This window comes from Thermobia domestica, chromosome 15 (genome assembly GCF_964235325.1).
Source record: "Thermobia domestica chromosome 15, izTheDome1.hap1.1, whole genome shotgun sequence".
Lineage (NCBI taxonomy): Eukaryota > Metazoa > Arthropoda > Insecta > Zygentoma > Lepismatidae > Thermobia > Thermobia domestica.
In genome coordinates this window covers 108,919,644-109,063,822 of record NC_137468.1, presented here as the reverse complement: position 1 = coordinate 109,063,822, position 144,179 = coordinate 108,919,644, and the positions used below count along the sequence as shown (strand labels likewise).

The window sequence follows — 144,179 nt, the reverse complement described above, 5'->3', positions numbered from 1 at the left end:
CAAAACAATGTATTGAAAGTAAAAAAAATCAAATCAAAATGTTCAAACAAAGAATTCAAAAACAAAATTTTCAAGCAAAAAACTTTAAACTAAAAATTTTCAAGCAAATTTCTCAAACTAAAAGTATCAAAGCCAATTTTTTCAAACTTAAAATTTTTAAACAAAGTTTCCAAACAAAAATTTTTACACAAAATTTCAAAACTATTTTGAAACAAACATTTGAAACTAAAATTTTCAAGCATAAATGTCAAAAACAAAATTTTTGAACCTAAAGTTTTAAACTGAAATTTTTCAAACAATTTTCCAAAAAATGGAAAAAAATTAAAATTTTTTCAAAAATTTTTCAAAAAAGTAAACAATATTTTGAAACAAAATATTAAACCAAAATTTTCAAACAAAAATTCAGAAAACTTTAAACTAAAATAATTCAAAACAAAATTTTCAAATTAAATGTTCAAACTAAAATGTTCAGTTTTCAAAACAAAATTTTCAAGAAAAATAATTTCAAATTAAAATATTCTCAAACAAAATCTTTAATTTTGTCAAAATTTTGAAAAAAATTCAAATAGAAATTTTCAAACAAAAATTTCAAAATTGGTACACAAAATTAAAAATGAAAAATTTTAAAGATTAAAATTTTCAAACAGAATTTTGAAATAAAGTTGTTGAACAAATTTTTCCAAATTAAAAAAAAATTAAATAGTGATCGGAAATGGCAAGAAATAGTATAAAACTTTTTATGCAAAGAATTGAAAAGTAATCAGCCAATCAAATTGCATCGAGAATAAGCTTCCGGTGATCAACAAATTAGATTGCAACAAGAATTACTTTCCATTTATAATCTTTGACAGTGAGTTTCATGAAAATTAGTGAAATTCGAAAGTATAGTGCCAGTGGACGAAACTCTTCTACTGCAGTATCACCAGCACCTTCAGCTAATGTATTACAGTTTTGGTAAGAATATAACATGTAAATACATCGACAAAATTATCAAAAATCTATTACAAATATTAGAACCCTGGGTCCTTATTTTATGTTAGCGTATTAAAACGTGCAACAATATTACCCTGAAACAAAATTGAAGAATGGTTAGCATCACAGTAGAATTGAATCGCTTTATGTACAACAACGGAACAGCAGGGGATCTAATTAAACTGGTATTCTGTATATTTTTTGTCAGTAGGCCGGTATCCCTGGGCAGGTCCCTGGGAGGGAGAAGATTTATTACCTGGGCGATAGAAGGGTTTGTGGTGGACCCTGGAAGGTTGAATAACCTCTTTGCTGTGTGAAACTTGATCCTACATGCTTTTTTAAACGATTTTTTAATTTTATTTTTCTCGTAATAAATTACTCGTACACTTTGTACGAGTATACTAAAATTATGATATAATAACATTAACTTGTGTCTCAGTTCATCTGAACTCCGCTATAAGCCTTGCAACGCGATCCCTAACTGCCACAACCTTTTCCCCCGTAATTTAATCGATGAACAGTTTCTAATTATGATATAATAAAATTAAAATCTGCTTTAGTCCACCAGAAGCCACCCTAGCTTCCACAAACTTCTTTTATTGTAATTTAATAGAAGAACAAATTTTAATTGTGATCCTATTAAAAAAGCTGGTAATAAATTACTCGTTCTTAAAATTCTTGCAGAAACTCTTTATTAAATAATTTCATTGAGTGAGAACTTAGAAAAATAATTTCATTAAGAGAGAACTTATAAAAATTCCTATGAAAGTTGAATGTTAAAATTGTTCTGAAAATATTAAAAAATCTGTGAACAGGAATAAGATGTGCAAAAGAAGGAAGGAAGGAAAGGAATGAATATTTATTTAGGAATGAATATTTTTGTAATTACTTGCTATATATATATATATATATATATATATATATATATATATATATATATATATATATATATATATATTATACGAGCTTTGCGAGACGTGAAAAAGTTCGTTTTCCAGAAACATACACACAAACATCCGTCTTGCATCCTCGCTTTTTCACAACTAACAGCCTACTCTCTTAACTTGTTCTGTATAGAGAGACTAACCAGCCTATCCCTGGTAGCGTATGCACAGTTTAGCTCCACCCCTCTTTGGTTCTCCCTCTCTGTTTCTGTGAGCGATCATAGATGTGTCAGGTTCTTCAGCTGTCTGTCGATCATTTCCTCCACCCATGATTGACCATACTTATCATGTTGTGAATGGGTGAATGTCCTCTCCCTCCCTTTTCCGCTTAATGATTGAGCAGCTAGATTACTCTCTCTTTCTTTCTTGTATTTATCCGGGCAGCTAGTCAGACACACACCTTACCCCTCCTTTTACCCGCTGACCGGCTTTCTCTCTGTGGAGAGAACTTTTCTGCAAGTTAAAGTTCCCTCTACCTCTCCTCTGCCTTGAACAGACTTGAATGGGTTTTCTCCTGCTTTTTTCCCCTTGTGACCTTTTGCCGACAACTGAAAGGAGGCGGAGGGTTGAATTTATTGGTCCGTTTGTCTCTCTCTGATGCCAATGACCCGATGGATGCTTGGCCTCTCAGCACCCAACTCTCGGGTGACCAATTTGTAGTCATTAAACAGTATGTGGACAGCTTTATCCCATATTGAATGGATCTACCTGGCTCGTGTGTTTACTGGCCATTACTATTCACATGTCTGATTTTCTGTTCCGGTAAGAATACAGTTATTGAGATATACATTGAAATGAAGGCAATAAATTTAAATCAGTATAAAAACTGACATCGGCTTTCATATTCCTTTACTGAAATTATGTGTCATTAAATTTAAATTAGTATGAAACCACTGTTGTACATCGGTCTAAAGAAAATAGTTGGTCCCACCCCGGCTAAACAATGTTCCTTTTTTGAGGGAACAAGCGGAAAATGAGTTTTCCTAGTCCATTGTAGATTTCAGTTTGAATGATTGTTTGCGGGACATGTGTCATTAAACCTGACAAAATGTCTCGTGTTGATAGTCTTGCTCGCCACAATTTTAGACATTAGCAATAAAACCTGGCGACCAGAGCTTTTACGCACAGTGTGAAACAGTCTGATAACTGATTATTAATTTAAAGAAATATACATTTAATAACCATCTACCTCCATAGGTATTTTGCCAAAGTCTCTGTGGAACTATCAAAAAGAAAAAGTGATAAATTATTTGTTCACGTTGGTTATCTTTGAATGTATTATGTCATATTATTAAAAGAAATTATAAATTGTGAATTGATGGCTAGAAAAACGAGACGGTGCCGCACATTTCTGTCTGGAAACGGAATATCACTTCCTTTCACTCATTCTACAATGACATTTATTACTACCTAAGCGGCTTTACAAACGAAAATAAAAGATGAGAATTTATGTACGCTATATCCCCCTTATAATCTTAAGAAATACATGCACTATATAAATCCGCTGCACCTACATTTTGTAAAATTTACTTACGCCGTGGTTAATTTTTGTGGTGTAAGAAGTTGTTTTTAACGTCTTTTTGTCTATCTTGTGTTTTTCTTCAAGTGACATCAAATCCAAGTGTTTTTACATTATTATTATTATAATTGCTTTGATATATTTGTAATGAGAAGGAATGGAGGAACCCGTAGGAAATTCACACACATTGTGTTTCTCCACCACAAACTTATTTGCCCACGGATCGAAGCGGGAACACCACACACCATAGATATGTGCTTTACCACTATGCCACCGTGTTTCCTAAACTATCACTGAACCACTGTGTCCCACGAACAAGAGATATTTACTTGTTGAAAAGATTGGTTGAGGGTGCTAGCGGGCATGCACCACCCCCGAATTTTTGGAATATTTTATTTGTTCATGAATTGAAATAATATACTAAGACACTATAGATTTTGTGAATGATTAAGTAATGTAGAGTGAATAATGAATTTTTTTACGGCCAACCAAACTGCTGTTCGAAGACTGTGTTGGTTTCGTCTCGTCTCATAAGCAAGCCTAACATTAAAGATCTAAGGACGAAATTATTATTATTATTATTATTATTATTATTATTATTATTATTATTATTATTATTATTATTATTATTATTACTGTTGTACACATTTCTATGTCTAATGCTAGACATTTGAAACATTGAGGGGAGGAAAGATTGATCTGTGGTATTATAAGTAAGAATATGTGGGGGTCCAAAATACATATGATACTTTCTTGTTATTTACAAGGAAATATCTGACGTCACGAAAAAATGTCAGGCTTTTTACAAATGCTTGGTGACGTCCCTCAGAGTCCCCACTGAAGGAAAAATGATTAACTGGAGTTCATAGTTCATAGTTTAGTGCAGAACCAATTGTGCAATTTGCTCGAATCTTCATAACTGAATACTTTTATGTAATCCTGAAGGCGAGGTTAAACAGAATAGGGCACTGACCAACATTTTTGATTGTTTGTAGATACTATGTTGATTAAATATAATGTAGAGATATGTAAATATACTGTTTGAACTATTTGATGAGAATCTGTGACCATATTGAGAAGTGTTCCCGGAAAATGTGCACTTTACACATGGAAAATGAACAAGAATGAATGGAAAGAAAAATTATAATAGAGATATATTGCGTGGTATTTGAAAAAAAAAAAAACAATCAGAATTAAATGTTTAAAAGTGTTTTAAATTTGTTCAAAAAAGGGTCCCTATACTGAAAGCTGTAGAAAATAGGGCAAATTGATATGGGAAAAGAGATAAAGAAAGAGGTTTCAGCGTGTGGGGGGCAGCTTCCCAAAGTTAAATTTGAACATCGCAGAAATTGCGTTCGTTTATTTTTTCAACGTGGATGGGTAGGGCTTCCTGTAAATTTGTGGGACTTTTCTACAATTAAAAACTCCAAAGAAAGAAACACGTTTGTTTATTTTGATCATGCAAGTGCGCGGGTCCCTCTTGATTTGCGGCGGAACATTATTCTAATTGTAAATTTTGCGATATGTAATGATCGGTGATCTGTTCCATGACGTAAGAAATATTGATCCGTATTTTGCTATTAAACATACCCAACTCTTAGACTGTAAATAAAGAAACACGTTCATTTATTTTTGATCATGGAAGTGCGCGGGTCCCCTTTGGACTTGCGGCAGAACAGTATTGCAGTTGTAAATTTTGCGATACGTAATGTACGCTCAATTGTTTTGCAAGGAAAGAGATATTGGTTCGTATTTTGCTATTAAACATTCCCAAAGCGAACACTTCTTCCTCTTAACGTGAACCATGTGTTTCATAATAGTGATTTCCGCCTTACGTCATCGTCATCCTATCTTTGCGTTTTTCAATCTTATTATTACGATCTAAACTTTTGTAAATGATTAAGGGGGGTCTCTTCCTCAATTGGCCCATTACTTTATACGTAAAGGAATCACACTTTAAGTCTTCTAATTTTAGTTAATTACATTGATAATGTTCTTTTGTAAAACTGTTTGGTTGCTTAATTACCGCACATTCTCATTTGCTCGAACCCTCTGTATTATGGCGAAGGAGCACTCATACATTGTTGTTTCGTACGCCCTTTTGATGTGACTAGTGACAGCGGGATCTGTTTGAAATCCCTCCTTTGTTTTGTACGAGACCCGTGTGGTGTTTCCTATTGCCGCCTGAGTGGTCTGCTTTGGTTATATTAATTTATTATGTTCGTAATTTATTATGAATGTGTATAATGTGATAATATGGCGGACAAGTAATTTTTAAGTGTTCTATTGTCGTCATTCTCTATTATGACTTACGCCCGGGTTCGATGCTTTATTGCGCCACCCTTAAATTGATTGACTGATCTGTCGCCTAGGCATTAATCTCTAACCTTACAGTCATAAATCAACCACTCCTTCGTTCAGGTCCAATCCTATCGGTGTGTCTCTTAGAGAATTCATCTAAATCATTTTTCTTGTATTGGTCCCCGTTTGGATTGCCTTATGGACCTCGCAGCCAATTGTGAGATTGAGGGAGCGATTGTTAGACGAGCGATTTCCTTAAACGTAAGTGATAGAAGATAGTTATTAATTTCAAATACTAAATTCCTACCAGTGACACCATTTCAGGCACAGTCCCATGAGAGCTTGGCCGGCTCGCTACATTATTCTATTGATCGATCGCCTATATTTGTACAACATCCAGTGAGATTCGTTATTAATTTAAGCAAGTTTGATTCACCTGGTAGCCATTGGGTCGCGATGTGTATCAATGAAAATAAACATGGAAAATATTTTGATTCTTTGGCACAGGGTGTGCCTAAGCTGATTCAACAGTTTCTACAAAGAAATTCTAAACTCTATTTTGTAAAAAATGTACAAGTTCAAGTTAACAGTTCTGTAATGTGTGGAAATTTTGCAATATCATTTTTGTACTATGATACATGGTGTATCATTTGAAAATTGTCTTGCAATGTTATCATAAAAAGTTAAAAGTTAATTATAAGTTTGTCATCAAACATGTATAAAACAACAATCCTGTTTTTTTAAATTTTGTTTTATTTAAATGAAACCCATAAAATGTCTATAAAAGTTATTTTATTTTAATGTTACAGTGAAAACATTAAACTAGACATGCCCTTAGTAAAGGTTATGGATCGGTCATTTTTCCATCAATAATTCAATTGCATTCAGTGATGAAAATTTTCCGGAAAATTTTCCGATTCACAAAAACATAATCCACTTATTGCTACATCTTTGTTTAGGCGTGATGTGAGGTGGAAAATTTTCTTCTATATTTTTCCGGAAAATGTTCCGTTCTTAACAAATATCAGTGATCAAGTAACAATTCCTCAGTATTCATAAAATTGATTTAATTCATGTAGGTATAGATATTGTTAAAAAGTGAAAGATCGTTTAAAGAATCTGAAAATTTTCATGGCTCAGACAATTTTCAGTACTATGTAGGAACAAGTGAAACAATTTTTCATGAATCGAAAAATTGTCTGTCCTGTACAGTGATGAAAATTTTCCGGAAAATTTTGAAACGGAAAATTTTCCGATTCATAAAGACATACTCCACTTATTCCTACATCTTTGTTTAGCCGTGATGTGAGGTGGAAAATTTTCTTCTATATTTTTCCAGAAAATTTTCCATTCTCAACAAATATTAGTGATCATGTAACAGTTCCTCAGTATTCATAAAATTGATTAAAATCATGTATAGAGATGTTAAAAAGTGAAAGATCGTTTAAAGAACCTGAAAATTTTCATGGCTCTCACAATTTTCAGTACTATGTAGGAACAAGTGAAACAATTTTTCATGAATCGAAGTATTTTCTGTCTTGTATAGAAAAATTGAAGAACTTTTTATGAGTCGTAAAATTTTCATCATTTTGTAGCAAAAAGTAAAACAACTTTTTGTGAATCGGAAAGTTTTATTGCTCTGTAGAAGCAAGTGAAAGGAATTTTCATGAATCGGAAAATTTTCATCACGATGCAGAAACAAGAGAAAAAAAAACTTTTCATAATCCGGACAATTTTGGATATTATGTATAGTGATGTTTGGTGGAAAGTTTTCCACTATATTTAACTGCACATTCAGCTATCAAATTCAATTCCTGTAGAGGAAAGTTAGACAGCAACAAATTATAATTTTCCAATTAGCTTTTGGAAACCAGAAAATTTTCTAATATTTCAAGTTGGGAAGTAAAAATATACAGTGTTTCACTCACTCACTCTCTCTCTCTCGCTGTGTGTGTGTGTGTGTGTAAAGTGCAGGGAACATACATCGAGTTCGTAGAGAACAAATATCCCATTCCAATATTTAAAATATAACAAGAAATTAAAAAGAAGCCTTTGTGAATTTATCAATTTCAGAAACAGAAAATTCCAGTATTTCTTCACATGTAGGACTGCCAATGTAATGAAATAATTACATAAAAGTTTCTTATGAAGATTATTTTTGTAACAGAAAATAAGAAAAACTGATTTTATTGTGTTTAACACTCGTAAATCATAATTTCAATATTGGAATTTTGTATAATCAACATCTTAGAGCAGATATTTGTATTGTAAAACTACCATTATTATGTATAAAAATGTATTAGAAATAATGACGATTCGATAGAACAAATATATATATATATATATATATATATATATAAGAAATATGTTTTTATTTTGTAAATTAAAATGAAATTACTTGTTGCTTTTAGAAGGCAGCGCTAATAGTGCAGCTTTTTATGTTTGTTTTATTATTTTATTGCAAGAACAACTACACAAATCAGCTTCCTTATTATTTATATTTCACTTTCTCTTCTGAATGAATATATGAATAAATAAATGTTTATTTCCAGAAAATGGTTAGTATTTGCTTTCATGAGTTACTTGAACTCGAATTTTGGGTAGTAAAAAATTTACAGTAGGCACTTTATATTATATCTACGTATTTATAAATGTTGCAGTATGTAAATCTATAAAAGTAGTAAAGCTATGAGAAAACCTTCTTATGCGTATTAAACTGACGAAATCTAATATTGTAAGATCAAAGGTGGATTCTGAGGGAAGAACGCATTGGTTTTTGAAATATTCTTGAAATGAAGAATCGTTAGATTTTCACTTCATGAAACTTTTTAAGACAATATTTATTACCAATAAATTTTACAGCTAAACAACGATGTAGGAATAAGTAGAGTATATTTTTATGAATCGGAAAAGTTTCCGTTTCAAAATTTTCCGTAAAAATTTTCATCACTATACAGGACAGACAATTTTTCGATTTATGAAAAATTGTTTCAATTGTTCCTACATAGTACTGAAAATTGTCTGAGCAATAAAAATTTTCAGATTCTTTAAACGATCTTTCACTTTTTAACATTTCTATACATGAATTAAATTAATTTTGTGAATACTGAGGAATTGTTGCTTGATCACTGATATTTGTAAAGAACGAAAAATATAGAAGAAAATTTTCCACCTCACATCACGGATGAAGGAATATGTGGAGTATGTTTTTATGAATCGGATAATTTTCCGTTTCAAAATTTTCATCACTGATGTGCAGTTAAATATAAAGGAAAATTTTCCACCTAATATCACTATACATAATATCCAAAATTATCCGGCTTACGAAAAGTTTTTTCCACTTGTTTCTACATCGTGATGAAAATTTTCCGATCTATGAAAATTCCTTTCACTTGTTTCTACAGAGCAATAAAACTTCCCGATTCACAAAAAATTGTTTTACTTTTTGCTACAAATGACGAAAATTTTCCGAATCATGAAAAGTTCTTCAATTTTTCCATGTAAGACAGAAAATATTTCGATTCATGAAAAATTGTTTCACTTGTTCCTACATAGTACTGAAAATTGTCTGAGCCATGAAAATTTTCAGATTCTTTAAACGATCTTTCAATTTTTAACATTTCTATACATGAATTCAACCAATTTTATGATTGCTGAGGAATTGTTACTTGATTACTGATATTTTTTACAACGTAAAATTTTCCGGAAAAATATAGCGGAAAATTTTCCAACTCATCACTAATTGCAGTGCATTCCGATATGCACATGCCGATTTTTCTACTTGATCATGAAATGAACAGATTTCATTACAAACGGTATCATATAATTCTTCTAATGATGGACAATCTTTTGTTTCTAGATTCACAACATTTTGCTAGTGCAAAGATTTTCTTAATTCAAATGGATTTCTCCGCACCTTTACAAATTAAAGTTGCATCTGGTGTACAGAAACCATACATAATATTCCAAATATGTGAGACGAGATAGCCAGTCTTACCAAACCATGACAAACCATATAAATGTTTTGTAAGCCAATCAATTTGTTTTTGGCAACCTATTGGTAAATTGTTAAATTCACATGGTGGTTTTACTAAGCAATGGAAATTTAATGCATCATCACATGTTATAAGAAAAAATTCACGTATTACAAATTCTTTCGGAGAAATGTTAAAGCCCTGAATCTCTACAATATACATTTTATCGCAGATTCAAATTTCACACGAACGCTCCATGATAACTAAAAAAAGTCCCATAAATTCTATATTTTAAACATTCACAAGTTTTTCTTTTGATACAAAGTTTGGGATTGAAATTTCACGATGCTGTTCATGAAACATTCCTAAAAGTTCTACTTATAGTCTTGTCATTCAACAAATGCCTTTCGGAAAAACTTAGAGGATTATTCTGCATACCACTTATTGCATTTGAGCGTACGTATACATTTATTGTTTCTAACATACAACTTTCATTAATGTTTGTCCACAATTTTCACTACTAGAATACAAGATTACTACTTGATTAACAATAAGAAGGGATAATCAATCTATTAAGATAAAAAATGTACACATTCTCCACTTGCGCGCATATTTCTCACAATCTTCCTCCACTATTTTCCTCCTATATTTTCACTAAAATAGACCTATATTCAAAGTCCCATACAAGATCTCGAAAACGTTCAATAAAGTTCCACATCATCACAAACGGATGTACTACCATGAGCAAAATAAATGACGCGTCTCTTTATTTTGAAGTTTTTTGAAAATATCTCCGTTTTCTTTATATGTTCGAAATCTCGGAAGGTTTCCCCAGCAGGACAGGTTAATAACAAACCCGTTTTTAATATTTGTGTTAGATATTAGCTTAAAATAAAGAAATTAGAAGCAAAAAACATTAAATCGACAGAAATCTCGAGAATTACCAACTCTGCTAAAGTGGGAAATTTTCAAGAACGCGAGGGAATTCTGCAGTTCAACACGAAGCAGCGACATCTATGTCAGTGAGAGAAGCGTGGATTAGATCTACAAACGAAAATTTTAATGAAATATTTCTAGTATGTCTTATTATATGCATTATCAGCGAACTCCAAATATATGAATCTATGCTAAGTATTAACGTATAGATAGTGCAAATAGTGGAAATTACCTATGGAAAAAGACGAATTGTTAGCCCAATCGTAATGAAAAATCGTCTTTACCGTAGAACAGGTTCAGCTTACGTAAGAAAGCAAATAGCTCAGTTAGATAAAGCAACGAGTTTGTATACCGAAGGTAGGCGGTTCGAATCCCGTGAAGGACTGTTGTCATTTTTATCACTACACTACGGTTATTTTATTTATTTTTTATTTGGGAAAGAATCAAATTGTAACATATGTGTAAAACTCATGACGATACCAAAAAAAAAAAAAGAGAAAATATCGTCGCATTTGCATTAGTGTCTCTAATTTTTGTTTGCAAACAGATTCGTAATTATTTCCCCTGTGCTCACTGATGCATAACGAATGTTTTCCAGTAAATGTTAATTCTAATTTGGAGAATTTTATAGTTTCACAATTTCTCACTACATAGTCTTCTATCTACGTGTTTGGATATTTTGATAACAGATTTCCCTATTAAATGTTTAATTTTCTCTATAAATATTTGTCTTAAATTGAAATTGTTTTGAATTTACTACATAAGCAAAGTTGCCCGAAGGAGGAGAGCTCAAGTAATAGATATTCTACGTAAAAGCAACCTATTGTAGAATGATGATGCTTCTTACCTTCAGCACATAATCTTAACGTTAGAGAGTCAGAGAGAGAAAAATCCTGTTTTTCCTCCCCTATGACCACTCATCTTAAAGCTCTACCTATAATGATTCGTGTCACATAATTTCGGCTCTCCAAAGACATTCATATTTATTATTATTATTATTATTATTATTATTATTATTATTATTATTATTATTATTATTATTATTATTATTATTATTATTATTATTATTATTCCTGAATATGCCACCATTACATAATGTTGTAACTTTAGACATCTTAGTTTATAGTGCTTTCTTTAGTAATAATTTGAGCAACCACGTCACAAAATTTAAAATGTATGAGGGGGCACGACGTTTTATTTCCCCTCCTCTCTTTTCAGCACCCTCCAACACAAGGTATATAATTTCTGAGAAGCAGGGCAGACAAAATGAATAAGAAATATACCGGTATTTAGAGCATCCTTTCCTCCTTCGTGAATGTAATATCACGTAGCATTTTTTATTCTACTGAAGACGACCCTAGGCCGTTATGGTTAGGTAACAAAAGAAATACCTAATATATTTATAGCGCCCCTTAACTGTAATATTGCCTCTTCTTTATTTGTTCGAGGCTTCCCTACACAACCAAGGGTGACAAAAAGAATAGGAAAAGTGTCTAAAGATTACAAAAGACTTTATAGTTTGTCAGAAACAAGGCAGTATATTATAACGACTCACCAAGGGTAGTCGTCAACCTGGTTCGATCGTTGATATATGAATCTCGAGTGGTAGCAATTGTTTGCATGTAAAAATATCTTTAATAATTATATATACTATTATTCTCACCTTTTCTCTAAGAATTATTAAGTCGATGAACGGTTCTAAATGGTTTATTAGTTGATACACTTTATAATATATTTTCATTCAAACTGTCATGAACACAGACATGATGATTAGGTATCCATAAACAATTACATAGCAACTAACTACATAACACTATCAATATCTCTTACAGATATTAAAAACATTCTTCTTTTGTTAATATTAAATTAATATTCTATTAAGTATAGTGCACATGTATGAGCACTTTCTGCCCAAGGTACAGGTAATTAATAATCTATCCAAAGTATTTCGTTCTAATATACACAACATTGCTTTCGTTAACAAGTGTTTCACCCTTGAGTCGCTTATAAAATTAGGCAGAATAACTTTTGCCGATCATTGTTCTAGAGGGATTTGTCCAGGATGGTTTGGTGTGGAGCTAATAACGATGAGTATGTTTATTTACATCACTGTTAAAGAAATAGCAAACTTTCTGAAAGGAACTTACTTAGGAAACAGATCTTCCTTCTACTTAGCCAGAGCCCACTCTGAAAAATTGCAACTGGCGTTCTGAGTGAAAGTTCTATGGGACTATTACAAAAATATATTCCCGTTTCCACGCTGATGGTAGAATTTCTTAAACCGTTATTGAATTACGTTCGAAGGGTAGGCGTAAATAGCGCCCCCGCAACAATGTGGCGTGGGGACCGCACAAGCTGCAAGGCTAAAAAGTATACAGAAAGTACGCAGGGGCGGAGCAGGCCAAATTTTCACACGGGCAAAGTGACTTTTTGGCGCCCTTCCCCTAGTAGTAGCCTATATTTTACATTTTATCATAGTGTTTTTAATAGTTTAAACTAGGAGCGTCATTTCAGATTTTGCTTTGGGTGGGGGGCAAGACCTCTTGATATAAGTAAAATTTCGCGTTTTTCACTGATTTACTACTATTCTAATGATAAAATTTATATACATCTCAAACTCACGGGGGCAAATGCCCCTCCCTGCCCTCCCTAATTGACGCCCCTGTTTTAAACCCATTTTCAAAAAGAAATCCTTACCTAGGAAAACTTCACAAAGAATATGGCCCGCTATAAACAATACCAACTCCACCCCCCCTGGTCTAGTGGCTAGCACGCCTGCCTTCTGTGGTATCGGGTACAATTCCCGGTGGATTACTGTTGAACGATAAAAGTGGTTCGGATTCCACTATAATTAGTATCCACATCTCCCTTGCCCATTAAGGCATAAACGTGGAACGCTAAACTCAAGCAAACAAACAAACAATACTTAATTCCCGGCACTCTTTATTCTACATGCCATCTCTCAATTTTTCGATACAGCCCCCTTAGTACTATGAAACTCTCTTCTTCCATAGTGAAATGGAAAAAGATCATATAATTGCCACTACTTTACAAGAATATAAACCAAAAACGTCAGTAGAAAGCACATTATAAAATTTACTTTTTGAGGCTCGTTTTGGTGCCCCTCTTTCTCTGGCGCCCCGGGCAGTCGCCCGGCCCTTAGTCCGCCCTTGAAAGTACGGACGCATAACTAAGGACTGCGGAGGAGAGGTTAACCTTCATGTTATGCCACTGGTTTGACGTGTTTGAAATGTTCAGTAAGTGATCGGTTAGTGAAATAATTTCGACAGTTACTGATGTTTAAAGTTTAGCTAAGACAAAGCTACCTAATCAAATACATTTGATATCGGGATGTCACACTTTGATTTTTCCTCACACAAAAAAAGATAAAAACAATAGTAATAAAAACCCTTACTCGTACTGGGCTCCTAACTAACTAACAACCTAATTCTTACAGACTAGTTGCTCTGACCAACTGAGTTTCGATTTCTTACGCGAAAGAAGTCTGTTATATTAAGAGGCATGCTTTTCATTATCAAAACTGTTCGAAGTAATACGAACATGGCTTAAGAACAGAGACGGAACTGAATTACCACTCGATTGACCTTGAGGGCAAATCACCAAAGCGTAGCTATAAACGTAAGTTCAGCATGCATTTCTCTGGAGTTGTGTTCAGTATTCCTATCTGCCAGTCATGCTTGTTCGTAGGAGTAATATGTTACAAACCTGACCTTTCGATACAGCACAATAGCAAAAGAATAAAAGGGAAGGAATTCTTGCCCTTGTGAACGTTGGACACCACCATGTGCAATAAAACTGTCGCGTCTCCTTGAAGTGATATTTTATCGAAAATAACTCGTTTTCCTTTATATAGTCTATCCGAAGTTTTTGAGGGTTTCAAAATGAGGAAATGTTACTGACAAACAAGGACGCATTTAGGGGTGGGTCCAGGGGGTCCGGACTCCCTCTGAAACCCCAACTTTTCTGTAAATTTAGCCTAATTTTGGGGATTATCTTTTAAAATTTTATTATAATTTATCCTAATATTGAAGTCGGACCCCTCCCGAAATAAATTACTGCATACGTGTCTCTGACAATTTTCAATATATTCGTTAAATAATAAAGTAAAATAACTAAATTAGGAGCAAAAACCTTTAATAATAATAATAATAATAATAATAATAATAATAATAGTAATAATAATAATAATTGAAGCGAGCTTAACGAGTTTCAACCGTACGACTCAACCAACGTTTGGGTGCCTGTTCGTTCCTCTCATAAAAGACATTTCATTTTAATGAAACTAGTAAGTGCCTTCTTTTAGCTCTGCGGAGTAACTATTGCTTGAAATATGAATCTGCAAAACATAAGAGGTAAAATTAACCAAATGGTGCAAGTTTCCACTTATATATATAAAACAATTTTGCAATATCAACTACGTGAATCTTGTCCCATAAAAAAGCCGAAACCCCTACACCGAAGAGCCCTCCGAGATTTGATCATTGTCCACACGGACTGAAATTGTCATTTGAAGCCAAGACTTTAATATGAAGCCAACAATTTCTTTAAAATAGACGGAAAAATCGGAAGTTATAAGCATTTTCATATTTTTGCCTTTTCCCATAAGGGAGCCGTAGCCCCCTATACTGAAGAGCCCCCCCCCCGGAGATTTGATCATTGTCCACTCGGACTGAATTTGTCATTTGGAACCAACACTTTAATACGAAGCAAAATATTTCTTTAAAATAGACGAAAAATTCGAAAGTTATAAACATGTTAATAATTTTGCCTTTTCTCATAAGGATGCCGTATTAGCCTACACTGAAGAGCTCCACGAGATTCGATCATTGACCACTTAGACTGAAATTCTCATTTGAAACCAAAACTTTAATATGAAGCCAAAAATTAAACTTTTACATCAATTTAAACTGACTGGGTTCCGGTTCCCCCACTATTGTTTAGTTTACTTAAGTGGTAATTTGTGACAGCTTCACATCATCAAAAGAATGTTTCACTTCCCCTCCCCTCCCCCAGGAGTTCGTGCTGGATCCACCACTGGAATCAATAGACACTCTTCCTATTCTTTTTGTCACCCTTGATTGTGTAGGGGCTCCCTCGTACAAATAAAGAAGCGGTAATATTACAATCAAGGGGCGCTATATATTAGGTATTTTTTAGTTACCTACCCCTAACCGCAAAGGGCCATCTTTCGTAGAATAAAAAATATTACGTGATATTCCAATCATGAAAGGGGAGAGGATGCTGTAAATATATTTCTTATTCATTTTGTCTGTCCTGCTTATCAAAAATTACTTTCTGTTGGAAGGGTACTGAAATGAGAGGGGCAAAATAAAAAGTCGTACCCCCTCCTACATGGTTGCTCAAATAAGTACTAAAGAAAGCATTTTAAACTAAGATATTTAAGATTTAAACTAGGAAACTAAGATATCCTTACATTATGTAAGGATGGCATATTCAGGATTATTATTATTATTATTATTATTATTATTATTATTATTATTATTATTATTTGAATGTTTTTGGAGCACCGAAATTTTGTGAGACGAACAATGATATGTAGAGGTTTAAGATGGGTGGTCATAGAGGAGGAAAAACAGGATTTTTCTCTCTCTGACTCTCTAACGTAAAGATTATGTGCTGAAGGTAAGAAGCATCATCATTCTACAATAGGTTGCTTTTACGTAGAATATCAATTACTTGAGTTCTCCTCCTTGGGTCTACTTACCTTATGTAGTAAATTCAAAACAATTTCAATTCAATACAAATACATTGTAAAACTTTTCCGTAATTAAACATCTAGGGCAGTGGTGTCCAATTATAATAAGCCTGAGGGCCATAACTGTCTTTACTAGTAAGGTGGAGGGCCGCAGCTAATAATATTAATAATAATAATAATAATAATTATTATTATTATTATTATTACGGTATTATTACACTACAAAAGAAAAATATAAAAAATATATTTGAAATTTAACATTCCTATTAAATGTGACTAATGAGGGTGACTAGCAGCGTTTACAAGGGCTGGGGTATCTACATCCATTCCTCTTGTAAAAGATGTAACCCGCAGATGTAAGAGAGAAGAATCTCCAAGGCAGCTTCTGGAGCGATTCTTTGCAATTTTCATGGTGGAAAATGCACTTTCGCACAGATAAGTACTACCAAACAGTGACACTATTTTCCAACACAACACACAAAAGCTAGGGAAACGTTTGTTAGAAAGTAGTCTGAAAAATCTACTTTTTTCTTTGTTCTTGTCTGAAACAATGGGTCAGACTGAAAGTCACAAAGTTTGAGCTGTAAGTTTGGAGCTTGTTCTTCGATGTTTATTGTCAATGCATTAGTAAATAATGCTATGCCGTTTTTTTAATTTGTCAAAATCTGAGAATCTCGCATTAAATCCATTCATGATACTCTCGATGTTTCTACAGAAGTCAGAAAAATTAAACGCTTCCTTTTCAAAATCTAATGTCAGACGATTGCAGCTTGGAAAGTATGCTAAATTGTGTTTATCACAAGAAGTGGTGTATTTCTTGCGCGCTATGACTTCTAGGCAAAGTTCGAGGAAGAAAGGGTCTGATTTAAAAAGCTAGATCAAATATAAATTCGTTCATTGAAGTAATCGTCCCTTTCAGCAACGGTTACATTACTGACTCCAGTGTTGTCTTGGATGCCTGCTCCTTTTTGTTGTATAGAAGCACTAAATGGATGCCTTATTCCGAAAGAAGAGTGGAAACATTAAATGAATGAATGAATATAAATTAAAATATTATCAGTTATAACAATCGTAAATCATGAAAGCCTTGTGGGCCGCAGGAAATGGTTTGGCGGGCCGCATGCGGCCCGCGGGCCGCCATTTGGACAGCCCTGATCTAGGGAAAATTAAACATTTAATAGGGACATCTGCTATCAAAATATCCAAACACGTAGATAGAAGACTATCTAGTGAGAAATATTGTGAAACTTTATAAAATTCTCCAAATTAGAATTAACATTTACTGGGAAACATTCGTTATGCGCCAGCGAGCATATGGTGAGCAGTGAGCACAGGGGAAATAATTACGAAACTGTTTGCAAACAAAATTAGGGACGCTAATGCAAGTGCGACAACGGCATTTTTTCTTTTTTTGGTATCGTCATGAGTTTTACACATACGTTACAATTTGATTCTTTCCCACATAAAAAAATAAATAAAATAACCGTAGTGTAGTGATAAAAATGACAACGGCATTTCCATGGGATCGAACCCGCTACCTTCAGCATACAGACTCGTTGATTTAACTAACTGAGCTATTTGCTTTTTACGCGAACTGAGCCTGTTCCAGTAAAGACGATATTTCATTACGATCGTCCTACCAATTCGTCCTTTTCCATAGATAATTTCCACTATTTGCTCTATCTTTATGTTAATACTTAGCATATATTCATATATTTGGAGTTTGCAGATAATGCATATAATAAGACATACTAGAAATATTCGTTAAAAGTTTAGTTTGTAGTTTTAATCCACATTTCTCTCAATGACATAGATGTCGCTGCTTCGTGTTGAAATGCAGAATTCCCTTGTGTTCTTGAAAATTTCCCACTTTAGCAGAGTTGGTAATTCTCGAGATTTCTGTCGATTTAATGTTTAAGAATATTTTTTAAATCACTCATGTTCATTATACTACCTGTATTATGCTACCTGTATTATATAACTTCTTTAATTCACTATATATATTCTTTACGTACTTTAATAAAATCATTCTTATACGCAACACAACTTGCTTTTTAAGCCATCACCCACATCTTGTAAGTTATGATGTATTATGCAGTTATGGTATCGTTATAATTTTATTAACCTTACAAAACGTGAAATTTAAGCATAATTTTAATTATAATTATTTCTGCATAAAAATATCAGTGATTTTGTCGACATAGCTCGAAAGCAGCATCCCACAGTGCGTCGACCATTGGACAAAAATGAGAAAAACAATTTTCACCGAACTTGTACATCGCACGGAATGAAGAACAAATGATTCAAAAGACAGAAATCCCTAGCCATAAACTGATGCAACCCGTCATCGTACAGAGGGCAAGCGCAAAGTTACCACATTAGACCGACCCGGGTCGAGATGGCACTCTTACAGGTAACAGAACGCATGCACAACTATTATATTAGGCCGACCTGAATCGTTATCTCCACAGTGCTCGCACTGGTGTTTGAAACTAAAAAAGGGTGAGGTTTCTTGTCACTAGTGGACGGTTATAGCACAGGCATATTCTTTCCTTTACGACGAACGTTTGGTAAGCATTTTGCGGCTGGTATATTTGGAATATCTCGGAAAAGCCTAAACATCTCTGCAGGAATATCTTCTTTTAAAGATTCGTTTGGATTCAGCAATAGTGTGTGTGTAAGTGTTCGCAATTGTGACTGTAATTACTGAAATTGCAGAAGAAGACACTATGAAAAACAAGGACTTTTTAAAAGATGGATAGCAACCATCAATGCTTGTAGAAAGAAAGCGAAAACTCTGCAGGCTATTTGTAGTGGTTATAAGCTTGAAGACTCCACAGAAGATGTACATAGCAGTTTAGAGAAATTTAATAAGTTATTACATGTAACCTTGAGCAAAAATGGCTGATGTCGCATAGAGTTCGGTCGATTTTCCCACCTAAAAATAAAGAGTGGCTTGATCGTGTGTATAAAGTTCCGGATTATGTAACAACAGTGATAACTGCTCGGTATCACAGCAACGTGAAGACCGATGGAGATTGCTCTACTCGCGGTAGACCCAGTAAACAGTTCGCAAAATGTGCGGTAAAAACAAAGAAGGGCGCGTAGATCCTCTTCTAGCGACTAAATCTGTAGAGAAGCCTGCCTTTGCTGCTAAACAAGTAGCAGCACTGAAAGAAAATACACCACGAAATAACGAATAATCCAAAGGCCCATCAGATATTTAAGCATTATCCTTATTTGTGAATCTCGATCTCTCCGAAAGGCAATACAACACTTTGCGGTCGGTTATCAACAGCCTTCATGAAAACTGTTTCCCTAGCCTGTATAGTGTCAGGAAAGCAAAGAAAGAACTTTGCCCCAACCTATTACAATTGCCGCAACATCTGCAAAGGTAGGCCTACGAGAACTTTTGTATAAACCTGTTGAAATATTTCCAACTCGTTGATGTTACAAGTGAATGTAAGGCCAAATGGTTCTGTAAATGCAGATTTTATGGTAGCGGAAGTCCCAGTATTTACAAGCATAAATTTAATGAACATATGTCAAATATGCAGATGAATACATGTTTTTTGACTGCCTTTGTCCATCTTCAATTGATTGATGTTCTATGCGGAACGGTTTTGTAGTTTAAGATTGTCCAGGATCAACATCTTATTGTAGACCTATTATAGATAAGTTTCTTCTAAAGGGAATCGCCAGAGTTAGTTCTACGAGAAGAAGCTGACATGAAGACTCATATCGAGAAGCTTGTGAACTGTACCTTGTCTGTTGGTGATTGTGCATTAAATGTCACTTTTGATTTGCATTTAACGATGGTAGATGGCAGCGTGTGTAACATTCTAAATTGAACTAATGCAATTTCAAATCGTTTCGTTTGTGATTCGAAACCAATGGAATTGAACCACAAATTGAGTAAGCATGCAAACCAAACTCTCTTTTCATTTGGTATATACGCTCCATGTCATGATAAGAACATTCGAATATTTATTACATATCGCGTACCGTCTACCCTTCAAATCGCGATCAGGTGAAGGGTCCAGTAACTAATGCAGTTTTTGAGAAAGACAAAAGGAGAGAAATCAAACTGAGTTTCAGGAGAAAATGGGCCTGATTGTTATAAACCCAAACAATGCTTTGGCTCCTCAAATGATGGTAATAGAGCCTGAAGGTTCTTCACTGATCCCACGCAGGCTTCTGAAATAACATGCATTGATGAAATCCTTATTCGACACTTATCAGTAAGTTTACAGTTGATTGCTTGTGGCAGAGTTATCGGTTAAGACAAGTTTAAAGTTCTTATTTTTTATACCAAAGACTTATACCTACGATTATACAAGTGGTATTACGACCCAGTGGTTTACACAAGTTGCTAGCCCATGGAGCAGATATATTACAGTCTTTTGAGTTACCCGCAGGACAGTTTTGGGAAGAAGCTTTAGAAGCCCTCCATAAAGTCTTCCGTCACACATCAACACACGGAAAACTTCTCTCTCTAATACTTGTTTAGACCTGATGATATACATGCTTATGCTATCTGACCCTATTGTCTCCTCCAAGATATAGATTGAGGACAGATACGGATCTAGAACGTTATTTCAAAATTTATGTTGCTGATGCTGTCCAGCTCCTTAATTCTGTTGCTATCGAATTTGATAACCTAGAAAGGGATGGTGGTGACTGATAAAAAAAGCTCTCTGTAACTGTTGCAGGCAATCATTTCATGTATTGCTTTTCATTATATTTTAGACTTATGTAATTTTGTGTCGTTTGGGTTCGTGTTTACGAACGTCGTGAACATGAATTTTTAACATTTTTTTAACGTTCCTGGACGTGATATTATTTTCTGTGTAAGTACAGGTGTCAAGTTCAATAATTAGATGTACTGTAGTCAGTCCTTCCTAGGAGATGTGTTCTGCTTTTAATTTGCAGTGGCCTGGAGTGAAAAGTCTAGTTAAAGCGTAATGTTATTGATTATTATGTACTGGAGGAGGTGATAAACTACGGTGCGTATATTGTTCGCTAATATAAAGGAGACAATCACTGGTGTAGTATAGTGGAAATAATGGATTACAGTGTAAAGAGTAGAACTATAGACTGGAGTTAGCTTACACTGAAAGATGAGATGAGATAATCGCCCTTCTTGTTCCCCACAATAACAGAAGAAGTATTGCGGTATCCTTGTTGATGTAATCGGTACGGCGTTTGAGCTAGACCTATATATAACCTAAGAAGTAAACATACATGTCTTCTCGTCCAAATTGAGGCGAAATCCACCTTTTGGTCGTAGGCCGTGGGAATATAGCCCAGAAATGTTTACCTTCACGATGCCTGTTTTGCTCTTGATAACGTCTCCATTGTTGCTTCTTCGCTGTTGAAGTTATGTATGTAGGCTCTCCGATGGAAGCGGGATGTTGCTAATATGGTCTAGATGAGTTGCTTCCTTTGCAAGGTGGTCACTTACAGTATTGCCAGGTATGGCGAAATGTCCGAACGTATGAAAAAATTTGACACATTGTCCTCTGTCCTTAAGATTTGTGAGTTGTTTAATATTGCTATGAATCCAAGTTCTACGGTTCGAGAGGGCCGCAGATTGGAGGCTTTGTAGTGCACTGAGACTATCGCTACAGATGCCGAAGCATTGGTAGTTTTTTTTCCCATGGCGTGTCTCAAGCCTGTGCATATAGCCCATAATTCAGCATGAAATACAGACATCTGATTCGGTAGTCTCTGTATTACAAATTGCGATGAATGGGTACGTATATACCCGCTCCTGTGTATTCCATTCCTCCATGGGTTAAGAAGCATCTGTACATATTAGGATGCGGTGTGGATGATTTAATGCCATGTAATATTCCCATCTTGGAGCCACACTCATGGGGCTTAATAGGTTCGTTCTTTTATTGCTGTTGATCGGAAATTCCAGTTCCACTGATTGATATGTAGTGCGGTACTGTATATTGTAACAAGGTAGTCTAGGATTCCGGTATATGGCATGTATCCAACGTCGCAGGTTCACATATGCATGGTACAACCACGGAAGTCTCTGCCGGTAAGGCAGTGCACCATTTCTGTTTTGCGTATAAATCAGTTCCAGTTTAGGAATGACTGTAGATGAAGTATTCCCTAGTCTTCTCATTATATAACACGACGCAGAGTACTCTGTTTGAACTGCAAAGGGAGTTCTACCTGCTGCTTCTAATAATGCGTTAGTTGGCGCAGATTGAGGTAATGAGAAAATTGTACGATGGGTGAGGGCTTGTAGACGAAGAGGAATATTACAAAGTCTAACAGGCGTGGGAGCGAGGAGTACCCCCATTATGGCTTCTACACATTGTTGTGATATGCGTAGCATTGGTCCAACGTCTGTTCCTCATTTGTTGTTGCTTACGCTTCTTATGATATTTATGTAAGGTTGTATCTTTACTTGCAGAGATGCTAATTGTGGTTTCCAGGTTAAGCGGTGGTCAAATATAATTCCCAAATAAGTAAGCTGATGCTGCTGTTTCAGTGTGTGATTGTCTATTAGCAGGCTGATATGTCCCACCTGTTGTTTCCGTGTAAAGATGGTATGTCTTTTTTTCAGTTAACGTTCATTCCATTGTTTAAGTTCCATTGTCTTATAAAGTTGAGAGCGGCTTGGAGTTGACTTTTAGCGTCAGTTAAAGAGGTGCTGCGTACGTATAATAAATGGTCATTAAAGTAGCTGAGAATTCGAACATGTTGTCTCAGTGCAAGGTGGAATTCTAACATGTAGAGATTAAATGGCAATGAACTAAGACAGGATCCTTGAGGTAGTCCCTGGGAAGTACTGCGTGCTTCTGTGATTTTCCCTTGGTATTTTATACTAATGCATCTGTTGATTTAGCCAGTTATGAACGTACCTGATAAATTGTGACGGCATGTTGGCCGTAGTGAGATGACGCACCAGTCTGTCTAATTCCATGCGGTCGTATGCTCTATCAAAGTCCAGTTTGAGTGCCACTACATATTGGCGGTGTTGATATGCTTGCCAGAGTTCTAATAAGAAGGTAGCGAGGGCGTCGGGTGTAGCCTTGCCTTTCCGGGATCCTATGATTGTGGCTAGAAATATGTTATGATATTCAGTGTACCATTCCATTTTCCTTAAGATGATTTTTTCGAGCACTTTGCTTAAGCACCAAAGCAAAGTAATGGGTCGATAACTATTGGCGTGTCCCATCGGTTTATTCGGTTTTAATATCAGTACTACTAAATGATATTTCCAATTCTGAGGAATGTGTCCGGTAGACCAAATATGTTGAAAACCTTGTAGTAAGATCTGCTGACTTGTAGCTGGGAGATCCTGAATGTGCTGGAAGGAGATTTGATCTGCACCTGGGCTTGTGTGCCGTCCGTTTGGTAAGGCTTTTGCTAGTTCCTCTTGATAAATAATAGAAATGTCGGAAGAGTGTGAGGAGACAGAGAGGTGAGAGAGTAAAGCCACTCTGGAGGACAAGACTGATGATGCGGTTAGGTTGCTGTGGAATTCCTCCAACCAGTGGGAGTAGGCTGTGAGCCAGTATGAAGAAAGCGCTGGGCCAGATTACTCTTTATGTATTTCCATATGGATGAAGCACTTGTTCCTTCTGTTAAGCTATTACAGAATTGTTGCCACTGTGATCTACGGCATCTTCGTATGTGAGATTTGAATTTTGCCTGCGCTTGTCTTGAAAGAAACTATGTTTCAGGTGTTCTCTTGTGTAGGTATTGTTTTTGAGCCTCTTTACTGTGATTAAGCAATTTTTGACAATGTGTATCCCCACCACGGATATTTATATCTTTTGTGTCTTTCTCGTCTACTTTCCCTGTCTCGCTCCGTCTGTTGCGCTCCTGCTATGATGTGCTCCGTCAGTTGTTGTAGTTTTGAGATTCCATCCGTTGGTTGTAGAGTAGTGATAGTTTGTTCTATGTAGGCCTGGTATTGTGCCTGTTCGTAATTTCGGTTTACTTGTGGAAGCGTTATTGAAGCGTATCCTGGTTGGGTTGGTGAAGGGATGCTCTCCAAATGTACCAAGGAAGTTATTATGGAGAAGTGATCACTGCCTCCCGTGTAGCCGTAGACCTTCCAGGTATGTTGTAAAAAGATGTCCACACTGAGAAAAGGGTGCGGAGGGTGGTGAGTTCAGGTTAGGCATGCGAGTGACGGTTCCGTCATTTGCTATCAGTAATGGTTGATTTTCAAGTGCTTCGACGAGATGATCCGCAGCTCTGTTGGTACTCTGGGAACCCCATAGGATACTCCTAGTGTTAGGATCGCCTGCAATTAGACATGGTGCCTTGCACTGTGTGAAAAGATATGACTGTAAGGTATTCGGGATATCTTTATCTGGAGGAGAATAAACATTGAGAATGGTGATCTGTTTGTATCGAAACCCTTGCACTTGAATCGGGTATTTCAGCAGAGGGTGTTGAAGATTCAGTTTATGTATGTCATTGTTGGATGTTTGTTTATGGAAGGCTACTGCTACTCCTTCGTAGCCATCGGTTCTGTGTTGCGTATATAATCTGTAGTTCGGAATCTTTGGTGGGTATTGGTGAGTACTCCAAGTTTCTTGCAAGAGTATAATGGTTGGAGTGAAAAAGCGGCATATGGACCATAAAAATGGTTCTTTTCCCTATAGTTGACGGTAATTCCATTGTGTTATCTTGAGACCTGATCTACTGGCCATTATTCAATGTTCTGAAATATGCATGTAAAAGTTGATATAGCGATAAATCTTCAGTATTTTGCGTTGCGGGCTGGTAACCATAGTTAATGGCGGCATATTTCTCAATACTATGTAAGAGATTCTGAAGAAAACTTTGTAAGGAATCTTCACTGTGATCAGGTTCTTTAGACGTCCTCGATGAAAGCATCACCCTGCGTCGATATGTGGGCGAAGGATCACTCTGGCGGTCCCCTGTGTCTTCCTGTGTTCTACGTTGTTTATTGCTAGAAAGTCCTGTGTTACTCGTGTGTAGAGGATTAGGCGACGTTTTCCTCTCTTCTTCTTGACGTGTAGCTCTGCGTTTTTTGGTTTGTTCCTTTATTCGTCCCACCGGCCGAGGAGGTGCGGTAGTTGGCATTACAGGTTTAGTTAAATTGGAACGGGGAGATCGTATCTTTAAGGCGGTATTTGACGTGGATGGGCCTTGGAAAAGAAAAGATAGGTGAGGTGGTTGGTTGAAAAAAGGAGATAGAGTTAATTGAGTTAGCGGAGCTTTGGGTTGCTGTTTGTTTCGTCGTGGGTATCTGTTTCTGGACTTCATTGTATGTAAGTTTTTCTGTCGCCATGAGTTGATTAATCCGTTGGTGTCTTTTTCTTTCCGAACATTGTAGGTCAGTGGCAATATGCCCTCTTCCACAATTAATGCATTTTGGATCGTTTGTGCATGAGTTACCTACATGTGGGGATCCGCATCGGTAGTTGTCGTTTCGAGCGGCACGCCCTTTGGAGGTGACCTAGACGGTAACATCCATTTCGACACTGTTTAACCGCGGGTACATATGTATGGATGGTATGTCTCCTGTGGTACAGGAATAAAAAGTCCGGGAGGCGCTGTGTATTAAATGTTATTACAACTGAGTGCGTAGGGCGGATATCCGAATCTAGCCGTTTTTTAATCCGTCTTACATGTAATACTTGGCTTGACACACTAGATTTTCTTGAATCTCTTCTTCCGTGAATTCCGAATATACCCCATGAATAATTTCTACTGATCTAATGATATAGTATGGCACGAAAGCCGACCAACCGTGTGATTTAAGCAGATCATGGTAAAGAAATTTGTTAGCTTGTTGTCCGGTGTGGAATTCAATTTTAATTAGGTTCTTTCCTGTGGGATGAAATGATTTTACACCAGGGGCCGTGGTGGCTCAGTGGTAGAGCGTTCACCTCTGGTGCTATGGGTCCTGGGTTCGATCCCAGCCCCCGCCATGTGAACTTTGTGGTGGACAAACACCGTGTGCGTGGGTTTTCTCGGGGTTCTCCCATTTCCTCCCACTTTCTTCATTCCACTATTTCATTCATTATTCATCATCACCGTCTTCTTTAGCCTAACCGGCATAAGCGTGGGACGTAAAACTCAAAGATTTCATTTCATTTTTTGATTTTACACCAGCCACTTTGCTTTGAAAGAGAATTTTCCCCAGTAGTTGTGGGTGTTTGTGCACCGTTGTTTTGTTATTCTCCATGTTAGAAGCAGGTACCACATGTACCACGTATGGTGGGGCATGATGAGATGAATATAAGTTAGGCGGCGGTGTGGAATTAACTGTTACTTCTTTAGCTACCGGAATAGAATCTTCCATGTGCACTTCATTTAAGCTATTAAGAATGGGCACAGTTACTATCGATGTTGGGGGAGAGTTTCCTCCTGACACCTCCGCCATAATTTATCACTACTTGCACTGACTTAACGTATTTCAATTTGCACTCCACCGGTAAGTTACACACAATATTGTTATTATCAACACTAAATCACTGCACTAGCACGGATACAGTGTAAATGTAGTGAGATGCGCTATTCGATGCTGTCACTTGCTTGATTGCTATTTTGAAGAAAGAAAGAACAATTCCTGCCACGGCGTTGTAGGTGGTAGCAGCTCTCACCCTTTAATTCCACTGTGTACTTTTAATACTTTACTATGTAATACACTTTTATTAATGAATTATACGCTTGATATTCTTAATAACTGCTCAATGGTGTTTCCCTCCTGTGATGAAGTTAGTGAAGACAAAGAAGAAGAAGAGGCAGAAGAAAGAATAAAAAAAAAGTGTTTGGTTCAACATATATAGTTGCAACCGCAGAAGAAGAAGAAGAAAAACAGCATAAGTAGTGGATGCTATGCCGGTTACTTATTGAAGTTTAATCTGTTATATGAGCGAAGAATTGTTTATATAAGCATTGCAATAAATGTAAGTATTTAATTTATGAAAATTCATAGTGTGTTGTTGTGTGATTATGAAGTTCGACTTGTAAAATGCAATTCGTATGACGAACGTAACTGTCTTAGCGTACTGTTTTGTTTCCGAAATTGGGGCCGCGGTGGCTCAGTGGTAGAGCGTTCACCTCTGGTGCTTGGGGTCCCGGGTTCGATTCCAGGCCCCGCCAAGTGAACTTTGTGGTTGACAAATACCGTGTGCGTGGGTTTTCTCGGGGTTCTCCCGTTTCCTCCCACTTTCTTCATTCCACCATTCCACTCATTACTCATCATCACCGTCTCCTTTAGCCTAACCTGAGTAACCGCGGAACGTAAAACAGAGATTTCATTTAATTTTTTGTTTCCGAAATTGCTGTTACAGGCTATTACGCTGTCGTATAGATTGAGTAGACGTTGGCAAGATGAAAATGACGGAGTTATTAATTATTTTTGGTATAATTGTCGGTGCTAGTTTACTTTTGGCACACCACAATTTACAAGATTTACAGGTAAAATTAAATAATTTGGATATAGTATACATGAAGCTGCATCAGTTCCCGAAGGAGCAGGACGCTCATACTTTTAGGGATTATTCACTGAGTATGTACGAACTTACAAAGGGGGTAACAAAGCGACTTTTATTTACTTATCGACTGATACAAAAATAAAAATCAACGTACCTGTACTTTATATCTGCATGTGTAGTGCCCTTGTACTTTATCTATGACTATATGTGGGGGGGGGGGATTTAACGCATATCGCATGTCTTTTGTGCACATGGATACTTCTTATTATTGCACTATGTAGAAAATTTATGGTATTTCATGTAGATATGGTAATAGAACACAGAAGAAACGCAGATCAGGGGGTTCTCATGTACACTATTATCGAGTCATCTTTCATGTTCAGTTATGTTATCGCAAATCACTTGTAATGATTTTACACTTGTGAACTTAAGATACATCTGTATTACCCTGTGTAAAATTCTGTCACCTGCAGAAACGTGTTCCTTATAAATATGTCTTTTCATACAAATTATTGGTAATCCGTCTCTATTAGATATTATTTTTTCCACTGGCAATGTATTGTGCATAGTGTAGAGAACCTGTATTTTAAGTTTACAAGTGAAGCGTTATTAGTATAAAACCATGACAATTGCTATTGAAACTCGTGTCTTTGTCAAAACCCACTTCTTTTTTATCCACGCATATACCTACCGTCGCTGAGCGCCTGCTCCCTTCAAACGCACCCCTGTTTTGTAGTTTGAGCCCACCATATTCGCTCTGCTTTGCATCGGTAGCATTCGTGCTTTTTAGTTGCCACCTAGTACAGCTTGGTTTGTGTTTCTGCGTTATTATTTTTATGTCAATACTGTGTATCCGGAAGCCGTATTCGAAAAAAGATTGCAATTTTTAAATAATTACTTCTGGAGCCTCCCTTGAATTTTATCTATACCAAGCGGTATATTTTTATGTCGCACACCGCAACTCTTTTATTAGACAATGAGAAGGAAATTAGTGGAAGAATTATAATTTTTCAGCAATTATTTTGAGTGGTGTGCCAAAAGTTAATTGTCTTACATTTAGAAATTATGGCTTTTCAATTTATAAAGATTAAGAATACGGGAATAAATATATGGGGTTAATTCTAATTGCGGAGGCCCAATACAAGCTATGAAGGTTAATACAACGTAATGTAACCTAACCTAACTGAAATTAGATTACAGTTATTAAATGTATGAATTCTTAGGAAAATGTTCTGATCTCCCGTAATTAGAATTTATCTTATGTACATGTAACCTAACCTGCCTAACCAAAACAATGAAACACATTTCGGATTGCATTTAGTATCTCTCCCAACTCTTTAATTTGCCTATTTTATGTCGAGAACAGAACCCAACCAACTCCTGCGGGGCTTCTAACTTGTTCTTCCTCCTCCTCCTCCTACTACAAATGGGTCATTCTCAGAAGAATCAAGAATTTCAATCCAGAAATTTTTAAAATCAAAGTTTATTCAAACTTATTGAAACTTAATTTCAAGGTAGGTCTTAGCTTAAATAATAACACTGAAATAGTGGTTCAGATCAAACATGTAAATTTTAATAGTTTTTTAAACTGTGAAAAAAGTCATGTCCACAGATTTGATGACCTGATCCACGGATGTGATAATTTGCTCTACAACTGTAACGATATAAGCCACAGACATGACACAAAGAATAAAAGAGTATTTAGACTATATAAAATGGACTTCCTAGGTCTAGCCTACATGCAGAAAACAATTTTTCATAAACCTATAACGTATGAATATGGCCTAATGTGATTTTCCAAAGGCGTACGAGAGAGAGAGAGAGAGAAAAGAAAAGAAAATGAAATAAAACTGCTAAAGAATTACAAATCACATCCTGAAAAGTATCCATGGCCTATTGGGCACTAAATCAGAAAAGTAGTAACAAAAGTAATTTCATTCCTTGTTTTTTTGAACTTGATAACGTGCTCTGTAAAGATATACTGATGACATTTATTTATTTGAAGCTGCGCTAATACTTTAACCACAGCACTTTCGTCAACAGTTTCCACATGTACATTTTCAGGAAAAATAAATTTGTCAGCTCCAGTCGATTTCCTCATAAAATTGAGACTTAGCTCTCCCTCAGAATCTGTTCTTTCCACTATTTCAACATAATGCTGTACAAGGTTCATGTCAGATTTAAACTCAACGACTTCATAGCTGTTAGGTGTAATGGTCTCTGATGGTCGTTGATCATCTTCCTCATCGGAGTAGACTTCAGGTGCTTCAAATTTGCAATATCTAATGTTCATTAAAAAAACTGATCAATCACTTGTAGTTATTAAGTAGCTAATAAATTATCAGAAAAATGGCAGAAGAAAATAAACATCTAAAGGCAGCTTATAATCTATATGCATGTAGGCTACTAAGAATAGAGAGGGACAAAATACCTAGTACTAATTATCTTCTGTAAAGAGCAATAAAAACACACTTTTGATCATTAATTTTCACTTGTCCAATCTCATAGTGAAAGCAAGTTTGTCCAGCATTGCACTGCATGCAGGATAGTCGTCTTGCCTGAATATTGGTTCTGTTGTTCTTACTCTATATAATCTCGTGTACTTTCTCCTCCTTGGGTAGTTCCTAGGAAAGTCTGTAGGTCACTAGGGAGAAGTTTATCTAAATCCTCTATCTCCTCTGAATTGACTCTGTTAATATCAATGGTGCTATTTTCTTTCAATCCTGAGACAAGAGCATCGATATTCGGAATGTCTTTGCTGACTCACAATACTGTCTGCAAACCTTTTGATACACCCACCTATACCATCGGGTGTCCTTTTCCCATGTCCCTTCTCCGAATAATGCCAATGAAGGTTGTTGCCAGCTTCCAGTTCCTTTGCTATGAAAGTACCGACCAAGTAAAACATGTTCTTATTCCTGTATTGGGTACTGGATCCATCACTCGGAAAGTGGACTTTCGAGAGATTAGGTACTTCTTTCTTGATTGCTGCAAACTTCCCTGTCAGGTGTGTACATATTGCTACAGGATCATGTCGTGTGCTTTCAGACAAAATACAGATTGACTTGTGTTGGACGGATTCTTCTGTTGCAGTTTTGTAGTATATGACAACAGTATACAGTGTGAACTGCTTCCTACAACCTCCAAAGTGTACGGATTGAATCTCTTCGCCATATTTACATTGATAATTTTCTGAGAACTAATGTGTACAAAAACTTCATCAGCCAAGGACTTCTTAATACTGCTTGTAACATGACACTGATGTTTAATGTTGCCTATACTGTTCAAGAAGCATAGTAAACTTCAAAACTAGTTCACGCTTAGAACAGGTGATTATTTCTTTGTATATCTCTTGTATGATTCGATGAGTTTAGTGACGAGTTTCTTTTTTCTTTTTTTTTTTTTTAACCCATTGCTCGTACTTAATTTCTTCCTCTGCAAAGTCATTAATCAGCGTTGGACTATTGTTTGGCAACATGATTTTTGTCCGCCTTCCCTATAAAGACTTCTTATATTCCATGTTTCAAATCTCATGCCCATTTTATTCCCTGAGGTCATGCATATATATATATATATATATATATATAATAGGATGAGGTTAGCCTCACGCCAAACCCTCAAGCTGGAGGAGCACCCCTTGCCTGTCCGCGATTGCTTATTCAGTATATTCACAACTATCCTCTATATTTAGAGGCCTTCTTGATCAGCAATCTGAGGACGCGCCATGTCGTGGTGACAGAAACCCACATTAAATATATCAATATAGCGTAGTTTAATCTTAAATTTATCTTAGCGTCTTAAAACACAAACCTTGTAAAAGCTTCAGTCAATTTCATGGAAGAAAACAATCTGACTCTAACATGTTACGACTAATCTATTACGGCAAGCACACTATTAACAGTCTCAAATATAATGACTTAGAAGTTGGATCCAATGGTTTGCAAAAGTAAGGAGACACATATATACATCAGAGATATCTTTAACATGGAAATACTTCTTTACAAAGTAAAGATTTAACAGCGGAATATATGCTTCGATCCTAAGGTCAAGTCATAAAAAGAAACAACTATCAGATTAAGCTATGTTTTAAGAACATAGGTGATTTGGATTGACGATCTACGCGTAGGTCCCTCGAAGGAGGCTAAAATAAAAGTTTCTTATTTGGTGGGGTTATTGGACGCCATAGAAGTCAGCAGGCTGAGATTCTGGAGGTCAGACGCTATGTCAGGAGAGCAGAGCTTGAAGTTTGAGTGCCGTAGGTTCAGCAGGCCGGAACTCGGGATGTTGGGCACCAGGAGGCAGCAGAACTCGAAAAGTAGGACGCCAAAGGTGTCACTCGTCAAAGTTCGAGTTATTAGAATTTAAAGGGAACTGTTCTACTAACATGGTAATCCGTGGATTGGGAGCTGTAATTTGTATATATTAAGTTATAAAATAGTAGAATCTTTACCGTACCATACTCCCCGTATTATCACTCTCGTACAATGGTCGTTCACAATACATCTCTTTCCGGGATATTTTTCTGTGGGAGATATTATCTTTACACTGGGTGTACGTATTCTCTTTCTTTTGCGGTAAACTAGAGAAAATATTATGATAATTTATCGTTGCTTTCCACAGCATAGTGTCTCAATCGTTATGATCACTAACCACGTCTGTGACTAATATTAGAGCAGGGTGGATTGATTTAAATCAGTCTGATTTAAATCACGATTTTAATCAAGATTTAAATCACTTGATTTTTTTAATAAAAATCGTTGATTTAAATCAAATTCCGAAATGAATTAATTTAAAGTGAAAGTAAGTAAAATCCCGTTTCCCTTCTGTTATTTCGATTATGGAAGATAATAATCATAATACAATGAGACTCAAATGTATGTAAGCACAGTATGAAAACGAGTATCATGTAGAGAACGATCAGGGAAAATCCCGTTTGAATGGGTAACGGGTGAACCCTGCTTTCTTCTCTTTGTAACACAAGGTTTTAAAATTTCTATTCCAACGGGGAAATCACCATGGACATTTAAGATGAAAACTCTTTTGTGTCCACGTCTATTTGTTTGTTTCCAGATAATAGGGGCGTATTTAGAGGGGTCCGATTCCCTCTCCGAAAAAAAAAAAAAAAATTTAAAATTTTGGGCGAAATTTATGTACTAAATACATAGAAGTTCCTCGGGATCGTAATACGGCAAATTTTGGATGCGTTAAAATATCGAATAATACTTTTGATAAAGCGGATACTTGACCCCATTGCAGAACATGCCGCGATCTGCGATGTGATCGCAGAAAATTTGCCGCGCCTGTGCAGGAAAAATTGTCAGAAAAAATAAAATAGCCAACAGAAAAGTATAAAAACGTGCCTGCTATGTATAGATGTCTTAAATGCACGAACAACTCGCATTTGAACTGTTTTTCACGTCACATAAAGCATATTTTTAACAACCACAAGTGTTTCTTCTGCTGGAACTGATCATCTTGATTTTTTTATTTTGGAATTCTTGCAGAAAATTTTTGACTTACAAAAGCTCATCGCATAAAGACAAAGAAAGTTGTGCCATCGGCTAATATTATGGGATCACAAAACGATATTTACGAAGAAATTAAATATTGACTAAAAGCAGGGAATTCGTGTTATTATTCAGGTCAAAATCTCTTATCGTCGCGAATTCTGTCGAGGAATTTGAAGCTTTAAAATATATAAAACGATAATTATGCCTGTTGTGTTGTATGGTTGTGAAACATGGTCGCTTACGCTGAGGGAAGAACGCAGACTGAAAGTATTTGAGAATAAAATCCTGAAACGAATATTCGGAACCAAAAGGAACAGAACTGAGGAATGGCGAAAACTTCATGATGAGGAACTGCATAATTTATACCGTTCATCAAACATTGTGAGGGTCATTAAATCTTGGAGGCTCAGGTGGGCAGGACATGTAGCGAGAATGGAAGAAAGTAGGAACGCTTTCAAACTTTTAACTGGAAGTCCAATCGGAAAACGACCATTAGGAAGACCTAGGCGCAGATGGAAGGACAACATTAAGATGGATCTCGCAGAAATAAGAACACAAAATAGAAACTGGATTCAGTTGACTAAGGATATAAATCAGGAGAGCTTTTGTGAATATGGCATTGAACCTCCTGGTTCCATAGGTCATAAAGTGAGTTAGTTAATTTTAGGCGAAATTTATGTACTTTATATGTATTTCGCAGGGTTGGGAAAAACCATGGTTTTTATTGAAAAAACCAAAAAGCCAGGTTTTTTGGTTTAAACCTTTTTTTTTTTTTTTTGTTTGTTTGTTTAAACCAGGTATTTTTGATTTAAATAATTTACTATATGTATTTATATTAGATATGGACAGAAATTAGTTTGTTTCGCTTTGGTGATATTATGCAACAACAAGGCTATGCTGGAAGAGATCACATAAGCTTAAAGCGGAATCCAAACCGCTTCTCGGCTTCATCCAAGAAAAATTGCCCATTTCGACACGAAGCCGGGACCAGTTGATCACAAATGCGATTGCCGACTCACTCACGAAGGACTCCTGATAAAAATACGTTGTACTGATCTTTACATAGACCTAGTTGTTAATATAATTGTCAAGAGTCATTTCAGAAGAACAAAAAGATAAACAGTTACACAAGTAAAAACATTATACAATTATATATAAATCGGGAAAGTCCCGCGTTAGCCATTGGGAAGATCCTATTATTACTTTAAGAGTATTTGTATATAAAATTTTAAGGTTAACGTATCATAATCACTACGCTAAAACTGAGGTATTAAATTACAAATTTGGTATGTAGATATCATTCAATAAAATTAAAACAAAGTCAAATCCAAGCTGATGTTGGAAGCTGCGTAGGCAGTTGATATATTTTGCCAATTTCTATCAATATATTTAGCAACCTTGGCTTCTTTATAAAACAACAGGCATTAAGGCAAGTAGAAATATATAATTTGGTTTCGTTTCATATGTTTAGGCTTAACATCCTTATGAAATACCAAGGTTATCACGGAGAAGACTTTCGCTTAAAGGGACACCTCGAATCGCTACTTGGTTTACACTTGAAAGAGGGGTTGTGGTTCGACCGAGAATTGAACACGGGACCCCTTGATTAAAAGGTGAAAAGTACATAAACGTGCAGATGGTTTCATATGTGGTTACTCACCATAAAGGTCACACGATTTAAAGCATTTTTCGTTCTTTTTTTGTTTGGTTTAAACCAGTTCTTTTTTTTTTTTTTTTTTTTTTTAAAGAAAAAAACAGCTGGTTTAAACCACCTTGGTTTAAACCAGCCAACCCTGGTATTTCGTGCCGCTAGCTAGTTCCAATTGTTTAAAAATATGCCCCTGCTAAATATCAGCAACTTTCGTGAAAAGAAAAGTGTCATGTTTCCTTATTGCTGTACTTTTTCCTTAATGCTTAAGAAACATTGTTTGGGATTGAAATAGATTAACGATTGGGAATTAATTCAAAATTAAAACCCAATACTTTCACTTAAATGGCATAATTAACATTTAATACTAATTCCTAATGTTTTTTCTTCAGTTCGCGACTTGTATTATACGAAGAAAAAGATTTGATATAAATCAAAAAAATCGATTTAAATCAAAAAAATCAACAAAAATGATTTTTTTGAAAAAAATCATGATTTTTTTCCACCCTGTATTAGAGTATATATATATATATATATATATATATATATATATATATATATATATATATATATATATATATATATATATATATATTTAATCACCATGATATTCATCAATCTGACTACTGGGAAAACTGTCTTCTTTTTCCAAGATAACATTCTTCTGGAATCTCGATCGTAGAAGTAATTGACAACTAACAATTCTAAATTTCACTCTAGACACAATCCTCTCCACCCGACAGATAAACATGAAACATATCTACCTGTTCAAAAAACAAGTGTATAGACTTAACTTTTAAGAGCTATGACTTTTCCACGTGCAATTGCATAATTGTTTTCTTTACATTTTTTTTATTTAAGTGTTTTTTTTTTTTCAGCAAAATGGACGCTGATTTGTATGATGAGTTCGGGAATTACATTGGCCCAGAGCTTGAGTCTGACGAAGAAGAAGAGGAGGAATATCGAGATCAAGAGCCGGAAGCACAGGAGTATGACGTAAGTAGAAAGTATTTGCTTTTATATATATTTCAATCTCGAAATGATTTTGTGTAATTGCATGTTCTGTAACATATATTTTTATTTTCACTGTATTACTCAGTACCCGGCTATTTGGTAGCATTTGCAAAGCGTATTTATTGCTCATGCGTACACTTGGAATACGCTGACCATATATATAATTTAAATGTAGATGGCTAATCACAAACGCGAAAGCAATAAAAACGCGGAGAAAACGTCAGCTCGAGCATATTTGGTGCGTTTCGGAACAATAGACCGCCTGCTGTTTAAAAGATGTCTAAAGGAAGGACAAAAAGGAAAGACGTGTTGCCAGACAAGGAGATTTTAGAAAGAAACAGCTGCTTGGAAGATGCTTTGTGCAGAGTATTGGAACTGTGCTAGTATAGACCTGAAGGAAGGAAGGAAGGAAGGAAGGAAGAAAAAAAAAAAAAAAAAAAACGGAAACCCTGACTGGCTCACAGTATAATTTATAACTTTGGCAAAAGAAAATTACCGAGTAGCCACTTTGACCGCGTTCACTGCGGCGGGTAACGCATTCTCAAATAGCCATACGCTCAGTTATAACCTCCTTATCATTCGTAGCGGGAACTTCTTTCCGCCTTCTGTCTCACTTACAAAATGCTACCATATATTCAATGAGGGTCTTGACTGCATTCCAATTGCACGACTTGCGGTATAAAATGTAAAAAAATCAAAACAGATAAGCGTCAACATAAATATCCTAATCCTGAAACCGTAAGAAAAGCTTAAAATCTCCCAGAAGAAACCCAAATATAATAGGTGGTATAGTGATCACATAAATTTATGAGAAAGCAATTGCAAGTTATCAACGTTGATACTCGACTCTTCCATGTCAACCAGTGACAGTTTTCTTAACTTCAGCTGAGTCAATGGTTTCGCATTACGGAAAAGCTTAGAAATTATCGTGAAGTGTACTGTGATATTTATTCAGAATCAAAACCAGTTAACAATAACAACAATGAAAAATAACGTGATGTACAGGATTAGCGTAATAGAATCATAAATATTCGATTCTATTGCTTACTATCAAATACTCACACGTATTACAAATTACATTCACTGAAACAAGAAACTTTCAACAATACATTCATATTCTGTGCATCACAAAACTAAGATATAAAAAAGCTTCGCGTGCACATCTAGTGGTTGGAAAAAAAAGTCTCGTCTTTTGTCTTCCATAGTGAAATCTCCTCCCCACTCCCGCTCCTTTATTATAGACCCTTCGGGAGTCGTGCATGTAAAACATGGTTTACTTAATGATGTAATAGGATTCATGTTAATTATTCAAAATTCAATTAGAGCTCCCTCGTGGCTAAACGGTTAGTATACACGCCTTTGGCGTGGGAGACCCGGGTTCGATTCCCTTCGGGAGCTCGTGTGGTTCGGATTCCACGTTAATCAGTAGGTCCACGTCTCATATAGCCTCGGTCCTGAAAGGGGCGCTAAGCCAAAATCAACTCAACTTAACTCAAAATTCAATTATTGAATTACATCTCACTAAAGAACGATGGCGGCAAATCGATGCTGTGTTTGAATGATTTCTTGCCATAATTTTCATCCGTGTAATTTTAAAAAATACGATTCTTATAGAGCCACATATTTTGTTCTGTTTCCTTCATTGTAGAGACAATTTGTAATATTCCTTCAATCATCAGTTCCTTGTCGGAAGCTACTCCTTCCTCTTCTGCCGTCTTTTCCAGAGGAACATCAACAACCCATCGCAGGTCCTTTTGTGTTTTGGAAGACCCATTCATACTTTATGCCCAACTGTTCAAAAGTGACTACGTGTTCAACATACAGTAGTAGTAAAACTTCAGGTCATTTCAGGGTGTTATTTTCATTTTTTTTCATTTTTGTAAATCCATTGGTTCAAGACTGTTTCGTTATTACCAGCGGGGTGCGCGATATTGATTTGTATAAATGACAAATTAAGTGCGTAGTAAATGGAAGTTACATGTGCAGTAACATGGCAACCATTTTGGGGGCATTTGAGAATTGTTTTGGACATCTTGATTCGCCTAATCGTCTATTTCAGTGTTCATGTCTATTCCAGCCTCGTTTGGAGATTGGGTTGGCATTAGTCATACGTGTATATCGAGCGATACGAAAGAGTTTCCAGCTCACATCGCGTCCCATTTCAGCACCAAGTCTATGGGTCTTTTGCTCCTGTCCCTCTGCCTTGTAAATGAGTGAGATGTTGTATTCTGTATCGAAAGCCCCTTTATGCCAAGTGTTGTGATTTTATATAGGTACTCATTTTTTTTTTCTGTCGAATTTTGAGTCAACAAGGGAAGGATGATAACGTGGAATAATATCCTGATAACAGAGATAGTCTTCATCAGGAGTAATAACATGTCTTTACATCCCACGGTGGTGGAACTCAGCGGAACGTTAACAGGGTGTCTGTCGATCACGAAAGTCACGAATAAGTCAGGAAGTCAGAAAACGGTTATGAAAGTCAAGAAAAAGTCACGAAATTTAGCTTTTGGGTCATGAATGCTTTATCTGTAAAAATATAAGTAGAGACTGGAAAATTTTGTTCATTCACGCCGAAATTCACAGATAAAAATGTCTATGGTGGCCTTTAGACGTTACCAAATCACAAGCAAAGCACGCTTCTATTGCATGCATGAAATCTCTATCTAATTCGCATCCGAATTCGTTCTTAAGATTGTCCTTCAGCTGACATCATTGAGCAGTTGCGATGCAAATCGCATCGCATCGCCTAAACCACCTACGCATCTAACCAGTTTATTCAACTGTGAGAAGACGTCAAGTTTTTATTGCTACAGGGAACAGCCTTTGAAAGTAGATATAAGATAAAAATAATTGCTAAAGACTGTTAAAAGTTTTTGAATATTACGAAATTTTATGGTTTGGTAAAGAAAAGGTCACGAAATTTCATTTTGGAATTTTAGTTGACAGATTCTCAGCCTATAATTGTGTCCATAGCAATATGAGGCTTTGCATTGTTCTGAAGCAGAATAACTTCTGTTTGATTCATAAGCAGTAACTCCATGGATTTCAATTTGTGTTAATTGTCTTACTTTTTGTCAGATCGCTTTGACTCATTGGTAGAGCACTCACCTCTGGTTCTTAGAGTACCTGGTTCGATCCCGGCCCGCGCCAAGTGAACTTTGTAGTGAACAAATAGCATGCGTGTTGTCTTACTCGAAGTTCTCCCGTTTCCTCCCACTTTCTTCTTTCCACCAAGGGGCCGCGGTGGTTCAGTGGTAGAGCGTTCACCTCTGGTGCTAGGTGTCCCGGGTTCGATCCCAGCCCCCGCCAAGTGAACTTTGTGGTGGACAAACACCGTGTGCGTGGGTTTTCTCGGGGTTCTCCCGTTTCCTCCCACATTCTTCATTCCGCCATTTCATTCATTACTCATCATCACCGTCTCATTTAGCCTAACCGGCATAAACGTGGGACGTAAAACTCAAAGATTTCATTTTTTTTTTCTTTCCACCATTATCATCCATGTCATCATCACCGTCTCTCTTAGTCTCTGTGTATAATCGTAGGACGTTAAATATATATATATATATATATATATATATATATATATATATATATATATATATATATATATATATATATAATATGGCAGATCGGGATACTCAACACGCCGACTAATCCACCAAACATTGATCATAACCTGTTGATGCAGTGGTAGTTCTGGGTTTTTAAGGGTGGATTCATGTGATGCCAGCAAATGATGACGGCCCTGGGGAATGTCGTAAAGGACTCACTCCCTACTGCATATCACACTCTGTCCTGAAACGGATCCTTCCCCTGATGAGAAATAAAGGAATACGGTTTTATTTGCTTTGTATTATTTTGAGTCGCGATCAACTAATGGTGGACTCATTGTCCTTTTCTCTCTCTCTCTCGTTTTCCAAACTGATGGAAGTATTCGTGAATGGTTTCTAAGCTGCAGTTGCCTGCTTTTTTTAGTGACTCATATTTTGCTATTATCGGCCTGAATAGCCTTTTTGATGTCTTGTTGATGTAGGTTGTGCATGTACTCTCCGCTCATTTACCACATTTCTACCGAATGCCTGGTATGTTTTTTTCCTGGTTGTATTACCATTTGTTCGTGCTTTAAACTCGTAAACATTTAGGGCCGTATGAGGATATTCGAGGTTCCCATGTTGACCTGCTGACCATTGATTTCCACGTTTTACCTATGCTGAACACAACCAACAGGCTACAGGAGGAAACAGTCACTAACAAGTTACTCTCTTCTGTTTTCTTTCAACTGGAAATGAAAGTTGTAGGGAGCCCTTGCAGTGTGACCATGTGAAAATTCAACAGTTATTTATTTATTTTTGGTGGGTGGGTGTGAGGTATTTAATATGTAACAGTTTAAAAGAAACGTCTGATTAATTGGAAAATTTTCCTCTACTTCCATCCCATCAGAGTGAAATTACCGAAATTGTCTAAATGAATGGAAAGTTCGTTTTCTTTGGGTTCAAAGGTCACACATATTTAATTTCTTGAATATGCAACTAGGTTTAAAGTAAAGTCCTTTCCCATTCGAAGTCCGTCATACTTAATTCGCCTTCTCTTTCACAACTTGTTCGGGATGAAATTTCCAAAATTTAAGTAAGTGAATGAATTGTGAGTATGTTGTTTTTAAAAAGCCCTTATATATGAAGGTTCGTGTTATACATTTAGCAGACCAAAAACGATTCCCCGTCCATCTGTGTTGTCTTGAATGTATGCAAATGAGTGATATTTTGTAGATAAGTCTTATGTACGAAATTTCGTTGAAGATATAGTAATGCCTTAAAATTTCCAGCATAATAAGCACTGTTTTGCGTACATTTTGCTTTATCTTTTATGTTATTAGTGAGTTCAATAAAGTCGAAATGTGATGGTAGGTACCTTATAACCATCCGAAGGAATGTATTTCAGAAAGAATTAAAAGATTATCGAAATCGGTTGAATAGTTTCAGAGATTTGCTGTTACAAACATTCAAATTCGCAGATTTCTCTCTTAATAACATTGTGAAAGTTTTCTTGCATTATTTGGGTGCACTATCAGCCTTCTAAGATTGGAAGTTGTAATTTCAGAGTTTCCATTTAATTTTTATCATTTTGAAATTCGAACATTACAAAATTATAGTCCCGGAATCTTGAGATCATGCAATAATATCATGAAGCAATAATTCTGTGAAAATTGTGAGTCCATCATATTGTAATTGTCACCAGAGAAACTATTTTTTTCATTTGTCTGTTTATACTCGAAAGACGGAAGATATAGTCAGAGATTGAGATCTCCTGATTGATGGGTTTCTCATACCATCATAACAATAAAATTATGTATGTAAGCTCATCTTTTCAATGACACCAGAAAAAAAAAAAAAAGACATCCTATTCCATAATGCAGAAATAATATTTCTTCCCGAGGTTACATGCACTATTTCGAACATATGGTCAGCTAGGACCAGAATAAATGCTGGAGTCACACAAGACCAATTTGTTTTTACTTTCGAACGACGTTAGGACAGAAAGTTTTGTTATTGTAAGTCGTATTAGGAAAAAATAAAATAAAAAATAAACGAATATTAGTTTACATCTTCAAAAAAAAAAAAAAAAAAAAAAAAATCTCAAACTAATAAGGAGTTTTTGTTTTCATATTTCAGGAATCAAGCATGTCATTAAAAACCTTTCAATATAGCATAGCACGGTTCCCACAGACCTGGAAAATCAGGAAATTTGGTTTTTGTCAGGGAAATTATTAAAAGTCCTTAAATGTAATTAAAACCAAATACTCTTTCTCAGTAATGAAGGCAGCTTTGAAGTAATAAGGTTATCTCGGGTTTAGAGATCATACAACACAATACTATAGAATAATAGGTCACAGATTCATTAAGCTATATCAAAGTCTGTTTGTCATGATTTGTGGTTAGGTTCTTAATTCTGAAATCAGTTAAGCTACAGTATCTTGAATCCCTGAATATAGACAGTGTGACGTCCCTGATCTGAGCTGAGATACTTGACTCAACCGATTTGAAGAAAGAAAAAATAAAGCTTCTAAATTCTATCCGTTTAGTGTTCTGCATATATTCAAGCATAACTCTTCGACACAGGTACACCGATTTTAATGTTTATTTATTTTTTGTTTGAAAGATTATTTTTTTCTGGTTTTTCCACATAAATTTTATGAGAATCTAACCATTGTCTTCGGAGCTAGACTATGAAACTTCTCAATGGTTGACAATGTTCAGATCATAATTGTATGTATGATTACACATAATTTCGATATAGGTGCACCAATTTTGTTGATTTACTGTTTATTTGAAAAAAGTATGTTCTCGCGATAGTTTCATATAAAGTTCATTTGGATCTGATGATAGTCATGGGAGCTAGACCATGAAACTCGTCAACCGTTGATAGTGTTTATATCGTAATTATCTGACTTTATTGTGTCCATGCTCAGGCCGAACTTCAACACAGATGTGCTGATTTTGATTATCCTTTTTTAATTTAAAAAATTATATAATTTTGGTCCTGTATGCTTTTTAGGCCAATCCATTTTATAGGAAGTTAGTACCATACCTCTAGTTTAGGTGTCTAAACTAATGAGATAAGGAAAAAGTGGAAAAAATAAACAAAGTTTTATCAGGGAAATAGGTAAACTTTTGTCAAGTGAAATTAGAGAAAGTCAGGGAAAGCAGTTTACAAAAATCTGTGGGAATTCTACATAAGTAATTTCTCTTTAAAAATTCACAAGGGATAACTTATTCTTGGAAGTGTATTTTCTTTGACGATGTTTTCCGAAACTCATTACAATTGTCTTCATATTTCAATAATTACTTTAGCATAACATGATTTCATTAATAAGTAGAAGCATGAAAGTTTAATACTGTCGCCCGTATTTTTTGTTAAGAATATTTTCTAGATCCTACAATATAATTAAATAAATTACTACTATATAAATATTGGGTTTGAGATTAAGGATTTGTTGTAAGTGCTGTGGTGACTTATTTTTAATTTTTCTGCAGGAGGATGCCGCCGAAGAAGCAGCTGATGAAGAAGTAGCCCCGATGACGGTCGTTCTTCATGAGGACAAGAGGTACTATCCAATGGCTCAGGAAGTGTTTGGGCCAGAAGTGGAAACCATTGTTCAGGAGGAAGATACCCAGCCACTAGCACAGCCTCTTGTCGCTCCAACAAAGACGAAAAAATTTCAACTGCGAGAACAACAGTTACCTGAGACTGTGTACGATATGGAGTAAGTAGAATTTTACAAATAAAGCCTGCTGGAGTCCAAAGTAGACTAAGTAGATGGTATTTCAGGAATAAATAATTAAAAAAGCCACTTTCACGTCTTCCACGTCATCAAATCGATATCCTCTAAAACTGTTCTTCAAAACACCGAATAGATGAAGGGCAAAGGGCGCTAGATCCTATATATATATATGATGGATGACGGATTATTGACCAGTCTAGTTATCAGATTGCCTGCATTGTCGCGAAATTCGTGTGTGGGCGTGCATTGTCGTGATGAATGTAGATGTATGGAAGATTTTTGACCTTTCATGCATACTTCTTAAGAACCTAAATCACCAATTATCTTTTGCATACCATTATGACAACAGTTGGGTTCTACAGCAAGCTCTGGGATCGTTACTCGTCTGTCTGCAGAGCTCCTTCGTGGCTAAACTGTTAGCGTACGTGCCTTTGGTGTGGGAGGCCCGGGTTCGATTCCCGGTGGGCGCTCGTGTTCGTATTTCACGTTAATCAGTAGGTCCATTCTCATATAGCCTCACTGCTGACCGGAACGCTAAACTCAAAATTAGCATCATCTGTCTGCACGAATCAATGTACCAATCTCACATGTTGCTTCAGTTTTCACAGTTGATGGTCTCCCACTACCAGTTTGCCTTCGATACTAATTTCTCCTGCATCAAACTTCATCCACCTCTGCACATTGCTCTTGTCCATTGTTCCATGTCCGTACACTTTTTTATAGTCTCTTGTGGACCTCAGCCATGTCACGCCCCTCTTCATCAACAACTTCATGGCAACACATACTTTATGCATCACATTTACCTGCAATGAAAGCAAAAGTACTGTAATGTCGTACAGGAAAGCCTTACTCTAGGCTATACAAAGTTTGATTTATGTTGATTAATAACGAACAATAAAGTCCGTTGCAGTACGTTTGGACAGCCTTCCTGTGAATAATTCAGCTTTATTTATTCACAAACATTCAAAAAATAACAACAACAATATCTATCATGAGTAATGATTTGTTTTATCTTTCACCAAAATTGTATGTACAGCCTCTAGCAAAAGCCAATAACCTCTGAATCTGTTCTGTTCTTTCCTCAATAATTGTTTCAGAGAGGGGAAGGGCAATATTTGTACATAAAGATAATACTTACGGCTTTTATATTCCCACAAACATGTCGTTTCCAGGGTTCACGGCTGGTGATCACTGGTGCTGTAGTAATCATATGTAATTGACACGGTTAAATAAATAATAATAATAATAAATAAATAAATAAAAAAAATCATTCTTTCTGGTGGATCGGTGATCCTCCTCGGAAACGAGTCAACAAATATGATGATATTGATCAAAGGATTCTTATTGATTATCAGCTTAAGTTTATATAGATGATTTTCAGGGATAGTGAAGCGCCTCTATAGATGTTCTCTTAAGACTGCTTGTTATAAGAAATTGACGATTCATGAGAGGTATCAATTTACAGAGGTTCTGTGAGATAGAGTAATTTATTAGCATTTAAGTGAAAAATGTATATGTGTGCATCTAGCTATGTGTTAATCAACCAAAATTAAGCATTTTCCATTCTTGAAAGTTTCAGGAAATAAAACCATTTCAAGGTGACATTCAAGGCAAATGTAAAAGCTTGTTTATCCTCAATAGGTGGCAGCACATTTCTCCTATATTTTTAATGTATTCTGTTAGAAACGACAATATTCACAGTAATTGAATCAAATTTATGAGATCAATTATATTAAGTGGAGGAACAAGTTCAAATACACCCAGTTCCTCTATAGGTGCGAATCCACTGATACACAAAGAATGAAAAATGCAAGACTGGAGCGGGACTCGATCTTCTGCGTACTGTGTCGATGCATTAACCTCAGCGGTACCCAGTACACTCCCTGAATAGCGATACATTGTCTCTCCCTTCAAGTCTGTGTTCATTCACTCAGACCACATGGTTTATGTCACAACTCCTGCTTTGCTTGTACAATCCAGTGTCCACATTCAGAACACCTTTGACCGTTGTATGTATTATACATTATATTGATGTATTATACATCTAAAATCCTGAGTTCTAGTCTCAGTCTAGTCTTTTTTTACAATCTTTGAGTATCATTAAGAAATCACTGTTCAAATTTTGCCCAAAAAGAAACTGAATTACTAATCGAAGAATAAGACTGCACTTTTTAATAATTTTGTTTTCTTCATTGTAGAATGCACGTAATTTTGCTAATCAGAACATGCTACCAACGATGAAGCTCTCTGAACAAAGAAAAGAAAAGAAAAGGAAGGAAAAAAAAAAAAATAACGGATTATCATTTGATATATGATTCAGTTTGTTTTCGAGCAAAATTTGAATATTGATCTCTTCGATTTGATTGAATTATTTTTAGGATTGTCACTTTCTACAAAACATGATGCTGTCTATTGGTTAGTAGCGCTCCTTTAAATTCACCTTAAAGACATGATTGATTATTTAATTTTGTGCAGTTTATTAGAATTAGCTTTGTTCAATTTTGTATTATAGAAAACTATTCTATAAATACATTTATATATATATATATATTTGCGTTTACTATTTTTAAAGATTTTTGGCTGATTTAATGGACAATCCTCATCTAATACGGAATGTGGCGTTAATTGGACATTTGCATCATGGGAAAACAACGTTTGTTGATTGCTTGATGCAGCAAACTCATCCTGAGCTTCGTAGCACTGAAGAACGCAATCTCCGTTATACTGATACACTTTTCACGGAACAGGAGAGAGGAGTTAGTATCAAAGCAACTCCTGTTACTTTGGTTTTGCAAGATGTGAAAAATAAATCGCATTTAATTAACATCTTTGATACTCCAGGTAAGAATTGAATGCAGTGAAAGAAAATGTTTTATGTTATAACTGTTTCGTTTCGATGTATTCCTCATGAAATTTTTGATAATAATGTTAGACACTTGTATTTCTCCTTATATTTAAACCTGATTTTCCTACATATGGCCTTGATATATACATCGAGATTACTATCACCGAACACATAATCTAGGTAAAACTGGTATCAGGAAGCTTTTGTTGAAAATATTACTGTGTTGCTCACTGAGTTCCCAGTGGAACTACGATAATAAGAAAGCCTCAGTCGGGTTGGAAGTATGTATGAGTAACAATAAAAGCCCTAATTTAGTGCAAATGAAATGCCAAAATGACAATAAGTGAAAAAAAAAAAGTACCTAAATAGGGATAATTAGAAAACATGGTGAATGATAGTAGTCGTTGCAGAAGCCTCAACTACCTAATCCAGGAATTTAGGAACCTGGAATTTATGATGCTGACGATTAATTTAGAGTTACAAACAGTATTTGCATGTTATGTAATAAATTAACTTTACCAGTATCCCGAAAACTGCTAAAATCCAGCGGCGAATTTTCCACGAAACAGACGGAACATCGTGTTCCTTCCCTTTTTTGCCCCATTAAGTAAGATTTAAATTATTCTAAAACTTGCATTTTAAAAATAAGTCCATTCGCTGCTTTATTGCAGGCAAGCTCTATGTCGTCTGCTCTGCAAGAATGCAACGCCGTTCAGGTTAACATCCAATTACTGTCGGTGGTAAGAGCGATATTTTCTTCCGGATGAAACCGAACAGACACGAACATAGCAGAGGAATCTGTGCGTTTGTCATGTTACTATCAGTGTGTTTGGCATAGTGAAATTTAGAGCATCACCCATTTGTATATGTAATTTTAATTTGCTAAGGAATGAAGGAATTCGTTAATGCTTTTGTATAACGTTGTATGTTATATTGTATCACTTTTTTGATAAAAATAGGGAAGACTTAGGTTTCCATACTGCTAGTTAAACATTTGCAAATAAGACGACAACGGAATAGGTTGAGTGGTAGCTGTGCTAGGTTCACGAAATCGGAAATTTCGTGTTTTACAGAAATGAACTAGCCACTGCATGATAGAAATTGTGTCCTTTTACTGGTTCACTGTGTTTTATGATAATGTACGGTTATTTTAAATGGCAGGCCTACCCCTCAGCTTATCGAGTTTAAAACGAATATATAATGTTACACTAAGCATTTTCTAAGTAGTCAACATAATTCTACGGAACAGTTAACTGGGTGTTCAAGTGATTAAATTAATCGTGCATATTTTGTTACTGTGAAAGCTTTTGGAGTGTCTCAGAAATCAGTAAATACCATTTTTATGTAAATAGTGGGTGTTATAAATAGTCCCAAAACCATCTGCATCCAAGTACTGCGTAAAAACATTCGATTACACAAAGATTGACGGCCAAGTACATGATCAGTATCGCTATAGGTAAAAGCAAACAAAAAACGAGAATGTCTGATTAGTGCCAGAGGTTTTCTTTAGCAAAGCACGGATTGGAACATAGAAGACGTGCAGAGCAAGTCATTGAAGAAGGTCAATTAACACTAGAGATGCAAGGGCTCGGAAAAAAACCGGCTTTTTTGGAAAAAAACTCGGTTTTTTCTGCTTTGCTTTTTTGCTTCGGAAATTTTGGGCTTTTTTCAAAATACTGCTTTAAATTGATAAAACAGACTTTGTATCGCTTCTCTATAACACAAAAAATCATTTCATTAGTGGTTGATGCTGATAATAATATAAAACATCGAAAATAAACTATGAATTTCGAAAAAATATTTCAAACAATTTTTCTTCAACATATTTACATTATGAATTCCACAGGATTAACCAATGTATATAATAAGAATTTTTTAACCTCCTATATACAAAAGCAAGCAGAGTTGGCAAGAACCGTGGTTGTTTTTGAAAATGCCAAAAACCTGTTTTTTGGTGGATGTTTAAACCAGGCTTTTTTGGTTTAAACCAGGCTTTTTTGACTTAGATTTTTTGCTTTATGTATTTATATTACATATTCACAGAAATACCCTAAGTTTGTTTCGCCTTGATGTTATTATGCAACAGCGGGGTTATGCCGGAAGAACTCCCATAAGCTTAAAGAAGTGCGGTCAGTAAATTTCTTTAGTTGAGAATCTCCCGCCCTAGCCATTGGGAAAATCCCGTCATTACTTGAAATGTAAGACAATAACGGGAAAATCCTGTTATTGCTTTGCATGTAAAATTTAAAAGTCAACCTACCATAATCAGTACGCTAAAACTGAGGTATTAAATTACAAATTTAGTACTGGTACGTAGATATCATTGAAAGTCCAATCCAAGCTAATGTTGGAAGCTACGTAGGCAATCGATAAATTTTGCCAATTTCTATCAATATATTTAAGCAATATTAGCTTCTTTATAAAACAACACGCATTTAGGCATGTAGAAATATACAATTTGGTTTGTTTCGTATATTTAGGCTTAACATCCTTACGAAATACCGAGGTTATCAAGGAGAAGACTTTCGCTTAAACTGACATCCGAACCGCTACTTGGGTTACGCATGAAAGAAGGATTGTGGTTCGACCGAGAATTGAACATGGGGCACCTTGATTAAAAGGTGAAAGGGAAATAAAACTATTGCAGGTAGTTTGATATATGGAAACGTTACCATGAAGTTCACACGATTCGCATTTTTCATTCTTTTTATTTTTGGGGTTTAAACCAGTTATTTAAAAAAAAAAAAAAAAAAAAAAAAAAAAAAAAAAAAAGGTGTAAATCAGCCAACCCTAAAAGTAAACACTTCTTTTTAAAGAATACACAAATAACTAGCAAAATAGTATGTAGTCTTTTTGAAACAAAATAAAATTAAAATAAAACATAAGAGAAATACTTAGATTTATATGATACACTTAAAGGCTGCACATCTAGAGCTTTTGGTTCTGTATATTCTTGAAATTCTAGTTAAGTTTTATAGAACCACCATCACAGTTTACCCAATCCTCAAGTTTTCTGAATTTTTAACAAGAGGGATTCAACATATCATTACGGAACTCCCCCCCCCCCCCAAAAAAAAAAAAAAAAGACTACGGAATATATTTAAGTTAAGCTAAATACAACTGCACAACAAACATGACTGAGTGATTAGCTTTTGCGCTTCTATCGGGAAGTCCGGGATTCAACCAGCATTCGACCATTCTGACAAAGCTTTTCTTCATTCCATCTGTGACTGTAGAAATAGTGCGTGTACTGTGAGTTGGGCGACTTCCTCTTTTATTGTTTTTAAATCGTTATTATTACTAATTACCAGCAGTGACGGTTTTGCGAAGGTTAGGGGGGCGGTCTTTCGGACTGAAGCCCGTTCCCCAAAGTTACGGAATGTCTGCAAATAACGAAATATCTATTATTTATGCCTTTACTCATAAACTTTAAGCTCCCGTCAAATAAAAATTACGAATGTTTAAAAAAACTAAACATTAGTAAGAAACCCTTCCCAAAATACTTTTCTAAATCCGCCACTGATTCTCAGTATAAAATGATTTTTAAAGTTGTATCCGGAAGATTATTGTTAAACATATAAACGAAACGAAATATTAGTTATGCCTGTACTCATAAACTTCAAGCACTTCCCAAATAAAATTAGGACTTTTTAGGAAACGAAACAATCAGAAAAAAACCCCCAAAATACTTTTCTAAATCCGCTACTGATTATTTGTATAAATTGGTATTCAAGGTTGTGCCCGGAAAATTATTGCTAAATCACTTCACAGCTACAGTATAACAGAAATGTGGAAGTACGGTTTGACGGATACATTGAAAAACGTACGCTTTGACGGATAAATAGAAAAACGGGCAAGTTTAACTTTTGCGCTAGAAGCTAGAGTACTAAAAGCTCTTAGAAATGAAACACGGATGACAAACTAGAGAAGAAAAAAGATGTCGATAACTCAAAAGTTAAAATAAAGTTAAATAGCCTCTAAAATTACCCTCAAATACTACATTCTTCATGTTAGCTTTAATTCGTAAAACATGTACTCCATCCATCTTGATGGTGAATTTCAGAGCGAAATATCACATTCAGGTCATGGAATTCTTATCTAACTATAGAATATACTATAAGAAAGCTATTTAGATAGAAAAATCATGAAGTTGAAAAAAGCCGAAATTTCCAAAATTCTCGTTTTTTTCCCAAAAAAGCCGGCTTTTTATGTGAAAAAAACCATCGATTCAAAAAAGCCGGCTTTTTTGCATCTCTAATTAACACTAAACTACTGAATTTGATTCTACTATATGATTAGTGTCATAGACACTTGAAAACCATTAGCTGAACGCAACTTCGTTTGCCAGAACTTATAGTAAATTTCAAAATGGTCTTAAGAACCTGTTAGCAGAACGAAATAAGACATGAAATTTTCAATTCTTCCTTTGTTGTAATATTACTTCACAAAATAACAGACGTAGTAACTTTGAACACTGTTACAGGAGGAAAATTTTTTTGTGTGTGTTTCAGAGGTGATACTGAAAATCGATCAGTCACAGTGTTGGTCGAACATGTGTGAAAACGAAACGAAATCTTTAACGTTCCAAGATTATGTCATTTAGACTAAAGAAGGTGGATGGTTATGAAAGAATTCGTGGAATGATAATGTGGGAAGAAACTGGAGAATGTCGAGAAAACACGTCAACATGACGTTTCCCGTGTTAAACGCGTCCTAATATACCTTGTGTTTGACAGTGCCGAAGGGTGTATTACTATTCACAGCCTGTTCCCTGATCGGAAACAGCACCGCACATCACTGCTTAAATCGCAAGGAACTCTCTTTGCGAAAGTATCCTTTCATCATACACACTCCCAAATTTCACAGTCTTCTCTTTCAAGGAAGGGACAATTTTCGGCATTTGTATGTGCTTTGCCCACTCCAATTATGTATTAGCTCAGTTCAGTAAGTTTGGAACAAGTCACATCAGTGTGACTGATTCTCTTAACATTTTGATAATTGGCATTATGTGAAAAATTGTAACGGGTGTCCCACACGACGGTATCCCCCGGGGGCGTGGTGGCTCAGTGGTAGAGCGTTCAGCTCCTGCGCTTGGGGTCCCTGGTTCGATCCCAGCTCGCGCCGTGTGGACTTTGTGGTGGACAAACACCGTGCTCGTGGGTTTTCTCGGGTTCCCCGTTTCCTCCCACTTTCTTCATTCCACCATTTCACTCATTCTCATCATCACCGTCTTCTTTAGCCTAACCGGCATACATGTGGGACGTAAAACTGAAAAATTTCATTTTCATTTCGACTGTAGCCCTGCCAAAAATAGCGTATTTGACCGGTTGCGTTGAAATTGAGAGAGAATGTAATGTATTTCGTGAGAAAGGTGAAGCTGCAACATTACTCCATAGTCGTTAAGAATGGCAACAGACGAGTGCCGCAAGTCTTGATGTTGGCGCAAGTGAAATTATTTTTCCCCTCCACATTTTTTCCTGTATAGTGACAGGGGTGACAATACAATATTTCATGGTTACTTTTATATATTTCTATATTAGGGGAAGAGAAATGAATGTACTTACACCTGATCTTGTATTGTGATCGTGGTGAGCATTTAGTGGTTGCAAGCGCTGAAATAAGTAGGAAAGTTGTTCAAACCGCAAAGCCTTAAAGAGAAGTGTAAGTCGATGCAAATAACGTCTATCGGCAAGTTTCAAAAGGCCCAGCTTTCTGTAGTATGGAGTTAAATGATTTGATCGTTTGAGATTATAAGCAAACCATATACAGGCATTTTGGATACGTTGCAAACGATACGCTAATTCTTCATTTAAATCTGATAGAGCTACATCACAATATTCAAGGTGAGGAAATATTAGAGATTTTACAAGTAGTAGCTTTGTTTCAGTGGGTAGAATTTTCTTTAGTTTAGTGAGTGAATGCAAAGACCAGAACGCTTTCTTACGCAGAACGCTGATTATTTATTTTTGACAAAAAAAAGTGTCAAATTGTGTGATGAAAACAAATTACAGAATCGCCTACAAAATAGAGATATCAGACCCAATACAAAAATTAAATTTTCTTTTCTTGAAATACGTAATAACATTTTATTCGTTAATTTTATGGTGTTTTCGTTTTCACAATAGAAGTTTTATGAGTTATTGTAAGCGGTAATATGTATTACACCGAATTCCTTTTACACCTATCTTTCCCCACACCGAGTTTTGCGTACACCGAATTTTCTTACACTGAATTTCCCTACACCGAAATTTCTTACATCAAATCTTCCTAGACACGCCTCAAGAGTTCAAGATGTAATCTCAGGCATTAAAGCTCTTCGGATCTGAACGTACTGACAAGAAGGTACAATGCTAGACATTAAAAATGTAACATCAAGAAAGAAAAGGGTATCAGGTTCAAATGTGGTAGAGAACTAGTTTAAAGCTAAGTGTAAAATGGTATTAGTAATCTGCATGTTACCGGCTACTCAAAGTGGGAACGCTACCGTTCATGCATTCAGTAGTCGGTAATATGTATGGATGTCATTAGATCTATAATGTACAGGGTAAGCGATAAGCGACGTGTCACATCGTCTTACCGGCTCGAAAAGCGAGAACGGTTACCGTTCATATAACCACTGCCCAATAGTAAATTAGGGGCCGTTTGCATAGTTATTCTGCAGGCTATTTAGGGGCTACGTACGGGACACGTGATAATTTGCGTTGCAGAGTTCTCCCGCAGGGTCAAACAAGCCCGCAACCTCCCCTTAAGTCAAGGATATGGCTAGGGGTGTTTCAACGCACCGTTTGCTAGATCGTAGCAGTTTCTGTTGTTGTATAAAATGCATACTCTGTGCTGAGAAAATATTTGATATAAACTAATTATTTGCTAAGCAAAACTATACATTTTTTCATTAAAATTCAACACGTGTTACAGTTTCGCCAACTAACTCTTTGGCTTCATCAGACACTATGTGATACAGAATAACTGTACAATCGTATATTAATTGGGAAACAAGGCAGTAAATATACGATTGTACAGTTATCCTGTATCACATAGTGTCTGATGAAGCCAAAGAGTTAGTTGGCGAAACTGTAACACGTATTGAATTTTAATGAAAAAATACATAGTTTTGCTCAGCAAATAATTAGTTTATATTTAATTATAACAAAGCAAAGGGACTTAAACTTCTATTTATGGGAAAAAAATATTTGAGTATGTTAATGAGTTTACCGAATTCGTTGAGCTGATTAAGCGATAATAAATGGCATATTCTGATGGCAACCAATTTAAAAATGTATATCAATTCCTGAAAGAAGATTGCAGGATATTTCGCTTCCGCTAGTACAAATATTGAATACAAGATCAAAGAGTGGACTAACAACTTCTACCTGAAATAAAATAAGCGAGTGATACTTGATGGTACAATTTTGGTAGTAGATTTTAGATTAGATTGTAGATTAGCTTAAGAATTGATTTCAGGAGACTAGTGACGATTTCAGGGATCAGCCCAGTATTTTTGTTACCAATACATTCAATCCCCAATATATTGAAATTCGAAAAAAAAAAAAAAAAAAAAATCTGGCATCATCACTGATGGGGAAAATTGATTCAACAGTTATACGTATTTCACCGTGAAAATGTTATTCTAATGTCTTTTACATCCTTTTCCCTGTTGGTGTTTACCTACATTTCCCATTTAGCATAGGCAAAGTTGAGAAGCGCTTCCATACATTTTTCCACTTATGGTCTAACGTCTTCTGCATTCTTGGTTTCTTACCTGTCCACCAGCTGCGTACACATATATAATATATTTGCAAACTTATATGTTATAAATAAATAAGTGTGAAAACTATGCACGAATGTATGCTAAGTGCCCAACACAAGCTAAGTTTGCATTTATTCAGATTCCAAGTTTGGCACAATTTGAGAGATCACGCATGATTTTGTTCGCGGAAGCAGGTACGTTAGCGATGGTGGTGTGTGCATAAAGAAAGACAAGTGTGGAAAACATCAATCTCCTGTTTTGCGCTGTAATTGCTCAAAGTTCCGGTAGGCATCGGTTCACATGTACCTATGATTATGGAAACAGTGTTAGTAAGTATGATTCATAATTCCGCAATTATAATGCACAACTAGGTACTAGTGACCAGCTACTAAGGTTGATGCATATTTTTTGTCCTAATTTGAGCATTATTCGGGCAGACAATTCTACCAAATTTTGACACATTTCTTACATTTTCAGGTTAGGTTCGAGTTTTGTATTTCTTTTAGCAGAGCATGCGCTAAATGAAGAGCTCCATTACTATTTGCAGATTGACGATAGGAGGGCTCAGTATAAATACAGTGTGGACGCATGGCATAAAAACTACAGTACATAAGACACGAATCGATTTATGCTATGTGGCCAAAAGCACGAATGCTATCTAACTGAGTTAGAGTAGGAGCGCATCAGGGGGGCCCGAATGATAGCGAGCGGTGCGTCCATAGGGAGAAGGCGCGTCAGCGATGGTGCTATACGTATATACGACGATAGTGGAAGAGTACACTTACAGATACAATACTTTCATTATCACTTAAAATTCTTTTCAATATGCTGTCATTGATGGTAATTACTTATATTCACACTCTCATTCCTTTACGAAAAATTTAGGCTTCACATCGTATTTTACCTATAAATTTTCTGTTTCATAGAACCATCTGCTCGAGTGAACCTCTAATTCGCTTACACATATAACCACCATCGCAAATTCCCCGTTCCCTACAAACGAACCTCGACTACAGCCCTCCAGCTTCTCCTTGGCGTAAGCCGTAATAGATGCAAAAAATTGCTTGTAATGAGCAGCTTGCAAAGTTTGGTGCGTGGTTTTGAGACGTGTGGCTTTCACTATATGTACTAGCTAAGTACGTATGTGTCTTATACAATTGTACGCAATTGGTTGGTAATACTCTAGGAATAGTAGATCATATGTTTTACGCTATTTGTATGAATTTTTCCCAAAAAATACTGTATTTATAGATATAACTTTTATCCCTTCCTAAGGTTAACCTTTACTGGAAAATTGTTTAGAAAATATATTCTCGAAAATACTATGGGCTGATTTTGTTAAAAAGAAAAGTACATTTTCTAGCTACATATCCTCCTTATTTCTATTTGCGAGTTAACAGACTTTATCTGAAAATTAAAAAAGGAACTGCATTTGTAATCTACACCTTATTTTTCCGCCTTTGTAAGAACAAAGTTCAGATCATTTATTTCATTTTATTGATATAGTATACATTGTATCTATGCAGTTGCTGCTTACGATGTTAATGCTTTATCACAGTAGAATTGAAGTTTGCAGTTTTACCTTCAACTTTTTTTCACAAAATTTTAGCCTCGCTCGAGGTGTGGCTAGAGCAATCAGCCCTCAGTGTTAACCGTACCTGAGGGATCACTTTGGAAGCTTTATGCATTGCACAGTCAAGGGGAAGGTTGAGGTATCCCACAGGTACGGTTTCGTCTTGGGGACTCCTACGCGGTCGACTATGCATATGACCCTAGGTGAGCTTGAAATACTGGTAGAGGACTTAACGTAGTATTCAGACAACGTATGAATTGGAAAGAACCGTCATAATGGTGGGGATGGTACATGTAGTGTATTGTATGGTTGTTAATTTTCTTTTGGTTGCAAGTGTCATTAGTTTGCTTTCGTTATTATCTTACGATTTAGTGTAAATTTTGTAGATTCTTTCGAATGAAGAGGATTTACTTCGAATAAATCGAAAAAAAAAAAAAAAAAAAAGAACTCGTATCTATGAATTGTTTAAGCAGTTTTATAACAAGTCTAAGAACATTCTTTTATTTTTCTAATCTTATCCATCCTCTGTATAAGTTCATGTATATCAAAATTACTCCACAGTCGTAAATTTCAAAGGGAGCGTTGTGTACAAGCAAATAACAATATTGTTGTTACCAAATAAGTAACCAATTATATAACGTAAAGTGCAGAAAGTCAAATAACATATGGTGATTCTTTCAGGTCACGTTAACTTCTCCGATGAGGTAACTGCTGCTATGAGAATATGCGATGGTATCGTTCTTTTTGTTGATGCAGCAGAAGGCGTCATGCTTAACACTGAAAGACTTTTGAAGCATGCTGTACAGGTAATGCACTTAAAATATTTAATGATTGATTAAAATAAATATTATTAATAAGTTTCAAGTTATTGTTCCATAATAGACTGTGATGAATATATGATTCAGACCAATGTATTACCTAACAACAAGCAATGGAAGTGATCAGAAAATCCTAAAGAAAATATATACGGACAACCAACATTGTGGGCTATCACACGACAACGTAATTCCTATTGCAGCAAACTACATTGAAGCACAAGTATAGGAATTTCATTCTACTCCTTCCTTCATATTTTTGATAGGGCGATGGCGGCGATGTTCCAAACGTCGTTTTAACAATTCAAATGCGCAGAAATTCTTTTAGCAAGCGTGTCAGAAAAGGGAAAAATACAGATTTCTATTTTCTGCTTTATGTCATGATAAAACCAGTGGGTATGGCCGGTCACTTTGTCCGTGTGGATTCACACCTGGTTCTTGTTTTCCGCTACTAACAAGGGATGTCTTTCCGACTGATTGGAGTCATGAGACTCCTAAAAGTAGGCAGCATTTTCCTTTACGTTTTGTCAAACTAACGTTCCTCCAACTTCCCCTCGTAACCATGTCCGATGACAATTACTATTCCTTGCGCGAAACTTTCTCTCCACTGATGGTATAGAACTCGGTACGTCTCTTGCCAGGAGGTGTCGCCTACGTAATTGCCTAAACGATACCATTATAAGTGAGATTCGTCAGACAAGGAAGGGAAGAAATATGAAGAGGAGAAAGGAAAATTTAAAGATCAGAGAAGAGGCTACAAAGCGTCCATATAGGTGCATATATTAAAGTGCAAGGTCAACATGGCATCCACTTGGACGCATCAAAACCTTCTCTTTGATCTTTAAGATTTCTTTCTTCATAGTTTTTCTCGCCTTATCGGTTGAAGTGTTTTAGCTAAAGTTTATATACCTGACTTTTTACTAGTACGTGTGATTGTTTTCGTATTTTCTGGTAAGCAATTTATTATGTAGATAGAAAAAACGCTAACCACACACACACACAGTAAAAATTAAAATTACTTACCAGAAAATAGTTAAAACAGCGCATGTAAAAAAAAGTATCCTGTGATCGCTTCATCAGATAAGGAATTTAAGGAGTGAGAAGAAAAGTTAAGGAACAAACTGAATGTGATGCACCTGATGAAGTATTTTGCGAAAGATCTTATAGCACATTTTCTGTACTTTGTATGGTTATATTTTCAGTGTTCCCTTAAATTTGGGCTCCAGAAAGTGTCCATAGAGGATATGCTGATCTTAGTTTGAAGACCTCCAGCACATCCTACTGCCGTAGAGGTAGACTGGTAGTGGATGTGAAGGGCATCCTGTTAATAGTTTGAAAGTCATTTCACAACACGAATGTAAGTAGTATATACGAAAGAGAGTCTGGAATGCCAAGATAACGCCAGTAAACGTTTATTCTACATTAATGTTTTGTTGAGCGTGGGCGTATAGTTAGGTTGTGAGATTCCGAGTGCCTGTTCCGCAAAGTTGCCGCTCGCTTAGGTCGTAAATGTGTCATAAGTGATGTCCAGTACGGCAGACAGAGAGCTTCCAGAGATGCCCTTTCAGTACTCTCACGATGCATCAGGCAGTCCCAGGACAGAATGATTGTTTGGGCCGCCTTAACTGCCAGGACGGCGACTTGTAGTGCAATCAGAACCATTGTGACTTCCCATGTGAGTGCATGAACATTAAATGACTAATTGTTGAAAATGGGTATACGTTCCCGTTTTTCTCTCGCAAGATTGATCATTGTCGAGAACATCTTTAGCGGTCTCAGGAAAGACTTTAGTGAGATGCGAATGGAGAAATGGAATTCAGCGATGAGAGTCGATTCTATCTCTTGACTCGTTGACAGCCATGTGCCTCTCATGCACCAGTAAGTGGGAAAATCTAGTGTGTTCTTGCACTCGCCATAATGGATTTATACGTGGCATTCTGGTGCTGGAGGAATAGATTACACATTCCACTCGTCTCAGATCTTTATTCAGGGAAATATATTTGGTGCATCATACATTCGTGACAGCGTCAATCATATTCTTCGACCTTATTCATTGTTTTGCAGTACCCCATCTTTTGGCACGTTTCCATACCGCTGGCCCAACCAAACGTTCTCCCACCCCTTCTTCTCTGACCTGCTGAGTTTTCGGACCTAAGTTCCATCGAACACGTGTAGGATATGGTTGAACAACATCTTGCCACCAGCTGGCTAAAGTAATGAGCATCCGTCATACCGCAGACACATTCAGCATCTCTACGGCTGATTACTTAACCGAATAACTCTGCGGGCAAGTAATGCGGGTGCTCTGTGATTGCTCGAGACAGTTACACGTGCAGTACGTGGGATAGTTTACGTCACACGTAAAGTGAGTAATTCGTGCTTTTCTGAGCACATGTTTATGGATGTCTCACGTTTGCCTTATTGGGATTATTATCACTTCCAGGTCCGTGACATGCTATTGTATGTTATTAAATGCGTTTCCACCAGTTTATACATATACTTGAGACACATCGTGAAGAATAGGATCTTTCGTTTATCGTAAAAACCAAACTATTATGTGTAGCGTCGTCGAGCCCGCAGGGGCCGAGCCAGAGCGAAGCCATCGATAGGACTTTTTGGTTAACGTTTTGACTTTAAGAATACTACCTCTATCCTTGCGTGAAAGGTAAAAGCTCGTCGAATAGTCGCTTCCTTAATCTCACAATTTATTACGGGGTTCCTAAGACAATACCAATGCAAAAAACATAATAAATAAATAACATAATAATAAAACATAAAACATAATACATAAGATTTAAATAATTTCTCTATAAATCACACCGATATCAGTGATCTGAACAAGGAGCGGGCCTCAGCCTCAGCCGAAGAGCATCTCTACGGCCTCAGCAAAAGATCGGTCGTTCAATCTGAGAGTGCCGCAATGAATCATCAACCCGACAGAAGTCATATTACAAGATTACAAAAGAATACTTAGAAATTACTTGCCCGCCATATTGTCACATTATATTCATATATAGTAACTTAAATACCTAATAAATATTTATAAATAAAGTGGGCCACACGGGTGGCGATTGGAAACACCTCCAGGTCTCGTACATTAAAGGAGGGGAGTTCAAACGCATCCCGATATCATTAGTTACATCAAGGGAGGCGGACGAAACAACAATGTATGAGTGCGCCTCGTCAGAAATGAGAGGGTTCAAGCAAATGGGCAATTAAAGATGGAGTTGAACGACCAAACAGTTAGAACAAACGATCATTGTAACTTAATTAAGTAAATTACTAAGGCTTAAAGACTATTCATTTATATATCAAGTATTAAGCCAATTGAGGAAGCGACTCCCCTTGGTCAAATGAAATATTACATCACAAACACAAGATTGATAATCGCAAGGATAGGAAGACGGTAACATTGAGCTAAAAATGAGAATGACGAACACATGATCTACACTACGAGGCACATTCTATAGTTCCAAAATGCACACACCCTCACAAGGATAACACTCAGTAAAAAAAGAAAAAGAACACAGACTTGGGTTCCAACCACAACCAGTTGAGATGTCTGAACTCGAAGTTCCAACTATAATACTACTAATGTGTGTATTTTTGAATAATGCATGTTAATGAATAACGCATTTGATTTTATCTCATGTTTTACCATCATTAGATTACTAGAGCTCGCATTTATATGACCTGAAATTTTGAAAAAATGCTTGCATTTTTGATCCAGAAAATGGCAAAATATAACAGTAACTCAATAAATATTTAAGGAAAAATCCTAAGAATAGCAATTCATTAAGAAAGTTACAAAGTTCTTACGAATGAATGTCCTTAATCCGTAAACCATCGTACTACAATGTTACCTGTGAAGAAAGGAAAAAATATAATAAAATAAAAAATAAAAAAATAAAAACAATAATATGAAAGTAGTGTTTATTTTATCGTGAAAAGTAAAGTAAAGTGTAAGTACCGTATAAACTTTTGACGTAATAGTTAGACGTGGAAAATTTATACGGTATCTTAATGCTCTTTTCCAGTAGAATTTCACTGGATGATGATATGCATTTTCAAATTCTCGAATTTGATGGATTTCCGATTAGCACTGACAATGGCTTATTTTTGGAGAAACTCCTTTCTGCATCGCAAGGTGTTACAGGGACATACTTAAAACAAGTCAAATAACTTGTGTCAAGTACTATTTTACTGCTGTTCATTTCAACTTATTTGTGCAAAGAATGTCAGAAATTGTAAATGGTAAAAATTCAGGGTTTCGTTGAAACACACTGGGTAATATACTTATGAGCAATGTGTGAAACACGTCTATGATATACTTCGGTATTACTTCGGGCCCAAATCTGACATAAAACTAAAATGGTTCAAATATACTTTATATGACCAATAAAACATCATATTTTCGTGTTTACAGGTGTCAGAAATGTGTTTATATTTAGTTAGGCATGTAAAAAATTGCCAAGATGAAAAGATAAGATGTCATAGAAATCTGAGCCGTAATTACCACAGTGCTGTACGAAATAGATATAGGGTTACGGTTCGGTCAGTAATAAAGCTTAATGTGGTGTGCGAAATCACGATTTTAATCTCAGTTCTTATGATGTAAGCTTTGTAGAGTTCCTTTGTAGTCATATGGCCAACACACATATTTTCAGTATACAGTGATTCGATCTTACCAGAAGTATACCTCCTTAGATATAAAACCGAATAGTGGTTAGAATCCCATAGTAAGAAATAGATTTCGTCTTCCATAATGTGAGTGTTGTTTATACATTCAAGGTACAAAGTAAAATGAACATTATGTTCCTTCACTTATTTAATGCCCTTATTAACTCAGAAGATATTTAGCGTGGTACTTACAGTTTTGGAAACAATCTATTTAAAGAACGGTGCTCTTTGTACGCTAAAAGAAACGAAGAAGAAATATGATGATGGATTGGTGGAAAGAAGTGGATGGAAATATAAGTGACTTGGGAAAAACAATTTTGTTTTATTTGTCTGCCATAAAACCGATAGGGTACGAAATAGGATCGAACTCACTTCACAAAGCATTCTGGTGTATGCACTGAGTCACTATGGCACAATGTATCGCATTTATGTATCAACATTAGGATAATATAATTTCACAGTATCCTACAATATGCGGTAAAATCAAAGCACAGAACTTACAAATATCTATCATAATAGTACACGACTACTATAAATGATTCATTTGTTTTCAAAACGATATATTTTCAAAAGTATTACACGTACAAACATGAGAGATATATTAAAATAACCTTAAACTCGCCGAATTTGTATTGTGTATTCTAGGTGGCAGCACGAAAATCTTTGAAATGAAATTTTCCAGTTTAACGTGTCTCAATTGTGCCCTTTAGGCTAAGGGAGACGGTGACTAAGGGAAGTGAATGATGATGGAAGAATTGGTGGAATGATAATGCGGGAGGAAACATGAGTTCCCGAGAAAATCCATAAACACGATGTTGTTCACCACTAATTGACGTGGCCGGGGATCGAACCAGGGACCCCACGCATCAGAAGTAAGCGCTGTCACTGAGCTACCGTGGCCGCATGTGGCAGCACGAGTTTAGTACCTATCCAAAATATAGGTACAGCATTGGAGGATAATGATTTCACCGTCAAGTAGCTATTCAGCGATAAAGCAAATTTCCATTTATCCAAGAACGTGAACATCATAACGTACGATTCTGGGGCACAGAAAATCCGCATGCAATTGTGTATGTATGCAGTTGAAAGAGATTCGCCAAAAGTGAACGTTTCCTGGGCATTGTCACAGACAAAAGTGATGGGCCATTTTTCTCCTCTGAGAAAACTGTGATCGGTATAAGTTACCTGGATATGTTGCAGTTGTGGTTGTTTTCGTAACTGGCTGCTGATTCAAGGGATTTTATCTTCCAAGAAGACGGAGCAACCCTGATTAGAACATACAAGTTCGTAAATACCTATAAACGATGAACTTCTGCATCGCTAAATTGGGCGTGTTGGTAGGGATGACGTAGCTTTGTTCCCTTGGCTCCCCAGATCATCTGATCTAACACCCTGTGACTTCTTCCTTTGAGGGTACAGTAAGGACCTTGTTTACATACCCCTACTATCACAAAAATTAGTCGAGCGCAGGAAACGCATCAATTCTGTAGTGGAGACCATTGATAGGATGACGGTACAAAATGTGAGGAACGAGGTCGATTACCGTCTGGACGTGTGTTGTCTGCCAAAGGGGCACGTTTAGAACTTTGTAGAGGGTGTAGAAAACTTTTGTACGTGTAATACTTTTGAAAATATAGCCTTTTGAAAACGAATGCATCATTTGTGGTAGCCCTGCATAATAATGATACTACACTACACTATTATCTTGCAACAGTATGCGTACTAGGGTAATTTTCTATAGGTCTTCGCTCATCATAGTTATTTTTCAGGTATCATTGATACAGCAGTATGACTGAAGTGGCAGGATTACTGAAAGAGCATCTTTTCACTAATCTGCTGCATTACGTGGGTTTGACATTTTCCGCCAGGTCTGAAAGCATCGAACTTTTATGGGCAGTAGTTGAACATATACGTTTTATTCGCTTAAGGCAAGCTGCCATGTCCAGACATCATAAACAAAGTTGTGAATGCATTTTTCTCTTGTTGTAGTTCACTAAATACTTTTCATCACTATACCATATATCACGGTTACATGACTGCCGGCGCGTCTATGTCCAGAGTAGTGAAGATACACCCGTACATCCTCCAGTGAGAAACAGTGCATGGCAATACTCATTCTCAAATAGCCAGGGTTGTGTTTAAATGTTCAAGTTAGCGTTCACGGTGAATGACATTTCATAGTGACCTTATATGTTTCCATGTAATTTCATAATTTTCGGTAAACTAACATTGCGTTGTTGAGCCCCATTAAGTGACACTGTGAAGAATGTGGTGACAGTAGCTGCAGGAGCAATCTTAACATCTTCCACAGTGTAGTGTCACATTAGGACAAGACATTTTTGTATCTTTTTACTACGAGTAGCGTAGCCCAATTTTCAAATTATCTACTGATACCAAACTACAGTATAGTTAACAAAATCTATTAGCTTAAGCATGTACGCTGGGTACTAGATCAAGTTGATACGTCAATACTGTTACCAAGAAGACGATACAGCTTTTCATTTAACCCCTTAAATACATTGGAATGTAGTAGAAAATCGATATTGTAAGTTAATTCGGGATATGTGTTGAAATATAGACGTGTTCAAATTATTAGACTCAAGATTCAATATCTGAATATTTTACTGCTCTTCCAACATTACGTGACAAAATGCATTCGAACTTAGTCCAAATTATTGCTTTGTAACTCTCCTAATTTCTAGTGGGTATAGCACATGGTTTTCAATATCGATAAAACAAATGCGTACGTGACATTCAAATATAATTACTATACAGTGTGTATATCCAAATTGGAAACAAAAATGTATTGGAATATTTACAAGAAAATGATCTCTAACACAAAGATTACTATTTCGTATGGATTTCCTTATTCTTTATTAAGTCTTTTATCCTTCGTGGCATGCTATGTACGAGTTTAACACATTTTACCTTCAATTCAGCACCATGATACCACAAATTGTTGATCTCCTTGATCAATTGATGTTTGATTGTAATGTGCTTCTTCTTCAGCTTTTTCTTCATGAAGCTCCAACGGTCTTCAATTGGGTTCATATCAGGACTGTTGCCTGGCCACGGAAGGACACTAATTTCGTTGTCCTCGAAGAATTTTGTCACAACTTTGACCTGGTGGCGTGGGATTACATCATGCATAAAGATGAAATGTGCGTCATCAAACCAAACTACAATCTGTGGAAGCAGTTCTTCTTGAAGAACATATAGGTATTGGTCGTGCTTCATTGTTCCCTCTACTGTTTACAGTCTGTCAGGCCCGAAGACAGGCATCACACCACAGACCGTGACTGAAGTAGGATGCTTCATGGTTTGTTGGAGACATTCCAACTTGAATTCCTTAGGTCGACGTCACACATACTGTGAACATTCATCAGACACGAAGACACGTGATTCATCACTAAAAGAGGCTACTCCAATCATCAGCAGTTCAATGTTCTAGGTCTCGTGCCCATTCGAGGCGCTTCTTTGCCATGATTGGAGTAATTTTTGCTTTCTTTCGTGGCCTGCATGCTTTTATTCCCTCAACACAAAGAATCCCTTCGAACACTTTCAGGCGAAATGTCTACACCATACTCAGCCATTTTAATGCTTTAATCTCTAGAAGTTGGGTTTTCTGTTTCCCAGAGCCAATCTTTTTAGTTTTCTGATACCTCTTAGCGATAGCTTTGGTTTTCGCCCACACTTCCCAACCCTATTTTGCTTATATATTTGCTTCTTGCTCATTGCAACAGAGTGTCTACTCACAGATTTTTGCCCTGCCCTAACTCTAGTAGCAATTTGTTGTTGTGTATATCTTCCTTCCGTCAGAAGTGTTTTATAACTTGTCACTTTACGCGGAGGAAGGTTTGTATCTTTTCCGATTAATACACAAATAAACATGTCACGATCATTTTAAACTGGCACATTCGAACTGTCAAACGCTTTGAATGCCATAACTGCTTACTATTGCAACCACAACATTTCAGACTGTAACTTGTTGATAGAAACCACAATAGTTGTCTACAATTGAAACTACACTTTCAGAACTCCCTCCTCCCACTAATACCATTTGCTGTTCAACAGTGATATCACCACTTCAACTATACAGTAAACAAATGAAGGACCCTCTATTGGTGGTTTAACCATTAAGTTACATGTTCTAGAACTCCGAAATTAGGGTTGCAACATCAACTTTGCATTTTTCGAGCGCGAGTCTAATAATTTGAACACGTCTGTAACTTCAAGTAATTAAAACCTTCTAAAAGCATTAAATTTATTGCTTTTTTTAAAAAAAAAAAAAAAAAAAAAAGAAGCACACGCTGTTGAAATGCTTAAAAGCAGTTGTTGTACATGAGACGCATTTGAACATTCATAAGATGGAAGGAAGCAATTCTGAAAAGAACATTAAATATTGTACGAGATAAAATAAGAATGTAACTAAACTATACTTTGATGAACGAACGTTTAACTTGGTTCCTATACATGTTTATTCAACTCAACATTGTAAAGTAAGACTGTTGATTGAAACAAATTAGAGACACACGGTGATACAGTAGCAGAACACTCATTTATACTCCAATCCCAGCTCATGTGAGTTTGTGATGTACATCATAATATCCGTAGACTTTTCAGTCTTCTTCCGTTTCTTACACTTATTTATTGTTATTTACTTTCATTTATAATCCATTTCTTTTAGCCTCTATAAGACATGATCGTGGGGGTTAAATTAAAATGTTCCATTTTATTTCCAAATGAATTCTTTCTGTTAAAGTTTAAACGAAGTTGAAATACAATACTTAGAATTGACATTTTCTGTAACTGATTACTTGAGTCCTGAAATAAATGTTCTTTTACAGGAGAGAGTTGCTATTACTGTTTGCATTAATAAGATAGATCGATTAATGTTGGAATTGAAGTTACCACCTCAAGATGCATATTATAAATTGAGGCATATTGTTGAAGAAATAAACGGCCTTCTAAGGTATGTGTTAGCTGTTTACTTTTTTATATTGACTGAGAGTGTATAAAGAGGCAAATTCATTAGTGTGAAGTCTCTCTGTCCTCATCCAACTGTGTGAACTTGGTGGACAATACGGTATCCATGAATTTGCGAGAGGTTTTTTCTGGTTTTAGTATTGTCTTCATTCTGAACCTACATTTACTATTAATCTGCAGAATACAACTGCTATATAAGGGTAAAAGACTTCTTATTATGTAGCGTGTGTTAGATCGTGTTTCGCAAGGTAACATTTCTTTAAGGTTCCTTTGATTATTTTTTCTTTCTTTATGAAGGTGGTTCAATAAATGTAACAGGACCTCTCCTATTGCGCAAACTAATTCAACTTTATACATACAAACAAAGTATTACCGATCCTGATACAGATTATTTTTCTGCGAGGCTAGAGGAAACTCATATAAATTTTCCATACTTGTCTAAACATTGTATCTATGTACTAAAAACACTTGTTGTGCTCAGAGACATGATATGTATCTTGCTTAACTTTGTCAGTTGTGAATTTGCAGCCATCAGGATGTCCTTTCAGCCTTTCAGTCTTACGGACGTAATACAACATAATGCCGAGTTGTTGAAATCCCCCCCCCCCCCAAAAAAAAGTGCGCTTGATACACGAGAAGCGAAATTTGAGGTAAGATAGGACAATTTCCCTCCAAATAATCGCTTTTTTGAAATTTGATACTCCCTAGAGCGGCCTCGGCGACAGGCGAAAGTTCGGTTTAGTTTGGTTCGTGTTTATACTCTGTACGCTAAAAGAAAGTAAACAGAAATGCAAGTAAATGACGGTAGAATAGTAAATTCTTGGAGATAGTTCCAGAAGATGAAGAACCAGGAAAAGTCGGCGGACATGTTTACCAAGAGGTAGTATGACCTAGGATAAGAGTAGGGACTCTTTGAGTCTTTTGAAATGCAAAATTAAAGTAATTTAGTGATAGTTTAGCAAAGACGTACTTTCGGACGTATTCATTTGTATGTCATATTCGATCTTCTAACTTGACAGCTTTCTATAATATGTTTTTTTCATTCAATGACAAAACATGACTTGAACAATGTACTAAACTAAACATTCTTGTAAAAGAAAAAAATCTATAGTAACTCATACAAAATACTAATTACCGAATATGAAGGTAGGATTGAAGAAACTTAGTGCGCAGTGTTTGAAGAAAGAACGTTTTATAGGTTTGTTTTAGTGATTATAGTTTCATTATTAAGAGAGCAAATAAGCTTATGTAAGATTATTCTTCGATTATAATTTTTTCATTATGTTTGCGTGGTATGAATTTTCTTAAAACAATTGAATTTTGAGTTTTTGTTGGCGTCCTTATGGAATCTCGAAGTTATGAGAGACGGAACCTGGTATTCACGTGAACTACGAGCTACAACTAGGGCTTGAATCCGCTACAGTTGGCACAAACCATCATGCAGGGCCAACTCTTACAAGATAGGTCATTTCCCACCACACTGTATCGCCTCCAGGAAAGCTGGAACATATGATCATACTACCAGGCCCGCTTTCTAAACCTATGGTAGATGAGATCGAAAAAATAAGAGAATAGGATAGCCAGAAGAACACAAGCTATAAACGTAGATCTAATGTAACTGACGGGAAACTTGGTGGGACGCAGTATACTCTTAATAATAACGTATATGACCTAAGACTTAAGATGTTTGATTTCAGTGAATATTGCTCGTTAAAATTTAAATGAACATTTAGTTTATTTCTGCTTCTATGTGCATTAAAGTCTAGCTTCTAAGAGAAAGTAACAGTACTACTCCAGCATAAGTATATAATATAATTGAAAAATTCAGAGTGAAAAATGTTCGACTGGACCAGGAATGGAAACAATTAAGAGGAATGAAATGGAAACATGATGATAAAGTTAGGATATACTAGCAATGTTTGAGGCAGTCAAAATTAGAAGAAACCAACTTGATTTAAAAAAAAAAAAAAATAAATAAAAATAAATAAATAAAATAAAAGAAAGAAAAGGTATTAATTGCATGATAGAAACAAAGACAAGGATGGATATGAAAAATATAGCAGTTAATGGACCGTATTATGAAAGGGGTAAATGCTATGACAAGGCGAAGATTAATTAATTAGAGTGTAATGTTCCTTGTCAGCTCTGAACCTATATGTGACAGGCCCGACTGCTTAAAGTGGTATTCGAACAACTACGTGGGTTTTTATGCAAAGCTTAGTAACTTTACTGGAGATTAAACCTACAGGCGATAGCCATTTTAAGACGGAATTATTAATGTGAGCGTAATGTGAGTTTCCTGTATGTTATCTGCCAATAATAATAGAATGATGTTAGTATTATTAGTACAAATAATAATTCAGGAAACTCAATAAAGATTTTCATATCAATTATTTTATTTTCAGTCTTTACTCTGATGAGGAGAATCCCAAAGTGGTATCACCTATACTTGGAAATGTATGTTTCGCTAGTTCCCAATACTCGGTGTGCTTTACGTTAAAGTCCTTTGCAAATACATATGCTGAAACATATGAAGGTGTCAACGTACACGAATTCGCCAGGAGGCTCTGGGGAGATATTTACTTCAACAGTAAAACGTAAGTATACCAATGATCATTCGGGAATGCATGAATAAGTGTATTTAATAACGATTTATTATTAGTGATAGTTATGAAGCCAGAAAATGTTTTAGGAGTAGTAACTATGCAAAATATTGAAACGATGTAATCAGTATCTTATTTGTCGTCATGTGTGGTGTGAGTTGCGGCGTACCTGTATTTACAAATGTGCGTTGACTGCAAAAACAAGCAGCTCTATATTAATAGTATTTCAGTGTAGTGTTTAATAGTAATAAAAATATAGATGTCGATAACTTACAAGTTTATTTACCAATCTAACATATTAGACCTAAGTGTGTTGCTTATTGTTGAGCTGATGTTAAAGAGATTAGTAGAAATACACACTTTTGTACTTGTGTTTCTAGAGGATGTGAAATGCAATATATTTACGTCTACAGCTTAATCATATAACGAAAGGAATCGTATGAGGTTAACTACAGCTAAAATATACTAATAAGAAGACATAGTAACTACTAACTTTTCGTTATTTTAAAGCTTTTACAAATACTTATCATCAATTTAATGGAAACACCTGAAAAAGTACTATTTACCAGATTAGTATGGCATTGGGCCACTTTTCGCCCTCAAAACAGTTCTGATGCGACTTGGAAGGTAATCATAGAGGTCGGGAATGGTAGCAAGTGAAATATTACACCAGTCCGCGTGCAGTGCATCACTCAGTTTCGTGAGAGAACAGAGGCGGAAATCCGAAATAGACCACATATGTTCAATTATGTTTAGATCCGGAGATTGAGCGAGCCAGAAAATGTATTCAACTTCATCACTGTGTTTCTCAAACTACGTTGCAGCAGTTCCAGCTATATGAATGGGCGCATTTTCATGTTGAAATAACTCGCCATTGCTAAGAAATAACATATGACCATAGGAGGCACCTTGTCCCTTAAAATGACCACATAATCACGGACAGTGACGCGGATGGTGAAAGTCAGCAAGGACTCACTGAAATACAGGACATTGCGACCCACAGCATCATGGAGCTTTGTTTGTGTTTCACAGATAGGCGAAGGCGTTGCAAATTATATTCTTGTTTGGACGTCCGCCACACACAAACACGGTCCATGGCTTGAAATAAGGTGAGCTGTGGCTCGTCTTGCCGTATCACACGTTTCCAGTCATCAGGAATCCATGTTGAGTTTCGCCTCACCATTGTGTCGTGTTAAAGCGTATTGGTCCCTTATTAGCAGTTTCGTCATGCAACCCAACCCGTATGTTCATCATATAACTCACGGCTGACTGTGATTGTTGATACATGTTGTTGGAGGTGCTGCTTTAGTTTCTCCGTCCTCCACCACAGTCGCACGACGATTTTGAGTGAGAATCCGCTTTAGTGCTCGGCGGGATCTGTAACTGAAACTTTTCTTCCGATCACTGTTCCTGTTTGCCTATGTGGTTTTGCCGTGAGATTTATACCGGTATCAGTTGTGTAGACTAACAAATTAAAAATGTGAATTCAGTTATAATGTAGTATCCAACATGGATTTTCCCGCATGTGCATGATGCTGGTATGATTTGGTAGTACATAGTTGATACCGGCAAAATGAATTTGTGGTGGTTTCGAGAAAGTAGAAATTTTGATGTGGCGATATAAGAAGATTACAGCATAGTTTCGCAAAAAAATTATCCTGGATTAGTATCTGCGTAATATCGAGACACTTGTACCAGGTAAGATTTTTATATTATAGATATACATATTTTTTTCATTTAGGGGCCGCGGTGGCTCAGTGGTAGAGCGTTCACCTCTGGTGCATGGGGTCCCTGGTTCGATCCCAGCTCGCGCCAAGTGGACTTTGTGGTGGACAAACACCGTGTGTGTGTGGGTTTTCTCGAGGCTCTGCCATTTCTTCCCACTTTCTTCATTCCACCATTTCATTCATTTCTCATAATCACGATCTCCTTTAGCCAACTCGGCATATCCGTGGGATGTAAAACTCAGATTTAATTTTCTTTTTTCATTTTTAAAGACGCACTTTTTATTGGTTTTTCTAGGAGAAAATTTACCAAGAAACCTCCCCATGGTTCAGCACAGCGAAGTTTTGTTGAATTTATTTTAGAGCCACTGTATAAAATGTTTGCACAGGTAAGCTTTTCACAGTTCGTATTTATTTTCTTTGTGTATAGTAACTTCTCTTTTTTTCTTACATACTCTACAGGTTTTGTATTAGTATTTTTTTAAAGTTTAAACAAAAAAATGTATCATTATTTGTTTGAAAGATATAATGAATTAGTTACAGTATACAGTTATAATTTTAAGAGTGTAAAGTTTGAACCTATACTCTTGATCACGTCTATTAATAAGTCTAAAGAACCTAACATTTTGTAAGTAAAAACTAACTTAAAGTTTTCCAACAAAAGAGTAATCCTTATTATATATATTTCATATAATGTAGCTACTTATTAGGCATTCATTTTTTAAAAAGGATTAATGATATATTACTGATAAGTGAAATTACATAGTTTTCCCGACAATTAAAATCCAGAAATGGATGTTATGTTTCGTTTGCAGAATTGTGGAGCAATATAAGGCCTAAAATAAAAAGTAGTGACTACAATTGTATATTTCTTATCTGGCTTCACTGGCAGAGTAAATACCAATTACAGGGTTTCAACGTAATCGTCCGCCATGTCTGTGACTTTCTGGGACACCTGGGAAATGCACACCGTCAGCATGTCCATCGATGATTATCTGAAACCATCTTACGGCACCGAAGGAGAGCACAGTGTCTCAGTAGTAGAGCGCTTACCTCTTGTTCGTGGGGTCGTTGGTTCGATCGCCGGCCAAGTAAGTTTGTGGTGGACAACATCGTGCCCTTGAGTATTCTCGGGTACTCCCGTTTCTTCCCACATTCTCATTCCACCAATTCTCCCCTCATCATTCACTTGCCTTAATCATCCGTCTCCCCTAGCCTAAAGGGCATAATCGTGGGACGTTAAACTGATTTTTGTTAACACATGAGAAGAAAAGAAGAAGAAGAAGAAAAAATATTGAGCGAATTGCTAGTTGGGTCAGGTGTTTAACAAAAATTTGTTCAAATATAAGTAAAGAATTATTACTGTAATTATATAGTGATTTCAAAGTTTACCCTTAGGACTGCCTCAATGGCTAGCGCGTTCGCTTTTAATATCATTTACACGGATTAAATTGCTGCTGTAAGTACGATACTTCGGGTGCAAACTTCAACAGTGGTTCGGATTCCTTTTTGATAGTAAACATTTTTTTTCGATATCTAGGTGCTACAGAAGGCATAAAATACAACATAATGAATTTTCATCGTTAAATTTTCAAATATATGCAAGGCATTTTTCGTTAAGGTCAATAAGGAAGGAAACAATACCTGCTTTAGACATTATATTTATTCTTTAGTTAATTACTGTGATTAACCAAACACTGTTAAACCTACATCTTGCCGTAAGAAGTCAGCCAAATTGGAACGACAGTTTGTTCGTTAAGAAAGGGACAAGAACAATAATATTAAAATTCTTGATGTGCTTGGTAGGCGGTGATGCACGCGTTGAGAATAATTGTTTCGTGCAACTTGAATTAGTGCACGCTTGCTTTGATTTCATGTTTCCTTGGGGCATTGTTAGTTGATTGATGAATTTCAGTCACCTGCAACTTTTGTTTGATATGGCTCTCCCTCCTTCCTCTTCTGTTTTTGATCCAATCCTCAACTCAGAGCATAATAGGCGAATGAAAGTTCACGTAGGTTTTGGCTTTTTGTCTTTGATCTTTAGTCTCGTTTGATCTCAGCACATTTTGACAAAACAGTTAAGTAGGCCAACAATGACCTTCATGCCAATTTTGATCCAAATTGGTCAATGTTGGGTTTGGCTTTTGAGTTTAAAAATAAAAATTGACAGTTCACTTAAATAGATCATTAAAAACTTTCATTCCAATTGTACCTCATTTATTTCAAGCTGTTCGTAACACTTCATGTTAGTTCATGGTTTTTAACCTGGCTGAATTTGGTCGTTGGCCTTCACCGATCTTAACCAACACTTAAATAGACTATGACCATGCCAATTTTGGTGTAGATCGGTCCAGCATTTCATGGAAAATAGAAGTTCACGGTTAGAAAGTGACCAGATTTGGTCGTGGAACTTTATGAATTTTAGTTAATTTTTTTTACGTCATCTAAGTAGGTTATCAATCACCTACATGCCAATTTTGTCAATGTCTTTTTTGGTTTAAGTCAAATTTCCTTTTAGCTGTAATCTTTCTGTCAAATTTTGGTAGCCCCCCAATAGACCATTAATGATTTGCGTGCCGATTTTTACTCAAATTTGTCAAGCCCTTCTCGAGAAATAAAATAGCTCCCTCGTGGCTATGTGGATAGCGTATGCGTTTTTGATGCAGGTGGCCCGGATTCGATTTCCACGGGAGCTCATGTGGTTCTTATCTTAACGTAGGTCCACGTCTCATATAGCCTCGCTGCTGAAAGTGACGCTAAACTCAAATGAAGTCAAATCGAGAAATAAAATTTTACTTCGGCTTTTGCTTAGATTATGGTTTAAAATGCCGTTGTCCTTAACTGGTCTCAACCGAACTTGGCAGGCCAACTAAGCAGGGCATCACCAAATCTTTTAAATCATCACTCAGAAACAAAGATTACAGATAGAAATATTTCGCAGCTGAAGGTTCAAAGATATTTTGAAGAACTTGCCGCGGAGACATTAAAATACATAAGGAGAAACATTGAATTCATGACATTATATGTTCCAGCAACAAGTAATGTTGCGTTTCTTTCTTTCTCTTCTGTTTGAACTAATATTAGTAACCAGAAAACTCTACACGACGTAGTGATTTTTTATGTATTTATCACATTTTATTTATTAATATTTACAAGTGCATCTTTTGTAATTCTGACGGACCAAAAATACATAAGGTAGGAGAAACATAATAGTAATCAATAAAGTATATGTGTAGATGGTTCTTTTTATTTAAAAAAAAAAAATCATTGCCTGTTATTTCTTAGTAACACTGGTTTAGCATCATTTCTCAGAATGCATTTTATTCCAAAATGGAATGGGCTGTGGTGCCTCAGTTGTAGAGCGTTCACCTCTGGTGTGTGGGATCCTTGGGTCGATTCCATCTCACGCCAAGTGGGTTTTTTGATGGGTAAACACCGTGTGCGTAAGTTTTCTTTCTTGGGATTCTGTTTCGTCTCAATTTCTTCATTCCACTACTTCGCTCATCATCACCACTACCTCTCTTAACCTCGAAGCATAATCGTGGGTCGTTAAACGTTCCAAAATGTAAACATTTTAGTGACTTGAGTAAGTGTCTTCTGCTTGCAGTCGATCAAGACTAAAGAATTTTGAAAGTTTAGTGTTAATGTTCACCTGGTTAGGCGAGGAAAACCTTGAAGATAGATTTGGAACTCCTCGATTTCGTTACTTTAGAAACTAAGTTCATCATAAATACTAGCCGAAGTAGCTAACAAAGCACATAAGCAATGTTTGTCAAATATCTGTACTACAATATCTTCAACAAGGAATGTTAACAAGAGTTCATACAATTCTAATCTCGTAATGAGAGCAAGTCCATAAAATACACGTTACTGAGAGTCAATTAAATTTTCGTAACGGAGGCTCAGCGTTGTTTAACTTGTACTTTCTTAGTGTAAACATCATATCCCTTGATAAATGCTACAATAGAGAGTTTATACAGGTAAATGAAGCCCTCCGCGCTAGTCTAATAACTAGCTCGGACGCCATTGGTTCATGTGGTCCTGGCTTCGATTTCCCGTAAGAGAGCATCAAACACATTATGGTGGTTCGAGCCACGTCGTACATAGCCTCTGTACTGAAGAGGGACGCTAAACTTAAACAAACAAATGAAAGTCAGGCAAAGACTGTTTATAATGTAATTGTACATCTCTGTTTGCACTACAGTTGATATACTATATTGTTTACTTATGTCCGCGTACATAATTATTGTACTCATTGTACGGAATATATTATTATTTACCATAATACTGCTTATTTGTACTATTGCTACCACTTCAAAACACCAACAGAAAAAACATGTTTATGAATTGACTTCAAGATGGTTGTAGAATGTTCAGCCGAAATAATCGTCAAGGATAAATTAAGTTTACGCAGTAAATGATAAGAAGTCGTATTCTTTATTATGTGTATATTTAATTAAAAGCTTAGAATATGTGAGGCTAAATGTTGCTACTAATCCAACTTCACTCTTTCTGCTGTGTGAGTAACAACACTATATTGCTCTTTCCATTATTTTGAATTAAGTGATTGTATAGATGTGGCAGAAGTGGAATGATTCCGATTGTACGACATTGTGAGATGTATATTCGTACTTCTTTCATCGCAGTACATGTAAATAAAGGGTGATGTAAGAGCTACTAAACCTTATCGGAAGAACTTACTGTTCAGTCAGTGACAGTATAATAAACCAGTCGTTTGCAATAATGGCAATCTTGCTTTTAAGTACATTGTTTTAAACAAACCCAGGCATCTGAACAGGAAAGAATATTGGATATCTCAATTGCATTTTGTGGATGAAGGTACTAATGCATTGTTCATGAAACCAGCCTTTATTTAACAAACTTCCAGATACAACTTGTAAGTCCGATTTGCATTTGAATAATTAGTAACCAACAATGGGAAATAAAATAGGTCATTTCCGAATAACCTTGCGCTAGCCTATCTACACTTGGTTAAGTGATTATGAAAATCCCACCGATATTTGTGACCTAAAGGATATCAAGAAAGTATGTAAACAGTAATCGTAATTAGAATTGTTGTGACTAAAAGTAAATTTTCGCTGTTGGTGACAAAAAAAGTTGGATTCGTGATATAAGTACATGGATTATTGGTGTGAGCACATGTTCCTATGTGAAGCCTATGCCCTTGTGTACCTCGTTGCTGCAAAAAGAGTAAAACCACAAACGAACAAAATGTTCTTTACTTTTAAACTTTCGTTGTATGTATCTTAAGAAAATTTTCGAGAAGAACATTGGTTGAACAATTTTCATTATTTATACTTTTTATTTTTCTCTGTCTATTATTGATGAGATAAATAGTTTAGAAGCAACTACTAAAGTGAAACTTGACTGATAAATATGAAAAGTGATAATTTTTGTCCAAGAATGTATCATATGAGATAGCCGAATATTTGGACGTTAAAGCTGTTAATTCTAATTAAAATAATATAGGCCTATTCGGTGGTATTTGATTTTATTTGAAGTTTTTTTCAAGTTACTTCTGACCAGCGAAAAATGTTGGTAAAAGTGTAAGTGTTCGTAAAATCTTGATGAACACACATTTGTGGGTTATCATGTGTCACTCTCGTATATTATTCGTATTATATTCAAATCTAAATCCCCATTCATTACTCAGAGAGATTATACTACAAAAACAACTTTTTTTTTTTTTAATAAGCTTATGAATGTTTCTTTTGTGATTTTTTTATAGTTTGTTATTATTGTTATGCAATTGCAATCAAAGAAAAATTCTAAATATTGTTTCGTTTTAATAATGTTTACTATTGATAAAATACATCGAAATACCGTATTTTTTGGGAGGGGGGGCCCCACGCTTCTAAACCCCACGAGAGGCATTTACTGAAATCAGAAGTGTCTTTGGTATCTATTTATGTATAAATGGGTGAAAGCCAAAGTGGACTCATATAATTCTTATCTTTATTTACTTTTCTTACTGATATGCAAATTAAGTCGTCGTATTTCTTTAACTTGGACTAATAAAAATCGTAGTGAACTAACTTGGACTTAGTTAGTTCTTCTGTACTATGCAGTATATTGAAATTGTTCATATGTAATGCTGTATAATGTTTTCACTTGTGCAACTGCTTATCTTTTTGTCCTTCTCAAATGACTCTTGACAATTAGGCAATTAGGTTAAAAGTATGTAAAGATCAGTATAACATATCAGGAGTCCGTGAGTGAGTCGGCAGACGTATCGCATTTGTGGCCAATTAGTTCCGGTTTCGAGTTCAAATGGAGAACAATTTGTTTCGGATGTGTCGAGAAACTGTTTGAACTCCACTTTAAGTTTATGTGACCCCTTCCAGCATAACCCGGTTGTTGCATAATAACACGCAAGGTGAAACAAACTTATTTCTGTCCATATGTGACAATAATACAAGAGCAAATTATTTAAACCAAGAAAAGCAGATTTAAAGAAAAAAAGTTTTTTTGTTTTGTTTTTTTCAATAAAAACCGTGGTTTTTGCCAACCCTGCTTCTGATTTTGGAAAATAATAGTTGAGCTGTATTAAAGAAACTGTAAACGAAATCTACTATGCTTTGTTTAAAGTTATGTTTAGTGTATACGAAAAATCTAGTTAAGAAATAAACACAGATCTAATAGAAGAAACATTTTCTACTGCAGGTAGTTGGAGATGTTGATACTAGTTTACCAGGTGTGTTGGAAGAATTGGGAATAAGACTTACGAAAGACGAGATGAAAATAAATGTTCGTCCTCTTCTTCGTTTAATTTGCTCCAAATTTTTAGGCGATTTCAATGGTAAGTTCCATTTTATTGTGGTTAAATAATTGTGATCACAACACAAATTCAGTAATAAATCCATGAATTAATAGGCAATTATGTGTAAGTCGCTGTAATTTTGATTTTATCGACTCGGAAATTATTATACTTATTCATTGTTGCTGTATTTTGATAGTTCCTTGGTGATACTAAGTAAAAATCATATGGTAACAGTAAAGAAAATTACATGTTTTTGAAAAGAGCATTGTAATGACAACAAATTCTTATTCTAGATTTGATTTTCACTGGAAACTCACGTACTAAGTTGCAAATAGAAACATAGAACATGTTGATAAGGTGGGGATCATGGATAGGTTTTTGATGACACAGGGATTCATGCGTAATAATTGCTTATGACGGAGAAACTTTCTTGTGGTAGACAAATCATGATTTGGTAGAGAGATTGTGTAGGTACGTCATGTGCATTGGCGTATGTGGACTCACTCCTGTAGTAGCTTATTTTTGGAAGAATTTTTGTAGCCCATCAAAGGATTTTTATAGATAGAAGAGCGTAAGACTTTTTTTTTTTATCTATAATAAAAATGCCCAGATGTTAACAGCTTGGGTATTGATAGGTAATAAATTATTATGGTGTTGAAACCATTAGTTTTAATGCTGTTTACCTGAGAAGCCTTTAGTTAATACTGTAGTTAACTTGTTGGGATAGTATAAACATAGAAACATGCTGTTATTGAATTCTTTGGATTCATACATACAGTTATGGTATATATTTAGTTCTTGTCTTCTCTTGATCCTCCTTCGAGGAATAAAGTTTTAGAGTCGCAGCTTAATCAAGCCAAGGTCGACTATATCACTGATTATTGTTTTAAAATAAAAATGTATCATAAAATGGCCCGTCCAATATGGACGATTAGCCGGTCAACAGTTAACTTGTTTTTCAATTTATATAATGTATAGAAGGAAGAAAAGTGGCGCCAAACATAGTAACAATATTTGTAAAACACTAGAGATTGTAATAAAATGGAAAATGTACTAAAGTAAAAATTGTTTAAAGATAAAAAAATAATAAAAAAGGAGAGCAAAGCTCCCAGCTACTTTCTAGAATGGCGTTTCCATCTTCATATATTTAGTTAAACGCTTTAATAGTTACATGGATTTATTGAAGTGTTTCTAGGTTGCAACAAGTATTTAATCTGCTATTGTATTTGAGGTTACTACCAATTTACTTGTAACAGAACATAAAAATTAAACAAACATAGCAGACGAGATTAATGTTGAGTCCAATGGAATGGCAATAATGGGAAGGCAGTAGATAATCTCGAAAAAACACACAAATACGATGCAGCTCACTTCAGGTCCACATAGCGTGAGATTGATTCTAAGGTAAGGTGAGTACTCGATCACTAAGGCAGTATGAACCATTTAACTATGGCAGATGGACTAAGGCGGAGTGTAAAAATTAAAAATAGGATGTAAAAATTTCCCGAAAAAAAGTTTAAACTTTGTAATGAAGAATACTGTAATTTTTGAATACAATAGTGATGTATTACTAGTGATGTATATTAAAGGATCTTCCATTACCCCATAACAGCAAGCAACTGTATCATTTAACTTCGTTATATATATTAACATTTTATCAATTATTAAACAAATATAGTTTATTAACAAGCTAGAAGTTTCCGTAGAACAGAGAAGACGATTTTCAAGGTGAAATGTTTCTTAACAGGTTATTGAAAATTCATCCTCAATGTTGGGATTAAACGACTTTTATCAACTACTACTCCTATGAATTGATACTATTGTCACTCTACGATGAAACATTTACAAATGTTAATAGCAGAGACTATTTTTTCAAAAAATATCAATTAATAATTTACAAATGTAGAAGGATAAATTGTGCTACTTTTAATTAATTTTGTTTTCACATTAGGATACAATATTGTAGGACACGAGAAAGTCAGGAACAGATATACTAATTAATGATAATTTTAGTCTTTGGTACTCATCCTCCACTATAAAACATTCAATTAAAAAAATACTCCAATTTGTAATCTTGTGTAGACGAACTGGGCTTAATGTTTGTATCTTTGTAATTCATCCAAGGTAAATAAATTGAACTTGAAGAAGCGATTATTAAGCTTCGTTTGAACACGATATTAATTCTTAATTTATTTTTCCAGGTTTTGTAGATATGTGTATTCAGCATATACCTTCACCAGCTGACAATGCCAAGACTAAAGTGGAACACATTTATACAGGACCTTTAGAATCTGATTTAGCTGAGGATATGTGTAATTGTGATCCAGAAGTAAGACATTTAAGATTTATGTTCAGCTTACTGTTTGTATCCGTACTTTTAATTTATAGGGACAATGGTGGCTCAGTGGTAGAGTACCCACTTCTGGCGCGTGGGGTCCCTGGTTCGATCCCAGCTCCCACCAAGTGAACTTTATAGTGAACAATGTTGTCAGTGAGGTTTCTTGAGTTCTCTCGTTTCCTTCCACTTTCGTCATTCCACCATTACCATTCATCTCATCGTCACCACCTGCCCGAGCCTCAGTGCATAATCGTGGGACGTTATTGAACTGTCAATTTATGTACAATCTTGTACAAAAAACTTAATTCATCTATCTCCTTGAGAAGTCCTAAATTATAGTCTCCTGTCGGAATAAAATCAAGTAAATGTGGATCTTATTTACCCAATTCAGATCTTTCTTCAAACTAAACCATTATAGTTGACTACATATGGTTGCAAGAATATGAATTTTTAAAAAAGGAGATGCATGGACTTTTTTTTTTTGGGAACAAGACTGTTTGTCATACGTAGTTTTCCATCGTCGGTTTCTTATAGAGGTTTGAGAAAGTGGTTAGAGGTCTCATAATTACTAAAAATAAGTCATTGTCAAAATAAGGAATAAATTCCATATTCTCAAAATTGTTACTTAAAATGTTTCATGTAAATTACGAGCTGTTGAGCTGTCTTATTTATTTTTTATATATATTTTAAAATAGTTTTTTTTAGAAAATAGATTGAAAGTATTCTGTTATCAACTCTTTTCAAATCCTCAACACTCCGTCTCAACAGTAAATCCTAAGTGAGACAGGAAAGTTTACAAATGTAAATATTTAGCCAACATTTATGTAAATTGTAAGATTTTTTTTTTTTTTTTTTTTTTACGGGAAATACAAATCACAAAATAATAATAAATCAATTCCATCCAAGTTTATAAAAAGTGCAATCCGAGTGTAATGAAGTTTCTGGAAAAAACAAGGAATATTTTCTGTGGATGCAATTGTCTTAGACATTGCTGAATAATTTTCACTCTAATGTCTTCAATAGTTAACAAATCGTTAGCCAGATTAATTCGAAATAACCTAGGTTCTTATTGCAAGTGAAATAAGAATGATGAGTTTCTAAACTGAAGCGATGACTCAGGCACGAGATTCAAAAGTTCTAGTACTTTCAGCATGTAACAAACCGGCGTGATTTAGCTCTTTGCTTGAAAATCTCTAATAAAATAGGAGTAGATGATAATGTTAAGTGAACATGGCATATTTTGTGGGTCTTACTTATTTTTTGTTTACAATTAGTTTTATCAGAGAAAAATGGTAATTAAATAACAAGTTTTCATTTTTAATCTCATACAATCGAAGATAGAAGTAGCTTAATACAAAATAGTTGAGCGCATTTTAATAATATGTCTTTTTCCTTGCGTTCCATTTCTAGAATAGATAACGCTTCATCATAACCTATATTCTGACCCTATATTTTGCTACATGCACATTCCTAAAGTTATGATATGTATTGCCATCACATTAGACCTGAATGAATGCCAAACCTCAATCAGCCATCTTGTATATTTCACAATCATGTCGAACACGTGTTAGTCTACGGTGTACCGAGAACACCTCATTAAAGGCGTCTTCACAGACCATGAACAGATAGAGGCCGACTGTGGTTAATCACTGGTCACAGGCATCTCATATGAGATAAGTGAAAATGGCTCAGTTACTCCAGGTACAATGCAGAAGGTACCATATACAGTAGTAGATCAATACAGCATTCTGTTCTTTCTATAAAATATGGTGGCAAACGACTCACCATAATGCATCTAACACCCCAACTCTAGATATATCGATTTCATTTAATCTTGAGAACGTTTGAGTTGTACGTTGAATAATTGGCTAAATAAATAAATAAATAAATAAATAAATAAATAAATAAATAAATAATAATAATAATAATAATAATAATAATAATAATAATAATAATAATAATATAAAGATGTGATCCGATGAGTATGAGTAATATTTATTTTGGATGGAATTAGGATGTGATGCAGGCCGTACAAGGCATAGACTATAGATAACAAAGACAAAGCTAATTAGAAGTGACACTATACTAGTATGGGATGTGTTCATGTGGTATAATTTGAAGTTGCAAGTCCTTCTAAATATGTAATTGATTTATGTCTTGTACCTTGCACTGGTCGTTGTCATCATGCGAAGTTTATTTACTTTAGTTTCCAGCAGGAAGATCCACCATACCATCAAGTCCAAATTGGCTAGAACTAGTGTGAGGAACATTCGATAAGAATCCAATCGAGCAATTTTACCTGAGAATCTACACTAATAAACACCAGTAAACAGTGAGCATCTCTCCAAATGATATGGTTCATTTACCGTAAGAGGCTTTCGTTCTCTGTAAAATCAATGTTGCTCCATTTTTTGGACTTTAGAGCTTTTCTTTAGAGTTCCCTTTAGCCTTATTGCAAAATAGTTATAACAGTCTAATAGAAAGTAAAGTGATTGTAACAGTGCCAAGTCCAATAAAAATTATTGTTTAGTTTGTATCGTTTTTCTTTGTTCTTTTACGACCTCAAGAACACCGCAACTATTGCAGTTTTATGCATTGCGAACGTATATCCCAGGACTTCATATTTTATTTCCTCTTTTGCTAATTTATTGGAATAACGGTTTCCAATTATATTTTCACCTTGTTACTTTGCTTTCTTGAAGATCATCCCATTGTTGTTGTTGACTAACTCACCGAATCTTCGAGTTTTATTATCTTTCTTATAGAAGTTTGTTACATTTTGATTTAGTGTTTTCAGTTCCCTCACAATTCTTCAGTCCCTCATCCTTCACAAGAGCTGGAATCCACTTTTTCTGAAGGTAAACAACAATATAATACTCTTTTTAAAATAATTGTAAACGTCTTGCAGCGAAAATATTTGTAAATATTTTTCAAATTTGAGTTATTCCTACTTTAAAAAATGAAAACATCTTTTTACCTTATTGCAATTAAACTGTTTTTAAGAGAAACATCCAAATATATTAAATATTAAAAAAAAAGTTTCATTGTAGTCTCAGAAAATGATTTTAAAAATATATGAACCCTTGAGCAAGCTACAATCCTTTTCCTTACTAATTATATGTGGAAGTAATCCAAGTCTCTCGAAACTTCCGAGAAGCACTCCAAACACGTGATTAATAATTTTACAGGATATTTGGAAACAACATAAAACAATCGTGGGAAATGAATCTTCGCACGATAACATAAAGTAAATTATATACCAACATGGATGCACAGATGCGTAATTTCAGACCTATAGCCTGCCGAAAATGAGGAATAATGAAGCAAAGAATGATTGTTAAAGAACAAAATGTCGGATGAAGATCGGAGAAACGAACATAGTGGTTGCTTTGGGACTAGATTCCATTAATGCATCAGTGGATATGGAAAAGAGCCGACGACAAAATTAGCTTCGAGCCATAAAAAGAAATTCATGAGGTCTTCTACAAACAAAAAATTTGAATTTATAAACTGCCACGCATTCTATATTCAGTGGAACATTAATGGAATCTAGGCTCAAAATGTGTTCTTTTATCCGACCTTCAGCTCTCATTTCGTTTTCGACTTATAACTGTATTTTTATCGTTTCAACCAATGTTAGGTGGTCGCATTTGTATATCTCTGTTGATCTATGTATATATTGTATATCTCTGTTGATCTATGTATATATTCATGTTATCGTGTGAGAATTCATTTCCCAAAGTTTCTTGATGTTGTTTCGGAAACACCCTGTATATGTTTCCGGGTGACATAATTGTGTACCTTTTATTTTCTTGAAATCGATGATGATTAATATTTAAAGCTTATGCTTTTCGTAACTAGTTACATGAAAAATGTGTTTGCAGTTACATGGAGTAACTTACGTATCACGTGTGCTTTGTATTTTCTTTCAGGGACGCTTGATGGTGCATAGCACAAAAATGTATCCAACGGAGGATTGTACATTTTTCCAAGTGCTGGCTCGCGTGTTAAGTGGTACACTTCATGCGGGTCAAGAAGTGCGTGTCCTGGGAGAAAACTATACGCTTGCGGATGAAGAAGACTCTCGAGTACTGACGGTTGGAAGATTATGGATATATGAAGCTAGGTGAGAGAGAGTAAATTTCACACAAACCAGCAATACTTCGTACATTTAAATTGTTACGGTAGAGTTTAATGGGATAGGCCAGCCTTTTTCCATGCAAACCGTATCATTAATTACACCTGAACCTCCGTATATTGTGTATTAATAAGTGTATTTTTACAACCGTTTTGATATAGAATTGTGTTTCTGAAATGAAATCTTGAGTTTAACGTCCTACGGTTATATTATCTTTAGTTTAAACCAGAGGATAAATAGAAGTGAATGATTGTGTTGCACATCAAAAACTTACGAGACCTGGGATCGAACTAGGGACTTCTTAGACCAGAGGTGAATGCTTTACTACTAATCCTACTTTCGCCCCTTCCACTACAATTGTATTATGTTTAGTATTATTTACAGAACTTAAAAACTCATTTGGTTTTAAAAAATGGACATGTTTGAGAAACCCCATGAGACAATGGGTATAGTGTTAACAGTACAGGCCAGTGGCAGCAAGTGTATGGCGTGGGACATGTTTTTAAATGGTAACAACTGGGTCCGTTGCTGGTTGTAGACGAACGTAGGACTGGTGTCTGGTATCACTATCTCGTAGCAGACTGGGTATATCACACCGTGTTACACTTCATCTCACGTAAGATGTTATCTTCTGAGGCAAAGAATGCACTTCAAGTAGAAATTCAACTTATACCAGTGTTTGTAAGTCTTATTTTAATGAAGTCTTTTATAAAATATCTCAATAAGTCAGATTTAATTTTAAAAGAATGTGTAGAGTTTGCACTATATTTGTAGTTTGTAACGTGATAGGGGCTATATTATGCTGTGCGGGTATATAACAAATTTTTAATTTATGCATTTATATTTGAAGGTACAAAATTGAAGTGAATCGAGTTCCAGCGGGGAATTGGGTCCTTATTGAAGGAATTGATCAACCTATTGTGAAAACATCAACAATAACAGACATAAGTATCGATGAAGACTTGTATATATTCAGACCTTTGAAGTTCAACACACAATCAGTAATTAAAATAGCAGGTAACATTTATATTTTCTAAAGTGGTTTATTTAGCTTTACTAAAAACAAAGAAATCAATTTTCATTATGTATTATGTGCCATCATTGCTTTCTTATTGCTTCATAATATATTTTTATTTTTTTAAAAATTAATTTATATATTTTTCCATTCTTGTTTCTCATTCAATTATTTTACATGTATTGATTTCTTTGTTTCCGTAATTATCCCTTCCCACTCCTGTGCTCTTATCGACGAACATATCCCCAGTATTTTACCTTCTCTGTGAAACATACAGTTGGCATAGTTAATGCAGAGTAACGTGATAATGTTTCCAGATTGGAAGTAGAGTATTTAGTATAGGAAGACAGAATTAATGGAACAGGTTAGTTGGCAAGAGTACAAGAAAGGGAAGCAATAAAGGAAGAGAGCAATTTATAGACGTATAATTGTATGTAAAATAATTGAATGAAAAACTGGAAATGTATAAATATTTAAAATGTTAATAATAAATAAATAAATAATAAATTATTAACTAATAAAAATAAGGCTAGTGGTGAGATATGTATAGTGGTGACTTGATAAAGTCAAACTAATCTCGAGTATAAATGAAAATTACGAATCGACATGATAGTACGAGTAATTCGCGGACCAGTTGGTCATGTGTCTTTTAGTCTGATTTTCGGGGATATTAGAGGGTCTGGAGGGAGGCTTTTGAGAATACTCGAGGGGAAAATTTTCTTAAATGTACTGTTAAGCGAGTTGTAGGACAGAGAACTGAAGAATCTTTACTTTGCAAAAGTAAGTATTAGTTATTGTTGATACGATTTGCAAGAGAATAGATAGAGATTTCTCCGACTTAGAATGCTGGATGATAGGTATATTTAAGAATTCAAATGACTTTCGAAGAATCACATCATCCAGAATTGTAGAATGTGTGTAATTTTTATTGTGATATGGGAAAGTCAAACTAATCTTGAGTATAGGATAGGCGTTATATCGTGGGATCTGACATTTCTTTGGTGGTAATATGGGGTGTTTTAGCAAACAAGTAGGGGTTATGTGAAGGTCGTTTCAAGTTGTTTGGTGAGTATTGAACTTAGTCTGAAAGCTATGAAATTACGTACGAATGTGATAGTACTGATAGTGAAATTATCGAATTTAATACAAGAATAAAAGAACACACCAGAGGGTCCAAACAGAAAAATTAAGTAATGTCAGGCTTATCTAAAATATATATATCTCTGTCGCCCACATAAAGCATAGGTGTTTGAATCATATTTTATACGTACAAAAAATCCGCTCTTAATATCTAATGAAGGATCTTTAAATAGGAGATGGAATTTAATTATAGGAAGCTTTATTAACAAACTATAATGTTACATAATTGATACAACAAGAGTTATTTTATTCTATTTATTTATTTTTTTTTTAAAAGAATAGGTTACATGAAGATGGGGCGGAAGTTAATGCTTTCGTAGGGGGAAATCGCGCATGTTGCATAATGTTGGTTGGAAAAGAGGTAGAAAAATGCCTGTGGAGGCCGAGGAGAGCGGAAGGTAATATATATATGTAAGGCAAGATGTTGGGAACATGATAACAATGGTTCTGGATGGATTGGATTAACACAGGATAAGATCGTTGGTGGGATTTTGTTTCTGTGGCGTTGCACTTGCGAATTCCTTAGCCTATAGAGTTTTTCACACTCTAGGTTTTCATTGTTGTGCATAAAATAAATGTCAGTATGCATAACTCTGCTAAGCCTTTGTACTGACTTTCGTAGCAAGTTGTTTAATGTAGTAAAGTAAATCGAAAGTTGTGTATCTTTTATCACTGTTCCTTCGCTTATATCCTTGAAAAATACTTCCTGGACTCTCACAGTAGTATACTGTACAGAGTATTTCTGAAGTAAATGTCACTTTAAAAATTTTATTATAATGAAACCACTTTACCTGTTCTTTTGTGTATATGCGTGTGTCACATAATGCGTGGATCCCTAAGGGTTTTTTTTTTTTTTTTTTTGTGATAGAATGAAAACATTACATGGAGTCAATGTGAGCGCCGTGTTAATGAGACAAACATCCATATGGTAATCTAGTTCTTGCCAGATTGGTTAATATGTTTGGTGTGACCTAACTGCGGCTTCAAACCTCATTTACAGTTCATGAAGGTCTCGTGGAAGAGGGGCAATAAACACTGTCTTTATTGTAACTGACAAGAAAAAATCCAATGGGGTTAAATCTGGTGATCTTGGAGGCCCTTTCAGAAGAGCATTGTCTGAAGGATCTATTCGTTTGATCCAACATTCTTGAAGCACTTCATCGAGATACACATGAACTGCATAGTGATAGTGAGGTGATGCGCCATCCTGTTGGAACAGACAATAGGTTGAACCCTCATTTAGTTGTGGCGTCAACAAAGCTGAAGTATGTCGAGATAAAATATGCCTCCGATTTAACACGGCATAAAACACATTCCGTTTTTGAGAATTTTGTTCATGTTCAATGACTATGTGTAAATTTTCTGTTCCCCGAATTCGATAGTTATGTCGATTAACATTGATGTGGAATGTGATTTCATTACTAAAATTCATGGGATCGAAAACACCACCTAATTCTTGAAAATGAGAGGCAAACATAAATTGTTCTTTATCGTTAGCCTTTTCTGTTGATGAAGTACAATGGGTGTTTTCGTACAACCCTCCAAACTCTCTGATACAGAATTCCTAGCTCACGACAAGTTCTGCACTTGGACTTTGTAGGACCATTGGAAGAGCTCTCATACATGCTCAACACTTTCATTAGAGACTGCTGGGTTTCCGGTTCTTTTCTGTGGACATAAACAACCAGTTGTAACAAATTGTTAGTGCCATTTCTTTGTCGACTTCTTGGAGGAAGCTATCTTAGCTGTATCCCGTTCGAAATGAGCGTTGCACTTGCATAGCACACTGTTTCTGCGTACTTCATCAGGTAGAACGCTTTTTCAGCACCACCAAACTCCATTAATATTGCGCGAATGGACAACGCCTCATGCAGTCAATATTTGGAACAACAAAAACCTGTAATGGAACAAAGCAATAATAATACTAATAATTATTAATAATAATAATAATAATAATATAATAATAATAATAATAATAATAATAATAATAATAATACCTGACCAGCGAACGAGTTCAAGCGGCTGGTTTTGGAACTAAAATTCAAGCAGCAGTGTTTCTAACCGGATTACTTGTAATCAATCTATCACAGTTCTTTTTGTCCTGTTCGTAATAAACCACTTCACGCATATATTCAAGTCAGGGGCAGATCCAGAGGGCGGGGCGATCGGGACGATTCCCCCCCCCCAGAATAGGATTTTTTTCTTTAAAAATGAAACCTAAGAATTTTCACCTTTGTATTATAAATGAAAAATAAAACCTAAAATAGGTGGGCCTTACTTTTTTGTTTTACGTTACAGAAGTCAAATAAAGCAATAAATTGCGAGAAATTACTTACATTGGCGTTCTTGCTAAAAAAAGAAAAAAATAAATAAATAAATAAAATAAATAAATAAATAAATAAATAAAAATGTCCACCTTCGAAATTGCAGGTGGCCATTTCTGTTCTGGAAATTGCAGACAATAGCTACTTGTCCTTTTCTAAAGTTGTTTTACTTTTTTGCAATACACTCTTACCTTGATTTAATTTTGAACGACTGCTCCCCCAAACATTCAGCCTGGATCCGCCCCTGGCTCAAGTTAAGACAAACCGTTTCAAAAGTTATTGAAGTTATTTGGTTATTTGCAGAACGTCTTAAGTAACAAGCAAAAGAACAACTACAACAAAAATACACCCTCCAAATTAACTTGCGAACAAACTAACGAGCAGCGTTTTACAGGCTGCTCCTGTTTTATAATGACATCGAATAAAACGTAATCAGTTTTTATACAATCTGTATAATACACGGTAGAAGCTCACTAAATTGTCAATTGTGCTATGTTGTTCTTAAATTGGTATTTTTCATTCATATATCACTATTCACAATACATCTGTATTACTGCAGGAATGGTTCACTACAACCACATAACTTACGACGTTCTTTATTAAGCGGAAAGAGATTAGCTATATTTAACATCCAAACTGCAACTTTTAAAAACCGTTGGATACACTGCAGAGTGAAACTCTCCGCTCCCCTGTCTCACCGCCCTTCCAAGAAACTGATGTAAACACAACAGCAGCTCCATCCTCCCAAAACCGCACTGCTATCCTGGTCAGGTAATAATAATAATAATAATAATAATAATAATAATAATAATAATAATAATAATAATAATAATAATAATAATAATAATAACAACGCCTTAGGGATCTGAGCATCATATGTAACTAACAACATAAAGTGCAAATATTTCTACGTGTTTCAAGTGGGAGTTATTTTGGAAACACCTGGTATTTTTTAGAAATTAGTCGATAGCTACAACTGTTTTTTCTTTTCTTTTTTTTCTCTCACGTTTCTAATTCTGTTATTCTCTTCTTTCTAGTGGAACCTGTAAATCCATCTGAGTTACCGAAGATGTTGGATGGTCTAAGAAAAGTGAATAAGTCATATCCACTTCTAGCCACGAGAGTTGAAGAGTCCGGCGAACATGTGGTTTTGGGAACAGGAGAATTATACTTAGACTGTGTTATGCATGATTTGAGGAAAATGTACTCAGAAATAGGTAATTATTCTCGTAACTAATATCGCTTCGAACTTTGTTCTTTAAAAAACAGTTGTCCTCAGTGTTTCAAGTTTGGGATCTACATCCAATAATATATAACTTCAGGGACAGGAGCAGGCTTTCCTTTTGCCGTATGCGCATTCATTTGTATGAAAATAACTCGTATATCGAGATTTTAGAATATAAGCTACATGTTACTCATAGTTGTTACTTGTTTAGATGTGCTCAGAGACACACAGGGAGGAGGAACTAGATAACATAATTTCGTTTTCGCATTTAAACATGCACTTACTAACTTTAGTTGGAAAGAAAAGAAAGTGAATGGAATGAAGAAAGACCTGGCTTCTCTAAATCATAGGTTACCAACTAAGTTACAAGGAAGTTAGTTAATTCGGTACTTTTTTTTTTTTTTTTTTTTTTTTTTTAGTATAATGGGAGATTTTAATTTTTTATTTTGGTTGATGAAGAAACTGCTGTTCCTAAATAAATTTATCTTCGCAACTAAATAAATGGATACTTACAATGTGTGAGCAAAATCTTCATCACAATCTCATTTGGATAATAATAACCTTAAATTATTTGCTTAATCGTATTTTTTTTTCTTTCTTAGATTATGAAAACTTGTAGTAGGATGTCATGATAATGAGGGAAACAGATGTGGCAAATTATATGTTAGGCGGTTTAAATAAACGCTACGAATACAGTAATATCAAAATGTTCCTTATTGTAGATGAAAAAGCAGTATCTCAGGCTTTTTAACATTATTATTATCGTGTTGTATTTTGAATTACTTAAAAAATGGTAATTTTTCACTGCATTGAACTTCACAAAATTGTTTGCTGATAAAAACAATTGTACTTTTTCATTGTGGTACACTGAGTCATTCTTAGATCTATTAAACAGATGGACACAACGCAATCGGATTGTTACTAATCTAATACTTTGAGTGGTTAGTTATGTTACTCTTTATTATTGAAACAGGATATTGTTTCAATTTGTAATTCATTCGAAAATGTCCAAAATATGCTTGTGAAAATTTGCGACTGCACTGCACGATTGTAAAAAGAATTTGATTGCTTTTGAATACCAAAATATCCTTAACCAAGTTAAGTACTCAAATCATTTGGAGTCAGGAGAATTAACTTTACTTACTTTCTGGCAACTTAGAACAGCATTAGTCTAAATGGAATAAATTTCGTACACAATTACGTTCAAAATCGTTGCAAACATTACTAATATTCACAGAGCTCAGTATTGAGTTTTTATGCGAAACCCCAATATTTTATCCGAATTTTTAAATAACTGTATTTTTGCAATTATTTATTATTATTATTATTATTATTATTATTATTATTATTATTATTATTATTATTATTATTATTATTATTATTATTATTATTATTATTTATTTTACTTACGGTTAAATAAGAATCAGTAAAGAGAATACAGGATTGCATTGTTTGTGAATATAATTCTACAATATGATGTGTCTGTGAAAGAGCGTCAAATTGAAGTAGAAAGAAATAAAATTACATATATAGAATTGATTTGTATATGTAATCTTATACATATAATCTTCTAAATACATTATGTTGAATGAAAAATTAGAGAACGGAATAGGATTAAGTAGTAGCTCTCCTCACTCGTCTAGTGGGTAGCGCGTATGCCTTTGGTACACGATATTTCGAGTTTGATTGGGAGGACATTGAACGCATTACAGTGGTGCGAATTTCATCTTAAAGTGTAGATCCACATTTCGTGTAGTCTCCGCGTTGAAGAAGGATGCTACACTTCCACAAACTTACAAGAATAAGTGGTTTTCTCATAATTACTCATTGAAACTGTGGGATGCATATTAACAATTTAGAAAGAAAAAGAACTCCTTTTCTCAAGCATTCAGTACTTGCGAAGATTATTTACGTACTCAAATGGTCGTCATGATTACGTAGCGTTTTCGCGCTAATGGCTGTTAGAATTAATTAATTGAGAGAAATCTTCAGCATATCATTGGTTTAGCAGCGAATAGGCACTGATGAAGGAGCGAGTAACACTCCGAAACTTTGCAAAAATTGTGCGTTACTGGATGCTTCTGGTAAAGAGTATTGTTGTTTTAACTAGTTTTCTGATGTTAGCAGCATAAACTTTGTTCCAGTAGAATTTCCATTAAAGTTAAAACTTCATAGCTTACAAATTAAAATATAATCTTTCCCATATACACAATGTAATCAAAAGTATCCAGACACCTGGCTGAAAATGACTTACAAGTTCGTGGCTCCCTCCATCGGTGCTGCTGGAATTTAATATGGTGTTGGCCCACCCTTAGGCTTGATGACAGCTTCCACTCTCGCAGGCACACCTTCAATCAGGTGGTGGAAGGTTTCTTGGCGAATGGCAGGCCATTCTTCACGGAGTGCTGAACTGAGGAGAGGTATCGATGTAGGTCGGTGAGGCCTGGTACGAAGTTGGCGTTCCAAAACATCCCAAAGGTGTTCTATAGGATTCAAGTCAGGACTCTGCAGGCCAGTCCATTACAGGGATGTTATGGTCGTGTAACCACTCCACCACAGGCCGTGCTCGATCGCTATCCGAATTGCTCTTCAACAGTGGGAAGCAAGAAGGTGCTTAAAACATCAATGTAGGCCTGTGCTGTGAGAGTGCCACGCAAAACAACAAGGGGTGCAAGTCCCCTCCAAGAAAAACACGACCACACCATAACACCACCTCCTCCGAATTTCACTGTTAGCACTACACACGCTGACAGATGACGTTCACCGGGCATTCGCCATACCCACACCCTGCCATCGGATCGCCACATTGTGTACCGTGATTCGTCACTCCACACAACGTTTTTCCACTGTTCAGTCGTCCAATGTTTACGCTCCTTACACCTAGCGAGGCATTTACCTGCGTGATGTATGGCTTATGAGCAGCCGCTCGACCATGAAATACAAGTTTTCTCACCTCACGCCTAACTGTCATAGTACTTGGAGTGGATCCTGATGGAGTTTAGAATTCCTGTGTGATGGTCTGGATAGATGTCTGCCTATTACACTTTACGACCCTCTTCAACTGTCGGCGGTCTCTGTCAGTCAACAGACGAGGTCGGCCTGTACGCTTTTGTGTAGTACGGCTCCCTTCAAGCTTCCACTTCACTATCACATCAGACACAGTGGACCTAGGGATGTTTAGGAGTGTGGAAATCTCGCGTACAGACTTCTGACACAAGTGACACTCAATCACCTGACCACGTTCGAAGTCCGTGATTTCCGCGGAGCGCCCCATTCTGCTTTCTCACGATGTATAATGACTACAAAGGTCGCTGATAATGAGTACTTGTGGCAGCACAATGCACCTAATATGAAAAACCTAGTATGTTTTGGAGGGTGTCCGGATACTTTTAATCACATAGTGTATATTATTATTATTATTATTATTATTATTATTATTATTATTATTATTATTATTATTATTATTATTATTATTATTATTATAGATATAAAAGTAGCAGACCCTGTGGTGGCTTTCTGTGAAACTGTTGTTGAAACCTCATCATTAAAATGTTTCGCCGAAACACCTAACAAGAAGAACAAAATAACAATGATTGCTGAACCTCTGGAGAAAGGATTGGCAGAAGATATTGAAAATGAAGTGGTTCAAATTACGTGGAACAGGTGAGTAGTAATACAAATATTTTTTTAAATGGCTTTGATATTTTTTATTTTAAAATAACGTATTTATAGCTCATAAATAAACAGAGGAAAGTAGTCGTATTCAACGAAAGAGATTCCGAAACATTAATTCTGGAAATGAATAAGTACGGTCTTAACAAGAAATTATGTATTATTATTGAATTGTATTGAAAATATCCAAACAGCAAATTGTAGTAAACATAAGAACTATATTCATATTTCCGTTACAGGAAGAGATTAGGAGAATTCTTTCAAACGAAATACGATTGGGATTTGTTGGCTGCTAGATCTATTTGGGCATTTGGACCAGATGCTACAGGCCCTAACATTCTTGTAGATGATACTTTGCCATCTGAAGTAGATAAAGGGTTACTGAACTCAGTTAAAGATTCCATAGTGCAAGTAAGTATTAAATAACATATACCTTAATGTTAGTGAAAGTGAAAGAAAGAAACACTGTGAAATTATTAGTAGGATAACAGAATGAGAACATTTGTTTAAATTCTACAATATTATTAACGTTTAACGAGAATAAAATGTTCAAAGATCAGACTACTGATGGCCAATTCCAGATGGAATCCGAAAAGTAAAATCGGAAAATTCCAAAATTCGGAAAATTTCCGGATCTCAGAAAAAATCCGGAATTCTCCCAAATTTCGAATTTTTCCGAAATCCGGAAAGTGAAATTTCTGAATCCGGAAAATTTTGGCCATCCCTAAATCAGACATACCAAGCGGTGGATGTCACTGAGTAGAATACAATGATACGCGATATTATAAAAGTTTTATGCGTAGTTCTCGAGAAAATTGAGAAAAACAAATTATTTTGTAAACCTAAAATTTGATGATGATCGAAAACTACGCCACCTTGTAAGGTGAGACTGATACGGAAGGATACCTTTTTGAAGTTCATTATGATACTAGCAAGATGGTTAATGAGATAATCCGAAAATTATGATAACTCGTAAACTTTATTTTGTATTTTACTAAAATATTGTCCTAAGATAAGGCACATACAGTTGGTAGTCACGTCGAGCTTAAAACGAACATACTTACGGATATATTCTGATGCGTAGTTTCCAAGAAAATCAACAAAAACGAACTTTTATGACGGTAAAAAGTATGCTGTTCTTTACCGATAATAATTGATAGTTCTGCTGGAACGAATTGTTTGTAGCTATATTTATGTATTGTATACGTAAAAAATACTCTCTTAAATATCAACTTTCTTTTCCTAGCAGTGACACACGTACTCCTAACAGTTACAAACACACTACTTTTAATTTTGCGACATTTGATTAGATATTCATTCGACTTTCACCAACATTCATGTATCTTTTCCAAAATTAGAAACCATGGATAAAAATTCACAGAGTAGTCAGAATTTCGTAATGTTGGAAGTTAGAATTCAGTAATATTTACCATTTTGACTAATTCAAAAGTACAGAGTTTAAATATGATATATGGTAGTGAACTTAAGTCTTTGAACAGTTCATCAAATATATTCAGATGAATGGGCTTCACCTATACTGTGGATATATATCAATGTCATGGCTGTGGTCGGTTATACAGCATCCAGAGATGAAACTAATGGTTCTCTCTGAATCAACAAAAGAGGAATTCTTTGTTGTGGAACCTGGAAGAAACCAGTTGAGTATCCTGCGGAACGTAATAATTCTTGAAGATAATTCGTTCAGTGTTTGAGTAGTAACTGTACCTGGTAGTTACATGAACTTATTTCATAGTAATAATTAGGAAATAATGAGGGGAAAACGAACTCAAGAGAGAAGAGAAAATAAGATAGAAAGTTAAATATTAAAACTGTGCAGTGTAACACCATAACACATCTTCCTCTTTTCCTTTCTCATACCCGCTCTGTCTCTCTCTCCCTCTTTATCTCCTGTTCTCTCGTGCAGATCCATGCGTGTCTAATTTTCTGGCGACGAACATATCTATGGAATTCTAGCATTGTTTTTATCACTTTCCCGTCTTTGCTTAATGAAGACTAATAACACATGGATTCAACCGCCTAAAATAATGGTTGCCATCCAGAAGCTCATTCAGGATACGGTACATACATAATTTTATCAACTTGTATGAGATATTGACTGTCAAATCCGAATGCGAATTTATTACAGCAAAATAAATTATGAAAAGACGTGAAACGTACGCAAGCAGTCTTAAGATGGAAATAAAATTCTTTCATAATTTTGTATTATGAAGTATCCAAAATGGGACGCAGACAAGGTTGGACGACGACAAGCTTGGACGCTTCTCAATTTATCCTCTTGCGCCAGACTCGAACGAATTCCTGAGGTGTCCAAGCTTGTCGTGGTCGATCCCGACAAGCCTGGACGCATCTCATTTTGGGTCGCTGACGACAAGGTTGGTCGACGACAAGCCTGGACACATTCCTGGGGTGTCCAAGCTTGTCGTGGTCGACCCCGACAAACCTGGACACATCTAATTTTGAGTCACTGACGACAAGGTTTACCAACGACAAGCCTGGACACACAGTGTTATCAATGTACAAGGACAACTGTTCTCTCTGATTATACTGCAGTGTTATTTTTATAACACCGTGATATTCATAAAAATCGTAAGAAGTACCACAGACATGATTATTCAATTACAATATCATATATCAATAAAAATAAAACCCGGTTTAAAATAAAAAAAAGGACTAAAACCCAAAAATGCCTAGGGTTCAAACCTATTCAAGCCATCAGGCTTTGAGGCCGCTACGTTTCGACAACACCGTTTCGGCGCCAGCTCAGTTCGGCGAAAATTTTATGTACAAGGGCACACATCCCATTTGATTAACATAAGCGCCGAGCTGAAACGGTGGCGCCGAACTGAGCGGGTCCGTCAGGCTTTAACGCAGCACCTAGTCACAATTAACCGCACATGCATTTAATACAAAAGAGAACGCTAAGACTGCTGCTATTCGCCGTGAAAAGCAATCACAGAAACTTTAAACGTGTTCACCTCTAGTGTTTGTGATTGTATTACGTGGTGAACTTTTTGGAGTTCCAATTCAAAATAGAATCAATTTCCAACTAACGTATTCATTGATTTTTCGCGTCTGAAATGTAGAATGGCGACGGTTTTCTACATGCTTTCAATTTATGCTTTAAATCATGTTCACTTTCACACGCGATCATCTAAGAAAATGCAATGTTACTCATTTGATTTGCAAGATATCTTGATCAAAAGTTGTTAATACATTCTCCTATCCTTCGACAATAAGGATATAAAACTAAACTATGATCACTCTGGCGGTTTCTTATACAATTTTTGTCCGTGCGCATCTCAGAACGTTTAGTTCCTAGACCCGGGCTTAGTAGGCCTATTGGGAAATCCGAGTCTGCAGGAACAGATAATGAAATCTAATTGGAAACTTTCGAAATGTGGACATAGAGAGAAAGGTAAATTATCAGACAAAATATATAATGAAGGAGAGCAGAAGAAATTAAGTGCTGTAACAGCAATATTAAAAAGATGGAATTAAAGATGGAAGTAGAATGGGTGAGACTACGCACTAACTGAAGAATGCGATAGGCCAGGGGGAGCGAGAAAGAAGCTTAGTATTAATGCAGACTCTTCAGATCAAATCTGTAACACTTGTAAGAAAAACAAGTATCAGCATTTAGCTGTCCGTCTGTCTCATTTTCCTTGGATTAGAGTCATAAAACTATCCACTCTTTCATACACATATGAAGCAAGAGAGTTCCACACAGAATTTTCTCTACTATTCAAGACTATATCTGTATAGCTCAAACGATTGATTCAATTCTAACATTGCAGTTTGGAAACCCACACTTGTAACATTGTTCTCCATCGAGATGGCGTCCGTAGAAAAACACACTGTGCGATATTGGAATATTCTTGGTTTATATTTCAAAATTGCTCATGTTCTCATAGTCCGAAAATAACATCAAGATTAGCACAAATACTTGTTATCCCAGCCTAATGCTGCTATGACACTGTTAGTTTCCTTTATTGTAGTTACTGGTTTAAATAAAATACAGTGATGCACCTATGAAAATATCCTAAATATGGTCTATACCCTCCTCAAAATATTCTAAATATGGCCTTTACCCTCCTCAAACCAATCTTGGGTACGGCCCTCTTTAAATCGAACCCCATTCTCAGCTTTTGAACATCTTACTAAGAGGCACGCAAACAAAAATGCTCTACATGGTCATAGATCATGATTTTTTAGATATTCCTTGTTCTTTCAGATAGTCTTCCAGAAACCAGATATACTTAATTTGCTCACCAGATGATCTCCCCAAATAACTCACTTCCATAATTGTTCATCAAAAAAGTCCAAATTTGTTTGCGAAGTGTAGGCCTACTCACGCTAATAATTGATTCACCTCCCGTAACGAAATAAGCGTTTTCACGAAAAGAATTTCATAACACTAGGCATTTAACCTAATCAAAGAAAGCATTTAACCTGATCGATGTTTAAGAACGCGCCTCTAGAGTCAGCGGTGCATGAAAACGTGGCTTTCACGGCAGAGTCGCACGGTCCGTACTTACCATGATTTTTTGGCGGAAATATTGCAACGATTGCTAAATACTGCTTGTAATTTTTTAAGTAAAACGAAAATGTTGTAAATAATAATAATCTCTTTTAATAAAAGATAAATAAATTTAAAATAATTCGAAAATCCTCTAGTAGAGGGCAGTAGCTGACTGGCGAGAAACAGCCAATAGCGATATAGATGCGAGCCATGCAACTCTATATTGAAGGGCATGTATGTATGAACTGGAAACGCCTTAACTAGTAGAGTTTGCTGGAACAGACATTTCAAATTGGGTCGTTGACGACAAGCCTGGACACATTACTCAAATGTCCAGGTTTGTCGCGGTCGATCCCGACAAGCCTGGACACATCTCATTTTGGGTCGTTGACGACAAGCCTGGACACATTTCTGGGGTGTCCAAGCTTGTCGTGGTCGACCCCGACAAACCTGGACACATCTAATTTTGGGTCGCTGCCGACAAGGTTGGCCAACGACAAGCCTGGACACATTCCTGAAGGTGTCCAGGCTTGTCGGGATCGACCCCGAGATGCTTTGACATATCTCATTTTGGGTCGCTGACGACAAGGTTGGCCAACCTTGGCGCGGTCCCATCCAAAATAAATTTATTATTATTCTTTAATTTATTTTGAAATTGTGCAGTTGTACAGGAAGTCCATCTGTAAACAAATTATTTTGTTTAAGGAAACGTAGCCAAGTGAACTTTGTGGTGGACAAACACCGTGCTCGTGGGTTTTCTCGGGGTTCCCCCGTTTCCTCCCACTTTCTTCATTCCATCACTTCATTCATCTCTCATCATCACCGCCTCCTTTAGCCTAGCCGGCATAACCGTGGGACGTAAAACTCATAGATTTCATTTCATTTTTTAAGGAAACGTAAACATCATGCCATAAGTATAGGGACTCCTATACAGCAAAATGCAACGTAGGAGTTCCATAAGGACGACTCAGATAAATAGTACGTAGCAATAAGGAAATTAAGAATCCCAGAAAAGTTGGTAACTTTGTAGGAACTAGAAGTTAGCTTCGAGATTTGGGATTTGGAGTGTGAGATCAACAGAGTTGAGACGTTGAGAGAGTTGATGATAATGTTTCATAGATATGAACATTTCAGGCACTATCTCACGTGACATCAACATGTAATGTGTACTAGTTCCTTTTTCATCCGGATAAGAGTAGTTATTTAACTTGAAATGAAGTCGATGAAATCCGAAAGTGATTCTATAAGGCAATTCAACTAGCTCCAGATTCAGCCTATACATCTGCAGCCATTGCCAGTACAGTAATTTCTGCTAAATACCGTGGTCGAATGACTCATTAAGTTATATGCGTATATACTAGCTCTTGACACATATCCAAAATTAGGTAACCCGGAATTCCAAAGTCTGCAAAATGCACTTTCTCCATTCCTCGGCACCTGAACCTATTATAGTACCGGATAGGTTCTTCAGTTAGAAGAATTAATTAGCAAAGAGAAGCTTGACCACCATGAACTAATTGCGGATGAGATCTGTTCTAAAAGAATCCTAACTTCGTACTATCCCAACAAAATATACGTCGAACTACTGCAGAACCATCTCTTGATAAGATATTAAAGATTTTATATATATGTACAGTATATATATATATATATATATTTTTTTTTTTCCGTGACGTTTGAGCTTTCTTGTAATGCAGACAGAGTAGTAGAAAGTTCCTTTCTTTCAGCACAGACTTCTGCTCACCAACTTTAATTGCTCCTGTGACATTTAGTGTAATGTGTCTTAAATGGTGTATTGACACGAAATTTTTCGCTTGTCTTACACTTGGCTAATTGTATAATTTTAATTCGTAATATTTTATATTTTGAAATATAAAATTTCGTGAATACACTATCGATATTGTGTTGCATATGTGTAATGGTAAAACAAATCTTTATATAATAGTTGGCAACACGTTCGAATAATTGAAGACAAAGTAAGTGAGTTTTCTATGTACTCACGACAGATGCCTGGCACTGTAGAACGAAAATATTTCAAGTTTTCCCCATTTCTGATATTTAAGTGTTTGGTACTATTTGCACCTCAAGTTCGTAGCTGTATTGCATTCAAAGACCAATAGCTCAAATCATATACAATTGTGACTCTATCATTTGACTGATATTCAGAGCCTGCTGACATCTGGATCATTTCAGTGACAAACATCACAACTGCTCAGTACGATACAAAGTATGCGAGGTGAGTATATAGTATATTTTACGAGCCTTTTTCAGTACCAAGCGACAATAGGAATCAAGGAAATCCTTTTGCTATGCTAGAGTCCAATTAAGTTTATTTCAGATGATTTTCTCAGAAACGGAGTAGCGATTTTATTCATATGTTACAAATATTTTATTAACAATCATCAATATGACAAATAATTCCTCTGGAAAAATCCATAAGTAATAGTACACTGGTAATGTTGAATTTTGTTGAGACCACGCTTTTCTTTCCTTCCTTAATAATGGTAAGAACGATTTTGGATCTGCTTATAATACAATATAATTCATGATTGTAAGATAAATTCAGAAAGCGAATCTTATTGATATAGGTGAGCTTTGTATGGACGATTTTTTCGAAAACAACTCTGACGATTTAGTTCATATTTTATGAATAAGTCTTATTAACAACCCTACAATGTAGAAATATACTTCATATTTCTGAGAATATTCCAAAAAGGATAGTTTGTTGGTCTGTGTTTGTTTTATTTCGACAACCTTTTTGATAACGATTCTGATATTTTCCCTCATATTTCTTAAACATATATTTAATTAACAATCCTACAATATCGCACAAATCATTTTTCGTTTGAAAAAATTAGAAAGGGCAGTAATTCACTAGATGGAAATGATGTGCTTTGGACAAGTTTTGAGGCAGCTAGAACGATTTATTCATTTCTGATAAGTAAATATTTAATCAATAATCTTATAAAATAATGTGTTTTAATAATCTTGTAAAATAATGTGTTTTTCTAACAATGCAGGAAATGTAGTTCATTGTAGGATGAGTTTTATTAAGTCTGTTTATTTCGAAAATATCTAGTGCAATTTTATTTGTTTCAAAAATAAATACAGAATTATTAGAAATTATCTTTCCGGGCTATTATTGGGACCATTAGCACGGTCAATTTTAGTAGTCGTGTTTTGAGTCTCTTATGGGAGATGCTTCGCATACTGGAAGGTGGGACATGTGATATTATATTCCAGCTGCAGCAGAAACTGTGTTTCTAACATATCCAGGCACGAAATACCCGTGGTTGTTTTCTCATCGCAAACCAAGGAGTCTTACAATTTCTCATGTGTTATAACACAAAACATTCACCATAAGAGATTCGCGTATGTGGTTGTCGCAGGTTTAATATGTAGGCTTTTTCGCCGTCTTGCTTTCTAACATTACGTTTAATATATCTATCCGAATAGTGGAAGTGGCTTCATCACTAAGCACTAATGGTTCCATAAAATTATCGGTTTCTGTTAAAGTTTGCGTACTCTCATAGAAAGAAAGTCGCATGACTTGTAACTGGTTTCAAGGCCTGCAACAATTGTATTGGTAGGGAGAAATACACAAATTTTTACTCAGAAACTTGCACAGAATTGGCATTCATTCTCCATCACCCACCGGCACAATCTATCCGCCATGAATATTTTAGTTTCTGGTAGTTCACACTGTTTTACTTACTGATTATCGTTCCTTCTCTTCTGTTCTAATTTTCTTTCATTTTACAGCAGATTTCATTTTATCATTTGAACTTATTCATTTCGTCTTGAAATTTCTACCCTCAGTGACAGTGTTGCAACAACAGTATTCTATAAATTTCACGTAGTTTTTTTCAGATATTTATAAGAAATAAGATATTTATTGTCTTATCCACGTTTGTTTTAAAATGTTGTCATTGTTTTTAATCAAATAATGCTTCATTGTCATTTTGTAACAATGTATTAATTTCTATAGCAAAATAATTTAAAATTATGCTTCTAATGTGTAACTGGAACTTCGTAAATAATTTTTAATTTTTTTTTTGAAAATGGGTCTTTTATATATATACAATGTAATTCATTTTCATAATGTGATTCATATATATATATATATATATATATGAATCACAGTATGAAAATGAATTACATAGTATATATTTATGGTAGGTGTAACACTTCCGGAATATTCATTCATTTATTTCATAATTACAATAACTAACATAACTGTAATTTTTTAAATGTTTTTCTATACGTATAACATGTATGTACAATTGTACATGTATTTATTTGAGTAAATTTTTGCATCAATGTGTGTGCTGTATTACCATTAAATAGTGATAGCAATATAATGCTGCTGTCTTGTTGGTTGTGTAATAATTCTTTTAAAATATTATTACTGGCTGAAATATTGGATCTTCGTTCGAGGAAGATAAGGTTTATGTAATATCTCATACTTGAAAGTAAAGAAATTAGTAGAATAAATAAATAAGGAAACGCAACGCCTTTAACATATCTCTTGTCAATATGAGTGAAATAAATAAATAACGAGGAATAACACCTTTGACGTGGCTTCTGTCAATATGAGTGAAATAAATAAATAACGAGGAGTAACATCTTTGGCGTCGTTTCTGTCAATATGAGTGAAATAAATAACGAGGAGTAACACCTTTGGTGTTGCCTTTTTCAGTATGTGAGAAATAAATAAATAACGAAGAGTAACACCTTTAGTGCTGTCTCTGTCAATATGAGGGAAATAAATAAATAACGAAGATCAACACCTTTGGCGTTGCTTTCGACAATTCCCAGGTCAGCTGATAAGTCTCTTGCTACCTAAACTTAGACTTAAATTCATTGAAACTCAGAATCAGCTTACTTATTCCGAAAACTAAAGATTTGACAATAATATAAGTTATTTTGATTGTGTTATTCCTTCTCCTCCCCCTTGTCTCTGAGGGCTAAACTTTGAATTAAACTGCGTTACGAGTGTCACTGTTCATCTCAGTGACCTTATAGACTATGCATTAGACACTAATTTCCGTCGTCCTGGGTATTTATCATCTCGTTTTATGCATAGATTTTGACCCCTACCAATCCCCCCCAAGTAAAACATAGACTAACGACCTCGTATCCGATGAGATCTATCTGTGTACAAGATGTGGTGGCTCTTATGTAGCTCCTTTGTGTGCGAAAATATGAGACAGATACAGATACACATATACATTGTTTATTATTATTATTATTATTATTATTATTATTATTATTATTATTATTATTATTATTATTATTATTATTATTATTATTATTGTTATTATTATTATTAAAGAAATGTGTTAGAAGAAAAGTAATACGCACTCAACGATTTCAGTAATTATTTTAAGCAGGGTTGGCTGGTTTAAACCTTGGTTTAAACCAGCTGGTTTAAAAAAAAAAAAAGCTTTAAATTATGTGAATTTCATGGTGACGTCTCCACATATCAAACCATCTGCATGAAATTTATCTACTTTTCACCTTTTAATCAAGGGGTCCCGTGTTCAATTCTCAGTCGAACCACAACCCATCTTTCAAGTGTAAACCAAGTAGCGATTCGAGATGCCCCTTTAAGCGAAAGTCTTCCCCGTGATAACCTTGGTATTTCATAAGGATGCTAAGCCTAAACATACGAAACAAAATCAAATTATATATTTCCACTTGCCTGAATGCCTGTTGTTTTATAAAGAAGCCAAGGTTGCTTAAATATATTGATAGAAATTGACAAAATTTATCAACTGCCTAAGTAGCTTCTAACATCAGCTTGGATTCGACTTTGTTCTAATTTTATTGAATGCTACCTACATACCAAATTTGTAATTTAATACCTCAGTTTTAGCGTAGTGATTATGACACGTTGACCTTAAAATTTTACATACAAATCCATTTAAAGTAATAACAGGATTTTCCCACTGGCTAAGGCGGGAGTTTCCCGATTTATGATTCTGTATAATGTTTTTACTTGTGTAACTGTTTATCTTTTTGTCCTTCTGAAATTACTCTTGACAATTATATTAACAAGTAGGCCTATGTAAAGATCAGTACAACGTATTTTTATCAGTAGTCCTTCGTGAGTGAGTCGGCAATCGCATTTGTGACCAATTAGTCCCGGTTTCGTGTCGAAATGGATAATTTCTCTTGGATGTAAGCCGAGAAACAGTTTGGATTCTGCTTTAAGCTTATGTGACCCTTCCAGCATAACCTTGTTGTTGCATAATAACACCAAGGTGAAACAAACTAATGTCTGTCCATATCTAATATAAATACATAGAGTATATTATTATGGTTTTTGCCAATCCTGATTTTAAGGTATTAATTTAAGATGTACTATGGTTTTATTGTTAGTTGTTCACATATAGTTTACAAGTAGTATGTTAGAAGAAGACAAGGAATAATCGGTACAATTTTATTACCTAACAGTTTATTTTTTTACGTATATAGTACATAAACAGATAAAAATTTTGTTCCAGCAGAATAAATACCATAAATTATTATGGTCAACGAACAACTCTTTTAGTGCCATAAAATTATTTTTTCTGGGTTATCTCGAAAATTATATGTGAGATTTATTCTCAAACATGAGTTTTGTTCAGCTCCATCTCATCTATCGATTAATGTGTGTCCTTGATTAATAGTTTAATTAAACAAATAAATAAATAAATTTTAACAGTTAACCATAGTGTGTGCTGTGGTCTTATTACTGTCAATGATAGATGAGAGTATACATCAGTATCAGTCACATGTTATAAGTACATTAGCATCAGTATTTAAGTTTTTCTTTTAGGAAAACTTCTTCTCGAAAACTAGCTTGACAGTTTACACTCATCCATATCATTTGTTTGCTCAATGAGATCTGTGTACAGTCCGCAGCAAAAAACGTGCAACATGAGCATGTAAGTTTATTGTGAAACGACGAAGTCTTTTACTCCAAAATAAGTGTGCAGGAGAGGACGTCGAGTTTTTTCCTGGCGTGATTCGTGCCACTTAGACGTTATGTTGATTCCCTGCGCTGTTAGGCGTAGTTTCACAATAAACTTATATGCTCATGTTGCAGTTTTTTGCTGCGGACTGTACATAGGTATTGGAATATTTCTCATATTTGATTATTTATTTTCTCGTTATACGCTACTACAAGGTAACCAAAAGTGTTCTTGCCAATCATGATCGCCAGAGATAGCTAGACATACAGCATGGTACTCAGCGTTCGGTATCGAAGTAATCTCCCTCAACATCCTTTTCCAAAATTCCTGCAGCTGCGTAATGTCTTTTCGGTAAAATTCGGGGTCTTGGATACAAAAAGTCAGTAAGTCTGTGCCCCAGGTTTGCCTCATTATCGAAGGATTTCCACGAAGTGGTTGTACAGATGATAATCTGATTGTGCTAGGTTCGGCAAGTATGGGGTAGCACAGTATTTTTCAGCCAAGTCACTGAATGATATCCCTAGTTGTCCTTGATATTTGTGATTTCGCATTGTTGTCGAAGTACAGCACACCATATGCGGTGCAGGTAAAGTCTGAATGTTCCTCGAATACTTGGAAGTGTTCAGCAACTTCACCACATATTTGACTGCTGTCCTGTATGACTGGCTTCAGGACCTCGTGGTCGCTCTATGCGGAATTCATCACAAAGTCTCAGATCTTCCGACTGGAACTTCTGGAACCAGTGCCTGTCGGTGCGTTTGTTCACGGCATCCTCCGCTAATGCCTGATGTACTCGATGATTTCATGCAGCTGCTGATAGGTCCACCTTAAAGTCATTTGCAAACAACCGCGAAGAATCTGTTTCGATATCTTCATTTCTCTTCGCCACTGGATAAGCTGTGATAGATGTGTGAGCGCAACGGACTTGTATTGGCGCAGGTCAATACTCACACTAGCCCCTCCATGGCTTGTCTGGCATGTAAATCAATTTATTTTCTCTCTATGAGCGCTTCTAAAGCAATCGAACGTTTTTAATTACCATGTAATGTAGAATTTTGAGATTGCATAATGAAAATGAAGCGGTGAACTAATTAGTTATTTTTTTTTTATTTTCATGTATGTTCATTTTTTAGTTGCTGTCTTTCTTAAACTTTGATAGTTTCTATCATCCGATCTATTATCTCACGAATGGAAACTAAGAATTTCAAACGCCATAACTGTTAAAAAACAAACATAGGTATTGAAGGAAATCCATACATTATTGTAGTATCTAAGCATTGTTTAATAATGCTGTATTAATGTTGATAATGTAGAGACATAATGTTAGAAATTTCCTTCTAAAATTCTTTTCTCTGTTAAGTACTAGCAGATATGATTTTGCGTGTGTGATAGAATAGAGGACGCGATATAAAAACATCTCACTGTACCACTGGCAAGGTGTAGAAAAGAAGAGGTTAATTGAAGGGATAAGAGTTTGTCACAGTCCATTCAAATTGCAAAAATCGTATTCCTTGATTCCTTGGTTCATTGCCTGTACATAGATAGTATCTAGAGTATCTAATTCTTTTGATGCTGAACAAAGTTACAACATGTAGTTATCACCAAAAGTTGTTGTTTTAAAGGACATTAGTTTGAACCTGGCGTTCTTGAAAGTTCTTAGAGTTTTCTAAGGAGTATTGGGCTGATACGGTTGGAATGTTCAATCCAATATGTAGTGGAAAGTCACGACGTTCTCACAGGACTGCCGGTACGTTCTTTCCAGTCAGTAAGTATACTTTTGTTAGGTATAATACGGAGAACTTAAGGGTATGCAATTAAATTCACTTAAATAACTCATGCACTATTTTAGGGAATAACAATTATTCAGCGTTTGATGAAGGTGTGGTTTAATTATACATCGGTGGTTTGCGAAATTCCGCTGTCAGTTTTTTTTTTTTTTTTTTTTTTTTTTTTTTTTAAATCTCTCTCTGAACTTTGGGAAAATATGTAATCCCAGGCATTATATCATCATATTGAACGATAATGTTTATCATGTCACATGCACTACTATACAGATTTCATTGAAATGCATAATGAAACCTTTTCATGTATTCCGTGTTATTCTGATTATCACGTCTTTCGGGGTCGTATCCGTTCCTTAAATTTTTAAAAGTAAATTTCTGATGACAAGAGAGGTTGTCTATATATATATATATATATATATATTCGTGGAAATGGCTTTCAAAGTGATCATTCAGTCAGATATGATATTAACTCTTAGCATTTTACATTGATAATGTTTACTGACATTTCAATTGCATCAACCCAATACCATTTAGCTAGCATCTACTTGAAGTTTATGATCTCATTACTTTCTTACTTATTTTCATTATCTTTATTTTTTTCTTTCTTTCATTTTTAAAGTTATTATTGATTTTAGTACTGTTCTAGTTTTGAGGAAGAGTCATATTTGTGATTGCAGGGTTTTCAATGGGGAACCAGAGAAGGACCTTTGTGTGAAGAACCAATCAGGAATGTAAAATTTAAGATTTTGGATGCTGTAATTGCTCAGGAACCTTTGCATAGAGGTGGAGGTAAGGCGCTACAATTATAATTTTAAAAAAGTAAAAAACTACGAAGTACTAATTTTTATAAACTTAGAATGCTTGTAGTTAGACGTAATGAATTACATCCCTGCAAAATGTGTAATACATGTCTAAATCTCTAACAACAACAACAACAACAACAACAAAAAAAAAAAAGTAAGTATGGAGCGGATATTTAAGAAAATTTGTTATTTTTTGTTGTGTCGGAAATCGGTCATATTTGTTAGGAGTGTCGGAGATAATTATGCTTATGATGTAATTGCGTAATTTAGTTACAAGGGAGAATATGCATAATTTTATTCTAAGCACAACATACATATACATTAAAAAATATAAACCGCACATATTTAGACATTCAGACTTAAAGAGAAATGTAAAGACATAAAGAATTAAAATCTATGACATTGGATATGATAGAGAAAAATTCTCCTTATCAGCAGACCTAAATTTTATGTGCATATCATGGAAAAAGTTTTGTCGTTATTTCATACATCAATATTTCATTTATAACTTTAAAACATGATATAAGTAATTTCTCTTGGAGAAAATCTCTTGAAAGGGTAGTTTATTTGTGGGAGTGAGTGATTTTTTTTTGGGGGGGGGGGATTTTGTCTAAAACCGCTGAAGCGATTTTATCTATATCTCATGAATAAATATTTAATTAACTCTGCAGTATGGTATCAGTTACTTCTATAAAGAGTTCTGAAAGTGTAGGTTAGTCACTTCCCTGCAAAATTCTGAACTAATAGCATAGGACGGTTTTCTCGAAGATACCTCATGCAATCGTGTCCATATTTCATACATAAATATTCCACTAACAGTACTCTACAATATGACAAAATTATCTTGAAAATATGCTGAGAAATAGTTTACCTTAAATTAACTTTATCTAAAATTTTGTTTAATGTCTTCGTTGTAGTTATTTTCTAACAATTGATACGCATAGAGTGAGAAAGTTAGATGACTGGACTGGACGCGTGCCGGTGCGTTAACCACTACGCTACTCAGTGCGTTCGCAGAACAGCCATACACACTTTCACTCTTGAAGTCGGTGGAGGACAAAGATATCGTCATTGTTAACTGTATTACTAAGTGTAAAAGGAAGAAATGCAGCTGCAGAAGTAGAAGTGACGTGTGAAATTCTAAGTGCTACGAAAGTAAACCTTTAGCAACAAATAGATTAAACCAGGTCCATTTTTTTTTTCAGAAATATATGAACGACATTTCATTCAACTACTTTCGTGTTTTAGTTTTAATAACTTATTCCTTTGAATTGTAATAAATTACTTTGAAGAATGAAATATCATTCAAATTTAGAGTTTAACTCATTTCTTAGGCATATAAGAAAATGACAACAGCTAATAATAATATCTAAGAGGTATTTGTAAATTGTGTTTGGATTTAAAAAACTTAATATTCTGTTACATCCAGCGGTGCCCTTGCACCCAAAGTGCTTGGGGGCCATCTCCCCCAAAAAGTAGTAGAGGAGACTGGTACCTTCCCTCACAAGTAATATAATAATAATAATTAATATAATAATAATAATGTTTATTTCTGTGCCATGAACAGCCTAACGGAAAAAATACTGCACTTTATCAGACAGTATTAACACATATTGCATACAATGTAAGCTGTATACTAAAACAATAAAACATAATGATAAAATAAAATAATATCGAATTAATAATTCCTTGTCAAATTAACACCAAATATTTTTAGTCTCAAAATAGATATATCGTTATAAATACTAAAAATAATATTTGTCAAGCTCTAAAATTCATGCTTCATACTGATAAAAATAAACTAAATTAAAAGAATTGGTCAATCTTCTTAAAATTACAGATTTCGGATTCAAAGGAACTAATGTTGATCTATTTCTTGTATTATACATTGGTACCCTTATACCTATATTATGCAAGCAATATTCACTATGGTAGCTATTGTCTAGTAGTTCCTTCATAAAATCTCTTTCAATAAGTTTTCTCCTGTCGCTCAATGCCTGCAATCCCCAAAATTGACTCCAGTATTCATAACTACGTGAGTAGTAATCTCTATTCATTTTATGGCATAGTAATCTAATAAAACATTTTTGTACTGACTCAATTTTGTTTGCCAATGTTATACCTAAACTATTCCAAATAACTACACCAAACTCTAATCTTGATCTTGCAAGCATCTTATATAAATATACATACGAACTGGCATTTCTAAACTCAGAATATTGTTTGAAAATAAACCCTATTATTCTTCTCGTCCCTTGGATTATATCATTTATATGATAGGTAAATTTCATATTTCTGTCAAACACTGTACCCAAATCTTTAATCTGTTCGGCTTTATGCAATGTTAGTCCATTAATTACATATTTGCTCACGTAGTATTGGGTTTTGTTAGTATATGATATGTATTTAGTTTTTTTACAATTTGTTTTCAATAAGTTACTTTTACACCATGTACTAACAGTATCTAGATCTTCCTGTAGTAAGTACTTATCATACTCACTATTTACTATTCTAAATAATTTTAAATCATCGGAATGCAACAAAATATTTGAGTATGCCTGAAGTATTCCATTTTTTATATAACCGTAACTAGAGGTTATTTGGCCAATTTTTACTTTAAACGTTCTGTTTGCTAGATAGTTCACAAACCAGCGAATGTACAATGGAGATAGGCCTATGTTTCTTAATTTATGAATAAGAAGTTTATGCTCTATGGAATCAAAAGCTTTTGACATATCTATATATATAGTGTCTACTTGTAATCTATTCTTAAGTCCTAAATGTGTAAAATCAGTAAAATGTACAAGATTTGTTACAATCGATTTCCCTTCATAAAATCCATGCTGAAATTCACTTAATTTGTTTTTTACATTAAAATATAAATGTTTGTGTATTATAATTTTAAAAATCTTGCAAAATGCATTGACTAGTGTTATTGGCCTATAATTTTTTATAATTATACGATCAACCGCTTTGTGTACTGGTACAATGTATACTTGTTTCCACATTGAAGGAAACCCACCATTTCTCAGGGATGCATTAAATATATTTGTTAAAACAGTTGACAATTCGGTACTACAGGCTTTAATTATATAATAGGGTATATTGTCAGGACCAAGAGCTGTGTTCACCTTAATAACTTTAATTGCTTGAATTACATCAGACTCAGTGATATTCGGTATATCTATGACGTCATGGTTGCTAATGAGCGAAGGAGAATTCATAACCTGGCTATCTGGGTAATGTCCTAATTCTAAATTAAAATTTTCACTAAAAACATCTTTAAATAATTCCACATCATTTGATTCTGTGACATTTGTCATTGTGTTTCATTTCAGTTGGTATTTGCTTGCCATCAGAATTTTTAAATATTTTCCAGAAAAACATATTGTTATTGACAATACTATTTTCTAGACAGCCGTTTAAAAATCTTTTCTTCAGTCGTTTAAAAATGTGTTAGCGTCTTATTTTAATTCAGATGGAAGCAAAACAAATCTTGATGAGTTTTATAAATAAATTCTAAGTGGCAAAAGTGAATTCCAACACTTGTGGAATTCAAACACATTTCATATGTAAATGTAAATGTAGGGTCTGGTATTTTTATTAACAAAAGTTTATTGGTAGAAAATTTGCAAGAGGCTTCTTCAGCAGCCCAACGACAACTAGTAGATTGTTTGGTCTACATAGGTCGAATTAGATGTCTCAATGCTTTAGATCCAGAACTCTTAACTTCTGTAAGAGGTGCGAGAATAGGATACAATTCGGCTTTGGAAGAACAAAGAAAATGAGAGGTCTCTGGGAGTACTTAAACAGAGGAAAATAGCTAAGTTAAAAGAACTAGAAAGAGAGATGACTTAAGAAAAAAAAAAAAAAAAAAAAAAAAAAACGATTGGAATCAGAAGAAATTCAAAATGAGATCAAAATTTTAAAACAGTCAATCTAAGTAACTGAAACAAGTTATCATGGCTATTATTGTTAAAAGCTTTTAAGTAGTGTTTTTACTTACTTATTATCATTTAAGTTCTTTTTGGATCAAAAGATCCAATATATTTCAGGCAAAAAATTTCTTGTAGGTCTTAGGTATAGTGTAGCCAATCCAAATTATCACTTAACTTAGTATGATGTGCTTTTTCCGTAAAAAATACGAAAACTCGATGTAGGGGCCGTTCAAAAATTTTGTAGCTCCTGATCCAAAAACTAATTATCGGCCAAGATCGCAATCTTTTGATGCATTTTTTGGATCAAAACTTAAATTAGACATATGTTAATAGTAATTCACTTGTCACTGTTCACTGTTGTTTACTGTTTTTTTTAATTACTATTAACTATTAGACAAGTGAATTACTATCAACATTTATTTAATTATAGTGAAAAGAAGATTTTTACTTCGTACATTTTAAAATTCTTTTTATGGTGTACATCCTTTTTGAAGTGTGCCTAGGCTGACGATGAAGACGATGTTCTTCAAAAGTACTTCCTAGTGACGTGGTTTGTTTCTTGCGGTGACTATTAGCCTTTTACTTACATTATTTCTAATCATTATCACCGCTTGCAATATAATGATGATGTCTTATAAAATTTATCTAGTAGCTCAAAAACCAATTCTTTGGTTAGTTTATGTATTTGCTTATTCACTGTTATTAACCGAGCCCTTATTTAGTTCTTACAGGTATTCTTGATTAGTGGAACTTTTTCTTATTAAATGCCTCAGGTCAGGGAAAATGGTTTGGCACCTGGAAACGCGAGGCGAGTCAGAGAAAAAGATAATTTTGTAAGAACCCTATTAGATGAAACATTTTTGTATGTCGCTTATTTTTTTGTGCAGGTCAAATTATTCCCACCGCTCGAAGAGTTGCGTATTCTGCGTTTCTTATGGCCACTCCACGTTTAATGGAACCCTATTTGTTCGTTGAAGTTCAAGCTCCAGCAGACTGTGTGTCGGCTGTGTATACTGTTCTGGCGAGAAGGAGGTAATGTAATAATAATCATGAGTCGATTAATTAAGCATCAATTTTATTAATTTAACATGCATTAATTACGTTCTGTGACCTTTCATAAGTAGATTGTTCGTTGTTGATCAGAAAGACATTTAGTGTAATATATTCGAAAGGATTGCAACCTATTCAGTAAAAAAGTAGATCTAGACACTGTTTGTACAAGCTGAGGTGTAATGGACATAGGTGGATTTAACAGATTCTACCGTTCCTGAGTTGTAATCATAGCCAATTAACAGAATTACTAGTAGTTGTTATATACACGTGTTGGGCTGAGCAAAGCGTGGATGATGTGTCTAAATTCTGCGTTTTTATGCCGCTTATAATACAAGAACCAAAGAAACTAATGTCCACATTTTACAGAGGAATATATCTTTGTAGATTTGGTGAGTACATCTCGTACCTGTCTTAGATGAGGCTTTATTACCTTATATAGTTATATGGGCAATTACAGGAGTCCATTTTCTTTCATAGAACATGGGTACGTTGGCCCACTCCTTTTAAATTTTGAGAGGGGTGAATGGGATGACCCCTTAAATTTAGGAATTGTCAAAAAATAAAATTTGGTAAATTTTCTCTAGGACCAAAATACATAGCTACCTATGCAAATTTCATTAGTCCAGCTTGTCTTCTTTTATGGAAAAAATTGTCAAAATATTCGTATTACCATGTATTTGCCACGTGGTCGGTTATTAACCTAATATATCGTCTTTGATGTTTTATTACCTTATATGGGTAGGTATAGGGGCCCATTCCCTTTTATATGATATGGATATGTTGACACACACCTTTCAAAATGTGGGACGGGTACTTAGAACTAACTACCTCTTAAATCTGGGAATTGTTAAAAAAAAAAAAAAAAAAAAAAAAAAAAAGTAGAAATTGGTAAATGTTCTCTAGGACTCAAATATATACCTTTGTAAATTTCGTTGGTCGAGCTTGTTTCATTTTGTGTGTAAAAAGTTGTAAAAACATACCACGTAAAAGCCATGTGGTAATGAGTACATTATCTTCCATAAGACATGGGTACAATCTATGCACTCCACTTAAATTTTGGGAAGGGTACATAGGACTGCCCCTTAAAGTTGGGCATTGTTTAAAAAAGTAAAAATTGGCACATGTCTCTAAGACGCAAATGCAGACCGTTGTAAAGTTGGTTAGTTCATCTTTTATCTTGAAAGGAAAAAATGGTCAAAAATATACATAAGCAATACGACGAGAAATTTAAATTAGCATGAGGCGAGATTTTGAGTATTGCTTCAAGGTCTACTAAAATGCAGTTTTATCATTCTCTATGAATATGTAGTTGAGTACAGGAGTTTCTTTTATAGGACTTGGGTACATTGATTTTCTCATTTTAATTTTTGAGAGGCATACATTGGCTCATCCCTTCAATTTGAGGATTGTGAATAATAATAATAATAATAATAATAATAATAATAATAATAATAATAATAATAATAATAATAATAATAAATATTGGTAAATGTTCTCTTGGATTTAAATATTTACTTTTATAAATTTGGTTGATGTTTGTCTCCTATCGGTAAAATAATTAAAAATATATGTAATTAATATGTACTATCATGTGATAGGTTATTGAGCTAATTTATTCTCTTTGATAAGATTTTGTTACATAATATGGTTATATGAATGAGTACAAGGGTCTGGATTTTAACGTCATCCAAGATGAGACTGATGGATTAATACAGAGCATAATCTAAGGTCATTGGTCTGTCTAAAGTTATTTTTTGATTAAATGTGATTGGTTGATCCTGTCTCTAAGTAATTATTGTAACCTATTGATATACATTAATAATTTCACATTTTGAATTTTAGGATTGTAGTTACGATTCATAGTCTAAGGTCATTGTGGAAAATTTTGTACTTGAAACGTGATAGGTAATTATTAAAAACGGATTGATATGCATCAATAACAGTTTTACACTTTGAAATTTAGTTTCAGCCCATAGTCTATGGCCATTTGTGGAAAAATTATTCTGGTGCATTCTGATTGGCTGATCACTTTCATATCTTCGTTTAAAATTTTCAAAAGTTTCTGAAATATTTTGTTCCTTTTTTTTTTCGATCACTGTTTCAAAACATTTTAGTTTGAAAAATTTTAAAACCTTAGTATTATAGTTACGACTCTCAGGCTAAGGTCATTGGTGAAAATTTTAGGACTTGAAACCTGATATCTGTTTATTAAAACTTATTGATATGCACATACAGCATCAATTTCACACTTTGAATCTTAGAGTTTGTAGTCATGATTTATAGTTTAAGATCATAGATTAATCGAATAGTTGAAAACCGTTTATTTTGTTAATTGAATAGTAAGAAACTGGATAAAGTTTCGCGGTTAACCGTAAAACGTTTTTTTATAACATTATTTTTGCTTGTCAGTGTTTGTTTTACTAAAGAATGTAGTTGAGCTTTCAAACTGAAAGTTTTTGTAGTACCTGGTAGGTAATTATTAAATCGATTGATTGGTAACAATGAGAATTTCACACTGAACTTTAGTTGCAACTCATAGTCTATGACCATTTGTGGGAAAATTATTCTTGGTGCAGTCTGATTGGCTTGATCACTTTCAAACTTTATTTTTTAAAAAAGTTTCGCGTCTGTAAAATAACACATAAATGTAAACAATTCGATGCATAAAGCAAATATGTAAATTATTTTGCGTAAAATGCGCTAGTTTCCCGCATCTCGGTCCACTATGTAAGGGTATGTTTCTATGTCTTGCGCGTCACTCCAAAGATAAAGAAGTAGTGCCGCCACATAAATCGTGTAATTATTGCTTACAATTAAGCAAATTGTATATGAAAAATCGGAAGGTGATAATCAGAGACTAATTCGGAGGGAGGGACTTTGTAAGCACGTTACTTTTCCCACCAAAATGCATACCGTCAAAAATGTAACAAATTTAAACGTCAGAAATTATTTTAAAAATATTACACATACACACGCCCAAATTAATATTGGAAATATTTAATGAAAATGAAGCTTCCAGTTTTTTCCCAATTTACTTTACATACAGTTGCAATACATCACCATTATCTTGACAACATACAAACAAAGACTAATATTTGTAGTTCAGATTCATTTTATTTTGCTTGTAAATTACCATCTTGTGAGAAAATGTGTTTAACTCGGTGTAAAGTTCGGTGCATATTCAAAAAAAAAAAAAAAAAAAAAAAAAAAAAAAAAAAAAAGTTAAGAAAAAATCACTGAAACTGGGAAAATGACAAAAGAAGACCTAAAATAAAAAAAAAAAAAAAAAAAAAAAGACAAAGCTACAAATTGGTAAAATATACAAACATTTTCTTACACTTTAATATTATTAATTTTTGTTTCAGAGTGAAATGTAATGTTATGTGTATTTGATGGGCGTTGTGTCCGCAATGCCAGAAAAAAGATGTCGTTTCATCAACTTCCGTCCATAACCATCCTTTCCAAACCTCCCCGTTGCTTTATTGACTGATGAAAATAGCCGATTGACAATAATGCGCTCTTCTTTTATCGAGAAATTTGTATTGCAAGTGAGAATATTTTATAATTATTAATAATATTTTGTTTTCATTTCACAGAGGCCACGTAACGCAAGATGCTCCAGTACCTGGTTCACCATTGTACACGATTAAAGCATTTATTCCTGCTATAGATTCCTTTGGTTTTGAAACAGATTTAAGAACACACACGCAAGGACAAGCCTTTTGTCTTTCTGTATTTCATCATTGGCAGGTCAGTATTACGGTTGTGTTGAGATGTGGTGCCGAGTATATATGCCTGATTAGTTTGTATACATAGTAATAGGTAATTTTAATAGGTCATTAGTTTATTTTTGGAATGGTACTTATTCATTTAGATGCGAAGTACAGGTGTCCGGAATTTTCTAAAACAAAATTTGTAAACTGTATGGTGTGGTGTGATGATGCTTTCTACAATGAAAGTACAATAATATATTAATTTTTACTTACCCTTCAAAGACACAATATCCGCATTTTGCATAGGCTATAATGGATTCATCCAATTTCTTGCTCGTGCTTGCCAATCAAATAAACCAGACGTTTCCCAGTGGTGCCACATTGTAGGCTTGCTTGTAAACACCTGAAAGAACACGACAATTTTCATGAACGCCCACTGTCTTATCCAAATAAGAAATACATCAATAAATCAACGAATACAAACAACTTACACGTGGAAACCGTTTGAAACCGAAAAATTGGTAAGAGAAGAAAGTTTCATGATGTTCCAGTAGCCTATATGACTATTTCGTTCGCTACAGCTGATACAAGAACTTACGGGATGGAGCAAAAGTGCACTGAGTGTAGTGATAGCCCATTTTTATTTCCTATACTTGAAGTAGCATGTCTCTTGTATGCCGTGAAACTTTCTTGGAAAGTGAAACCAAAGATCAGGTTGGAGAATCTCTCTCTCATGCTTAATGACTAACTGTATGAGGGCGCTCTGAATTTCAGACGTGAGCTTCTCTTTAAAATCATATTTCTCAAGCAGTTCCAATTGCCCATGCCAATGGACATGCGAAGTGCTTTCATTCACTGAATACCTGCACAAATAACGATTTTCAAGGCTTAAACTTCCAAACGCATGTGAAATACTGCCATGCCGTAGAGTGCGACATTTCAGCTCACGGCTTATATGTTGACCTTGCTTTTTTTTTCTTTCTTTCTTCACTGAAGAAAGCTTGCCGAATTAGCCACTATCTCCTCCGAACATAACGAGCGAGCAATACTCTTCTCTTTTACAAGTGACAGTTATCCAAAAATTACTATAACAACGCTTAGCGAATCTGATACCTATCAGGCGATGCAACTCCAAACTGTCATTGAAAATTGTTGCAATGTCATTAACAGACAGTTTCGCATATTCAAAAACACAAAATGCCATCTGTTACTTAGTTTCACTTGAGAGAGAAATACATTTTAAATGAAACTTCGGCAGTTTAATTAATCAGCCACAGATCTTTCCATCAAGTGGTTATCTAGAAAGAAAAAGAAGAAATAGACTGTGCTGTAGACACCTCCAAATGTTTCTGTAACAAACTCACGATAATGTGCTGCACTCTACAAAATTGCTAATCTGAAAACCTTCCTATCTGGTAAAACTTCAGTAATTAAAATTTTAGATTTCGTGCATATATGTTACTATAGTAGACAACAATACAAGTTGTTTGCAGATTCCAAATGACTGAATTGTTAATATCTTTAAAAATTGTGATTATTGTTAAAACCTATTATGTAATAGAGGGGCCGCGGTGGCTCAGTGTTAGAGTAAGGCCGCGCTAAGAAGGGCTTTGACTGCTCTCACGTGCGACCAAGCGCGGTTGCCACATTTATCTTCTGTAACAATACAATATAACATCGGGCACATTTTGTGGAAAAAAAATCACCTATGTATTACAACAAAAATATTATTTAACATTATGCCTGACGAAAGTATTAGTCAAAAGAAACAAACAAATTAGTATTGCGTTAAGGTTGTTTACAAAATCGTAAAGAAAACAATCGTTACTTCGAAACACATAGGGCCTTATGCAGAGTCGTTTGGCGTATGATTAGCGTCATACTAAATGCCTGACTACTGCATCGAAACATATGTTAGTCGAACTCTTTAGTATGACATCGAGCTTCTTCGTGGCTAAGCGGTTAGCGTACGCCTTTGGCATGGGAGATCCCGGTTCGATTCCCGGCGGGAGCTCATGTGGTTCGGATTCCACGTTAATCAGTAGGTCCACGTCTCATAGCCTCGCTGCTGAAAGAGACGTTTAATTCAAAATGAACTCAGCTCTTTAGTATGACACCAACCATGCGTCAGAACGACTCTGCGTAAGACCCAAATTGAAAATTACTTACATTAGAGAATGGCTTTCAATTGTAGACAATTTAATTCCGTTTACTGTAGAAATCCTACGCTTTTTTCCAAGGGTGGATAAAGTTTCCGTCGGTTCAGCGAGGTCTTTCGGGCTTTTCTCTTTTGTGATTCTTTTCACAGTTGTAGGGCTAATGTATAAAGTTGAATCTACTCTTTCAATCACTTTATTCAATGGCAATAAAGGACCGTCGTTACGTTCTTTTTCGAAATATTCCCTAAGATTAAACACAAATTCCCGTGCCTGACTTGTCGAGGGCACCCGCACTTACACACTTCAGGCATTGTGTTCGTAAACACAAACACACACACACACACACACACACATACTAAATTTATATTTTAAGTCTATGTGAATAATACGAATACAAGCTATGTTCCACTGATGAATGAAAATAATAACGATTACACCACAATATTCACACCAATGCACTGAGGTGATAGCACAAAAAATCAAAACAACCTAACAACACAAAAACTTTCACAGTAATGAGTAGATATAAATGCGACAACACTGTTCTGTTACCATGGAAACAACCTAGTGATTCCAAATGTGTTTTTGTGGGTCCAAACCTATCGTACCCTTTACATATTGGTGAAAAAATGTCTTCTACGAAAAGACAAACACAGCTGGATCATGTTCGTTACTTTTCAGCTACTCAGTTTCTAAATTAGTCCTTATGAAAAGCTCATTATAACGGTCTCTGTAATGTATAGGCTATGTACATTTTTTCCGATGTCAACAAATTTCCTACAAAGACCATTAGAAATTCTGCTAATTTCAGCCTGACATTCCAAATCACGGTTCATTGCCATTGAACTTTAAAAGAGCCGTACAGACTCGCTACACTCTTCGCTTTCAATTCCACGAAAAACTACTTCCTGTGGCGACAGGGAGGTGGACCCGTTGTTGTTCCATTGAACCCCACTTCTATTTACGTAGCAAACTTGTCAAAAGGACAGAGTTGTGTCAATAAGTGGAAAAGGAAAAGAAAAAAAATCATTATTGTGGCAATAACGTTAGGCCTAGTGGAACTACGTTGTGCTGGAATGTTGAGGAGTAAAGTGAAGTATGATTATTTTTTAAATATGTAGTTTGTAAATATTTCAACTTATAATCTGATTCAATCAGTGATAAAGTAATTCGATTCCTTCATTGTTCTGTCAAGTGGTCGCTTTGATTCTTCTTGCTATGACAGTTTGTAACACTGTCGTCAACTTACACGATGTTAGATCTGTCAGAGCTCAGGTTATGATGGCCTGTGCCTGGTTAGAATAGAGCGTTCACCGCTGGTGCATGGGGTCCCTGGTTCTATCTCAGCTCGCGCGAAGTGAACTTCGTGGTGGACAGACACCGCGTGCGTGGGTTTCCTCGGGGTTCGTTTCCTCCCACTTTCTTCATTCCACCATTTCATTCATTTCTCATAATCACCGTCTCCTTTAGCCTAGCCGGCATAATCGTGGTACGTAAAACTGAAAGATTTCATTTCATTTATATTATGTAATATCTTCTGAAGTAGTGGTTAGTAATGATGTTTCCAGATATTAATGTATTTATCAGGTTTTCTAAAAAGTATTGAGCCTTTGGAGGTCAAATTTAAAAATACTTTTATGATTATTTGAAAATAACATAATGAAACTACATGTATATCATTTTGTTCGATGACCTTTTTCAAAATTTTCCGGCAACACAGAATTCCGTCGCTGTAGAACTTCTGTGATTTTTATTCAAAAAATTATGACGAGTGGTTTCACAGGCCTCTTTTGAAACTAACTTACCACCATTCAGGGAATTCTACAGGGACCAAAACAAACTATAGTCTGGCAGTGCCAGGTTCGGGCTATACGGTGGATGCATTAAAACCTCCCAGCGGTGTGGGTTTGTCACTGATATACGAAACCCCTTCTGTAGACCGTTTCGGTTGTTTCTTTGGATTGGTAGTCTGCACTTGCGCTATTTGTCGTGTGTACAGGTCTATCGTTCTGTCCGGCAGCAGCAGCTTGTGGTGTACGATACCCTTCCAATTCCACCAAATGCAAGCATAACCTTCTTGGGCGTCAGTGGGGACTTTGTCACCATCTTCTTGCTTCGACCATGATTTTTCTTGCACATTGTTGTAGGTTATCCGTTTTTCATCACTCGTGACTAGGATTGCCAGATTTTGTAAATGAAAAACCGGGACACCAATCTCTGACTAAATATAAGGTCAGGGTTCTTACTTATTTGGTCAGAATCAATTAATCACCTGTCTTCTCCAGGTTAGTATTCTCAATTTTTCCAGTTCATTCTATAACAGTAACACAAATGAAGCCCCCACATGAGATGTATAAAGAAAGGAAAGGTAAGATAAGAAGAGCTGCCTGGCCCTTATTCCGAATTCCGATTTGTCATGTTTAACAGATCCTAAATATTGCGCCAATTACGACACACTCTCCTCATATTTGTGATTGAAGAGACTTTTTTCGTCGTTGCGTCATCACCTGAGTCCGAAACAGTACCCTAAAAGAAACACAAATTTAGCATTTAGCAAGAAAAAGCACATTTGCGCTAAATTCAGAATGATTGACAAAAAAAGTAAATCTCTTTAAAGACTAAACCAGGCTCTCCGAAAGTTCCCCCCCCCCCCCCCTCAAAAAAAAGCGGTATCAAAAATAAATAAGACATACCTTTATGCGTTTAATTGCCACTTGTTGTGCTAGAGTAAATTGTTACGGAATTTTAATCTCAGAATTACTGAAAATTTTATCAGAGAAAGGAAAAAATACACATCCAAAATTATTGAATGGGTGCACAGCAATTTTAGAAACATTTATTACACATGGGAAAGTATATTAGACAACTCAGTATATTAGACAATAAATTCTTTTATTGAAAACTGGAACTTTCCGGTAAACCGGCACGTCTGGCAACCCTACTCGTGACCAACCGCTTTAGATATGGCTCGAGTTCATTACGTTTCAATACAGATTCGCAGATTTAGATCATGTTGCACCCAAATGTCGAGCTTCTTTTTTGCACCCAGTTTTCACTAAAATAATTTAATATTGTTTGGTGATGGATGTTTAGGTCCCTGGCGACATCATTACTGCCTGGTCAACACTGCGAGGATCATCTTCGACAACAAAAATTCCAGAACGAAAGCGATACCATATTTTGATTGTTACTTTTGATAACGTATCTTACCCATAAATAGCAGAAAATTCACGGGCCTGCGCAGAATTGGCGGATTAACTGAAATAAAGTTGTAAAATGTAGCAGAGTTTTACGGAAAGTTCGCTCATCTTTACTGCTCAATACCTTACACCAGATTATAAGAATTCCAACAGTCTTTTCATAACTATTAGCTTCAACAAACTATTAGCTGTCAAATGACGTTAGCCCTGATCCACTGCGTCCCATATACCGTGAAATTTAGAACATTAACGCCATGTAGTGTGCAAAAGACAACTCTTTATAGACAGACTACTTGCTAGTCGGGGAAACTGTTGGGATATATTAAAAACAACGGACTTAAAAAGTCATGAGAGAAAATAAGAGAACGAAACGTAGCAATATAATAGTGTTATTGCAGTTAAGATTCCATACGGAATGTACATCGGCGCAACTCCCGGCTGTTTGTGTGGGGACAGATTGAGTTGAGTTGATTTTGAGTTTAACGTCCCGTTCAGCAGCGAGGCTATATGAGACGTGGACCTACTGATTACCGTGGAATCCGAACCACATGAGCTCCAGCTGGGTGGGGACAGATTGAGAAATACAGACTATATATAGTCTTTCAATGTGATTTAATGATGAAATTATAAATATCAGTACTATGTTTGGTGAAGACTGTTAATGCTAAACACAATGATGAGATAAACAAAACCCTCATTTTGTACATACATTTCGACGACGAAAACGATTTGAATACATACAGGGTGTAACAAAAAGGTACGGCAAAATTTCAGGGGTGGATTCCTTATGGGTAGACAAGCAAAAAAAAAAAAAGTTCATATGACCATATGTCAGGAAATACATCGTTACAGAGTTACGGCCATTGAGCCTTCTGATGCTGTGAAATAGATTCTGATCACCCCTTAAGGGGGCAGACTACTAAATATTTTTCAAAAACTAACAATTTTTCTTTTGCCCGTTTTTCGTAAGTGAAAAGAGATAATGAAATGTAACTTACCACAGTAATAGATATTGTTACTCTATACCCGAAAATATGAATCGGAAGAACTTTCAGTGTTGCCATCCATAGAAATTACAGTGTGACCAGAATTTGAATTACCCAAAAATCTAGGTTAAAACAATGACAAGAAAAATGAACTCAACGGTAATTGATGACTTATCATGCTGTCTGTGTTCCTTGTTAACTACTTTTTAAATAATATTGGTATTTATTTTATAGTAACTTAAATACGTTATTACAAAATAAATACATATATTATTTAAAAAGTAGTTAACAAGGAACACAGACAGCATGATAAGTCATCGATTATTGTTGAGTTCATTTTTCTTGTCGTTGCCTTAACCTAGGTGTTTGGGTAATGGGTGAAAGCAAATAAATCAGGACACTGAAGGGCAAAAACCGTAATGCTTCCACCATAACATGTTATACATCTATAGAAAGAGAATGAAGTGTAGTTACATGTTTTGCAGAATTTGTTGTGAAATTGTTGTGAATCTGCTTCTTTGCAACAGAAAGTGCTTTAATATGCTATTGTGAAATGAAAGGCAAGTGCATCGTTTAGTTATTTTTCCACTGAGCATGTGTGCAATACTTTCACTATTCTTCATAGAAATGTCATCTATGGAATATTACCTTTCAGGCCAAAACGGAAATTATCAGCTCTATGTGGGTAGGTATCGCTAGTAGCAGCGATATCGAGAAGACCCGTATTGTTATGTTACGTACGTCACGGAAAAGGTGGTAAAGTTTATACTGTACAATAAAAAGCGAGTGGATAACTGTCATCCGTCAAATTATTCAAATAGATTCTGCCTTCTAACAGTAGCAATTTACAGCAAACTTTTGTAACATCTGGTTAACCAATAAAGTGCGTGACCAACGAACTAAATGCGTGACGTACGTAACATAACGGTATTCGTTACGTACGTCACGGCGAATAATAATATCTATTGCATATCAAGTATCATGTTAATAGATGTAATCTAATGTAAATTAATTTACATCGTGGGTAAAAGTGGATCTGAAAAGGTGGGGGGATGGTAGGTAGCGGCATGACGCCACGCCGTTCCCTTTGCATATCTTTGCTCATTGTATTTTTTTAGAAGCGGGGGGACGCCGTACATATTTTTTCGAGGTAGGAGGGGAAAGCCCCCCACACTTTTACCCCTGTTTACATCCAAGGTCTGTTGTGTGAACCAAAAGATCCTGAGGAATTGATTGAAGTTTATCAATGGAAGAGAGGCACCCTAGAAACTGTTCATTGTGACTTTCAATCATATGTGACAGAAATGTAGAAACAGTTACTAGTGTATCGGCGTCACACATACAACGTAAGAAGACAAAATCGGGAACTGAGCACCTTCAAAGAAGAAATGAAAAGGGTCTCCATGTGAATGAAGTGGTTCTGCAGACAGACTTCGCAAAAAATTACGCAATTAAGCATCAAAGTTATGGCGGACCACTGGTCAAACGCAGCGATCCTACTGTCACCATTTACACCGCAGAAGCATACTTCAACAATGAAGAGCGAAGTAATGGACTTATATCTGACAAGAAAAAACATGGTACTTTCGAAGTAGCCATCTTCAATGATTTAATCATCAATAACGTTTTGCTGAAATGTTCATTAAAAAAAGTCACTTATGAACAGACGAAGCGAGCCAACATTTTCAGAACCGGAAATCCATGGTCTATCTAATGCTGTTAAATGAAATTATACCAAAAGACTGGCACTTTCACGAAAGTATCACGGAAAGGCAGCACATGATGGAGTTGAAGCAAAGGTGAAAAGGGTAGTTTGGTTCCGTGTTTGTCAAAGAAAAACAGTAGTGAAAGACGCAAATGATTTCCATTCCATCACTGTCAAAAATATCCAGCAAATTGAATGCCTTTTTATATCGCACCAAGACATAGCCAAGTACGACCTTCCGTTTGTTACACACTTCACAGCAATTAAAAGAAATCAAGTCCGCAAGATACGTTGTTCTTATTGAAAGGATAGTTGCTGTGATATATGAGAACACAAGTGCCGATCATGAAAAACTCATACCAATTGCACACTGCCAGGTGAACAGTTGCTCAGCAGCAGTGGGAGTGACATATGTTCAGATCCACATGAATTTCAGGAAAATATTTCGCAAAGTATTAGTGACGAATTGCTTCCCTCCTAAAATGTTGACATCGAGATCGGAAGTTATCTTCCAGTGACGTATGCAGTCGGGCGGACACAAAACACATGCGGGACACGTAACTACAGTTGAAAGTGATGGAACGTACCGAGTAAAATACATGTGTAAAAATGACCAGGGCAAAGACACATTCTTTTTTTTTTTTTTCTTTTTTTTTTTTTTTTTCATTTACGTGTAGACGACTATGATTCTGTGGAACGAAATCACATCCAGAAAGTTCTTCCAAAATCCCGTGAGAAACGAGGTCGCTTCACTTTTGTCCACGAGCACCTGAAAGATTTGAACATTACCAAATAGTACAGTGGTTCTCAAACTTGTTGTTACCGCGACCAACATTAAATATTAAAAAGTACTTTGTGGCCCACCTACTTTTATGGTGGTATTTCAAACCAATTCAATTTTGTAAATCATATTTCTAATTTTTTCATATAAAGGTAACACACAGCTAACACTATTTTCAACACAATGCCCTACCCCGTGACAGATTTTAACTTAGCCATTCTCTTTCCATCTTAACCCAGCATCTCTACTGACTATACAGCAGGGCAGGGTTCTGAGTAACCACTTACTCTTCACCCTATCAACAAACGCTTTCAATTTTCATTTCCTGAATGGCGCTTACTTTACAACATATGTTTCTGCATCAAAATAAAATTTTCACAATTAAAAGGAAAAACTTCTCGCGACCCACCAATGGGTCGCGACCCACACTTTAAGAAACACTGAATTAGTAAAATAACACACTGTATGTTTGTAAGCACATTTTTCTATTTTTCGTACTATGTTGAAAATACATTTTTCTATTTTGTAATCGGCCACTTACATACGACTGTGCGTTATCATCAATTAATGTCAGTAACTTATATTGGTTTATGTTTCTTGTATGGCTTTCCAATCGATCTCTATTCGCATTCTCTAAAGTATTTTTGCCTTTTATTCTCAATGTTTCAATAAGTTTTACGACTTTCAGTTTAGAGTCTTCACTCCCCCACAATTGTTTCTTCTAGTCAAAGTGCACGCTGTTACGTACGTCACGAAACATGTGCGTACGTCACGCTAATTACGATTTTTTTTTGCTAAAATACCGATGCCTCGAAAACCTCGGTTCCAATGCAGAAATAACATAATAGTAGTCAATTATAAACGTTATTTTCTTCGAGCATACACATGCAAAAGCAGAGCAGAATTTACCGTTTTCTTCTCGATGTCTGACTTCCATGCCCATTTCATTGTGCGTACGTCACGTTTTGCATATTCGTGCAATTTTTATTGGTAATTGATAGATGATGTATTTTATACCAATTTAATGCTGAATTTTCCATCTTTCTAATAAAAAAAGAAGTAAAGGGATATCTTTATTATGAAAGCCGCTACACTCGAAGAAAGTAAGAAAAGGAAGTCCACATGTTACGTACGTCACATTGCTTCCACCCTAATTCAAATTCTGGTCACACTAATTTCTATGGATGGCAACACTGGAAGTTCTTCCGGTTCATATTTTCGGGTGTAGAATAACATTATCTATAATTGAGGTAAGGTACATTTCATTATCTCTTTTCATTTACCAAAAACTAACAAAAGAAAAATTGTTAGCTTTTGAAAAACATTTAGTAGTCTGTTCCCTTAATGTGACTCAACTTAAACCTCAATAGCTCAGCCCCTAATTAAGGTAGGAAAAGTTTGGTATCAATGTGTTCCTGAAGGATGAAGCTTTCCGCCGATATGTATTTCATGTATGTGGGAAGGGGTACCACGCCGGACGGGGCAGGAAACTACCTGTTTTTTTTTTGTTTTTTGCATCAGTATTTTGGAGATGGAGCTTGATCGTTCAGAAACACATTGATACCAAAATTACCTTCCTAGCTTAATTAGGGGTGAGCTATTGAGGTTTAAGTTGAGTCACATTAAAGGGTGATCAGAATGTGACTATTTCATACCATCAGGCGGCTCATAGTTCTGTAACGATGCATTTCCTGACATATGGTCATATAAACTTTTTTGTTTGTGTACTCATAAGGAATCCACCCCCGAAATTTTGCCTTACCTTTTTGTTCCACCCCGTATATTAAAAAAAATGCCTACCCAAAACAAAATCAATAAGAAAAAAAGGAAAAAAATATAAAATACAAGTATATATATGTATAGAAAGAATTAATAATAGAAAAATAAAGAAACGACAACAACGACGAAACAGACAAAGAACATAAACAATAGGAATTTAAAAAGAAAATAACTGTCAAAAAGAAATTGGTCCTGCAGAACATACAACAAGAATTTACATCAATGCCGGGCAAGGTAAAAAGTCTGCATCAATATAAAAAAGAAAGTTCCATTAAACAAAGATGGATAGACAGACATTTTTGATTTCATTTGTTTAATCTATATTTTTGAAACTTTACATTATATGCTTTCATGCATGCAATCTTTTATTATATTACTATTTGTTATTTATTAATTATTTTGGCTTAAATGTAAATATGATGTATTGAGGACAGTAGTGTGAACAAAATAGTCGTTTCTATTGCCATCTGGTATCTACATTTCTCCACTACAAACATGGCAAGCGGAATTTCATTCACCCCTGTTGTGTGTAAATAATCTGTGAAATAAAGCCTGCTAAGTCAACATGGCTAAAACTATGCTGCATGTAATGTTTAAATATTGAACAGCGGGAAAAGTGGATCGTAAAGAATTTGTTGTCATTTACAAGCCAGTTATTGTGAGGAAACTGAATCGAAGTACGGTGAGGACGTTGGTGCCTAGAAAATTTTCATGAATCAATCGGAAGAATGAATTTAAGAATGGTCAGCGAGTGTTAAAGAGCGAATTTGTTTGTAAACGTTTATGAATTTCGCTAGGATTTAGTTTTTCCGCTCACTACGCGTTGCATTAGTAAAAAAATAAAACGAAATCTTTAATGTCCCATAGTTATGTCCTTTAAGTTAACGAGACGGATAATGAGAGAGTGAGTGATGGAATGAGAATGAGGGAGAAAACGGGAGAATTTGGGGAAAATCTACAAGTACGATGTTGACCATCACAAATTCAGATAGTCCAGGATCAAACCAGATACTTTCCACACCCAAGGTAAGCATTCTACCACTGAGCAACCGTGAAAGTATAGAAATTACGGATTAATGTGTTATGTATGAGGACGGAAAGTGCTTCGAAATACGAGTAGTTACTAGTGTTGTTTATCTTACGTTTATATGTTTTTGTTAAGGTTTTATGGTAAGTATTTATGGTGGAGTTTTAATGTGTGAAATATGGTTTCAAATCATAGGTTGGAGAAAGAGGAAGACGGGGGAAGAGAAAGTCGGAGGTTTGTGTCCAAGAGTACGATGACAATTTAAATTATATGTAAGCCGTGGAAGCGTGCTACAGTTGAGCGAAAGCCAATCGATTATTATATAAAACGTAGATGATATTAAGAAGTTTGATTATGGTGCAGAAGTGCAAGTCAATAAGTACTGTTCCAAAGTTAGTATGAGGAGAAACTTTTATAATTAAAGTCTGTGTCGTCATACATTATTCTGTAAGAGTCATTGGCTGTTGAATAAAGGCACAGTACTGGTTTCGTAGTTATGAGTGGACTTAGATAAAAATAAAAAGTATTATCTAAATAAAATTATAAAATAGTAACAGTCTTAGTCTCATTGTCATAGCATACTGAATTCCATTTCATAGACTGCTTATACAGAACCAATGGGCAGGATTTTACGAACTTTGTCATGTTCGTAGCGGGATGGTCATAGCTGTCAGACAGTAGTAGGTATCCATTTATGGTCTCTCTTGTTCTCACGTGAGATTGTCTATTGTACTTTTCTGCCTACGCGTATTTATTTTTATTTTTATTTCTTTATTTTTTGGAGCATGCTTATTTTCATTTAGTGAGTGTCATACTTCGAGTGAATCAATCCAATATAAATTTGTATGTTTGAAAAGAATGAATCTTTTCTCGTTACAGATAGTACCTGGTGATCCTTTGGATAAAAGTATTATTATTCGGCCTTTGGAACCACAACCAGCAACACATCTTGCAAGAGAATTTATGATTAAGACGCGGCGAAGGAAAGGTCTTAGTGAGGATGTGTCTATCAACAAGTTCTTCGATGATCCTATGTTGCTAGAATTGGCAAGACAAGATGTCATGCTCAACTACCCTCTCTAAAGGAAACGATTGATATGAAAATTGATCGTTGACTTATTACATGTAATGTTAAATTACTGCCATGCTAGATAATGGATTAATGTGTGACATGGGACCAACTGGAAACTGAAGAACTATGAGTGACATTAGTGTGAACTGTGTGTGTGTGTGTGTGTGTGTGTGTATGCATTTTCGTTTCATCACGTTCTTTCATCTAGATGATCCTCTTTTATTTGTGGAGAAATTGTTCACATTGTTTGCGTGTTTTTTATTAAACATCTTGGCTTAGATCCAGAACAGATTGGGTGTAATGGTATTTTAGGCAACTAAAGAGCAAATACTTACTGAATTTATTGGATTAATTGAGTGAAAGTCATCTGTTATAGACCACAGAGGACTACAATGCGAATTGTAAAATTCGAGTGTCACCGTAATTTTCCTTCTTTCTTTCTAATACAGCTTGCTGTAGGATATTTGTTTTTGTTCGTTTCACACTCAGTTACGTTCTGTAGAAATTCAGGTAGGAGAAACTTTCGATATCATTTACATACTAATGGATTCTGAAACAGAAACATTTTCCTTCTGTTTCTTAACGGATTGGATTCGTATTACGAATAAAGTTTTATTTTATTCGTTATTGTAATGTGAATTTTAAGATTTGCAAACGCGAGTAAGATTGAAAGATGTATTATGATGGAACAATTATAATTTTTGTATGAGTGTATGAGGTGCAGAGTTCTGTTAATAATTGCGCTCGAGTTGTGTTTCTAAAGAATGAGTGACATTATGTGGTAGTTAATGTACGATATCAGTTGTTTATCCAGATGTACAGAGAAACATCTTTCTAGTAAAAGAATTGTAAATCTATGGCACATCGTTGTATAGTATATTACAACTTGTATTAATTGAAGTAATTAACTTTTTTTTTTCATCATTCGTTAATCTTCTGAAGAAATGGATAATTAAGTTAACTTGTAGAAACAGGAAATGGTTTGTTAACTTGTTCAGTTTATGAATTCAGAATTTCATTATTGTCAAATTTATCATCAACATCTGTTAAACGATTCTAATTCATTGAACATCTCAAAAGTAAACCATATGCGATATACTATTAGAGTTTGTGAAAGGTATCACAGCACAGGTACACTCATGTCCAAAATTATTGTCGCATGTCTATAAATATGTTGTTGTAGGAATATAATTTGATAACGAATTCGCCCGGAATATCTTATAATGTTAGTATGTGTATAATCGGGAAAGACATGTATGTGGCAAATTTCATGTCAAAAGAGCAGTAAATAAGAACAATAAAACGAAAAATAAAACTTTCTAACCCATTTAGCAACATTTTGTTTTACTCACTCTAATTTTCGTATTTATTATTCTTTTCCTATGAAATTTACCACAAATACACATTTCCCGATTATACACATAATATCTGTATTAAAAGTACCCTGCAAAATCATTATCAAATTATATTCTTACAAGTAGACAGTTATAGATATGCGACAATCATTTTGGACATGAGTGTACATGAAAAATTGAACATACGATGCTTCTCATAATTTATGTTAAGGTTACCTTCAATCAACTTAAAACACACCTTTGGCGTGGTAGACCCGGGTTCGATTCCCGGCGGGAGCTCTTGTAGTTCGGATCCCAGGTTAACCTTCAGGTCCACGTCTCGTATAGTCTCGGTGCTGGAAGGGACGTCGAACTGAAAATCCAATCCAACCGGTAATTAAGAAGACAGTTGGGAGAAGGGGATTATATGGTCGTGTTCTGTTCATACTAGCTGTGACCAGTTGAGGTCACAGTTGAGAATGCTCCAAGAGTATTGCCAGAACGAACTTAAAAAGAATAGGGAGATGGACCGGGAAGGATAACTGTGATTGTACCTACATGTAGAAGTAAATCTTTATATCCGCATCTTGTGTTTTTCGCAAGAAATCACAAAATATCATATCTCTATGACTTACTGTTCTCGAGATATGGTTCCTTAAATCTCCCGAAATCGGGACTATTTTTGGCCAATATCTCGGAAACTATAAGAGTGACGCGAAAAACTCCATCACTTTCTCAGATAGTTTTTGATGCTCTATTGAATGGAGGGCTCGCAAATAACAGACACACAGACATGGAGAATTCAGTACGACTTTTTAAGTTCGTTGACCATGACCATGCAAGAGCTATATATTAATAAAAACTTGTGTTACAATTCCAGAAATTTTTCATTATCTTCATACTATTGTCTTGATCAGATTTTATTATTCTTAAATCATGTGGTCGTGACAAATACTAAAAACATGTTTCACAGAAATTTGATTCAAGATTCAGTGTAGAAAACCTGATAATCTTGATATGTTCTATACATATGAAAGTACTAATAAAATGACACTTTTGAATAAGTTAGTAGACCGTTTTTAGATCACTGAAAGAAAAAAAAAAAAAAAAACAAAAACAAGTGATAAAACAAAGGAATTCCATTACAAACTTACGAAAATGAAATTAATACTCCCTTAATAAATAAATAAGCCCTTGGGCATCTACTGTGGTTTTACCACATGGACCAACTGTTCAAACTCTGAATCTACTGAATGTAATCAGCTAAGAAAATGTTCTGAAACAATATTTCTTTCAAGAGAACTAATGGTATGCCATTTATAATACGAAAATTTGCATGAAGTATAGGTCAGCCAATCGTAACCGAATGGGGACAATGTCAATGAAAATATTGAGACCACACTAGATTTCAAACGTGTCGCAGATGGATCATGTCATGTCATGTCACGTCAACAAGGGATTCCATCGTCTTATTTTTATTTACACTTTCTTACATTATCAAAGAAGAAGAAAAGGAAAAAAGAAGGAAGTATGTGAATATGCAGGAGGTTATGATGATCAAAGGTGTAAGTTTTATGTATTGATGTATGGAGGGTGGATGAGCAATCAGAAACACGTGAAATATTGGATAGCATTAATAGTACAAGTGTTATAACCTAATTGTGTGAAGAAATAAGTACCTGACAGCAATAACGACCCTACTTTCTTTCGTGGCTTTATGGTTAGCGGGAAACTAGATTCGATTCCTATTGAGAGCTGAAGAGGTCATATGTTTCAGATCCCAAATCTCATATAGCCTCGGTGCTGAAAGGGACACTAAACTTCAAGTTAACCAACCTACTTTCGCTACAAATGTATTTCTGGTGACGAGTCTGACAATGATACTTTCTAGTGTAAGTTGAGAAAAATTCACTTGAGTCAAGCTTATGGAGACTTATGGGAACCAAAAGTGACTTGCTTGTTTTGTATTAGTCATTTTCAACAACAATAATACATAGAATTTATATATAAAGATAAAAAGAAAGAAAACTGGAAGAGAGGAAAACGAGTCTCATGATTTGGTGTTGTAAAATTCAGTGACGTGTTCTTAATATACGCAAGGTAAGCACTGCTTACCTTTAAATTATAAATTAAAATCTAAAGTAATCATTACTACTCTATTTGCTATAAATATTATTTCATTTATCGAAAGCTTTGTATTGTTGTACGTTGCCATATGAAACGCTCTCGCTTGCTTCTATTTCTCATCTTCTAGCTGCACTGCAGGGTCATTTACGGCAAGGCTAGCAGAAATCGTCCGGTGGATCGGATGCGATCGTGTTAGCTCGGTTCCTTTCGTGAAGAAAAGCAATCTTCTTAGTTGCGGAACCTGGCTGCATATTCAGCTTAATCGTAAACCGCGTTTTAAACAAAAATTGTGGCTTTTAGTGGTTAATTCTTATAGTTGTATGTATAATATTAAGTGCGTAATACTTAGTGCATAGTACATTTTTGTATATAAGTGTTAGTTCCAGTGCATCTATTCAATTATTATTGCTGTACGTTTTATAAGGGAGACTTGCTCGCGAGTTGTACTCAAAGGTAAGCAATCCAAGAAGTTGCGTTCGCTAGTGGTTCGGCAGGGAGAATGAACATGGATCTCTCTCCTAAATGCAGTGGTGTAGACGGAGAACAGAAGTGCGTGATTTGTGATATATTGGTGAAGAGTTTTGCTTCGCGGAACTTTGAAGAAAAGAAAAACATTATTACGGCCGGCAGACTGACGCCCGACATTAATATAACTACTGCTTCAAAAACATGTGTAAGAAAATTTAATATTCAACTTTTTGAAAGCAACGAATGGCTGACCGCTTGCCCAGAAAAACGAAAGCTCTATTGTTGGTGTTGTCTTCTTTTTTCAAAAGAGAAAAGTGTGTGGTCAAGTTGTGGTTACAGTGATATGGGAAACGTTCACAAGGCCATAAAAAAGCATAGTTTAACTCAAAATCATCTTCAGGCCATAATAAATGAGAAAACATTTGGAAAAGCAAGAATAGAGTACATGTTGGATTCTCAGAAGAAAGTGAGGGACTCTCAGCACAACGAACTTGTAAGAAGAAACAGAGGAATAATGAAACGCCTTATTGACATCGTATGTTTCTTAGGTAAACAAGAACTGGCTTTCAGGGGACATGATGAATCATCTGATTCTAGTAACAGAGGAAATTATGTCGAGCTTGTGAAGTTGTTGTGTCAGTATGATGAGAAGCTGAGAACATTCGTAGAAAATGGAACAGTATTCACTGGATTGTCAAATATTATACAAAATGATTTAATTGAATCAATCAGTAATGTTATGATGACACATATTAAAAAAGAAATCCAAGAAACAAAGTTTATAGCTATATCTGTAGACGAAACTACAGACGTCGCTAGTTTGGCTCAGCTTTCTGTAGTCGTGAGATACGTTACAGTAGAAGGGGAAATTCACGAAAGGTTTCTTAGATTTTTAAATATTTCTGAGAATAGGACAGCTGAAGCCTTGTACAATATTGTGAGTGACCTCATGAAAGAATATAACTGTGGAGAAAAGTTGGTCGCGCAAAGTTATGATGGTGCAGCTGTGATGGCGAGTCATTTAAATGGTCTACAAGCTAGAGTAAAACAGACATATCCACAGGCTTTGTTTGTTCACTGTTTGGCTCATAGATTGAATCTAGTTCTCTCTCAGGCAGCATCTCAAGTTAGAGAGTGTCGGATATTTTTCTTAACTCTTAATGGAATTGCTGCATTTTTCTCTACATCTACAAAGAGAACCCACGCTCTAGATGTAGAGATACAAAAGAGACTCCCTCGTGTTTCACAGACACGTTGGAATTACAATTCTCGTCTTGTTCAAACGATCTATGAGCACAAGAAAGAACTTATGGACCTTTTCGAAATTATTTCCAGCTCCAAAGAGAATTGGGGTCAAGAGTGTTTTACAGCAGCTCGGGGAATTTTAAGTACAATGGGTGACTTCAACTTCATATTTCTCTTAGAAGTATTTGCCTGTATTTTCCCGGTTACGGATACCCTTTATGATATCTTGCAGACTAAAGCTTCTGACATTGGTTATTGTGTAGATAAAGTCAAGGAATTCGAAAGAGTCCTGCAAAACAAGAGAGAAGTATTTGAGGAATTTTGGACTAAAATACGTGAAGTCCAAGAACCACCAACAAAACGCCAAAAGAGCCCCGGTAGTGTGGATTGCAAAACGCAATATAAACGTCTGTATTGTGAAATATTCGACGTAACATTACAGCAACTGAGAGAAAGATTCAGTAATTTGGAGTCCCTGCATTTTCTGGAGTTACTCAATGCGAAGAACTTCCAAAAATACACAACATGTTTTCCAGAAATAGCGCTTCAGTCTTTGAGAGAAACATATGCTGCTGTTTTTGACTTCAGTGCTTTAAGATCACAACTAATTGTGACATATTTGTCGGAAGACATGCATCACAAATCGGTCAATGATCTTCTGCGTTTCGTCAAAACCAATGAGCTGGAGAAGGCATATAGTGAAGTGACAAAGTTATGTGAATTAATTTTAACAATTCCAGCAAGTAATGCGTCAGTGGAACGAAGTTTTTCAAAATTGAAAAACATTAAGAACTATGCACGCAATACGCAAGGGCAGGAAAGACTTACAAATCTATCTCTGATAGCATTGGAGAAGGAACTGTTAACATCCCTATAACAGCATCAAGAATTTTACGACAGTGTCATAGAAGACTTCGCAAAAACAGAGAGGAGGATTCAACTACACTTCAAATAAAAGAGGTAAGAATTTTATCTTTACTTGTATTTGCGTGCTTCATATTTATTTCTTCCATTTTATCTCTTACTAGCTGTTGTGCTCAGGGACGTACACAGAGGGTGGATTCGGGGGTCCGGGCACCCCGAAATTCCGACTTTTCTGTAAATTTAGTCTAATTTTGGGAGTGATTTTACAAAAAGGTGATTTTAATTTATCTTCAAACTTTGGTCCCCTCCCAACAAAAATTCTGCGTATGTGCCTGGTTGTGTCCAATCTTTCGGCCTTCTGTACACTGTAGGATGAAACCATGCTTAATTAATAGCTCTAATTCTTTACTTGTCCTAATAATAAACAGTAAAAGCACATTCATATTCAGAATCATTATTATCCATTTTCAAATAATTAAGTTGAAACAATACAGTTTAAGTTGCAATTAAATTTTCTCAATATAAAATGAAATGACTTCTTTTTTTTTTTAACGTCTCATATTAGGCCTTTTAGGCTCAAGAACGCGGATAATTTATGAAAGTGAAAAATGGTAAAATTAAATTTTATGTACCCTCCCGTCGGTAATCGAATCCGAGCCCCCATGTAATTTTGGTGCATCTAATAGCCATTGACCAACGGAGAGGACAGGCTTAAGTTTAGCGGGGGGGGGGGGGGGATCGTTGTAATAATTTTATAATTAGGATTGCTTACCCAAACAAAGCCCTTCACCACACGCCACTGGTAAAATTACTATGCTCGGCCATGATACACAAAAGCCGAGCCGATCTCAAATTTAAATTGGCGTACCAATGCTTATTTCACTGTTATCAAGTTCCTTATATTAAGAGACCTAATGGCACCATTTTCAGCAGTTTAAAAAAAAAAGAATGTATTTGGCCCCACTATGTTGCATCATATTTTGCCCATAGCAGTTAACTTGATAAAGACATTGAGTACCTGCGCCATCCTTATTTTCCAGTGTATTGATTTATATATGATATGAAGTGTGAACATGAAGTGAAAGCAAGGCTAGTAATGGTGAAAGAAGCTTTTAGGAGGAAGAGAATACTATTTTGTGGGATCTTGAATAAAGAATTGAGAAAAAGACTCATAAAATGCTTTGCGTGGAATATTATGGGCAAGAAACACGGATATTACGCAAAAATGATGAAAAACTACTGGCTTTCGAAATGTGGGTGTGGAGAAGAATGCAGATAATTAGCTGGGTCAAGTGAAAAAAACGAATGAGAGGGTGTTAGAAATGGTTGGGGAGGGAAGAACAATTTTAGATATTATTAAAAAGAGGAAAAGAAACTTGATGGGACATTGCCTAAGAAGGAACTGTATCATGAGTGACGTGCTAGAGGGTATGGTGGCAGGAAAGAAAGGGAGGGGCGAAGGAGACCACAATTACTGGACGACATCAAAATAAAAAAATAAAAAAAATCATACGTGGAGATGAAGATAGTGGAAAACTTTTGAGCATGGAAACTTCTCAGTTGCGGCAAGTGACCTACCAATAATGGCAGAATACCTATGGTGGTGGTGATTGATTTATATGGGAAAGCATATTTCTTTTTTTCCTTTCTTTGAAACGTATAGTAATTTTGAAGTTTTGATATTTGGGTAGCTCAAGTTAAATTCGATATAAATATTAAAATTATACACTACAAAATTTAATTTTGACAAACCAAAGGACATTTAAATAGAGTAAGCCTAAGCAACACCGCTAAGCAGTACAAGGCGATGGTTGAAGTAAAAACATTTAATCGCTATATGTATCTTTTTTCTGTTAAAACACACACCATTGATGTAAATATAATTTGAAAATCCGTAAGAGCACACAATTTTCCACTAAGATGTTACAAAATATCGTTGGGTATTTATTGTTAACAGTCTACATATCCGAGATGAGAAATGGAGAAGCAATTGTAATAGTATATCAATTTAATTCACTCAGAATATGGAAGACAATTGCAAGAGAGAACTGTTACGATTTTATAATGAAATATGTTATACGGAGAATGGACAGATTTCCTGAAGACCACCATAATATTGTTGGCTCAGAAATCTAGCCCAGAGAGATGCAATATTAGTTTCATATCGCAGGTGGCAAAAGTTATACTTCGAATACTGAACAGAAGGTTGTATGAAAGAACAACTGAAGTTAAAGAGGAACAGTTTGGGTTTAGAAGAGGTGTGGGTAAAAAAGATTCAATTTGCTTATTAAGAGTAATCGGTGAAAGGTTTATAGAAAAAGAGAGATGTGTGTTGTGTTAATTGATCGAGAAAAGGCATTTAATCGGTAAATTGGAAGTTGTTGATGGGAGTTCTAAAGAAAGTTGAATAGGACTATAAAAATCGAAAACTAATAAGAAACTTATATATGAATCAACAGAAGATGCAGTGAAGAAGGGTCTACGTAATGAAGATTGCATTTCGGTAGGACATAGAATAATTAGGTGTTACGAATTGCAGATGATACGGCTGCTTTCGCGAAATAAGAAAAGCAAATTAATAAGTTAGAGAGCTTGAATAAAGGCTGCCAAGAATATGAGATGAAAATAAACATTAGAAAGATGATTGGTGATTGAAGCGAGAGCTTGAATAAAGGCTGCCAAGAATATGAGATGAAAATAAACGTTAGAAAGATGATTGGTGATTGAAGCGAAGTGGTCAGTGTCAAATATAGAAGTAGAAGAGAAGAAAATAGAACAGGTGATTAGTTTTCGATGTCCAGTAGTATTATTAGTGAGAACATGAAGTGCGAACGTAAAAGCAAGGGAAAGAATTGGCGAAAGAAGGTTTAGGAGGTAGAATAAAGTATTTGAGTCCTTGAATAAAGACTTAGGAAAAAGCTCAAAATGTTTTGTGTGGAATATTGTGGTCTATAAGGCAGAAATATGGATATTACGCAGAAGCGATGATAAAAGAACTGGAAGCTTTTGAAATATGGGTGTGGAAAAGAATTGAGAGAATTAACTGAGTCGTACGGAAAACGCATGAGAAGGTTTCAGAAATAGTGGGGGAGAAAAGAGAACACTTTTAGATATAATTAGGAGGAGGAAAAGAACCTGGTTGGAACATTGGCTGAGAAGAAACCATGAGGAACGTGCTAGAAAGTACGGTGGAACGAAGGAGGAGGAGGAGATAAAGGAAGCTGCAGTTGATGGACAGTATTAAAGCCAGTGGCGTATTCTGTGGACTACCAGGCCTACCGGCGGTAGCTCTAGAATATTACAAAATAAAGTTATTATAATATAAACTAAATTATATTGATAAGTTTTTACTTTAGTATCTTCTTTCAGTGATACAAGTTTCTGAGAACTATATGTATTTAGAAAGATCCACTAAATTCTTTGTACGCAGTTTGTTTCGCTAACTTAAAGAGGTCTTCGATATGACAACGCAGCATAACCACTCTCTAGGTATTACAGGAAGAATCGTATCAGCGCTTTCCCTTTTGCTCTACATCCGCCCACAGCGTACGAACGTGATGCCACGTAACAGCAGTTGCATCTATAAAGTCGGTTTCTTGGACGTGAGCGAAGAGTAAAGGGAAATTATACGATCAATGACCAGGTATTTTGGGGATCTCTGAGAATTGTCTCGGACACCTTGAACTTCGTTCAGTAGTGGATTGCGTCAACGCAACGAAAATTTTGTGTTTTATAGTATTTTGTGATAGTTGGCATAGCTGTTATAAATACTTGTTCATTATTTGCGTTTGGTTGCGAAGGCTTTTACAGACTGAGGCTCCTTCTTTGGCTAATCGCCTATTTTTGCGTTTTTCATTAATCGGACATTTTCGATTCACTCTGGTGAGTAGGGTTCCGATCTATACAAAGCAAAATATAGGGATATTTCATGGAACAAATGAAGGTAGAAATAAATTTCACTTCAATAATAATAATAATAATAATAATAATAATAATAATAATAATAATAATAATGTAGAGATGCTATAAAGGTTAGTGGTAGCCCAAACCATCAAACCAGTATACGCCATTGATTAAAACAGAAAATTCCTACGTCAAGATGAAGAAATTTGTGAAGATTTTGATGGATGGAAGCTTCTAAGTTGCGGCAAGTGAGTGCCAATAATGGCAAAATACATATATAATGATGAATCTATAAAAGGTGTAATGTATTTGTTACTTAAAGGATGAAAAAAAAAGATCAGATTCGCCCTATTTTGTTCAATAACATACTACTATTTGGAAATTAAACAAAAGCTCTTTAATACTTTTCCTCTTCTACACTAGACTATTTTTATAAGACGCCTCTGAGGTAATCTCTAAAATGTAGTTTAAAAATTTAAATATGTCCCATAGCCCTGTACGTGTATGAAGTGAACGGAAATACATGGCGAGTCTGTAACTTCGTCCAGTGTCTATAAATCAGAAACGACTGGAGATAAAAGAATAAAACAAAAACTGAGATAGGGAAATATGATAGGGCGAATTGAATGTACCGTACTGTTTTTCCCACAGGACACCTTTTCATAGTGCACTGGGGGTTGAGTTGAAAACTTTAAATGGGCAGGTACGTCCAGTGTTCGAAGTGGGAAAAAAAGCAGAGGCGGTATGTTTTATTACGATTTTGATTCGACATACCGGCTATCTAAATGTTGAAATACAATGAGGGTATGTTGCCTAAAATATTGCATTTCTAGTTACATGACGACTGAAAACCTTGGAGAGCTTCTCTATGATAACGAGCGGGGGGCGGGGGGGTTTATATGGAGAAACTTTGATCCCCCACCAACAACTTTCTGAAAGAAAAATGAAATATCCCCTTATGTTGTATTATAGAGAATTATACACGAAAATACTCAAAAATCGAACGAGTATATTAATAATTTCCTGCGGGAAAACTCTTGGTTCCTCCATTCGACTGTTGGATATTCCAAAAACCCAGAAGGTACCCCCTACAGCAGACAACCCCTAAATCCGCCCATGTTTTGAGCATGAGCATGCATTACATATATAACAAAGAAACAATTCAATATGGCACATCAAAATATGAAGTAGATGAACTACTTTGAAGGCATCTTACTTTAAAAACAAAAGGTAGGAAAAAGATGATAAAAATGTCGATGTTGTCAACTTAGAAATTATTTCTACGTAAAAAAATCAAATAATATTACGTGCAAAGCTATTCGTCAATTACTGTGTATAAAAATGGATTTATTAAAGGTATTTAGCGTCTACTTTCTAGTGACGGTATGTTTTAATCACTGAAATACCAGAGGCGGTATGGCATACCACCGCATACCGTCTCACTTCGACCACTGGGTATGTCATTTGATACTTTTTTCATTGAAAAAAATCATAGAAAAAATAATGAAATTTTGTAGTGTTTTTTTTGGGTATATATATATATATATATATATATATATATATATATATATATATATAATATAGTACTCTTTACGAAATGGCAACCAGTTAAAGCTGAGTTCTTGTACAGTCAGATAAAACCTCCAGTGCTTACAGATCACAAACAGGTGAAAGTAAGTGAGATAGGGAAATATCATTGGGCACATTTAATGGACTGTGGTCTTTGTCCCATAAGGCCCCCTATTATGGGGCACTACAGTCACTCAAACATTTTAAATGGGAAGGTGATGATCATTGAAATATATAATTTGATATACTATTGAAAAGTTCATGAAGAACGAACTTCGATTTCTACAGTGCCTCAAAAAAGTATTCATACACCCAAAAATTTTGTCATGGGTGGGTTATATGAGAGAGCAGAAAATTAAAAGTTATATTGAAACAAAGAGACGGAAGAGCACTAACAGTTGCATGAGTTGAAAATCTGCCAAGACTATAAGGAGACGAACACAATGTGAATCACTTAATTATGATACTCAAAAAAGTATTCATACAGAGGGACTGCTATCCTGCTCTGTGCCTTGAACATTTGTACTGTTCAACTTGAGCAATCGTACTGTACCTGCATTGTCCGTTACCTGCAGCTCATTGATGTCTGTTAGTCTGCTCTTGTTGTGAGTGCTAGTAGTCAAAATGGGGAGCAAGAAAAGTGAACTTTCCTTGACGCAACGTGATGGGGTTGTTTCTCTTTATAAAGAAGGTAGGAGTTATCATGAAATTGCAAAAACTTTCTCAATTAGTTTTGGCACTGTAGTTCCATCATAAAGAAGTATGAAGAAACTGGAACAACAGAAAATAGACGAAGATCAGTACGCCGAAAAGTGCTTAAACACCGCGACCAACGGAAAGTAGTCAATTTAGCACGAAACTCACCCTTCAGAAGTGTTGTGTCTTTGGCTGAAGAAATCGCGTCAACATCTACTTGCACTGTGAATCCTCAAACTATACGAAATGTACTATATAGTGTCAATTTTCATGTTAGGACAGCCAAAATAAGAAACATACATTTCAGAAGTAAACCGACAAAAGCACCTATAATTTGCCAACGAATGCCATACTAAACCTAACAAATTTTGGGATACTGCTGTATTTTCCGATGAATCGAAGTTTAATATGTTCGGATCAGATAACAAAAGATGGGTATGGCGAAAGCCAAACAGTGAGTTTCAATCGCAACATATTATCCCTACAGTAAAACATGGAGGAGGTAGTGTGGTGGTTTGGAGATGCATGGCATCTTCTGGAGTGGAAAACTTAGTTTTTATTGAAGGGTTCATGGATGCTAATAAGTATATTAATATGTTGCGCCTTAACTTATCAAATAGTGTGCAGAAGTTGGGTCTTGACAGAGTCTTTGTTTTCCAACAGGACAATAACCCGAAGCACACCGCTTTGAAAATTAGGGAATTGTTACTGTACAAAGCTACACAACAGCTTCTGACTCCTCCACAAAGCCCAGATGTCAATTCTATCTTACACTTTTGGGATTATCCCGACAACACCACCCGTACAGAACAGAAACGCCGTCCTTCGAGCAAGGAAGAACTACAAAAGATATTTTTGGACGAGTGGTCGTAAGATTTCCCCAGAAATGGCCAAGATGCTTGTTCGGTCCATGCCAAGGCGTCTCGAGGCAATGATTTGTTTTAAAAGTATGCATACAGAGTATTAAAAACTCGATTTTCTAGTACAGATTGTTAGAACTCGTCGAGATTTGTAGTTCGTGTTGCTGTATGAATACTTTTTTGAGTTGAGAAAGTACATTTATTTATTTTTGTTATCTAAATATTTCTTCTTTTGATATTTTTGTACAAACAAACATAATAAATTCTTTACATTTTCAGATGATTGTAACATTGTTTTTATTTAATCTTTCTATATAAACCTACGTCAAAAAAAAAAAAAATGTGTGTATGAATACTTTTTTGAGTCACTGTATTTCATTTCGCGAAATTTATTTTTACACAACACCTGTGCGCGATCGTCTCTGTTTTGCTATATGTGCTTTGGTTTTGCGTCTTTTCCCTGTATCAGTGTTGGGAAGTAACGTAACGCAAGTAACGCGTTACTTTTTAAGTAACGTTTCTTAGTAACGCGTTACATTTTTCCCAAGTAACTGTAACGGTAACGCGTTACAAATTTTTAAGTAACGTACCTAGTTTGTGTTACTTTTTTCGCGTTACATTTCGAATGAGTAACTACAATATATATGTATATTTGTTTTGGAAACAAATGTTTCTTTCCTGTAGGTGAATTTCTCAGAATGAAACAATCGAGCATGGACTACGTATGTCAGTTACCGACAGTCCCAGACACACAGAGAAACAGATAAGCTCGTAGTGCCACTTGCTGTTTTTTGAAGATGAGGACAGCCTTAGGGAAATCACGTGTACTGACTGCAAGCACCTGAAAGATTTTGTCGTAGATTTTGACAGCTTCAAATCAATACATTCAGTGAGTGAACTAGGAGTGCAATGATACCGGTAGTCTATTTTACTTTGATTGGTGTTGTTTTTATAAAGATGGAGAACGGAAATATTTTACCGTTCGAACACTTGAAAGAATACTTTTTTTCTTAAGAGCTGAGGATGATGGTGGACAGAACTTAAAAGTAAAGTGTCTGAAGTGCCCCGGCGGAAAATATTTATCAACAACTAGGGTGCCATAATTAACGATTTACAGTAAGGGGTTAATATGAATAAACTGTGTTTTGATGAGCAGGCCTACTTTATTACTAGCAAATAGTTTGCTGATTGTATGTAATATTAGAGTTCTTTAAGATCAGTTTGCTTATCCTAGAGTCCCATTGATTATAGAGTAGTGTAATGTTTCTCTATATTCTTTATTTTTAATTTTACATAACAACATTGTTATTAGTTTAGCAGAATAATAATAAGCAACCATTTTTTCTAACGCATAGGGATGAACACGAGTCAAGCTAAAACTCGACTCGACTCGAATTCAAGTTGATTTCCGAGCCGATTCAGTTTTTCGCGTCGAGTTTCGTGTCCAGTCGAGTTTGATAAATGGCTCGTTCGTTTTAAGTCGTCTTGAAATCTTGGCCTGATTACACTGGAAAACGGAAGCCATGGAATACTTTGAGTGTTGTTCACGAGAGGGGACACTGCTCGCATCTCGTCTCGTCTCGATAACGAGACCACAAGAGATTTTTTTAATAACAAGCTCAGCTCGGCTCGGCTCAACTGAGAAGATGGCTCAAGCCGGCTCACTTGGGGTGAACCATCTGCTCGAGCTGGCTTGGTAGGGATGAGCCATTTGCTCGGTTCGGCTCAACTGAGCCGAGAGCTCTAGCCGAGTCGGTTGGGGGAGCTGTTGGCTCGGCTCACTTCTTGGTTCCGTTCGATAGTGAATGAGCTGTGAACCGAGCTGCTCGAGTCGTTGACAATTCTAAACCCGGACCGAGCAGTTTTGAAGACATTTGGCCAGTGCCCTATAACTTTTAACAGTTGGCTCGAGGCCGAATACTCAACCGAGACCCTCAACCCAAATTCAGAAGCTCGTGAACAATATCCTTGTGTCCTAGACCTCACGACTACCGAGGTTGGCAATCAACTAGTTTTTTAGTATTCAAATACAAACCGCCTATCTTTCTTTTTATATACAGTGTTGTTATAATTAATAATAATAATAATAATAATAATAATAATAATAATAATAATAATAATAATAATAATAATAATAATAATAATAATAAGTTGTAGTAGTAGTAGTGTAATTGATAATAGTTATACTGTCTATGTAATATACTTGAAGAATGTACTCGAAACTACACACCGGATTTGGCTCGAGTCGACTCGGAACTCGACCCCAATTCAAGTCGAGTTGGAGGAAGTTTTTGGAGTCGAGCTCAAAGATGTCTGTTTCTAGTCGAATCGAGTGTCAAAGAAAACTCGCTTGAACTCGCTCGTGTCTTCCCTATGAGTAACGCAGTATGGCATTTTATCAGTTCATATAATGTAACATGAACATGTATTTGTCCTTGCATTTACATAAAGCCACTCATAACGTGCAATAATAATAATAATAATAATAATAATATTAATAATAGCGGTAGTAATGGTAGTACGGAAAATTGAAGTCAAATTTTTTTCACATTTTTAAAGTTTCGGACCTAAAAGTAACGCGTTACTTTCGAAGTAAAGTAACAGTTACTTTTTGGAGCAAGTAACGCGTTACATTTTAAGAGAAAGTAAAGTAACTTGTAACGCGTTACATTTTTACAAGTAACTTACCCAACACTGCCCTGTACTATATATTAACAGCTA

At 35.4% G+C, this 144,179-nt stretch overlaps 2 protein-coding genes across 2 annotated transcripts; both read left to right on the top strand.

Annotated features, from left to right (window-relative positions):
* Positions 1–27,153: 27,153 nt before the first annotated feature.
* Positions 27,154–129,296, top strand: LOC145671196 (116 kDa U5 small nuclear ribonucleoprotein component). Its single transcript, XM_081740047.1, has 19 exons — positions 27,154–27,302; positions 35,870–35,987; positions 43,040–43,269; positions 45,860–46,128; positions 56,134–56,258; positions 65,795–65,919; positions 68,339–68,530; positions 70,559–70,649; positions 76,945–77,080; positions 79,243–79,370; positions 83,312–83,505; positions 84,368–84,534; positions 89,034–89,213; positions 92,707–92,884; positions 93,133–93,304; positions 106,854–106,965; positions 111,805–111,949; positions 115,567–115,720; positions 128,200–129,296. The coding sequence occupies exons 2-19, from the start codon at positions 35,874–35,876 to the stop codon at positions 128,401–128,403; spliced, it is 2,916 nt and encodes a 971-aa protein (XP_081596173.1). The 5' UTR covers positions 27,154–27,302; positions 35,870–35,873; the 3' UTR covers positions 128,404–129,296.
* Positions 129,297–132,358: 3,062 nt separating this feature from the next.
* Positions 132,359–134,443, top strand: LOC145671592 (zinc finger MYM-type protein 1-like). Its single transcript, XM_081740781.1, has one exon. It carries the CDS (start codon positions 132,359–132,361, stop codon positions 134,441–134,443), a length of 2,085 nt encoding a protein of 694 aa, XP_081596907.1.
* The last annotated feature ends 9,736 nt before the right edge of the window (positions 134,444–144,179 follow it).

Bases quoted from the DNA above. Each gene is read 5' to 3' on its own strand.
- LOC145671196 (XM_081740047.1), top strand. From the start codon at position 35,874: ATGGACGCTGATTTGTATGATGAGTTCGGGAATTACATTGGCCCAGAG. The intron at 77,081-79,242 runs GTAAGTTCCATT...TTATTTTTCCAG, and splicing joins ATTTTTAGGCGATTTCAATG to GTTTTGTAGATATGTGTATT. The intron at 83,506-84,367 runs GTGAGAGAGAGT...TTATATTTGAAG, and splicing joins TTATGGATATATGAAGCTAG to GTACAAAATTGAAGTGAATC.
- LOC145671592 (XM_081740781.1), top strand. From the start codon at position 132,359: ATGGATCTCTCTCCTAAATGCAGTGGTGTAGACGGAGAACAGAAGTGC.